Source organism: Myotis daubentonii, chromosome 2 (genome assembly GCF_963259705.1).
Source record: "Myotis daubentonii chromosome 2, mMyoDau2.1, whole genome shotgun sequence".
Lineage (NCBI taxonomy): Eukaryota > Metazoa > Chordata > Mammalia > Chiroptera > Vespertilionidae > Myotis > Myotis daubentonii.
This window is the reverse complement of record NC_081841.1, coordinates 4,650,194-4,752,776: the sequence shown is the minus strand read 5'-3', so window position 1 is coordinate 4,752,776 and position 102,583 is coordinate 4,650,194. Positions and strand designations below refer to the sequence as shown.

At 50.6% G+C, this 102,583-nt stretch overlaps 6 protein-coding genes across 8 annotated transcripts; 2 read left to right on the top strand and 4 right to left on the bottom strand.

The window, feature by feature from the left end:
- Positions 1-735: 735 nt before the first annotated feature.
- Positions 736-9,305, bottom strand: POLR3H (RNA polymerase III subunit H). Of its 2 annotated transcripts, none has more exons than XM_059680831.1 (7): positions 9,235-9,305; positions 8,832-9,115; positions 5,621-5,717; positions 3,946-4,032; positions 3,357-3,420; positions 1,879-2,080; positions 736-1,027 (listed from the first exon to the last, which is right to left on the bottom strand). In XM_059680831.1, exons 2-7 carry the CDS (start codon positions 8,940-8,942, stop codon positions 974-976), a joined length of 615 nt encoding a protein of 204 aa, XP_059536814.1. In that variant the 5' UTR covers positions 8,943-9,115; positions 9,235-9,305; the 3' UTR covers positions 736-973. The 2 variants fall into 2 exon arrangements, with proteins under 2 accessions (XP_059536814.1, XP_059536815.1); XM_059680832.1 differs by having other exon boundaries at positions 9,228-9,246.
- A 21,447-nt stretch (positions 9,306-30,752) lies between these two features.
- Positions 30,753-34,199, top strand: CSDC2 (cold shock domain containing C2). The gene is made up of 3 exons (XM_059680837.1): positions 30,753-30,955; positions 31,742-31,864; positions 32,351-34,199. The coding sequence occupies exons 1-3, from the start codon at positions 30,780-30,782 to the stop codon at positions 32,511-32,513; spliced, it is 462 nt and encodes a 153-aa protein (XP_059536820.1). The 5' UTR covers positions 30,753-30,779; the 3' UTR covers positions 32,514-34,199.
- Positions 34,200-34,395: 196 nt separating this feature from the next.
- PMM1 (phosphomannomutase 1) lies at positions 34,396-42,045 on the bottom strand. The gene is made up of 8 exons (XM_059680815.1): positions 41,885-42,045; positions 38,871-38,988; positions 37,697-37,773; positions 37,481-37,572; positions 37,164-37,263; positions 36,012-36,087; positions 35,233-35,348; positions 34,396-34,885 (listed from the first exon to the last, which is right to left on the bottom strand). Exons 1-8 carry the CDS (start codon positions 41,969-41,971, stop codon positions 34,763-34,765), a joined length of 789 nt encoding a protein of 262 aa, XP_059536798.1. The 5' UTR covers positions 41,972-42,045; the 3' UTR covers positions 34,396-34,762.
- Positions 42,046-46,342: 4,297 nt separating this feature from the next.
- DESI1 (desumoylating isopeptidase 1) lies at positions 46,343-67,642 on the bottom strand. The gene is made up of 6 exons (XM_059680836.1): positions 67,403-67,642; positions 55,132-55,153; positions 53,935-54,004; positions 51,089-51,198; positions 50,339-50,461; positions 46,343-48,772 (listed from the first exon to the last, which is right to left on the bottom strand). The coding sequence occupies exons 1-6, from the start codon at positions 67,488-67,490 to the stop codon at positions 48,679-48,681; spliced, it is 507 nt and encodes a 168-aa protein (XP_059536819.1). The 5' UTR covers positions 67,491-67,642; the 3' UTR covers positions 46,343-48,678.
- Positions 67,643-67,872: 230 nt separating this feature from the next.
- On the top strand, positions 67,873-91,310 carry XRCC6 (X-ray repair cross complementing 6). Of its 2 annotated transcripts, XM_059680783.1 has the most exons (13): positions 67,873-67,999; positions 68,545-68,635; positions 72,401-72,513; positions 75,998-76,136; positions 76,388-76,642; positions 77,274-77,457; positions 83,498-83,684; positions 85,341-85,509; positions 86,399-86,560; positions 88,051-88,180; positions 88,386-88,486; positions 88,652-88,765; positions 90,582-91,310. In XM_059680783.1, the coding sequence occupies exons 2-13, from the start codon at positions 68,560-68,562 to the stop codon at positions 90,776-90,778; spliced, it is 1,827 nt and encodes a 608-aa protein (XP_059536766.1). In that variant the 5' UTR covers positions 67,873-67,999; positions 68,545-68,559; the 3' UTR covers positions 90,779-91,310. The 2 variants fall into 2 exon arrangements, with proteins under 2 accessions (XP_059536766.1, XP_059536767.1); XM_059680784.1 differs by lacking the exon at positions 72,401-72,513.
- Positions 91,311-93,956: 2,646 nt separating this feature from the next.
- SNU13 (small nuclear ribonucleoprotein 13) lies at positions 93,957-100,658 on the bottom strand. Its single transcript, XM_059680839.1, has 3 exons — positions 100,513-100,658; positions 95,708-95,828; positions 93,957-94,803 (listed from the first exon to the last, which is right to left on the bottom strand). Exons 1-3 carry the CDS (start codon positions 100,513-100,515, stop codon positions 94,541-94,543), a joined length of 387 nt encoding a protein of 128 aa, XP_059536822.1. The 5' UTR covers positions 100,516-100,658; the 3' UTR covers positions 93,957-94,540.
- Between the last annotated feature and the right edge of the window lie 1,925 nt (positions 100,659-102,583).

Here is a 102,583-nt window from a genome sequence, read left to right as displayed (position 1 = left end):
CAAGTGGACACAGGCCACCCTGTCCAAGGTCACAGCTGGGCCATGCGCACTCCTGGCAGGAGGCAGGGGCAGGCACCTGTTCCACAGCTGCTCCTCCCCCTGGAGCCACACCCACTGGCACGACCCACACCTCTGGTGCCATTTGCGGCCAAAAGGGCAAGGACAGGGGCCCCTTCACCTAGATTTACTACAAAACCAGTGTCCTGGTCCCAGAAGTAGGTGAACGTGGCACAGCCGTTCTGAATAAACAGTGGTACCTGCCCTCATGCCAGGATCTGGGGCCGCAGCAGACCCACAGGGTGTTCCTGTGGTGGCCATGGCCTGAGAGCGACAGCTGTCCCCGAGCTTCCTGCTATACGGATGGGAGACAGGGCCATGACACAGCTGGTCACCAGTCCTCACCTGGAGCCAGCAAAGCCCATGGCCTCCACCTGCCACATTAGTGGGAAGGAAGGTGCTTGTCCCTTAATCCTCACTCTTCCCAGCAACTGATGGCTCCACAGCCCCGGGCAGCTACCCCAGGCCGGCCTCTCATTCCGTGTGTGACCTCAGGGAGCCACCAAGCCCAACCGGCCCAACACCTGGCCTGCGGCAGCCTGGATCTCAGCCCCCAATCCTGCCATGTGTGGGGGGCCGTCTCCACAAGTGATGTGAAGAGGGAGGACATACTGTCCCAACTGTGGCAACTCGGTGACCTTAGGTCGTACAGCAGCCAGAGACAGGTGGCTCCTCAGCTGCCATTGCCATTGTTTATTCAATAAAGTCTCTGTCCCTGAGAGCGGGACTTCTGGGAAGAGGAGCAAGGCCAGGATGGCAGGGAGCGACGAGCTGGCAGGGCACTCCTGGCCCCACCAGCAGCTCCCTCCGCAGACTGCAGACTGCCCCTCGGCATCTGGGCTGCTGCTGTCCTCAGGCACCTTCCGAGGCTGGGGTAGGGCCTGTGGACTGGGCCGGTCCACGTCCAGCACCAGGGCTAGCTGCTCGTCCACCAGGAGAGGAGGCCCAGGCCCGGCTCACTGATGGATCCCTGCGGGAGGAGAACAGGCACATTTCATCTACCTTCAGGGCTTGAGCCAACTCAGGAGGCAAAAAGAGCCCTTTGTTCAGGGTGCCCAGCAGGCCCAGTGCTCCCAGCTGGCACATGGCACACACAGCCAGACTCCCCTCCTGCCCCAACGTGTAAGGCCTGTAAGGAAAGCGTTGGTTCACTAAGGACACGGCCCTGGCCCCAAGGCCTTGGGGTAAGATGCCCTTCCTCGTCCCCAGGCCCGTCCAGAAGCACCGCAGGTGAGTGGTGAGTGCCCTCCCGAGCCACCTGTGGTCTCTTCCCGCCAGAAAGGCCTGGTGACCTTGAGCCCCAGCAGCCAAATCCATGTAGGAGGATGCCCGGGGCCACCTGCGTTTCCGACAGACACAGCTGCCCCCAAAGTGGACAACCTGGGGCTGATGACCCCAGAAGGCCCTGACACCCACTTTTTCACTGAGTTCATGAGGGTAAAAGGCAAAACGAACCCGTCAGCTCTGGCGGGTCACAGCTTCCCTGTCACCTCAGGCCGTGCTGGGTCTGGTGTGGGAGCAGCCCTGAGGGTCACCCTCCCTGAAGCCCCACCCATACTCTTGAGACTGACTCCTCCCAAGTCCCCTCCTTGGTTCTTCCATTATCAGTGGCCTAGTCATCGGGCTCGGCTGTCCCTTGCACCGCATGGCCTGCAACTCCGCACAAGGGTTAGGGCCCAGCCACAAACCCAGCTCCCAGGGAGACATGACTGCACTCTGACCTGCTGGGGGAGGGGCTCCAGGAGGGGGACCCCAGTCACCACGCAAAGAAGCGGCTCCCACACCACGGCCCCAGGGTTTCGGCAGCACACGCCATCTCACCACAAGCGTGTACGGGGCCTCCTTCTTCGGCGGCTCCTCGCTGGTAGAGGCCACCTCGGCGGAGCTGGGCCCGGTGGGGGACGTGTCCACGAAGCTCTCATCCACCACCCGGAAGCGGATCTCCTCGCCGGTGTCCATGTACAGGTCGTGTGCTCCTTCCTCCGTCTCATACTCCCACACCCACACCTGCTCGGCATCGTCGCTGGGCGGGGTGCAGGTCAAGGCAACCACCGGACCCTGGGAGTTCCAGAGGGTTGGGGGTTCCTCCCACAGAACCTCCCCCCTCCCCCGGAAATCCAATCCCAGATTGAGTTCACTCTGGCTGGCAGGCCCATGAGCAAGTGGTGAGGTCTGGGCCCGAGGAGAGGAGCAGGAGCAGGTTGGGAACTCGGGGGCCCCCACCAAGCACCCACAGGCTTTGCAGGTCATCAAAGCAAGAAGGAGGCTTGAGAGCGGAGTTGGAGTTCGCCTCTCAAGCAGGAATGGCCATGGCCAACTGCTGCCTGGGGTGCCCCTGCCAGGTCCAACTCGGCCTGTGCATCCTCTGAGGCCAACTGCCAAGTGCAGGATCAGCCCACCACCCGCCAGCTGTGACCTGGGGTCAGGCCCCCCTCTCAGGGTCTCCATCTATAAAATGGGGGCTGCAGCAAGGCCCCCCTCACAGGCTGTGGTAAAGCGGTAAACACACTGGTCATCCCTGTGTTAGCTAAGCTGTCCTGTGTTCTGTGCACCGTGCCAGTCCACACCCCTCCATCCGCACCTGGGACACTGACCAGGCAATGCAAGGGGTTGGTGGTGGAGGTCAGGTGCCTGAGGGCCCACAGCTGGCGAGAGCACCAGCAGGACTGGGTCAGGTTTTCTGACAAATTCTGGAATCACACACAGACCGTGACCCTGGCCCTGCCAGAGCTCTGCTGAACCAGGGAGGACAGCCAGCGGATTCTCCCAAAGGCGCCCACACTGGAGCCACACTGCCCTCTAGTGGCGGCTAGTGGTCCTGCCGCTCCTGTGCCAGGTCCTGCACTGGGCATCATGGGTACAGTCATGACAGGATGGGGTCCCTCCCAGTGAGCAGTGGGGTCCCTTCAGTGAGGATGCACAGAAACAGACACCTGCAGTGCAACAACCCAGCCAGGACCCTCAGTCAAGCCCTCACGTGCAGGCTGATGCTACCACTTACAGACCAGAGGAGGGGAGAGGAGCCAGTCAGGGCAAAGCTCTCCAGGGAAATCATCTTTGAGATGATTCCTGCAGGGACAACTAAGCCAAGTGCACCGGAAGTGGCAGTATCCCTGCCTACAACCTACACAGCTAGGCTGGGCAGCCCAGACAGAGGCACAGGCATGGGGCATCATGGTCCGTGGGGAAGCACAGCTGGGGGGTGGGCAGAGGCCGGCAGCTGCAGATCCCAAGACCCAGCCACACCCTGGAGTGAGGACCGTCTTTCAGAGGCCCGAGCTTTAACACTGGAAGGATACAACTTGGCTGGCTGCTGCAGTGACTCGGGGGGGATGAGGATGTCCTCGAAGAACCCTAGAGAGACTGGAAGTGACAGCAAGGGACAGGGGCTTACCATGGACAGGTCAACACTGAGGGGTCTGGAAACTCAAGAGGCAAGCCCTTTACTGTGTGCTGCCTATGGGGCAGATGTCATCATGGAAATCTGCCCCCCATCCCCCCCACCTCGGAGTCCCACGTGGGCCTCTGCCTATACCACTCACACACCCTGAGCAGCCACCAAAACCTGAGGTGGACACCACACACGACATGGACCAGTGGGTGCTGACCACCCTGAGTCACCTCCGTCCGCTCCAGGACCCCCTGAGGTCCGGCCTCACGGGGAAGCTCACAGCGCTGAGGTCTTCGCCGCTACATGAACGCAGGAGGGGGCTGAATATTCTTGCTCACCCCGGTAAAATTCTGCTTCTATATCTGACCCTCCCCTGACCACGGGGCCCAGCACTGAAGCTAAAGGGAGGCCATCTGGCCTGGCCACTGCCCCAGCCTCTGTCCCCCCCCCCCTCCCGTGCTCCCAGGTGTCGTCTGAGGAGTCAGGGCCGCCGTTACCGTGCACTCCCTCGGGGCTGCAGCCTTTGATCTTTCCAATCAGAATCTCATCCAGGAACGGATGGAACACCACATAGCGGAAATGAACTGGAAAGGAGGGCATGTCAGTGACGAGCAGGCACGTGAGGAACGGCTGCTTCAACCCGGGCGGCCCCCATTCGCCAGCACACTGACTCGGAGCCCCGTAGCTGCTCCGGGAGCCTGCCCAGCAGTCCACTCAGGAGTCCCCCTGTGGGCCCAGGCCCCACAGCTGAGTCAGAGGGACCTCACGCCGTCCCGTGCGAGGTCCCCGCTTGGGCCTCATAAGAGGCCAGCAGCAGTGGTCCTGGGTCTGAGCGCTGGCTCCCAAATCCATCAGATGAGTCACACCTGAGTCCCTCTAGTGGCAGCCGATTCTGGGCCAATGACAACAAAGTCAATTCCAACCTTCCTCCAGGCTCTCGCCTTTAAGTTCTAAAAGGGCAGAAGCACCTGGCACAGGCTCCCCCGGACTGGTGAAGTGTGCCCCAGGCACAGCTCTGACCTGAAATGCTACAAGCGCCCTGAGATTAAGGAAGGGGGACAGAGCTGATAACCTTGCATGCATGCTTCTGTGGGTCCCCGTGCCCTGTCCGAGGAGGCCCGCATTTGCCGGACTGCAAGCCAGGCCCTGGCAGAAGCCATCACCTTGCCACGCCTGCCCCCACTTAAAGCACTGAATGGGGGGTGGGGGGGCATTCACACTGGCCTGAACACCCAGGGCTAAAATGTAAGTATGAGGCTGCCCCCTGCTGGCCACCGAGTGATGATCTCAATCTCACCTCACCGTATCAGCTGTCATACTATTGCCCAGAGTCACACAGCTATTCTGCCTTGTTCTGCCATGGGGAGACTCCACGTCTTTCTGGACCACCAGACAGGGCCATGTGGCTGAATCTGCCTTCCTCAGACAGGTTTAATCCCAAACACAGGCTTCCGCCACCAGCACCCTCAGCTGCCAAGGGACAGCAAGGCCCACGTGCCCCCAGCTCTCTGCCAGGCTGCCTCCTTGAGGCTCCATGGGGCAGGAAGGCTTGGGGGAAGGAGAGGGGGCAGCAGGCAACCCCTCCCTGTGTGTGAGGCGGCAAACGGACATCTAAGCCATCATGAAGATTTATGGTCCTCATCTGACCTCACGGAGAGCAAATGAGGGCAGCCAAGGGTCACTCACCCACGGGATGGAAAAACCCCGTCCCCCACATGACACAACATCAGTTCAGCTCCCTAAATCCCCAGGGAGCCTCTACCAAGCCTGTGCCAGGCCGGCTTGGGCACTGCACTGACGGGGGGCGGGGGGGGGGGGCAGAACAATACGATCCTGTGCCCAGGGAGCCCCATCTGGAGCAACCACCTCCAAAGGCACATGGTGAGCCACCAGAGGCAACAGATGACTGGGAACACTGCGGCCCGTTGTGCGATGGATGTATTCCGCCTCGAAGGCTTAAGTGCTGAGCCCTGCTCCAACGTGGATGGCCCGCGAGGCCTTGGGAATTTCTTACAGATGAGGAAACTGAGGCCCAGAGAGAAGAGTCCGCCCACCAGTCAATTCCTGGCAAGTCAGGACTAGGCCCCAGGTCTCCCAACCCCAGACCAGGACTCCCACCCCCGAGAGCTGAGCCACACGAGAGCCAATGCCCCCGGAGAAGAGGGTACCCACCTTTGGTGTGCGACGCACCATCCCCGGGAAACACGTAGGCATCCTCCAGCTTGGTGATGTCGAACAGACAGATGCAGAGTCCCACGTTGTACACGACCTATGTGCGTCAATGTACACACACACACACACACACACACACACACTCAGTGACCCGAGGCCCAGCTCCAGGCCGTGTCTTTTGAGGCCCACCACCTCAAGGCAGGTATAATCACCCGTTTTACAGCTGGAGACGAGTTGGGGTCCTGCCTACAGTAAGCACAGATAAGGAACCTCAGAAGGAGGGGGAGCTCTGGGAAGAACAGGCCTTTGGTGACAAGGCAGATCCAGGTTACGCCAGCTCCACCCTGTGGGACCTCCAAGGTCATCTCTGAGCCTTGGTTCCCTGTCTGCGAAAATGGACATACCAGGTTGCAGGCTTGTTAAACAGAGAGAGAGAATGGATGGGAAACCGCTACCCAGTACCTGGCTCACATGCTAGAAACAATAACACTCAATCAAGGATCACTATTATTACTAGTAGGGATAGTGGTAGGGGAACCCCTGGTTAAACCTACGCTTCCCAAGGTCCCCAAGTCCGTGCTAGAGCTCACGGCTCAGTGAACATCAGAACCACAACTCATCTCCGTTCTGCTCACAACGTCTCAGATACACAGACAAGGCCACAGGGACTGAGGCTGGCAGTGACACGTGGCCAAGGTCCCAAGACTGGGCAGAGGACATCCCATGCCCATCCCCACCCCATGGTGCTCCAAACAACTGGCCGCTTGCTTGGTGTCTGCTAATCTGCCACCAGCACCGTCACCTCCCAATGAGAGACCCTGCAGGACGGTTCAAGGATTAGCAAGAAGCTCGGAGAACTCACGAGTCCTGGCCAGACCTCACCACGGAGAGGCAAAGTCCAGCACAAGCTCTACGCCCTCAGCTAGACCATGAACTTCTCTGTTTGGCCTCCTCTCAGATGACTCAATGATTCAAATATAGAGCCTTAGCCAGTTTGGCTCAGTGGATAGTGTTGGCCTGAGGACTGAAGGGTCCCGGGTTCGATTCCAGTCAAGGGCACATGTCTGGGTGCGGGCTCGATCCCCAGCAGGGGGCATGCAGGAGGCAGCCGATCAATGATTCTCTCTCAACACTGATGTAACTCACTCTCCCTTCCTCTCCGAAATCAATAAAAATATATTTAAATATATATATATACATTTTTTTCAACAATAAGGAATTTAAAATATATATATATATGGATATAAAGACTTGTCTCACCCTGGCCGGTGTGGCTCAGTTGGTTGAGCGCTGTGCCATGCACCTAAAGGTTACCAGTTCAATTCCCAGTCAGGGCACATGCCTGGGTTGCAAGCTGGACCCCAGTAGGGGGCATGCAATCAATGCTTCTCTCTCACAATGATGTTTCTTTCTCTCCCTTCCTCTATCTCTAAAAATCAATAAAAACATATTTTAAAAACAGAAAGAGAGACTTGTCTCAACAGGTCACTAAAGGATCCATGCCACAAAGGGACTATGCTCCATTCTTGGGCTTTGCACACCTGCTCTCCACGATGACCCCCCACAGGCCCCTGGCTTTCTACATCACAAAGTAACCAGAAGCCATCCACCAAGGACTCCGTGAGTTCTCCCTAGATCTGCACACCCCTTCTGCGAGCTCAGCCTCTATGGAAGGGACTGGCTTTCTGTCTAAAGCCAGCCAGTCTTCCCGTGCTGGCTCCTCCCCACCTGCTGTTCCACAGATGAACACCAATAGCCCATGAAGTCCGACAGGCCCTGTGCGGGCTCGCCCCTGCCCAGGCCATACCAGCCTCCTCCACGCCATGAAGGTACAATATTCCCTGCAAAGGTCACGTGCTGTTTCCTCTTTCTGCACAGCTCTCCGCTGGGGCAGCCCCTCTCCCCAGAGAAGGAATCCTCTAGTTAGCTCCTCCTCTCCCTAACAAAGCAGCCGGTCTCCCTCACCGGAGAAGTTCCTTTCTTCCACAGGCTGTGAACACCTGTCCTTCACAGCCTTTTCCTCAACTGGTCATCACACTCCACCGTGGGACCCTCTCATTCAGGGCAGAACCTTGTCTGTGTCATTCATTCAATCAACAGACAATTATGGGACATCTACTCTACGCCAGACTCTGCCTAATATGGGGGAGACACTAGGGGAAGAAAGCAAAGGTCCCTGCTCTCATGCAGAGGAAAAGAGAGAAACCGTAACCCACTAAAAAATAAGAAAATAGAGCATAGAAACTGAAGTGCTAAGAAGGAAAGAGTGACATGTCACAGAGTAACTGAGGAGGGAGGGTTACTCCAGAAAAGGCAGTAACTCTCTGGCGAGCTGGCACTAAGGCACGTAGGCCTGGCACACAGAAGGTGCACAAACATATTTTTGCAAGAATTAATGGATAGCCCTGGCTGGTTTGGCTCAGTGGATAGAGCATCAGCCTGCGGACTGAAGGGTCCCAGGTTCGATTCTGGTCAAGGGCACATGCCCGGGTTGTGGGCTCGATCCCCAGTGTGGGGCGTGCAGGAGGCAGCCGACCAATGATTCTCTCTCATTGATGTTTCTATCTCTCTGTCTCTCCCTTCCTCTCTGAAATCAATAAATATGTATTTTTTAAAAATTAATGGATAAACCTCCTGACCATCCATTTTCACAAAAACAATGCATGGTTGGACAGAAATTATTATTTTTTTAAATACATTTTTATTGATTTCAGAGATGAAGGGAGAGGGAGAGAGCGATAGAAACATCAATGATTAATCATTGACAGGCTGCCTCCTGCACGCCCCGACTGGGGATGGAGATCACAACCGAGCCATGTGCCCTGACCAGGAATCGACCGGTGACCTCCTGGTTCACAGGTCGATGCTCAACCACTGAGCTCTACCGGCCGGGGCAGCAATTATTATTTCGATTTTACAAAAGGAACCCGAGGCCCAGAGTGTGAACCCAAGATTGCAAAGTAACTTGGGAAGTGTGGCATCCCGCACTTCGCAGTTACAGGGGCCTTTCTCAAACCAGACTTCCTTTTGGTTCCCTCCGACATCCTTGGGGGATAAGGACTGCCACGTACAGGTGAGAAAACCGAGTTCTAAGAGCAGCTTCTTGCCCAAGGCCAGAGTCTGGCAAGACCGAGGCCAGGCCCGCGGCACGCGGGTGGGCAGTGCGGGCCTCCCGCGCCTGGGCTCACCCGCGACCCCGGCGGCCCAGTACCTTGTTGGCCAACTTCTTATTCAGTTCCTCGGCAATGGAGTCGTTGAGCTTCCTCTCAAACTGCCACGGGGGGATCCGCACAGTGTCCACCATCTCCACCAAGACGAACATCCTGGCCTGCGCTGCGGGCTCGGGGAACGGGAGGGTCAGTCGCGCACCTGGGCCTGGGGCTGTGGGGTTCCCGAGCCGCTTCCGTGCGGCCCCAGGCGCTGCGACAACCCTCCGGCCGGCAATCTGGCTGTGCGGTGGGGGCTGCGGTGTCCCGTGCGGGGCATGTTCCGCTACTGCAAAGGGAGGAAACAGGCTCAACGCGAGGGGAACTCTGTCCGACGTGAAGGGAGCCCGCGCCGCGCCGCCCCGACCCCCAACCACACGCCACGCGCCGCCGCCACGCACCACGTACCCACACGCAGCCGGCGGTCGCACGACTTCGGGCGAGATTCCGAATCCTATGGCTTCCGGAAAACCGACCAATAAGAAGCCTGTGCCCGCCCCTCGACGTGGGGCGGCGCTGCCTATTGGCTCCTTCGCGGAGCGGGGTGAGGCGGGGCCTAGGTGGGATGGGGCGGGGCCTATACCGCCTCCCCCCCCCCCGCCCCCCCCACGCTGAACTGTCAACCCTTGCACCACGCTCTCTGGTTGCTAGGCGACCTCAGTGCAACCAGTCAGCTTGTGCCAGTGCCATACTCCTTGCTGGTCTCAGGCTGTCTTCTGCTCTGTAGCCAGAGTGGTCCGTTCAAAACGCAAACACAATATACTACTTAGACCCTTCAGAACTCTGGACACGGGAGAATTGACTGGAAAGAGACAGGCAAGACCGTTCTGGGGTGATAGAAATGATGTCTCTTGCCCTACCGGTTTGGCTCAGTGGATAGAGCGTTGGCCTGCGGACTGAAGGTTCCCGGGTTCAATTCCGGTCAAGGTCACATGCCCGGGTTGCGGGCTAGATCCCCACTACAGGATGTGCAGGAGGCAGCAGATCAATGGTTCTCTCTCATCATTGATGTTTCTATCTCTCACTCCCTCTCCCTTCCTCTCTGAAATAATTAAAGAAAAAGAAAGAAATGATGTATCTTCTTTTAGGTGGTGATTATACAGATGTATACAATTCTCAAAACTCATGGAACTCAACACTTAGGATCTTTGCATTTATTATAGTCCGATTACATCTCAATTGAAAAGTGGTAATACATTGGGACCAAAAAACCACCTCAGAGCTTCTCACTGGACTAATAATAAAGTCCAAAGCCTTATGGTAGCTCACAAGGCCCTAATGGATCTTCTTGCTCACACCCACACCTCCACCTTCTCTTCCCCCACATTCCAGTCTAATTCATCTTGATCTGATAGCTAACTTGGGCTTCGGCTAAGAGAATTCAATAACTTGTCCAAAATCAGGGGCTGCTAAGTCTAAACCTCTCCAGGGGTGGGGAATCTTTTTTCTGTCAAGGACCATTTGGATATTTATAACATCATTCCCAGGCCATACAAAAGTATCAACTTAAAAATCAGCCTTTTATATTTTGGTCAAACATTTAATCAACTCACCCCTAATGACTTGGCAGGACCAGACCAAATTATTTTGAGGGCCTTCTACGGCCCAAGGGCCAGATGGTCCCCACTCCTTCTCTACACTATACTGCCTCTAAGGTTGGTAGGTTGTGGAAATAGACTGTAGTGTGTTTTAACCAAATAAAAATTTGAGAACTTACAAAGAGCGTTGGGGTAGGTGACAGGCGCACTCAGAAATGCATAATACGTTAATTTGCTGATTTTACACATATAGAGCTCTCTCTATGAGACGGTGGCAGTGGTACTGAATTTGACCTTCCCTGCATCCATATTTTTATGTATAAGTCTGTTGAGGTCCAGCCCCAGCAGGTCCAGGGGTTCCCAAAGGTGTGGACGGAGTCGGCGAAGAAGGAATGACATGGAGACAGAGTTCAGTTGATCAGCAGCCTAGCCAGGTTCTCTAGCCAGGATCTCCAGCCAGGTTCTGTGTTTTATTGTTTTATTACATCTGTATTTATACCAGTTGATTTTAATCCTATCAATTTCTATTCCAAAGGTTAGGACATTTCTTATCTCCATTCCTGGGAGTAAAGATTATGTAGCTTAAGCGTGATTGTTCGTAAAGTGATTAACTACCCGTCTGGAACTTAGTTGAGGGGTTTTATTCCCTCCCTAACTTCAGGGAAAAATCCCTACCTGGGGAAACAACCTTTCTCGGAGAGGTTAAAACACATAGCGCCAAGGTGAGCAAACATATTAAGAACAGTATGCCATATATACCAGGTCCCTTGAAACATATGCTGTGCAGATGTTTCTTCCCTGCAGCAAGGATGGACCTGCTTCCGGCATAAGTCTGTCTGCCTCTCCTAGGATTTGAGCTACTTGAAGGCAGGGGGAAATACTACTTCTGCTTTTTATGCCCACAATCCCCTACCATCTTTCCGAGGAGGCATTCACTAAAGTGTTTAGGAGATCATATTATTTCTCTCAAATCTTCCCTCTTCATTCTATTCCCACAGCTACTGCCCTGGTTCAGGCCTCTTCATTATTCCCCTGGAGCTTAGCCACATTCCCAGCTCCCAGCCTTATTTCTCTCCTGCAAGCAGCTGCCACTGTCACAAACGCCTTCCTCATGAAAATCCTTTACCCACACAGAAACTTCTGGCTGGAACCCAGCCTTCCTCTCCAACCTCACCTCCCTCCTGTTCTCCAGCCCCAAGACGGACCCAGCTCTTTTATAGCCCTGCCTCCATCACGCCTTTACCTGGAAAACTTTTATTCATCCATTAAAACCCAGGCCCTGGCCAGGGAGCTCAGCTGGTTAGAGTGTTGTCCTGAATCACCACGGTGGTGGGTTTGATTCCCGGTCAGGGCACATACGAGAATCAACCAATGAATGCGTAACTAAGCGGAATAACAAACAGATGTTTCTTCCTCTCTATCTGTCTCTCTCTGTCTCTCTGTCTCTCTGTCTCTCTCTCTCCTCCAAAACAAAACCAAAAATGAATGCAATGCCTTTCTCATTCATTCATTCTTTCAAAACACTGTCTAGCTGTTGGAGATCCAATGGGAAAGAACTAGGCCCCTGGCCCAGCTTCAGCTCAGAGGGGTTGGAGGGAGAACAGAGAAAGGGAATTTGATGCTCTCAGAAAATCAGAAGTATTTTAGCTGATTTATAGGAAGATGAGAACTGGTGAGATTAGAGACCTAGACATGGTCCAGATCACAAGGGCCTTATCATTATACTATTAACTTTTATTTATTTTTTTAAAATATATTTTATTGATTTTTTACAGAGAGGGATAGAGAGTTAGAAACATCCATGAGAGAGAAACATTGATCAGCTGCCTCCTGCACACCCCCTACTGGGGATGTGCCTGCAACCAAGGTACATGCCCTTGACCGGAATCAAACCTGGGATTCTTCAGTCCACAGGCTGACGCTCTAGCCACTGATCCAAACTGGTCAGGGAAATATATCATTAACTTTTAATCCTCACAACAGTCTAAAAGGTCGAGGTAGTTATTATTATAATTACTAATTTATCTGTCATTTCTCATTCCCCTTTATGTCATTACCTCATTTTGCCTCAGCTAAGGCAGAGAGGTTAAGTATGTCTTTAAGGTCACAGAATTGATGAATTACAGAGCTGGGGTTCAGGCTCCAGAGCCCCCTATCCTAACCACTGGGCTGTTCTTCTAGGACAGGGGTGGGAAACCTTTTAGTGAGTGAGTGCCAAAACCAGCAAAATCTCTGATTCAAAATTCTTCTGCGTGCCAACCCTAATTTTTTGAGAACATGTTACCCCTACTTGATATCTGTTAAGGTGTACATATGTGAAGAACCTTGAAGAAATAATAAAATTCACTCGAGCAACAAAAACACAGTATATGATGATGAAAAACACGTTTATTTTTTAATGTATACGTGTACACTGATAGTCTGACAGAAAACTTTATGACTCCCTTTGATATTATCAGTGGGACTTTTGCTGCTGCATCACTGATGACAGAGATTTTACATCAGGTTTATATTTCGTGGCCTTCACAGATATGCACAAGCTACTACTTTCATCCGTCAGGCTACTCCTATTATGAGACTTAACAATATTCATCACTGAGAACAAAGATTCACAAGCATGTGTGGATGAAACCAAAACACTAGTTGGATCTAGGAAGGCAGGAAGAGTTAAGGCAGAGGCATAGAAATTGATCTTCCCCTCTCTCATCAATCCATGTCTATGGTCTTTAAGAGAACTTGTTGTGTAAAATTATTTATTTATCTAAGATGCACCTACACTGAATTTATCTGAAAAATAAAAGGTTGATATTAAGAAAAAAATTGTAAATGGAAGATTATAAGAGAGGGTTTCGCGTGCCAGCAAAAGTTACTGGCATGCCATGTTTGGCACACGTGCCAGGGGTTGCCCACCCCTGTTCTAGGACATTAGCCAGAGGGAAGCAAAGGGAAGCCTTAGAAGGTTTAGAACAGCCCTAGCCAGTTTGGCTCAGTGGATAGAGTGTCGGCCTGCAGAATGAAAGGTCCCAGGTTCAATTCTGATCAAGGGCACATGCCCAGCTTGCAGGCTCTATCCCCAATAGGGCATGTGCAGGAGGCAGCTGATCAATGATTTTCTCATCATTGATGTTTCTATCTCTCTCTCCCTCTCCTTTCCTCTCTGAAATCAATACACACAACACACACACACACACACACACACACACACACACACACACACACTAGGGGCCCAGTGCATGAATTCGTGCACCTTGAAAGGAACTGTGGGCCACAAGGTTGCGGTAGGCACAAGAGCGGGTCTCGACCCATCTTCCACATCTCCGCCCAGCCCCTCCCACCATGGCCCCCCGACCCTTGTCTGCCGGCAGCCCCACTCCCATGCACTGACAGCGCTGGCCCTCCTTGCACCCGCTAACTGTGCAGAGAGATTGGGGCCGGTGCCAGCAGCCAGTGCAAGTGGCAGCTGCTGCCTCAATCGCCCCTCAGAAGCAGGGGGAGGTGGAGAAGCCCTCAGGGGTGACCAGGGCCAGCAGCCACCGCTTGCACCTGCTGATGGTGCCAAGTGATCAGGACCAGCACCGGGCACCGGCAGCAGGTGCAAGTGGTGGCTCTGGTGCCAGCTGCAGGTGCAAGTGGGGCCAGTACTGGCAGCGGGTGCGAGCAGCGGCTCTGGTGCTGGCAGCGGGTGGGAGTGCCGGGTGGGAGTGCCAGGTGGGACCGCGGTGCACAGAAGCAAAGAATTTTCAGTAACTACCAGAGGCCTGCCCCGATGACAGCGACTGGTGCCCCGCCTTGTTCCGGCGCCTCCACTCACCTGTTCCACCATCCCGCTGTGGCCAATGCCCGCCATGTTCTGCACATGCCCCCTGGTGGTCAGCGCACGTCATAGCGACCGGTTGTTCAGTTCTGGTGGTTCCACCGTTCAGTCTATTTGCATATTAGCCTTTTATTATATAGGATATATATATATATATATATATATATATATATATATATATATATATATATATATATTAAAAAAGAAGGCTAGAACAGGTAAATGACACCGTGACACATCAGCTGGATGGACAGTGGATGGGAAGGGGCTGGGGTGGAGACAAGAAGACCAGGGAGGATGCTATTGGGTGACTCCTATAAGAGAAGGCCCCTGGCAAGGCTGGAAGCCCTGGAGAGTGAAGTTGGGCAGAGCCCAGAGGTCTTCAGGGCGTGGTCTCATCCATAAGGGGAATGACCTGGGGACAGAAGTGGGGGAGCCAATCCCTGAGGGCTTTAGCCACTAGCTGGGGGGTGGGGGTGGGGGGGAGGCTTTCATAGAGATGGGGAACCGGAGGAGGGCCAGGCTGGGGGATGGGCAGGGCAGGCATTGCCGTCGTCAGTGGTCTGGGTTCCCAGGCTTCTTTCACGATGTTGGGCTCACAGGGCTGTAACAGCGATTTGTTGGCACGCTTGGCTTCCTCATTAGAGAAAAACAGGGACCAGCTTGTTGATTAATTCTCCGCATCATTCCGTGGAGGATTGGAGGTGGCTTACAAAAGCACACAAAGACTCAGCCTGCGAGGTCCTGTCATGTCCCTCCACGTCCTCTGGGCCTAATTCTGTGCCTGGCACATGGTCAGCGCTTGTAACTCCGTGTTATTTGCATGAACAAAAGGATAGCAAAGTAATTGCTGAGAGTGTAGAAGTGAGGGAGAAGTACGGTGGGAAACCAATCCAGGAGGCGGAGGAGAGCCCAGCGTGCGGTTCGGGCCGAGTTCCCACGCCGGCGCTCGCCGAGCAATCGTGCGGGAACCGATGAACCTCGCAGCACCGCAGTCGCCTCTGCAAAATGGAGATAAGAACAGAACTGACCTCAAATGACAGCCCATCGCTGGGGGGCTGGGGATGTCATAGAACGAAATAATATGAAGCCATAAAAAAGGATGAGAATGCGCTTGGTGTATTGATATAGAATGATATTCAGAAAATATTGTTAAGTATTAAAAATAGCCAGGCACCCAGCAGCGTGTATGGGATGTAACCACTTGTGTCAAAAAGGGAGAAAAATTAAAGTAATAGTCTGTGTGCACCTGATTGCATTGGTTGTCTCCGGGGTGGGGGTTGGGAGAGGGACAGGGGTAGGAGGGAGAATTTTTAACCAAATACCATTTGGAGTCTTTGTCGTGTGGAATCATGGGAATATATTACCTACTCAAACCTGAGTAAAATTTACATTTTTAAAAAGCAATTAAGATTCTTTTTCACTTCTTAAAAAAACCCTCTCCTGGCCCCCTTTCCCTCCCGCCAGTGCCCTATTTTCTGCTCCCGTTGCCAGCACAACTGCTTGAAGGCATCGTCTGTGCCTGCTGTTTCCAAACCCTCCCTTCAACCTGCTCCCGTCAGGTTTGGGGCCCCCCTCTCAACCCAAACTGCTCTCACGGTCACTAATGGCCTCCACATGGCCAGGTCCGGCGGGAATTCTCAGTCCTCATCGGCAGCATTTGTCCCGGCGGATCCCTCCCTCCTCCTTCACACACGCCCTCCACATGGCTCCCTGGGGCCAGGCTCCCCACCTCACAGACTCCTCTCCCCGCCTGGACACCCTGCTGGCTCAGGCCCACCGCTTAGGGCAGCAGCCATGGGCAGCTGGCCTCCCACGTGTCCATCCGGGGCAACCCTCTCCCCAGCACCACGTTCACACATCCTGCCTCCTCCATCGCCCTTCGGCAACTCAAGCTGCTGGTCACCCCCACCCCAAAACCTGCTTCCCTCCCAGTCTCCCCACCCTGGAAAATGGCTTCTCCCTTCTGCCGGTTGCTCAGCCACCACCTGGGAGTCCTCCTTGACCCTCCTTTGTCTCTCACACCCCTGCGAACCCCTGAACCAATCCTGCTGTGTCTACCTCCAAAATGCACCCAGATCCCAACCCTCCCTAACACCTCCACTGCTCCCCGTGGTCCCGCCTCCCGCACCCCTCACCTGGGCCTTTGCGGCAGCCTCCACCCTGAGCTTCCGTCTTTAGCTCCTCCTCGTCCCCCACAGTCTGCGCTCAACACTGACACAGAGAGACGCTGTTAAAATATCTATCGCTCAGCAAGTCTCCGTCCTTCTCTCCAGACCCTGCGATGCTCCATCTCACAGGGGAAGCGCCTTCACAGCCCTGCGGGGCCCCACCCCAAGATCCCTCTGACGAGTGCCCACCCTCTGCCTGATTTCCTGACTCCTCACTCAGGGCTCTGCCTGCGGCGGTTCCCGCTCCTGTGGCGTTCTTCCTCTCACGGCCCTCTTGTCCTTTTTATTTTAAATATGTTTTTATTGATTTCAGACAGGAAGGGAGAGGGAGGGATAGAAACATCAATGATGAGAGAGAATCATGGATCGGCTGCCTCCTACACGCCCCCTACTGGGGATCGAGCCCACAACCCGGGCATGTGCCCTTGACCAAAATCGAACCTGGGACCCTTCAGTCCACAGGCTGATGCTCCATCCACTGAGCCAAACCGGCTAGGGCACCACACAGGTGTCATCTGTTCTGTTCACTGTCGGTTCCCCAGTGCCAGGCACACGGCAAGCCCAGGACAGATATCTCTTGGGGGATGAAGTGAAAGGATGAAAAGGAGAGATTGGCCCTGAGATACGCACGGTCCTGTGAACTTGCTGGCGTGGGAGAATTTGGTCTCAGCTTTCTAGCAGTGACAGCAAAGAGAAGAACCTTTCAGTTACAAGTGGAAACCAACCAGGTATGCAGGGTAGGCCCGGCTCCCCGGATCTGAGCCTCAGAGGACTTCCTCCAGGTCCTCCAGGAGGGGAGGCTGAGCAACGGAGGGATGCCCTGGGTGGTGTCCGGACAGGCCCAGGATCCGTCCTCAATGGGGCGCTTTTAAAACGCCCCTTCAGCCCTAACCGGTTTGGCCCAGTGGATAGAGCCTCGGCCTGAGGACTGAAGGGTCCCAGGTTCGATTCCGGTCAAGGGCATGTACCTTGGTTGTGGGCACATCCCCAGTAGGGAATGTGCAGGAGGCAGCTGATTGATGTTTCTCTCTCATCGATGTTTCTAACTCTCTATCCCTCTCCCTTCCTCTCTGTAAAAAAAATAAATCAATAAAATATATTTAAAATAATAATAAAACACCCCTCCATGGAGGCCAAGGCATGGCTGGAGAGCCGCTGGGAATGGTGACTCCGGAAGGGACCTAAGCAGTGTCCCAGGATGTTGCTCCGTTTGTGCTTGAGCCAAAACAAAGGGCAGAGAGTCAACAGGTATTTGTTGGGGCCACGATGCATGAGGCCCCACACGGACCCGGGAGATACGTCAGGCCAAGACGGTGAAGATGAGCCCAGCCACTGCTGCTCAGAGGTTGAGCGTTGACCCATCAAGCAGGAAGTCACATTCTGATTCCTGGTCAAGGCACATGCCTGGGTTGCAGGCTTGATCCCCAGTCAGGGGCGTGCAGGAGGCAGCCGACCCATGATTCTCTCTCATCATTGATGTTTCTATCTCTCTCTCCCTCTCCCTTCCTCTCTGACATCAATAAAAATATATTTTTTAAAAACTGAAGGTGAGGATGGCGGTGAGCCCTTAGTGTTGAGAAGGCTGGAGGCCCACAGCCCGGTGTGTGTGTGTGTGTGTGTGTGTGTGTGTGTGTGTGTGTACAGATGGCCGATTCCGATTGCAGCCTGGCTTAGCCCAGCCCAGCCCTGTGTCAGCTGGGCGTCAGCCTGGCTGCTCCAGCCCCAGGTGCTAGGGCAGGGTACAGGGAGGCCCAGGCCAGGGGACGCCGCGGGGCTCCCTCATTCTCCTGCCCGCACTAGGCAGGACTGCCAGATTGCCAGGGACACTAGAGGCAGCAGCATGTCATGCCTCCCTATTTCATTTCAGGCCCCCAAACACGACACAATACGGTCCCTGCTCTTCTCCTCCGCCCGGCTCTAGCCACATCAGTGACCTTAAGTTCCCTGAATATGCAGAGTTCTTGCCTGCCTTTTCCCTCCTGTTTTTTTTTTTTTTTTAATAAGAGAAAGTTTATTTAGAGGTACAGAAGGAAAAAGGGCCCTTGGAGCTTAGGAGAGAGAAAGGTTCAGGGGAGGGGGGGAGGGGGGAGAAGAGGGGGAGGGGGAAGGTGCTTCCAGCTTTCTACAAGGCTGGATCGTTCTCACCCTTTGGGGTGCAGGGCGCCTTCTCAGAGCATTCCTCTCGCAGCCCTCCACTTCAGCAGCCGGACTCGGCTCTACCAGTCTCCTTGGTCTCCAGTGCGTTGTCTCCAGATCTGTGAGTATACATTTGTTTGTGTACTTGGTGCTATGTCTCCTCCTAGATGAGACAGCTTGGTAAGCTCAAGGAGGGTGTTTGTCTTATTCACGGCTGTATCTGAGCCTAGACCACCTGGCGCATAGTAGGTAGTCAGTAAGTGAACAGATCACGTGATCAGAGCTGCAGAAAAGCACCTTCTCAACCAGGCAGTCGTGGGATTGCAGAGGATGCCTGGGGCGGGGAGAGAAGGAAGGACCGCTCCGAGATACTAGGCAAAATCACTGGGATGGGCTGGCGCGGGTGCCCTGCCAAGGAGACGGGCACCGGGGAACTGAAAGACATTTCAAAGGCATGTGGTGCAGCAGAAAGCGTAACAGTGCAGGCATTCTCTACATGGAAGCCAGGATTCCTGCGTTTTCATCCCAGCTCCGTGACCAGCTGTGTGAGGCTGGGCCAGTTTCCTAACCTCTCTGCGCCTGAGTTTCCACATCCGTTAAGGGGCACCAACACCTTAGGGGTTGTGGATGCGGGGTTATGCGGGTTCAAGGCCATGGTTGTCCAGCATGGCCCCGTGGTGGGCTGACGGTCGGTAACGGAGTGGGACTTATAATCCAGGTGGAAGCACTAGGATTCCGGGGCTGCCGGGCTCTGACCCGCCTCGTTAGCTCCTCCAAGATGAGGGAGGCTTTCAAGGAGACGAGCTTTTGAATTCTCAGCTTTTCACAAAAATAGCCTTCCCTGGTGGGAAGCGGATGGTGCTTTGTTACTCGCTGCGGGTGGGTGGTGGGCGGCGCCGGGCTGCTCATTTCCTGAATGAACAGCTGTGCCCTCTCCTCCTTGGCGAGAATAATCGTGGCACTGCTCCAGCCGGCCGGCCCCCTTCATTCACGCCTCTCCCGCTGCCTGGCAGCCCAGCACATGTCTGCCAGCTGGTGGGGAGGAGCCGGGGAGGAAGAAGGCTGGACATGAAGGGGGTTGGGCCCTGGCCTCGTTCACGTTCACGGCGCACCAGGCTCAGCTTCTCAGAAGTAGCCCTCCAGGCCCTGCCTCCTGGCCTCCAGGCCTCACCAGCCTCCTTCCTCTCCCCCTGGCACCCCAAAGCTCGAGCCCTCTGAGGGCCTCCCGACCAACCGGCCCCTGCCCACAATGGCCTCTCTCTGGATTCTGGCAAGGCTGGCCCCTTCGTGTCAGCTGGGGCTCCGTTTAAACAGCATCACCTGGGAGCAGTCCTCCCTGGCCACTCCCCTCGGCTGGCCATTGCTTTGTCACCCATGCTGGCCACCAGCAGCCCAAGGCCAATGCTGCACCAGCTCAGGGGCCCAGGGGAGAAGAGCCGGCCTCGGCATCCATCCAGATTCCAGCCCAAGTCCTGGTCCTGGTTCTCCTTGGCCAAGCCTGGGCCAGGGGTCCTGTGGACCAGGTGAGAGGACAGGGGTGCCCCCAAGCACGACAGGGAGGCAGTGCCCAGCAGAAGGGGCAGTGGGTGGTGGGCAGTGAACATCGCAGGCGTCCACCACGGCCCGTCCGGAGCCCAGGGCTCAGGCCCCCGCTCGGTCACGGCCCCTTCTGAGCCAGGTGAGTCCGTGGAGCCCCGCCGTCTCTCCCAGCCTGTTTCCTCCTCCAGGTGAACCTCCAGGACTTGTCACGAGAAGCAGCTGAGATGATGAAAACGATGATCATCTTCGGAGGAGAGGAAGGCACCGAAGGAAGACAACTGAAGGGGGAAGGGTCCTCCGGGGAGGCCCTCAGCGGGTGGAATGGAGTCAGAGCTCGGCCTCAGGTCCCAGCAGGCCGGGGCGGCACCACCCGTCCTGTAGAGTCAGACCCCTGGACCGAGTGCGCCCGGCTCTCCCGGAGGTTCTGGAAGGGCCGGGTGTGTGAGCGCGTCGGATGCCCTGGGTCCGTCCTCTTCTAATCACGTAAGGGGCGCAGGCAAGTCTCTCCTCCCGTCGGAGCCTGTTTCCTCGCCAGCAGAGCCGGGTGATGACAGTCAGCCTGGGGCTGTGGTGAGTTCTAAACGAGGGCAAGGCTGCTGCCTGACCAGTGGGCCACCCTCAGGGCGCCTTACCAGCTATTCTTACGCATTATTTGTATTTTTCGCGATTGTGTCTCTTGTAACTCCGCCCTCCTTTTACTTTAGTAAGACGTGACAATGCCCGCCTGCCTCAGCAGTCCCGAGTCTACGAGTCTACGAGGGAAGGGCCTCCTCCTTTCCAAGCTGAGGCTGAGAGGAGGGATGAGGAGCAGCGTGTGTGTGTGTGTGTGTGTGTGTGTGTGTGTGTGTGTGTGTGTGTACCCCCCCCCCCAACAGCCCAGGGCTTACGGCACATGAACTTCCAACCACCCTCTCTTCCCTACTTGACAAAGTTGTGGAGGATCAGAGACGGAAGGGACTTGCCCAAGGTCACACAGCCTGAAAGCGCTGGGGCTGAGATTCGCACCCGGCTCGTCTGATGTGGAAACCAGGATCTCTCCAGAGACTCCCAAGCTGGGGGGCGGGGGAGCGCGTGGTAAACTTCTCACTCCCCTAGGAGGGTCCTCTTCAAGTTCCATGGAACGATCTCAGGGGCCCACTGAGAAGGAGACGAGTTCTTGTAACTTGTAACTTGCCAGCAAGGATCCCAGAGCCCATTGAGGGACAGACCTGAGCGCAGGGCTGGTGCTGATGGAGGGCAGGGGACACTCTGAAGATCCCAGCTCCCCCACCCCCTCGTCTGGAGCACCCTCTGGGGCTCTTTCTGCGGCAGCAGCCTCCATCCTCCCAGACTCACCCCCCTCCCCCGCCGCCCAGCCCCCCAGCACACACTCATCACCCCACTTGCTCTCTAATTGGCAGGAGTGCCAGCTGCCCCGGCTCTTCCTCCCCTGCATTCCTCAGCGGTTCCTCCCACCTGGCAGGGCAAATTATAGCCTGGCCTGGCAGTAAAAGCCACTTTCCGAAAAAAGAAGCTTTAGGGCCCTGGGAGACGCTGCCAGCGAGCTCTCTCACTCCGAGGTGGTGTCTGGGCCCGTGTCCCTTTAAGCCGGGATACAAATTCCAACCCAGCCCCTCCCTCCTGCTCCCCCTGACGTCAGGGGGAAGGCGTGTATGAGTGAGTGAGTGAGGGGCTGAGGTGCCGCATGCTCTCACACACACACACACACACACACACACACACACACACACACGCACACACACACACGCACACACACACACGCACACACACGCACGCTCATACACACAGCGCATCTTTTGGACCCTCCCCTGCGCCCAGCTCCAGGTGCCAGGAGGCAGAGTGCTGAACCGGCTGCAGGAGGCAGTCCCACCTCAGCGGCCAGGGAGAGGTAAGGGGCTGGCCGGGGCTGGCCTGGCCGGGGCTGGATGGGGACTGAGCCACACCAGCTCTAGAAACTGGCTTTGGCAGGGGAGCAGGAGGGAGGTATGATATGGGGGTGGGGGTGGGGGAGGCTGGGAAGGTGGGTCCCTCCCCTGGGGCTGACCCAGCCTAGTTCAGCTTACAGAGGGAATGTGGGAGGGTGTGTAGAGGAACCCACCCTGCCCTCGCCCCTCCCTCCCTCTCCCTGGTCCCCAAGGGAAGCTGAGGCTGTGTGGCGCCCTGTGAGACAGCGTGTGTCTGCCTGTGTCTGCGTGTGCGTGTGTGTGTCTGGGACTTGTGTCTGGCTCGAGGCAGAGGACAGCAGGCACCTGCCACGCCGCAGCCTCCTGTCTAAGATCCAGGGAGAGAAATGCCTGGAGAAATAATGGAAATAATCCTGTTCCTGCCAGATGCAAACGTGAAGTGCAGGAGGGAACGTAGTGGGCCTTTTCCCTGGGACATTTGGGCTGGGGCTGGGCTGGGGCTGGGGCTGGGGCTGGGGCTGGGGCTGGGGCTGGGCCTGGGCCTGGGGCTGGGCTGGAGCTGGGGAGGGACGCCAGTTGGATGGGGAGCAGCTGTCTCATCCTGTTTCTTCCCAGTGTGATGGGGATACTGGTGTTAATTGGCTTGGCAGGGTGGCCTGTGCTATTATCTTCACCAGGGAGGCACCCCACCCATAGCTTTTGCCTCTGCTGAGGCCACTTGTCTCCCCTGCTCACCAGTCGGGGCCCTGACCTCCACCCTGCTGGGTGCAGCCCCTGGAGGGCAGGGTGATAGGCTAGGGGCGGTGGGGTACAGGGACTGGGCAGCCTTGGCGGGTACCACGTCCCCGAGTGGCCTGACCCTGGCAGAGGAGTCCGGGCGGAGACAAGGCATGGTGACGCTGGCACCCACCGGGAGACGGCAGGTTCCTGCCAAGCTGGCAGCCTGCAGGCTCTTCCCAGGCGGGGGCGGGGGATGCAGAGAGAGAACAATAATAAACAGAGTGTGCACTGCTGCGTCCCCGCTGGGAGAGGGCAGGGGGTGGGAGTGCCCCCGGGTGGGGGTGGGCAACCGCTGGGAACCTGGCACTGGCCGCCTGGGTGAGCTCCAGCAGAGGCCTCTCCCTGGGAAGGGGCTGTCTCCAGGCCCCTGGGGGATGGGAGCCAGGTCCCCAAACCTGACTCCCTCCCAGAGCCTCTGGGTCCTCCACATTCTGGATGCTTCTCCTCCCAGCCCCCCCTCCCCTACCATTTCCTTGAAGTATTTTCCTGAAACATCTATGTTCCCATACCGGCCCCGCCCCGTCCTCCAAATAAAAATTAAAAAGGCGATGTAAGCGGGGACTGGCTGCACACGGGGAGAGGCCGGCGGACAGTCGTGGCCACGGAGGCCTCTTCGGGGCCTGGAGAGAGACAGGGGGCAATGTTCCCGGATGCCCACTGGCCATGGGGGGGTCCCACCCAGCTGGTGGGTGGGGAGGGAACACCTGAAGGCTGGTCTGGAGGTAGATCCCCAAGAGCGGCACCAGCAGAGGGCGCTCAGGGCCTGGCTGAGCTGGTCGCAAGGAGCGTGACCAGGAAGAGCCTGGTGGAAAGGGGACTGGAGGCAGGTGGGACCGTGGTCCACGGGGAGCAGCACGATGGGGAGCGACAAGCAGTGGGGGCTCTTCCTCTGCCCCCACGCCAGTGAAGGATGGTCACCAGGATGCGTGGCATGGTGCGTGGGAAAGGCCACGGGCTTTGGGTCATGCTGATTGAGTTCAAGCTCAGCGCCTTCCCATGTTACTCTGTCCAGTCTGTTCCTCTCTCTAGGTCAGTGGTTCGCAACCTTCTGGCCCTTCAAACACAGCTCCTCATGTTGTGACCCGACCATAACATTATTTTCGTGGCTACTTCATCACTGTCATGTTGCTACTGTTATGAATCGTCATGTAAATATCTGATATGCAGGATGGTCTTAGGCGACCCCTGTGAAAGGGTCGTTCGACCGCCAAAGGGGTCGCGACCCACAGGTTGAGAACCGATGCTCTAGGGGGATTCAGGGTGGCACAGTGACTTGCTCAGGGTCACACAGCCTGGCAGAGCCGGGATGTGAGCTTGGCTCTTGAGGTGCCCATCCTGTCATCCCCACTCCCCACTGATGCCCAGCGGCCTGAATCACAGCAGCCCCCAGGCAGCATGACAAGGACAAGACTGAAAGGGTCTCAGACTCGAGTATTGGCTGGGGCAGCCCCCATACACACACACACACACACACACACATACACATGCACACGCACGCACACACACACACACACGCACACGCGCGGTGAGAGGGAAGAACCAGGTTTAATTAGGTCACCTCCAGCTTCGGGAGCAGCTTGGGCACTGATGTATTTTAAGGAGCGTCTGGGAGGCTGGGCGGGGAGGGGCGGGGAGGGCCTCTGGCTGGTGGTCTGAGGCTGCCTCCTCAGCCTCCTGGGGCTCAGCACGGACAAGCCCCCCCCCGCGTTTAGGAAGCCCCTCCCCTGCGATCCGTGTCCCTGCCCCCCATGTTCAGGCCATCAGGTCCTTCCCTGCCCGTCTGCTTCTCCGCATGGGGGCGTGGGCCGGCTCCTTTTCCTGGGGGCGCTGTTTAGAAGCTTCCAGTGTTGGCAAGTGACTCACCCAAGGTCATGGTCTGAGTCAGCACAAAGCCAGAAATAGAGCCCTGCGCCCTGCGCCCCCAGTGCTTCCAGGGAGAGCAGGGGCTTCCGGGGACCTGCTGGTCCTCCCTCCCCTCCTCTGGCAGGGGTTGGACCTACACCCCCAAATGTCTCCAGGTTGCAAAAGTGCTGCCCCGGACTGGCTGTGTGACCCCAGCAAACCCCTTTACCTCTCTGAGCCTCAGTCTACCCTTCTGAAGAATGGGGGTAACCATGGCAATTATCACACAGCTTGGCTGTGAGGACTAAATGAGGAAGTGCGGCACAGAGGGCCTGGCACCCCACCTGGCACATGGTTGATAATCTATACTGGTAGCCGTATCAGGATTTCCCACACAGAGTCTAGTCATCTGTCTGTGCTCCCCCACTGGCCTGGGGCCTCTGACGGGGGGCTGTCGCCTCTTGTTTTGTTGTCCAGGTGCCTGGCTATCAGTTTTGTTTCACTTAAGCATGTATTTTAAATGTTCATTTATTGATTGATTTGAGAGAGAGAAAGAGAGAGGAAAGGAGTTATGCATCATTGGTTGATTCTTACATGTGCCCTGACCAGGATGGATCCCACAACCTTGGCATATCTGGACAATGCTCTCACCCACAGAGCTACCGGCCCTGGTTGTGCGTGTGTTGTGTGTGTGTGTTAAAGAATAGTTTACTGATTTTTACAGAGAGAGAAAGGGAGAGGAAGAGAAAGAAAGAAACATCAATGTGAGAGCAGAAGGTCACTTGGCTGCCTCCTGTACATCCCCATCTGGGATTGAGTCCGCAACCCCAGGCGTGTGCCCTTGACTGGGAATGGAACCAGCTACCTCCTGGTGCGTGGGGTCGGTGCCCAACCAACTGGCCACACTGGCAGGGCAGCATGTATTTCTGACAACCTCAGAGGAGAATTAGACTGGCCCTCACGAGGCGTCTAGCCCGGTGGTGGCTGCACAGCCGAGGTAACGCGTGAAGCCCAGAGAGGGCAGGTGCTGCCCGGGTCACACCGCGCTGGGTGGGCAAGCGGGTTTGCTTTACTCTGATGTGCACGGAGGGAGAGGCTGTCCACACGCTCAGGAGGGGACTCTGACAGCCCTTTCCTGCCCTGCCCTTCGGGGAGCTAAGACCTGGAGGAGCCCCAGCCCCAGGGCAATGGTCACCCGCTGACGGCTGAGTCACAGTCCCGCGGTCCCATACGCTGACTGTGTCACAAGGGCCCCCTCAGGTTATCTCCCAGCAGCCCTGATGCTTGGCTTTTGCCTCTCTTGGCTCCTCCATCTGCAGAATCACGAGTCAGCTGAGGTCCATGCAGGCAAATGAAGAGGAGGTTGGCCGGAGGGTCAGAACCAAAACATGGGGCCAGGGAGATGCCCACTCACAGGTGGACCCCTTCACAGCCCCGCCACCCCTCCCGTAACTGGGGCAGGGGACGCCGATTAGCCTGTTCAACAGATGCGGAAACTGAGCCTCAGAAAGCCGGGGGGGGGGGGGGTCACTCAGGAGGGCACTCAGGGACTTCTGGGGCCTGCGCTCTCCTCTCATGCTCAGACTGCCATCTTCAGAGCGTTATTCCGGCAGGAGATGTCCCCGGAGGGGCACTGGGGCATTGGGAGCTGGGCTTGAGTTGAAACAAACATTCTCCAGACACATGTGTTTCTCTGCTCTGGGAGGAGTTACTTTCCCCTTTAGTTTCTCAGGAAAAGTTCCTCTGAGAAAATTCCAGCCTCGCCTTGGCTGATCTAGGAACAGAATTTATCCTCACAAGAAGTGCGCTGTTTACCTTCAGAGGAATCTGGGTTCTGCTGCTTATCTGCTATGTGATCTCGGGCAGGTCACTTAACCGCTCTGAGCCTCAGCTTCCTTAGCTATAAAATGGAAACAATTCTAATTTCAACCTTCTGGCAACTGGAAAGTTGAAAAATGAAAAATCGCCTCTGAAAAGACTTTGGCAGATGTATGGCATTGAGACAATAGAAGCCCGTCTTCACTCGCCCCTTTCTGCAGCAGCACGTGGGGGCTTGCTCTGCACCCCTTCTCCCTGGTCTCAGGCAGCTGGGCATGTGCAGCTCCTTCAAGCTCTGGGCTCTGGCAGGGCCCAGAGTGGGAAAGGTTCTATCTAAGGTCGCAGAGCAAGTCAGTCGCAATGCAGGGCCCAGACCCAGGACCCCTGACTTCCTACTCCAGGCTGCAGAGTCAGCTTGCCCTGGTTTGAGTCCTGGCTCAGACATTCATGGCTGTGTGGCCTTGAGTGAGTGACGTAGCCTCTCTGGGCCTCAGTTTTCTCACCTACAAAATGGGGTCATAATAGCACCAGCCTTCGAGTTCCAATGCAGGAATTTAACAAAAAGGATAAGTGAGGAAGGGTGGGGCAGGATAGTGGATGAGCCAGTCCCTGGGGGGCAGGGAGAGGAGGGTGAAAGGCGGGCTTGGCTCCGCTCAGCGGGGTCTCTTCCCCCCATGCCCAGTTTAGCAGTCCTGCCTGGGAGGAGCAACCTCTCACTCAGCATCCACTGAGTGCTTCCCAGGTTCCAATCCCATTCCTTCCTCCTGGGAGCTCTGGAAGGAGGGGGTCCTGCAACCCCAGGTGTCAGAAGAGGAAGGAGATGCAGGGAGGGCCTGGAGAGATTGCCTCGCTGCCCCTCCCGCCCTGAGCAGACGCCCTGCTTTCTCTCAGGGGTGCCCCCTGGGTGGGGGATGTAGTTGGGGAGCAGCCTCAGTGACGTCCTGTGCGGGCTGGATGCTGCTGGTCCATTTGGGGGACCCCCTGTTGGGGAGGGGAAGGAGGAGGGCTGTGCTCCTTTCAAGGCAAACCCTGGGTAATCAGCTCATCTTCCCCTTCCCACCGCCTGGGAGCCATGCTCGCTCGGCCTTGGCTGGGAGGCCTGGCTGGCCAGAGCTGGCCCAGCTCAGCTGCGTCTCCCTGGTAACCACGGTGGGCTGCCTCTGCCCTTCCCAGGACCACCAAGCAGCATGCCAGGCCTGGGAAAGCTGTGCGCTGGGCAGGGCCTCCCTGCTCCCGGGAGAGGGAGGCGGAGCTGCCCCACCACCTGCCACCTCGCCCAGGTGAAATGGGGACCCCAGGAGTGTGCTGCAGAGCCTGGCATCTCCTGCCCTCCCGGCGGTCACCATGGGGATCTTAGCCGCCTGCCCGTCTTCCTTTTGGGCAACAGCTTTGTTGAGCTATAACTCACCGGCTTCATTAAGGTGGACAGCACATGGTTTTGGTGTATTCACAGAGTCGTGTGACATCACCACAGTCCATTTTAGGACATTGTCATCACCCCAACAAGAAGCTCCGTACCCCTTAGCCGTCACTCCCACGCGGCCCTCCCCCAGCCCCTGGCAGGTGCTCAGCTGCTCTCTGTCTCCGGGACCCGCCTGTGGGGGACAGTTCTCATGGATGGAGCCCTGCGCTGTGCGGTCTCTTGTGTCTGGCTTCTCCCACGAGCTCAGTGATTCCGGGTCCATCTGTGATGCGTGTGTGCCGGCCCCTCATCCTTCTTCTGGCCGAATAGCATTCTATGTGGCTGCACTACGTTTCGCTCATCCGTTCACCAATTGGTGGATCTCTGGGTTGTTTCGACTTTCTGGCTGTCACGAAGAATGCTGCCATGAACACTCGGGCACAGGTTTCCATGTGATGGCTTCTCTTCTGGAAGCTTCCGTTTTCTTCTCGCTAAAATGGGGGTACAAATGCCAAACCGGGCCCACTCCTGCCTCCTGGAGCGAGGCCGGAGAGAAAGACCCGAGCTCAGCTTCAGGGGCCACGCGGAGCCCCTCGCCCTCCCCTCCAGCTCCCCTGGCTGCCGGGGAGCAGGGAGTCTCACCCACCCCCGCGATGGCAGAGCCAGCTCATTATCTTGGCCCAGAAGCACCCCGCTTGCTGGGGAACCTTGAACAGCCGCCAGGGGCCTCTCCAGGGATGGGGGTTGAATGAGTGACTCCTCACTCTTCCTGTCCTGCCAGGCGGTGTTTGGGGGGCTTCCTGGTCTCTGGGCCCCTAAGAAGCCTTTCCTGGCCAGTGGTTAGAGTGCCAGCCCACGCACCTGAGAGTGGTGGGTTCGATTTCCAGTGAAGGGTACAGACCCGGGTTGCAGGTTTGATCCCAGCCCCGGTTGGAGCTCATGTGGGAGGCAACTAATCAATGTGTCTCTCTCACATCAATGTTTCTCTCTCCCTCCCTCCCTCCCCTCCCTTCCCTCCCTTCCATTCTCTCTCTCTCTCTCTCTCAAAAAAAAAAAAAAAAAATCAATGAAAAAATATCCTTGGGTGAGGATTAACAAAACAGAACAAGCAAACAAACAAAAAAAGAAGCCTTAAACCAGTGGTTCTCAACCTTCCTAATGCCGCGACCCTTTCATACAGTTCCTCATGTGGTGACCCCCCAACCATAAAATTATTTTCGTTGCTACTTCATAACTGTAATTTTGCTACTGTTATGAATCGTAATGTAAATATCTGATAGGCAGGACGTATTTTCATTGTTACAAATTGAACATAAAGCATAGTGATTAATCACAAAAACAATATGTAATTATATATGTGTTTTCCGATGGCCTTAGGCGGCCCCTGTGAAAGGGTCGTTTGACTCCCAAAGGGGTCGCGACCCACAGGTTGAGAACCGCTGCCTTAAACTCTTCCCCGGAAACTCCAGATTTGGGGGCGGGGCAATATGGAGACCAGAAACAGACTTGCAGCTCAGGGGTTCCCCTCTGACCCCGGGCATCTGGGTGAGGGGTGGGGGCGTGAAGGAATGGGGTGAGGACTCTGGGATCATCTCTATATCCCAGGCTTAGCCAAGCCCCCCCATAGCCTGTGAGGGGTGAGGCTGGTTTCTCAGTTCCATTGTACAGATCAGGAAGCCGAGGCCAGTGCAAGTGCTACCCAAGGTCAGTGGCTGAGACAGAGCTGAGCTGGAGCTCTTCCCTCCAGGCACCCCCTGGCCCCATGTGCCAGCTGCCTGACCCAGCTCAGTCAACAGCCTGGCTCGGTACAGGGTGCTTTTCTGGCCAGGGTTCCACGGCAGCGCCTCTTGGGGTCCAATATTTCCCAGCCCTGGGGGGAGGGTGGGCGGGTAGGCGTGTGGGTCGGGAAACTGTGTTCTCTTCCTCAGTAGAGGAAACTATAGGATGAATTATTTCAAGGTCATCTAGACACAGCTATTGGTGTGGGAACTTCTATTGATTAGCATTGATAGTAGCAATTTACTGGGTATCTACAAGATGCCAGATGTTGTCACGTACACGACACCATTGAGTCCTCAGCCACCCTGCATGGTAAGTTCTGTCTCATTTTAGAGAGGAAGAAACGGGGCTCAGGAAAAAGCTCCAACCTCCCCAGAGCTCACCATGCCCTTGAACTGTCCTACGTGTGTAGCAGTCATGTGATCCTCGCAGCAACCGCTCTATAAAGTAGTAACCAACACTCTCCCCATTGTACTGAGCGGGAAACTGAGCCGACAGTGAGGAGTGTTGGTAGAGAAGCCAAGATTCAAGCCCAGGCCATCTGGGCCCAGAGCCCACACACCACCCACCCTATTGGAACTGAGGTCACCACGCTACAAACGACAGAGCTGAGATCCAAACCCGGATCGGGGCACTTGAAACTGCTGACGCTTGTGTCAAACCGGGCTCCTGACCATCAGTGGCCACTGTACCCACCCCACCTCCCAGACCCCTGGGGTTAGAGAACTGAACTTGAAGGACTATGAGGTTCGTCTCCCGCACAGGGCAGGGAGAGAGGAAGCAAGGTCTCCAAGGTCTCTTGAAAGGACACTAACCCCCTTCATGGGGGCCTCACCCTCCTGACCGCATCTAAACTTCGCTACCTCCCACAGGCTCCGTGTCTAAATGCCGTCACCTGGCGGTAGGACGTCAACACACGAATTTTCAGGGAATAGTTGAGCCCATAGCGAGGTTTTGTCTTTTTGGTGAGAACAGAGCCAGAGAAGAGCCGTGAGTGCCCTGATCCCACTCTGAGACGGGCAGGCCCAGCCACCCAGACTTGTGCTCCGTGCCCGGCGGCTGCCCGCCGGGAGCACACTCACCTCTACCTCTCTCTTCCCCTTCCAGACGGAGCCCGTGGCTGGTGAGGCTGCTGAGCAGGGCCAGGCCGGGCCCTGCCCACAAGGACGCCGAGGCCCTTCACCGGCCCCCGGGCCCAGGAGCCCTCCAGGCCCTCCTGCCGGCCCCACCATGACCTCGGAGCCCCCGTCGCCCCCGGTCGTGCCCCCCCTCCACTCCCCCAAGTCCCCAGTCTGGCCCACCTTCCCCTTCCAACGGGAGGGCAGCAGGGTCTGGGAGCGGGGCGGCGTCTCGGCTCGGGACCTGCCCAGTCCCCTGCCCACCAAGCGGACCAGGACGTATTCGGCGTGAGTACCTGCCCCTCACCCAGGCTTCCATCCCCTCCTCCTCCAGCCCGCTGTTCTTTCCCAAGGACAGGAGGGCGGTGCATGAACTTTCCAGTAACTGCTAGCGTTCGTTCATTCATTCACTCACTCACTCATTCCACAGAGATTTACTGGGCTCCCGACAGGGGATCCAGTGATGAACTGGATCCCACAAGCGGCCTACAGTGCCAAGGGACTTGGTCCGCCATTCACTCCCTCCAGCAGGGCTGGGAGTGAGGACCGGCATTAGGCGTTAGGGAAGATGACGTCTTAGCTGAGTTTGGAACATATATCAGGTGAAGGATGAAACAGCCTGGGCAAAAATGGAGGCATAGGGTTGACCTTGGGAGTGGGCGGGCCTTTGGGGACAGTTCCTGGCTGGGGTGCAGGAGGAGGGGCGTTGTGGGACCCTCAGGGAGACTGCCTTGGCTTGGCTGAAGGAGGAGCGTTTTGACGGCTGAGTGACTCCTGTGTCCGACCCAAGGCTCGGCACAGAGCAGACGTTTAATGAATGAAGAAGGGGTGAGTGAGAAACGAGTGGATGGGATACCATTGTTTCAGGAGATAGTGAGGAGTGAGGGCGCTGTGCAGAGGCGGGCGCTGGCCGTGTGCCCGGGGCAGCCAGTTCCCCTCTCAGCCTCAGTCTCCTTTTCTCTCAATGGGATGATGAAAGGACTGAATTGACTGTGTGTGGCTTCTGGCCTGGGGAGGTTGCGGGGCCTGGGGGACCCCTAGGCCACAGCTCCAATCCCCCGACCCTACCCTTAGGACAGCCCGCGCCTCGGCGGGCCCCGTGTTCAAGGGCGTCTGCAAGCAGTTCTCACGCTCACAAGGCCACGGCTTCATCACCCCCGAGAACGGGTCAGAGGACATCTTCGTGCACGTGTCCGAGTGAGTCCTGCCCCCCAGCCCCGTCTCCGTGAGGCCCTCCCATCGCCCTGTCCTTGGCTGCAGTGTCCCAGCAGGGCCTCAAGAAGTGCCTCCCCAAGTCCCCCCTCCCTGGCTGAGGCCTGCTCCTGGCGTCCTCCTCCTCCCATTGGGGCTGGGCCAGGTGGGGAGGGGCCCTCAGACCCCAAGCTCTAGGAGCCACTGGCTGAGCCACCGGAAGGAGGCCTGCAGCAGGTAGGCTGGGAGGGAAGGTGGGGCTAGGCCCGTGTCCCAGCCCTGATGCCAGGCATGGCCGGGGGAGGACACAGATGCTCTAAAGCCTCACATCTCAATCCCCCGACAGCACAGAGGAGGGGCAGCTTGTTTCCCATGTTGCAGACTGGAGGGCGGAGATGCTGAGGGAGGCTAGGCCGTCTGTCCGCAGGCCAGGCTGCAGGGGTGCCAGGGAGTGGGGCCTGCCATTGGCTGACGCCCCTTTTCTGCCTCCAGCATCGAGGGGGACTACGTCCCCGTGGAGGGTGACGAGGTGACCTACAAGATGTGCCCCATCCCACCCAAGAACCAGAAGTTCCAGGCCGTGGAGGTGGTGCTCACCCAGTTGGCCCCACACACTCCCCACGAGACGTGGTCCGGGCAGGTCGTGGGCTCCTAGGCTGGGCGGGGAGCCCCCCAGGATGGACAGGTGGGCAGGCTCCATGCCCCACGGCACAGGCTGACCCGGCCCCCCAGGCGGCCTCAGTGTGCACGTCTGTCTGTCTGTCTGTCTTGCACGTGTGCTTCCATCCAGCCCCGTGACCTGTGACTGTTGTATGAGCTGGACCGAGGGGGAGGCCACCGCCCTGCCCTCTCTGCTTGTCCACTCTCTCCTTCCTCCCCTCCCTGCCACGTTGGCACAGGCCCTCTCGCCCCTGCCCACCTGTCCTGTGTCCACTGAACCTCCAGAGCCTGCCTCAGGCCTGGGGCTGGGCGTCAGGGGCACCCCGGGCCCTGCCGGGACGAGTTTCTCCCCAGCCTGGGCCTCTGGCCCTGGCCCGGCCGGACTCTGCTTGTTACTCAACCCACCCCTGCGCCCAGGGCTCCATGGGTGGCCGGGACCCGCCCTCAGAAGCCAGGCCAGCGAGCACTTTGGGGCTCCAGCCTCTGGCAGGGAAAGGGGCAAAGGGCCGGCCAGCCAGCCCTCTCCCGCTCTCAGCACACACTGGAGGGAGGAAAGGGCCTGCGGGCAGAGGCAGTTTGGGGCTCCTTTTGCGGGCCAACCCCTCCTCCTCAGCCTGGCAGTGGCTCTGGGAACCCCAAACCGAGGTCCCATCTTCTCCCCTGGCCACGCGGAGTCTTCTGCCTCCATTTCCCCAGGAGGTGCGGGACTGCGGAGGGGGACGTCCCCCCCAGTTTGGATTAGGCCTCCCCTCTCCCTGACTCACGAGCCCCACTGATTCTCTGCCCGTGCTCAGCACAGTGGCTGCTGGGGACCCAGCGATGGATGGACACATCCCCTCAGGCAGGGCCAGGCGGGGCCCCACAGGAATGGCCTCAGCCTGGGAGCCCACCAGCCCTGCAGCCCCCTTGCTGGACCCTCTTCCCAAAGCCGAGACGTGGCTCCCACCGGCCTCCGAGCCAGTGGCTGAGTTGTGGTTCCTGTGTTGTCCGTCCCTTAAGGTGTGTGCGTGTGTTGTGTGCATGTGTGTTGTGTGCATTCACTCTTGGGTGGGGGGTTGGCCTGGCCGGGAGGCCAGGAAGGAGGGCTTCCCTCCGCCCCTGCCCCCCCCTCCCAGGGCACATCGTCTGGTGGGGACGGAAATGGGGCTAAAGGGAGGGCCTGCCAGGACAGTGACCCTTAGGGGAGCCAGTCTGTGTGTAAACGGCTGATGCCCAACAGGAGGGCTCAGTGACCGTCTAGGATCCTCAGCCCTGAAGATGCCCCAGGGCTCCAGGGTAGAGCCCGGCTGGGATCCCATTCCTGCCCCCAGTCCTTACGCAGCTGGAAGCCCAGAGCTGCTGAGATGTGCTGGCAGCCCCCCCACTGAGAACGGCCCAGCCCCACACCCTCTGAGCAGGGGCTGCTCTGCAAGGCCTGGGGCCTCTCCTTGGGGAACAAGGACTCCCTGGCCTCCTGGGTAGGTTTATTGATGCAGGTTAACCCCTAGGAGCCCCCCAAGGTCCCCTCTCCTGTGAGCAGACCCCCCCTTTCCAGGCACTGGCGAGGGGGATGTGGGTATCAGCTCCGGGGCCACCTGGGGTGGCAGAGGGTCAGTGGCATTCTGTCCCTCACACCCCTCCGAGGCCCCACCCCCGGGCTCCCCGTCCTCCCAACACTGGCAATAAACCCTCAACTGTGACTCAGCCTGGCCCAGAGCTGCCTCTGTCCGGGTTGGGGGGAAGGGGCTGGGGGAGGACACCCCAAACCACCCTCCCTGACTCCTGTGTGACCTGGGCGAGTCCTGCCGCCCGTGCCTGTTTCCGCGTCGGCGAAGAGGTGGCTGTCGCAGCACCCGTGACCGGCGCCAGTTACCCATTCAGACAGAACCAACGCCATGCCTTGTTGTGGGAACTTTAATATTTGTGATCAAGTTCTCACAAGTACACACCCTCCCCACTGCCCTGCACCCCGACTGGGACAGGAAGGCAGGGCGGGCTGTCTCGTACAGACACTCGCGTCCACCTCCTCCAGTGTAGACAAAACCCATTCTGTTCAGAAGTACAAGCAGCAGCTGTAGCCGGGGCCATCAGGGTGCAGGACGGAGCCAGTCCACCGGGAGCTGGCCGTGGGGCAGTCGCTGCACAGACCCTGGCCTTGCAGCAGGTGATGCGAGGCAGGTGTCCTGGGCCAAAGGAGAGGGCCGGCCCATCCAGCACCAGGGCCAGGGTGGCGTTAGGCCTGGGGGAGGCCTCTGGAAGTCGCGGTCATGCCTCGTGGGCTGTCTCTGGGAAAAAGATCTCACGACATCGCTGCACTGTGTCCTGAGGGGAGACCACGCTGTGGCCCACAGTCCGGGGGTCGGCGTAGATCTCAAAGTCGTTCCCACCCTGCACACAGGAGGCAGAGAGGGTGGCGCCTGGACAAGGTTCCCAGGGTTGAGGACCAGTACCCACCCTGGCATGGGGTCCCCTTCCCACACTGGCTCCTACAGAGCTGCCCCCTCAGAACACCCAGGAAGCCCTCCTCCTTGGCCTTTACCAGGGCTGCCCTGACCTGCGGTGTGACAAGGGGCCAGTGTCCAACCAGTTCCAGGCCCCAGCCTTGCCATCTGTGTAATGGGCTGGTACGCACTGGCTGTTCTCTGGGAGTCTCCCAAGAGGCCCGCTCTGTCACCCTGTGTCCTGGCCTGACCTGGGGGTGACAGAGCGGGAGGGACCAGGGCTGAGGCACTCACCGGGCTGGTCTCGTTGCCAAAGAAATGGATGGTGTCGAAGCTGTCCTGGTCCAGGCTGTCCAGGCAGTAGCGTTTGTCCCAGCCCTCAGGGAACACGTCAAAGCTGATCATGCCTCCTGCAGGGTCGGGCGGACAAAGACAGCAGAGAGTGGCTCACGGGTGAGTGTGGGTAAGGCCCTCCGTCTGCCATCTCATTCCACAGCCCCGGAGTGGCTACTGGGGCCCAGGCACAGGGCATGGGACAGACAGGGATCCTCACGGGGGTTTTGATCCAGGTGGGAGAATAGGCAGTCACAGACTGGCCCAGAGGGGTGAGGTGGGCTCTCTAGCCAGCGGGTCAGGGGAGACCTCTGAGGAGGTGACCCAGCTGAGATGTAAGCCAGAGGGGTGACGGCTGGGGAGCAAGGACAGTCCCAAGGCAGGTAAAAGCGTGCAGTGTCCCAGCGCCAGGGAAGGCCCGAGGGCAGGGGTGGGCACGCAGGTCCTGGGCCCGGGGTTTCATTAGGAGCGAGGAGCCCCTGGGGAGCTCTGAGCAGGGGCATGGTGTGGAGCGAGCAGGCAGTGGAGACAGCGCACGGTTAGCAGATGAAGCGGAGGCGGGAGCAGTGTCAGATCCCAGCAGCGTTTGGACCGGGCCTGGGACTTGCTAGCAGTTGCCGTGGGAAGGGGTGGGGTGATGACTGGGTTTAGGTGGGGAAGACGGGGGGCCATAGCGTATGGAGCCCTGCCCGTTCGGGCTGAGCCTGCCCTGCTCGGCCCTCCCCGCGGCGCGGACCTACCTCGGGAGAACCTCAGCCCTTTGCCGGCGAACTCCGTCTTCAGAGCTTCCACGAACTTCTCCCTGATCTTCTCCTTCTGCAGGAGGGAAGGAAGCAGGCCCAGGCTCAGAGGCTGCTGTGTGCTGGGCCCTGTGCTGGGCACACCCAGTGGACTCGCTAAGTCTCCAGGTGGAGGCCATGGCCCCCTGACCGATGGGAAACGGAGGCTCAGAGAGGGCCTGTGACTGAACGCAGCGCCAGTCCTGCCGGCGGGAGGGGGCGGGCATTCCGAAGGGCAGCTTGGAGGAGAGGCTCACGGAGGAAGGCTGAGGGGAAAGGGCAGTCCGAGTCCCAGCCACAGTGTCCACTTCTTCCTGGTCAGCTTTGCCAGGTCAGCAAAGCGCTCGGGGCTCAGACGCCGGAATGAGCGCGGGGCGCGCAGAGCCCGTGAAGCCCTGTGCGCAGTGGCGGCGCCCAGAGGCAGGTCAGCAGGAAGCCGCCCGACCCCAGCACCCGGCGCTCACGGGCTGTGCCTGCTGCGTGCAGTGGGCAAAGCCAAGTCTAAGCTTAGCAGGAGCGGCACATCCACAGGCGAGAGGGACCCGGGTCTGTTCCAAGCACAGAGGCAGAGAGAAGGCTGAAGGGGGGCCCAGCCAGCAGGCCCCGCAGGGCTCGGGCACCTGGGGGGCTGGGACACCGCCCAGTTGGCAAGGGGGCCATGGGAAGGCTGTGAGCAGAGCAGACAGGGAGGACAGATGTGCTGTACAAGGCTCTCGGTGGCACTGCTGAAGAACAGGCTGTTCTGTAGTGCAGGGGAGACACACGGGGGGAGACACACGCGGGGGTGGGGGGGACACACGGGGGAGGGGAGACACACAGGTGAACAGATCTGAGGCCAACTTCGAGGCTGAATGAGCAGGAATGATTGTCGGACCCTAGGTGGGTGGGAAGGTGTGAGCTGAGGGAGTTAGGTGGCTGGTGGTGTCGGTCCCCAGGGGCGGGAAACCAGCAACGTTGGAAAGATGCACACGTGCCTCAACCATGGCACATGGTAGGTGCCTAAAGGGTGCTGGTTCTCCCAGAACACTTCCCCCGCCCCCCAATCCATCGCACTGACGAGGAAACAGGCTCAGAGAGGCTGAGTGACTGAGGTCCTAAAGCCTAAGGTGGCACCTTGTCCAGCTCGGAGAACTCGAGCCGCTCCTCCAGGGTGCAGCTCCGGCCGATGGGCGAGATGTTCAGCATGCCATTCCGGAACTCGATGAAGGTTCCACTGGTGGTGATGGGGGTGGGAGGGAGGGCAGAAGCAGAGAGAAGGAGAGAATGGCCCTGAATTCAATCCAGCTCTACTGGACTTCACAGGGGACGAGAATCCACCCACCAAAAGGCCAGGGCCGGAGCATCTCCAGGTCCCCTTGGAGAGACCTACCCCTGTTCTCTCAGGCCCAGAACTGAGAGGAGGGGCTGGGCAGGGCTGGGTGGGGTCTCACCGCTTCTTGGGCAGTTTGAGCAGGGCCATGTAGCGGAGGCAGAAGTTGATCAAGTCCTGCAGCAGCTCCTCCCCGAGGTGGTTCTGGATGGTCTGGGCAAGGGACACAGCACTCTGAGTGCCGGCTGGTGCCGCTCCCGCCACCCGGGACTGTCTCTCTGGGGAAAAGTGTCCTGGGCTAAGGCCCGGGGGTGGGGGTGGGGGCGGGGGCACTGACCTGCTTGGAGAGCAGTCGTCCATGCTTATACTGCACTGTCCCGTTCTCAGCAAACACATAATCAAACTTCTCAATGACTTTAGGGACATGGAGAGGCCAGGGGAGAAAGGGAGCATGAGACCAGGTACCCAGAGCCCAGGAGAGAGACACAGCTCACACTTCTTGGTCTTGCATTCGAAGACCTTTTGTTCCACCCCGAACCTGTTTTTCTATACTTCTCCCTTTCCACAGCTTTGGCTTTTTCCGAACAAGCAAACAAGCCAGTCACATCTCTAGGCTTTGCTCATGCAGGTCATTCTGCCTGGAATGCCCTTCCCCTGGTCCCCCTCCACTCCAAGACCCGGCTCCTTCCTCTGGGAGCCTTCCAGGACTGCCCAGCAGAGGGCGGCATTTCCGCTTGGCGCTCCCCCGGACCCTCAGCACAGGGGCTTTGGTTTTGTTTTGCAGCTTCCATCACTGTTGTCAGGGCTGGTTGCCTGAGCGAGCTTCCAGCTCTGGCTGCGCTGAGGAGTAGGCGGAAGTGGGTAGGCACAGGGAGCAGCCAGAGGCTGTTGCAGGTCCAGGTGGCAGGTGGTCACCTGGACAGTGGTGGGTGGTGGAGACGGAGACATGGACACAGGGAGATATCGCGGGACCGGCTGATGGAATGACCAAGTGGGTGGGGAGAGGGAAATTCAAGGAAGTTTCTGGTCTGCGGAGCTGGAGCAGCGGCCTGAGTTGAGATCAGGAACTCAGCTGAGAACGGGGGTTCTGGGTCCAAAACCTCCCCCAGAGACATCAGAAACCTCCTCGGTAAAATGCCCGCCCTGAAGCAGAGTTGTGAGGATTAAATGAAAGGGAGTTAATACACGGTCATTTTCAACAAATGGTAGCCATCGGTGATTATGCCCATTTTAAAGATGAGGAAACTGAGACTCAGCAGGAAGAACTGAGGATATAACCACATTTGGGCAGGATTCTGCCTGCTCCATTCCCTGCTGTTTCTCCAAAACAACAGTGCCAGGCTCACGGTCGGTGCTCACGGCACAGTCGCTGAAACAGTGAGGGAGGCATTTGGCTGCTCCCTCTACTTCCTTTGCAGAAACAGGATGGGGTCTGTGGATCCCCCGAACTCCCCACACCCACACCAGCCCGCTTATGGGACTTTGGAGCTGGTGCTGGCCGCTTGTCCTACCTTCATCCCCCTCTCCCAGCTGCTCAGCAATCTTAGAGTAGTCCGAGCCGCCCACCACACCGATCTGCACCCGACTTCGAAGCTTCTGCAGGAAGGCAGCCACCTCAGGGTCGATTTTCTGCAGCAGGGCGGGAAGCACAAGATCCGGCTGTCAGCACGTTTGGGGCTCCCACTCAGCCCCCACTCCGTGCTCAGAATCCGGGGGGCCCCTGTTCCACCTGGATCTGAGGCAGTTCAAGGTTTAGAACACAGACCTTAAAACAATCAGATGCACTTGGGTTCAAACTCGGGCTCAAGTCCCTTCACAACAAAATGACCTTGACTAATGGCTTTGCCTTTCTTTGTCCCATCTATGAAATGGGGACCACAGTAGCAACACCTGGAGGGGGTCAAGCAATTAACCAGCCACCCGATTACGTGAAAAGAATACCCATCAAAGAAATGTAAACTAATGAGTTATAATCCATGTTTTCAAACAGTCAGATATTCAAAGCTGATAATACCAAGAGCGGATGGTAATACAGAGGAAGCAGACACTCTCAAACGCTGAGTGTAAATTGGTACAGCCAGTTTGGAGGGTAATATGGCGAGATCTATTAAAACTTAGTCCCATACCCAAATTTCCACTTCTCTTCCCCACGTGTATATGGCGGTTCATTGGGGTATGGTTTATGATAGTGGAAAACTACAAGCAACAAACATGCTCGTCAATCAGAGAATGGCACACACCTGTTCGGAAATATACTGCGGTGACACAGCGTAAGGCAGGCCTGTACTTCCTATATGAGAGAGTCCTGAGACATGCTTGTTGTCAAAAGCAAGCTGCAAGCCTGGCTGGGCAGCTCAGTTGGTTATCAGTTGGTTAGAGCAGTGGTCGGCAAACTCATTAGTCAACAGAGCCAAATATCAACAGTATGACGATAGAAATTTCTTTTGAGAGCCAAATTTTTTAAACGTAAACTATATAGGTAGGTACATTGTTATTAACTTAATTAGGGTACTCCTAAGCTGGCCTTTGCTAAAAACGTCCTCAATCTGATTGAGGTACATTCGCTGAGGTCGACCCCTTCCAACTCTCCCATCCACACTCGTCTCGTATACTTGTTTCAGATAGCCGAGTGGATGGGAGAGTTGGAAGGGGTCGACCTCAGCGAATGTACCTCAAAACAATGTACCTCCCCCGCGCTGCGTCTCCCATCGACTGACCGACCGACCGACCCCCCCACTTCTTCTAACGCCACTTCTTCAAAATAGACTCGCCCAGGCCGAAAACCGACTTCTGCGCATGGGCCACAAACTTTCAATCGCACTGTACATGCGCGCCCGCACGTGGTATTTTGTGGAAGAGCCACACTCAAGGGGCCAAAGAGACGCATGTGGCTCGTGCAAAGAGACGCATGTGGCTCGTGAGCCACGGTTTGCCGACCACTGGGTTAGAGCATCATCCTGACACACCAAGGTTGCTGGCTGGAGCCCAGTCAGGGCACATACAAGAATCAATCAACGCATAAATAAGTGGGCAACAAATCAATGTTTCTCTCTTTCTCCCCCTTCCTTTCTCTAAAAGCAATTTTTAAAAAACCAAGTTGCAAGAAGGCACACACAGTATGATGTATGATATATTTTTTTAAAGCTTCATAAAACAATGTGTACTATTTCCTCTGGACAAACACAGATCCAGATAGAGATCTGGAAGGAAGCGACACAACAGGCAACCAGGTTACTTTGGGGAGGGGGTTGGATCCTGACATAGTCAGAGGGGACTTTAGCCCTCACTGTTTTCATTCTTTGCAAGAGAATGCATTTATGAATACTTGCATAATTAAAAATTAACTCTTAAAAAGCACTAAGGACAGGGTCTGACAATAACATAGGTGGCCGGCACGAACACACTGCTCTTGTATAGGCTGTTGGGTCAGAGAGCAAAATGTAAGAGGAAAGGGTGGGGGCTGCCTAGACCCTGCCACTCTCCCTCCACTACCATCTTTCTTCCATCCCTGAGGACTGCTGGAGGGCAGGGAGGAGGCCCGATTCCTCCTGTGCCCCCAGGGCCCAAGCCAGGGCCCTCCCCTAGGGGAGAGATTTGGAGCCTGCAGAACCTAAAAGGGGAAGGAAGCTAAGACCTGTGTTCCCATCAGCTTCTGCCCTGTAGCCCCGCCCACTGGCTCGCCCCTCTAGAACCCTTAGTAGTTGGTCCTTAAGGCCCCAGACTGGAGGGCGGGTAAGAAAGAGGCCTGGTGAGGATGGGCCTGGAGGCTCATCCAATGGGATAAAAACGGTATGGAGCAGAGGTTAGATTAGAGAATAAATATGGTGAGAAGCCTTTAAGAGAACTGCACTCCCACCTTCCCAGCGCCACAGTCCCCAATGTGGCCACGTTGGGCCTGGGAACTCTCACCTCCAGGTGGGCAGAGCCCGTATCCACGGAAAAGGTAGAGTAAGCCCTCCCTCCTCTCCACGCTGGGGGTGGGAAGTGAAGGGGAAGAGTGACTGGAGAAACCAGACCCAGGCCCAGGCCCGCAAAGGTCGGTGGGATGGCTCCGAAACCCCTGTGCTCCCACGAGATGGCGACTCTGACGCTTGGGTGCGCTCCAAGCCCCTTCGGAAACCCTGGGTTCAGACGCCAGTTTACGGCTCCCGGGGCGTCCTAGGGCTGAAATGGGAGAGCGCGGCTGGGGAGACGGGGGCGTCCGAGAGCCGAGCCTCGGCGTGTGGAGGCCTGGCAGAGGGGGAGGGAGGGGAGCTAGGTCCCTGCTTGCAGCCCCCTTCCTCCAGAATCCACCCAGCTCGGATGATCGCGGGGAGAAGGTGGGGGCAGACGCTCGGGGGTTGTGACAAGAGGACCCGAGTGTCCATCACTCCCATCGGGCGGTCCCCGGGAGTCAGGGGCCGGGGAACTCTGCATCTCACACTCCGTCTCAGAGGTCGGGGTCACGCCGCTGCGGGCCCCACATTCGGCCTCCGGGTGTCCGCGGGACATTCCCGATCGCAGCTTCCGAACGTCGGGCCCCTACCTGGCGAGCCGGTGTGAGGGTCCCGTCCACGTCAAACAGGCAGAGGACGCGCTCCCTCCTGCGGGCGCCCTCAGCGGCCGCAGCCATGGCTGCAGCTCCGCGCGCCCCGCTCACTCCCGGGACGTGTCTGTCTGAACGGCGGCTAGAAGGGGCGATTAGATAGGGCGGGGCCTGGGAGGGGCAGGCGTGGGAGGGGCCGATCCGGGGGCGGGGCCTTGGAGGGGCGGGGCCGAGAGGAGCAGACCTTGGAGAGCGGGGCCCTCCGGCAGGACTGGTGAGTCACTGCCGAAGGGGCGTGGTCTCTGCGGGGAGGGGCGGGCCTGAGCGGACTTGTAAAGATGATTCTGATTGGACCAGGCAGAGAAGGGGCGTGGAAAAGGGCGGAGCACAGCCCCGCAGTAAGGGCCGCGTTGTACCGACCCGTACGGAGGCGGGGCCAGGGCCCCGCGGGGTATGAGAGAGGAAGAGAGCCCGGAAGAGAGGGGCTGGGCCCAGGTTGGACAGTGACCGGATGGTTCTGATTGCATCAGGCGGTGGAAGGCTGGACAGGGGCGGGGCCTTGAACCCGCAGTGCAGGGCCAGGCGGGGCGAGGACTGGACTGTCCCGACTTTCCTCGTCTGCCATCAATCATTCCATAACTCGCCCCTCCCTGCTAATGCCTTTGCCCTAAAAATCTTTAGCTTGAAGAAATCTCATGGCCTTTGCTCTGGCTATAGACTTTGCCAGCTGGCTTTCTTTCCCCTCCCTTACTCCTCCTGCTGTCCTTCTGTCCACCTCATAAGGCTCCGCTCACGGTCCACCTCCTTCAAAAAAGCCTTCCCGGATCTTTATTTATAACTATTTGATCATCACATTGACTCTGGAGTCGGTTCTAGGTTGTCTTCCCAGGTCCACCACTATGTGACTTTGGACAAGTCATTTCACTTCTCTGAAACTTTGTGTCTCCATCTGCAGAATGGGAAGAACACCACCTACTTTGTAGGGTTGCTTTGCACATGAAAAGAAATAGAAGCGCCCACAAAGTAGCAGGCACACAGCAGGCCCATTCCAAAGGAGAACTTGTATAGATGTGTTGGATACTGTTACTGATTAAATGGACATTGCCTGTCAAAAGTCTTAAATTGTGCAGACCCTTTGAGCCAGCAATTCAACTTTTAGAAAATAAGAAAAGAAAAAAATTGGGGATTGGGTAAATTAACCAGGGTTCATCTATAACAATGGTTCTCAACCTTCCTAATGCCGCGACCCTTTAATACAGTTCCTCATGTTGTGGTGACCCCCAATTTCATTGTTACAAATTGAACATAATTAAAGCATAGTGATTATCACAAAAACAATATGTAATTATATATGTGTTTTCCGATGGTCTTAGGCGACCCCCGTGAAAGGGTCATTCGACCCTAAAGGGGTCGAGACCCACAGGTTGAGAACCGCTGATCTGTAAGGTTATTGGTGGTGGCAAAAAGCTCCAGGTGTTACACCAATGGGGTCAGACCGGACCAAGGTTCGGTAACCTCTGTACTTGAGTTCTGGCTAGGAAAGAATTCAAGCCAAGGCTCAAACTCTAAGAGAACATTTATGCCCTGGCCAGTGTGGCTCAGTTGGTTGAGCATTGCCCCATGCACTGAGAGGTTTCATGTTCGATCCCTGGTAGGGGGAGTGCAGGAGGCAGCCTGTTGTTTCTCTCTCATTGATGTTTCTATTTCTCTCTCCCTCTCCCTTCCTCTCTTTAAAATCCATTAAAAATATTATTAAAAAAATAATCAACAATGAATGCAGAAATAAGTGGAACAAATCTATGTTTCTCTCTCTAAAAATAAATAAATTTTTTTAAAAAAAAGCATTCCACCCGGCTGGCCTGGCTCAGTGGTTGAGTGTTGACCTGTGAAACAGGATGTGATGGTCAGATTCCCGGTCAGGACACATGCCTGGGTTGCAGGCTCGATCCCCAGTGTGGGGTGTGCGGAAGGCAGCTGACCAATGATTCTCTCTCATCATTGATGTTTCGGTCTCTCCCTCTCCCCTCTCTGAAATCAATAAAAATATATTTAAAAAATAAAGGAACTCCTAAGGAATTTGTTAAATGCAGATGCCAGGGCTCCACCCCTGGTGCTGGAATCCAGAAACTGTAGAATGGGGCCCATATGGCAGGACAAGTGTTTGTCTCCTGCGGATCAGCTCCACCTTTTCAAAGACAGAGATAAGCTCCCAACAATAGCACACCTACGCCTTAGACCTGTAGTGAACCAGTTTCCTTTTAAATACCTTTCACAATCTCCCCCTGAATTCCAGAACTCATTTCAGTGATGAGGATACTGAACCCCAGAGGGGGGGAGTGAACTGCCCTGAGACGCAGACCCAGGAAGACCAGATGGGGAGGCCTTATGGCCACCAGTATATCCCTTTAAGAGGGAGGCTTTCCCCTGGCAACTGGTGTTCAGATGGGGCCCTGAGGAGGCCCTAGGGAAAGCGAGGAGCAGGACTGGGGGAACTGGGACTGGGAGGCTGGGCCAGAAGGGTTTCCAGAGCACCAAAGGAAGCCAGGCCTGAAGGCAGGGGGCCTGAGACCCCATCCTGGCAGGATCCTGCTCACGAAGGAAGACTAGGTTCTTCTGGGCCATACAGTTGGCTGAGGTTTGCAGGTTAGTGACTTCCATGTTTGTTTTGGGCAGTATAGCTCATCCGTTGGGCATTTCATTTTCTTTTGCCAGAATCCACTGAGGTGACAGTGCTGACACTCAATTTTCAGACCTAGGTACTGACGTCAGAGTTGAAGTTGCTTTCCCGGGTCACACAGAACAGTCAGGACTCACATTCAGTTCCATTCCCCCAAAGCCCAGGCTTTTCCTGGGCCCCTTGGTGGAAGGCCAAGTGTCAACATGTTGCCGAATGAATACAGGGGTGTTGCCCCTCTTTTCTCTGTCTGGAGTGTGACCTGAAGGTGGGCAGTCCCAGCCCAAGGGGGCAGCCCAGGTGTAGTGGGGGTACAGTCAGACTGACAGTTCCTGGGGCTGCCTCTCCCCAGGCGACCTTGAGCAGGTCCCTCCCTCTCTCTGGTCCCGTTCTTTGTCTATAAATGGGACCACCACTGCAGCCTCTCTGGGTGCAGGGGAGGAGATGTGCTAAAAGGGGAGCAGGGTAGAGCTATTGCTGGTTTTAATTCCATCTTGGTTTGGAGCAGTGGGTGGTTGGTCAGACTGTGGGTGTTAGATTTTTTTCCTTCATTTTCCAAAATGCCTGCAGAGCTTATTGTTTTCACAATAAACAAGGGTGTTACATTTAAACCAGCTGCAGTGCGCATGCTTATAGGTGTTTTGTGGAGGGGGTGGAGGCTGTTGCTGGGTTGGCACAGGCCCCCTTGGGGCTCCTTCAGTCAAAGCCAGTGGGGACATAGATGGCTGGGCCCCAGCACTGCCCCGCCTGAGGGTGGGACGCAGGACAGCAGTCTCCTGACACCTGGGTTAGTGATTTCTGTGGCTTAGACCTGAGCCCCAGGACTGAGACCTTGGGCAAGTCACTCCTCACCTCTCATGCCAGGGATGGCGAGAGGAGTCCCACAAGGAGGGGCCTTGGAGACTATTTGATGCAGTTTTCATTCTACAGAATGAACTGAGGCCCAGTGAAAGGAAGGCCTGATCAAGGTATCTGAGGCAGAGGTTCAATCCGGGCGTCTAAATCCAGGTCCAGGGTTTTTTATGACCTGCCCCTCCCCCTCAGTGTGGGCCTATGGGGACTGACTCACTCCGTGTCGGCAGCTCTCTGTCAGGCATGTGCTGGGTGCTGGGCACTCAGATGACCACAGCCAGGCCCTGCCCCAGCTGGCAGGAGTGTTTGGGAGGCACCCGCAGGAGGGAAGGGGCAGCTGTGCGTGGAGGCGGCAAAGGCTTTGCAGAGAAGTGCTAAAGCTGGGCCTTTAGCACCTGGTGAGGGGCTGCTCTGAGGATAGGTGGGGAGGGGAGAATTCAGGTCCAGCAAATGGTAAATTAAGGGCAGAGGTGGAAACCGCCTGCAGTGATAGGAACTACTCTTGCAGGAAGGTGTGGGATTGGAGAGGTCCGAGGATAAATTCGAGAAGCATCTTGATAAATGTGTTGCCCTGTGGACTCTTTGGGGGCCACGAAAGGGTAGAGGTGTGTGGGGAGCAGGGCAGTCTTGTGACCTGCGGTATCCAGGTCAGCCGAGTTTGGTTGTGGGGTGCACAGCGCCACCTGGTGCCCATCTCTCTCACTGCAGTGTAACCTTACCTGGCTTTCAGCAGGGTTCTTCCTCCATCTTTGTAAATCAGTGGTGAAAGTCATACACTCGTTCCTGCTTTCACCACTTCTTATCTGTAAGGCTTACAACCAAGCAAAGGTGGCACATCCAGACTCAGCAAAGTCAAGCTCAGAGGGAGACAGACAAAAAAGCCAGGGCTTCCTGTTGGACGCTCACCCGGACCGTCACACCTGACACAAACGCAGCAGGCAGAGCGAGTTTATTGCATTAGAAAAAACATCAAAGAAAACCAGCAAACACCGCCGTACTAAACACAGTTATTAGTCTGACTTCAAGGGCAAAAAAGAATTTCAAAGGTACAAGCTTTATTTCTGGGAGGGGTGCCGGTCTCATCCCACCTTCTTCCGTCCCTTTAAACCAGCGGACTGCTATGCAGGTGTCCCCTGTGCACCACAATCACACACGTGGCTCACTTGTCACTCTGGTCACCCCTGCACGCCCGCGTGGACCTAGCTGGGCACAACGGACACGCTGCTGACGTGCTGGGAGACAGAATGTGAGGAGTCCGAGTCTGAGCCTGGGCTTCCGAAGTGAGCGCCGGTAGGACTTGGGTCGGGGAGGGAGAGCTTGCTTTCCTGCAGGGCTCTGAGATGATGGCTTACTGATCCCTCTGTCTCTCCCTAGGGCACAGGCATTGGCACAAATGGCTGCTAGGCATGAAGGGGACTTTCAATGGACCAAGTGACTCAAAGTCTCTTAGGGGAGCCATTTTTCAGTACAGCCCTGGGTCTGCAGGTGACTGTGGGAGGAGAAACCAGTTGCGCCTGGAGATGGGGAGAGAGAAGAGGAGCTGTGATGCCCAGCACCCTCTGGCTGGAGCTCTGTGGAGAGGTTGGAGGAAGAGCCTGGTAGAGAGGGAGGGCTGGGCCAGGCAGCTGGGAAAGGAGACACCAGGCGGGAAGGAGCCAACGTGCTGCCTTCCTGGGAGAAAGCCATGCCCCGTGGTCCATTCTCCAGTCGGTGAACATTAAGTAAGGGCCCCTGCCAGTCTCTGCTCTAGTGGATCACTGCCACACATTCTGGCAAATCAGTGGGTCTTGAGAAGAATTAAACACTCATTCGTTTGGCCTCCCATCGTAAAAGTTCCAAAATGTCACTTGACATCACAGCTGGCCAGGTCACAGGCAAACACTAAGGCAGACTAACATCCTTTCCTTGAGCTGAGACCTTGATGCCAACTGCTCTGCGGATGGCACAGACAGGAGAGGGGCCAGAGGGGAGCAGCAGCTTTTTGGAAAAGAAAGGCACCTGCTGCAGGCCAAACCCCAGGAAAGACAACGTAATTCAAGTCTAAGAAGTCGCAGGAGGAGGGGCCAGAGGGGCAATGCCGGAGCTGGGCCTCAGGTCCCTGGCAGCCGAGTCCTCCCTCCACCCTCACTTCCCCAAAAGCTAACTTAAGGGGAGGCGCAGTGAAGAAAGGGAATCTGAAAGCTTCTCTGGATAAGAAACTTCCAGATTGTTCCCTGCCTATGTCTCAGCAGCAGCTCATAAGGAAAATGGCCATGCACCCCTTACCATGCTTCCTTAAAGTCAAAATGACGATGGAAACAACATGTGTCTTCACAACACATTTAGGATAATGCACAAATTCCCATCAGAAACAACTCTAAATTTCTTGCCACCTTGACTCTGCATTATTATTCTTTCTACATTTCCTGGAGCTGGGAATCATTCCTCTTGGTCCCAGCTGAATACTGCACATTGGTCTGGGTGGGGAGGCGACTGTAATAAGGTTATTACATGTGACTTGCAGACAGGGGGCCTGGGTCTCTGCCGCTCCAGCCGGACCCTCGTTAATTACAACAGGTCAGCTATGCTGAGGAAGGCAGGTTCTCCAAAATTGATGTCTGAGGATTGGCCATCAGTCTAGGGAGGAAGGAGGAATGGCTTTATCCTGTTTTCTCTGCCTGACACTTCTGTTGCTCTCCCTCGATCCCGAGGCTTTTGGCGGCTCCAGCTCGGGCCTCATGGCCTGCTTGGGGTAGAGGAGGGAAGGTGACACAGCTGTGGCTAAAGAGTTCACTTAGGTTGGGTGAGTCATCCTGAAACTGGTTCCACGTGCACCAACTCCTTTGGTTCGTGTAACACTAGTGAGGAACTGCTTCCAGGTCATGGCTGTTGTAAAACCTGGATCCCCACAGGAGGTGGCAACCTGGGTAGAGCATGGGTGTTTTCTGGAAAGAGGTTCTAGGTTGGGGCTCCCCCAAACTGTACTTCCTGCTTAAACAAACCCCCTCCTTTCCTCGAGTGTGGAGGACGCTTAGGAAGCAGCGTCAAGTGAACGCACAGACAAGACAGCCTTAATAAATTAGTATAATACTTTCAAAGGGATGGCATTTTGTTCTGTTCTTAGCAGCATTGTCCTACATGCAGCCTGATGATCTCCTTCCCTGGGAAATTTAAAAAGCTGTCCCCTGGTTGTTAGCTCTGATGTAAAATTATAAAATAGAAATCTGGTCGGGTTTGTTTTGTTTAAAAAGGAAAGCCCTGGGAGGCAGGGCGGTCCCATGCAGTCCTGTTAGCTCTGACCGTTGGGTCGGCCCATGGTGCTCCCTCCAGGAGGCTGGATCTGGATGGAGTCCAGGAGGGGCCGCAGGGCCTGTCCGAAGGGGCTGTGGAGAAAGTAGACACAGGCGCTCAGGTGGGTTCAGGGACCGCCAGCACGCCCAGCTCCCCACAGGTGCAGCGTCACCACCACATGGGAAGGACACTCTTACCTTATCTCTTCTTCCCACCTGCCTCCCGCCTGGCTTTTCATGGGAAGGGTCTCTAACCAGCCTGCTCTGCATTTTGACACCTGGGGTCCCCTCCCCAGTAGATGCTACCATCTCACTACCTTTGCCTCTAGGTCCTGGTTAGTTCTATGGCTTGAACAGGCTGACCACATACAGGGAACTAGAGTTTCTTGTACTTTCTGTACTTGTATCTTTAATTTTCACGGTACAAGAAGATAAAATAAAGTTTAATGAGGAAGCTGAGGAGGAAAAAAAGACATGAAAAAGGTAAAGTCAGGAGATTCTGTTAGGGACACAGGAAGAATCAGGAAACGCAACAAATGCAGGTTGCCAGGTGTTAATGCCACTTTGTAAAGGGCTCCCCATTTGTTCTCAGAGGAGCTTGGCTGGAACTGCAAACACCAGATGTCAGAGACTGTCCAAGATTACTCAACCTTAAAACAGGTTGTCCACAACACATCTCAGTTACTGGGGTTGTTTTCCTTCAGTGGATACTACCATTTTGGAAAATTGTCCCCAAATTCAAAGGGAATGAAGTATTCCAAACAGAAACAGATGAAACTGAAAAACAGTAACCTTAGTTCAGTCTCCACCCATCAAACAATAACAGCAAGAACATTCCAGCTACTAAAGCTTGCTCAGGGCCCCATAACCTAGATCCTTAGTAAGGCGGCGTGGTTGAACACACCCGCCAAGGAAGGCAGGGCCAGGGCTGGGCCAGAGCAGCCTTGTGTTCGATGCAGTTTTTCCTGAGGGGTTCCTACCCAGGTGTGAAAACAGTCCCCTTGCCGAGCCTGCTCAACCTGCTGGGATCCCTGTCGGACAGGGCCCCAGTTCAGGAGAAACTGAGTCAGTCAACAAATGGACATGGCCCTGGAGTGGGCAGAGGCTGCCTGAACGCAGTCAATAGCAAAGGAATGGAGGGGTGTGATGGCTTTGGGTGGGTGGGTGTCCTTTTAGGGACAGTGCCTGGGTGATGGCCCATAAGGTACGAGGGCAAGTAGGAAGTTGTCTTTGAGGGCGTCAAAGAGCTCATGGTGCAGAGGAAGAAAGACTAACAACAAGCCGCCCTCGGAATTCTCTGACCTACTCTCTGCTTCTCCATCTAAAACTGCATTATAAGCGGGCACTCCTGGGGAGTGGCATGCTTCGTGTGCAATGGGAAAGACAGATGCCAGATTCTGTACAAGTGGGTTTCTAAGTTCTGCGATTGCACTCAGACCAGGGGAGATGGCCCAACTCCAAGTCAGGTGAAGGTAATACAAGGGTGCATCTGTGAGTAGAGAAAACGGTGGCCTTCCGTGTTCGAAGCTGCCATCATGACAGGGCCCACCAGGCTTGGGAAGATTCTGCCGAGACCAGGAGAGGGCAGACCTGGGCGGAGGAGTGGCACTGGCCGGGAATGGGGACTTACAAGGCAGGGCAGAGGCAGAGGGCACTTACGTGGAGAGAACTTCAGAGGGAAGGTCAGTGATGTAGGAAGGGATCTTCCTCCCGGTCAGGAACTGTGCCACTTCATTGCTGAAGGTGTTACAGTTGTGTTCAAAGAGGTTATAGGCCTCACCTCTGCACATTGTGAGAAAGGAGCACAGGCATGAGTGAGCAGCCAGCAAGCGAGTGTATGAAATGCTCAACCAGGTAATGGAATGGGGAGCACAGCTGAATTTGAGGGCTGCTTGGTTTGCCTCACTGGACCATTGGAAACAGATTTTGAAGGGAAGGATGAGATATAAACATGAGGCTCCTCAACAATTTCAGGACAATCTTTACTTTCACAAAAGCAGAGCTCTAGGATTGGAGTTTAACAGTTATTGAATCGACAAAAGCTTCTTTAAGAGAAAATCTGCTCGAGTTTGTATTCTATCCCAACCCCTCTACAAACCTTGGTTTTGATTTTCAGCACAAAATACTTGGCCAGTGTAAGCCGAGGACAGGATTTGCTGAATAGCAGCAGCTGATTTTAATCAGGAAGAATCACTAGCCCGTCCTTCCTCCAAGTCTCAGAAGGCCTGCTGGGTGGAACGCGGCCTTGGAGCGACGCTGCGCTCTTCTGCCTCCTCTGCATGTCTATTCAGCAAATGCTGGGCCAGGCCCGGTGCTGAGGACTCTGGGGATGGGACTGGTGGCTGCCCTCTGGGGGTGATAATCTAGTGGGGAGACAGACACACTAACCACCACCCTGTCTCCACTCACCGGAACTGAGACTCCCCCAGGGAGGACAGGTACTCCAGAAAGATTTCTTCTGTGACTTCTGTGCTCCCCACATCAACCACAGAGTCTGGGGGCCCAAGCAATGTCCCTCCCTAAAAGAGCCAACCCAAAGAGAGTCATTAAATTACCATTTCCATTGAACTTTTTAATGTGCCTTTCCATGGACGACCACAACTGCTCTGTTCTGACAACTTTAACTCTCAGAGCACCTAGGGCAGATGAAGAATGTTACTTCCTATGTGCACCGGGGCTCCAATGGCTTAGAGCCTCCTGGAGACTTGCCATTGCCAGTGCTAGAAAGATGGCTAAGAAATTGGGCTTCTAGTTTCTGGTGGGGGCCTGGGAAGCCGAGTCTCATGCAGGTCAGACTCCTGATGCTGTCCACTCCTTCAGCTGATAAAAAGACAGGAACCCAGAATCTGAATCTCCCTTCGTCCCCAAACTGCCTGACCATGAGGGCAGAACAGGACAATTAGAAATGGCTCCCACGTGACAGGCCACCTTCCTATGCCCATGTCCAAAAGGTAAGCAGCCAGGGTTTCTAGTGACACACTTGATGTCCCTTGAACACAAGGAAAATGTGAAGGACTGTGAGCAATCTGACAGGCTGGCAAATATTTCCAAATTCAGTTCTTTTATGATCAGTGAGGATAATCCAATGATGCTAATAGGGTTCCCCAGGCAAGGGAGTTAATGGCCCCTGAAAGGCTTACAGAAAACCCTCCGCCATGGGCTAACAGACCACCACAGTAGACCAAGGGCAAAACTGGGGCCCAATGGGAAAACCAGCCACGGGGAAGCAACAGGATCACTGGGGGCGAGGGAGGGACAGCGCTGGGAATGAGCTGGGAAAAAGGTAGCGGGCTCCAAAGCAAAGCTCCCTGCAAAGACAATGAATTTTTTTTTTTAAAATATATTTTATTGATTTTTTACAGAAAGGAAGGGAGAGAGTTAGAAACATCGATGAGAGAGAAACATCGATCAGCTGCCTCCCGCACATCTCCCACTGGGGATGTGCCCACAACCAAGGTACATGCCCTTGACCGGGATCGAACCTGGGACCTTTCAGTCTGCAGGCCGACGCTCTATCCACTGAGCCAAACTGGTTTCGGCAAGACCATGAATTTATACAACAGCTAGTGAGCACCTACTATGTGCCTGACATTGTTCCAGGCACTGGAGAGGGCACGGTGAGCAGGATAATCATGGTAGCCAGAGAAAAATGACCTCAGAGTTATAAGAAACTAAAAGGTCACTATTGGACTCCCCCTCCCCCCTTATTCACTCACATAACAAATATGTACTGAGAACTCACTATGTGACGGGCCTTATGCTAGGCACTGGGTATGATGTAACAAAACAGAGGAGTTTCTTGCCCTCAGGGAGCTTATAGCCTAGTGGGGAAGGCAGACAAAAAACCCATAAACCAATGTATTATTATGAGTTGCAATAAGGGTCTTGCTGGAAAATTACAGAATGCCGTCAGTACATATGGCAGGGGACCATCCCAGTCTGAAGGGTCAGGAAGATTTGAGGGTCAGGGACACTGAGCTCAAATCTGAAGGATGGAGAAGCATAACAAGGTGAGAGATCGGGGAGTGGGCTGAAGGCAGTGGAGAGGTTTGAAGGTGTGTTCCAGGAGTAAGGAGAGGGGTTGGGCAAGGGCATGACTTGAAAAGAGGCCACCCCGATAGGCAGCCTGAGACCAGTTAGGGCCCTGGAGGTCACGCCGAGCTTTCTGGTTTTTTTTTTTTTTTAAAATATATTTTATTGATTTTAGAGAGGGAAGGAGAGGGGGAGAGAGAAACATCAATGATGAGAGAGAATCATTGATTGGCTGCCTCCTGCACGCTCCCCACTGGGGATTGAGCCCGCAACCCAGGCATGTGCCCTTGGCTGGAATCGAATCTGGGACCCCTCAGTCCGCAGGCCGACGCTCTATCCACTGAGCCAAACCAGCCAGGGCGAGCTTTCTGGTTTTTATTCCAAGAATAATGGGTAGAGTTTTGTGGCAGGGGGATGCCACAATCAGATTTTCTCTCCGTGGGGAGAACTGACTGATGGAGAAAAGAGCAGATGCATGGATGTAGTCCAGGCTGGATGTGAGTGTGGCCTGGATTAGGTGAGAGCCCTGGAGAAAAGGGGATAGGTGAGGAGAGAAAGGCTGATTCAAGACACATTTACAAGGTAGAACTGACTGGGCCTAATGAAGGATTTGTTATAGGTGAGGGACCAGTGAGAAGAAACCAAGAATGACTTCCCATTTATGAGTATCAAAATGAATGGCTATGTGGTTTGAGCACCTCCTGGGACAACCCTGGCTAGTTCAGACAGAATTTTTTTGGAAAACGGCATGGGCTTTAGAGTCACAGGGCTGTTTAAGTACTGCTGCCACGTACTGGCCATGTCACTTTGGGCCACTCACTTTACCTCTCAGAGCCCGTGGATTCGGCTTCACATTGGCTGAGTTCATGCTGTGAGCCGGGCACGGAGCTGGTCACGGGATAGGAAAGTGAGGCACAGTCTTGGCTCCCCAAGAGCTTACATGGTTCCTGTGGAACCCCAGGAACAGCTCATTTCACCATAACATGCTCAGTGTGACACAGAGGGACCCAAAAGTGCCATGGGAGCAGAGAGCACAGCAACTGGCTGGAGGGCCTGGGGAGGGTTCTCTTGAGCTGAGCCTTCAGGCAGTTGCGAGGAGCTATGCCACAGGCCTACATGCACTGGGCCAGGACGAGAACACAGAGAGTAGCAGCCGAGTTCCTGGTCTCTGGGAATCCCCAGGAACCTGAGACTGCAGGACAGGGCTGGGGAGGGTCACTCACCGGGGGACAGCTGGAGATCCCACCGCTGCCAAAGAAGAACTCATCCTTGTGTACAACTATGGAGGTGTGCCTGCAACGCAGAGAGGAGACAGAATAAGCCAGAAAGCTTAAAACCATCTGAGAAAAAGCAATCACCACACTGCACTGAGAATCATTTCTGCCCACGGATAGGACTGTGGTCAACAGCCTTTCAAAACCAACTAAACAAAGGCAAGATAAGCACCACAGGTGAGGGTTTCCCAACTCTGGCACTATTGACATTTGGGGCTGGACAGCTCTTGACTGGGGGCTGGCCTGTGTAGTGCAGGATGTGTAGCAGCATCCTGGCCTCCACCCACTGGATGCCAGCAGCATCCCCTCCCCTCAGTTGTGACAACCAAACATGTCTCCAGACATTACCAAATGTCTCAGAATTGACCCCAGCTGAGAACCATGTAAGCAGAGGGGAGTACCTAGAGATTCACCTTGGTATTAACAAATCAATTACTGAAATAAAGACTGCAGACCAAGGTGCAGACTGGGCTTTTTAAACTAACAGGAGCAGTGCACCTGGACCATGCTGATGGAAGGACCAGATGGTGTGAAGGGTGGACCTATTTCAGGTGAAGAGGTTCATATTACTTGGTTTGAGTCAAACAAAGCAAAGGGCCATTCTATCAATCCAATGTCAGGAGGGTCTAGGAGTCAAGACTGAATACTGACCTATGGCTTCCTCATGAGTGGAGCTGAGAGCTCAGCCACCGTCTCGTTGTCTGACAGGGATGGGTCCAGCAGTGAGAGATCAAAGTAGGTGTGATTTAAGACAGACTTGTGGGGCCTTCAGACTTCTGTAGTTAGAAACCTTGGTGAGGGGCGGGCAGGACATCTCTCTGCCTTTCTTTAGGGCAGGGTTTCTCAATCTCAGCACCACTGCCAGTTGTGGCTGAGTAATTCTTTGTGTGGGCTGTCCTGTGCACTGTAGGATGTGACAGGAGCATCCCTGGCCTCCACCCACCCACCCAAAATGTCTCTGGAAACTGCCCAATGTCCCGGGGGGGAGGGGACAAAAGAATCCCTGGCTGAGAACCACCGCGTTACAACTTGAAGATTTATGACGCAGAGCTGGGATTTAAGCTGGAACCACAGACTGGAACCTGAAGTGCACAGGTTCAGCTTTCTTTTGTAAACCAGTCAACGTAAGGATCCCACCCAACTTACCAGATGCCTTCCAGTTGTTTCCCTGTGGAGAAAAGAAGAGATTTAGCCACTGGGGACTAGACTACATGGCCTCCCAGCTGAGTAAATCCAGATCATCACTCAAACCCAGGGAAACCCACTATCCACCTCTGCAGGGACTTTCTAGGAATGCAGTTCTCCTCCAATAAGGTCCTTAGGTCCTGACACAGGTATATCATGTTAAGTTGAAAAGTGACCAGAATCCATCAGAATGCAAGATAAAAACCCTGGTATAGATGTACTCCAATTGTATATCTGCTTTTCTTCCCCCTTTGGGGTCAATTCAACTTTCAACTTTGCCTTTTTAACTAGTCATATTGAGCCTATAGCAAAACAATAGTATAGAAAAGCTATTACCCACTTCTTCACTGAGATAAAATCCTTCAGAAATGAAAGAGCAAAACTGCAGATGCCATCCACTTAAACAGTCACTGTAAATGTAGTCTGCATCTCTAGATGCCAGAAATGATGTCAGGTCCCACACGCAACTATGAACAGATCACTGTCCTGCCTTTAAGGATCCCAAAGTCAAATGGAAAGAGAGACACATAATTACAACAGGTTGACAGGCTTTATAATGTGGTAAAAATAAGGTGCTACCGATAATAAAGCTAAAGAACGAGCTTTGTAAGCTGCAACTCAACCAGCGAGCGGGGGGCAGGATGGATGCTTCTGCCACAGGAGCAGCAGCATGTGCAAACACACGGCTGTCAGAAAGCCTGAGGTCTGGCAGGGCAGAGTGACGGTGATAAGAGGACAAGTGGCCAGCAAGGGCGTAGGCAAAGGAGGGTAAGCCTGGACTGAGGGCCGTCCTGAACGGTGGGCTGGGCTGGTGGGGGCGCTGACGGTGGTCAGGCAGCACAGTGCCTTAATCAGACCCACGTTTTGAAAAGACAACTCTAGGTAGAGAAGATGAATGGGATGGAAGAGCGTGGAGAGAGCAGACTCGAGTGAGGAAGTCTTTGCCAGAGTCCATGGGAGATACCATACAACAGTGCTAAGGATGAGAAGGCAGGGCAGTGACAGATGTGAGAACATTATCAACACCACTTGCCTTTGGTTATAATTTCACATTAACTGTTTACTGATTGCTAACTGTTACTTTCCATGCTTGCCCTGTGACTTTCTACAGGGTGAAACTCCAAGCATTGTGTGGAAAGAGAGGTGATATGCTTATGTTTCTCCCTTTGTGCAACATACACAATTATGGAATTTACCTAGGAAATAAATGGAATATATTGATTGTCCCTTTAAGAAAATGTTTTAAATGGGTAAGAAACCATGGCCCCTCAGGATAACTAACATACTGATGGCTCAGTGTAGTGTCATCAGAGGAGGTTCAGAGTACAATAGGTTCAGATCCGAGCTTTTCCTCTTGCTAGTCATGGATCTTAGCCAAGTTTACTCAAACTCTCAGAGCTGTTGTGGTCAAGAATAATAATGTATAAAAGCATCACAGTGTGTGGTACATAGAGGTTTGATAAACGGAGACCATTATTAGGCATAATGCCCTCCTCGGGGAAAAGGGGGAAAACCTCCAAAAGAAAAATGAAATTTGACTTCAGGATTGGTGGGTAAGATCTAAGAACAGATTTCACCAGCAAATTATATGAAATGCTCTACTTTACACATAACATTTCATTCTTTGCTGTTAGTGTTGCAAGGCTAAATGAAATAGGAAGGAAAACAGGGGCCAGTCTGCTCTCCACTTAGAGATCTGCTGTTTTGGTGACACAATCACAAATGGCAGAGGGGTTCTGGCCTGGCGATTCTGGGGTAGCCCCTAGAGCAGTGATGGCGAACCTCTGACACGCGAACTCATTTTTTTGGTTGATTTTTCTTTGTTAAATGGCATTTAAATATATAAAATAAATATCAAAAATATAAGTCTTTGTTTTACTATGGTTGCAAAGATCAAAAAATTTCTATATGTGACACGGCACCAGAGTTAAGTTAGGGTTTTTCAAAATGCTGAAACGCCGAGCTCAAAAGGTTCGCCATCACTGCCCTAGAGACTGTGGGGCAGGCTCTGCCTTTTCCAAATTGAGCTAAAATCCCAGAGGTGGATCAGAAACAGATTGGATGCCAAAGTGGGGGGGAGGGGGGGGGACCCATTTAGGACAAGTATCTTCAAATCCTGGCTTACTGGGCTAAAAGATAAACTGGCTTGGATTCTTATCTATACCAGCTGACTCTAGAAGACCACTAAGTCTCCTCCTTGTTTACTATGTGTGAAATGGAGAAATGAACGTTGTGTTTTATAGAGCTGATGTGCTCTTCTGGACTGTCATTTATAATACAGCTTTTTGTCTAAATGGCAGCAATTTGCTGTTTATTTCCTTGAAGACATGTAATAATGCAGTGAATTTGGACAGATTAGGGACACTTTTTTAAAAAATCCTCAACCAAGGATATTTTTTCCATTGATTTTTAGACAGATTGAAAGGGTGGGGGGGAAGGAGAGGGAAAGAGGAAGTAGGAGGAGAGAGAAAAAGAGAGAGAGAGAAACATCAACATGAGACATAGATTGGTTGCCTCCTGCTAGAGCCCCATGGAGCCAGGGATTGAACTTGCAACCTAGGTGCTCTTGACCAGGAATGTGTCTTTTTGTCCTCAGGCCAATGCTCTAATCACTGAGAAACGGGCCTGGGCAGGACACTGCTCTTTTTTTTCCTGTTCCTGCTCTCATTTACTTCTGGAGGAACACCACACTCTTAAGAGAAAGAATAGCGCTCTCCCTCCTGGGAGCACACCCATGCCTTTCCCTTTCCTCTCTCACTCTTCCTCCCTCTCCCCCAGGCACATTACCCTTAGCTTCCTCATTCCCAAGCTCCAAGGGCCCTTCCTTTACCCCCATAACTCATTTCCTAAACCCATTTCTTCTAGGAAGTACTTCTCCTACCTCTGTAGTTTACCAAATAAATGCTCTCTTACAGAGAGAGAGAGAGAGAGAGAGAGAGAGAGAGAGAGAGAGAGAGAGAGAGAAAGAATAGTGTAGTGACTAAGAATACAGGTTCTGGTGTGGACAAGTCATGTCTGAATCCCACCAGTTCTATAAGTGAACTAATGTTTACCATGTGATTACTATATTTCAGGCACTATTCTTGGCACTAGGGATACATCATAAACAAAGGAGACAAATTTTCATGGGCCTTATGGGATGGGGAAGGGGACAGTCAATAAGTAATCTATATATATAAAAGCCTAAGTGACCATTATGATCGGACAACTGGCTGGTAGCTATGATTCGCACTGACCACCAGGGGGCAGATGCTCAATGCAGGAGCTGCCCCCTGGTGGTCAGTGCGCTCCCACAGCCAACCTCCTGTGGGTGGCCAACATCCCGCCATTCCTCCCCGGGCCGGCCCTGATTGGCCCCAATCACTGGCCAGGCCGAGGGACTCCACCAATGCACAAATTTGTGCACCGGGCCTCTAGTCTCTATATAAAAGCCTAAGTGACCAGCTGACCAGCCAACCGGCCAGTAGCTATGCTATGCACTGACCACCAGGGGGCAGATGTTCAACGCAGGAGCTCCCGAGTGACAGCAACTTTGCAGAGTACCCTCTCGCACTCCAGGACCCCTTGGGGGATGTTGGACTGCCGGTTTCAGTCCAATCTGAGGGACCCCACCAGTGCACGGATTCGTGCACCAGGCCTTTAGTAATAAATATTAATAAACAGTATCATAATATGTTAGCAATAATGAGTATATAGAAAAGTTAAGGACAGGGTAAGGGAGACTGGGAGTTTCAGGGATAGCCAGGGTGGACCTCTTGGAGAAGGGGGCACTTGAGCAAAGACCTGAAGGAGACAAGGGAAGGAGCTGTGCAGAGGGGGGGCCGGCCAGGCATACGGAGGGACCTTAAGGAGGCCAGTGTGGCTAGAGTGGAGTGGGTGGGTGAGGAGAAGAAAACTAGATGAGCAGAGGTAACAGAGGACAAATTACATAAAACCTGTAGAAGTTGAGAACTTTGCTAAGCCTGAGCTGTCCAATATAGTAGCCACGGACTACATGTGACTATTACAATGGGGCGAAAAGAGAACAAGTTCTGTTCACAGTTGTACTACCACATTTCAAGTACTCAACAGCCACATGGCTACTGGTTAGTGATAGGACAGTGCAGGTGTAGAACATTTCATCACTGCACAAGGTTCTACTGGCCAGTGCTGCTTAAACCTCAGCGTGCTATTCTGCTAAACACACACACATAATAGTGTCTATCTCATAACATTTCCAAGATTAAAGAAGACACATGAAATATGCCCATCACAGTGCCTGGCATATAACACTTGCCTAAAACAGACTAACTCATTTCTTTCACGCTTTAGAATTTGAGATTGTTATGGCTGCTCTCATAGCACTTTGGTATGGAAACTACCTATTTTTGTCTTTCTCCCCATCAGATTACAATTGTCTCAAAATAGGGCAGTTTCTTATGCATCTTTGTAATTCCGGCACCTAGCAAAGCACCTGCAAGAGAGACGCTGCACACCCACCTGTTGAGATGAGGTGTTCTGTTGTCAGCCCTGTGGGTTGACACATCCAGTGCTATTGAGGCCAAAGTTCTTAACCCCAATCTTAACTGCCCTGGCTGGTTATTCAAATGACGTTACAACCTTGGCATACTGCACTCTGAGTCTGCTACTGCCCTCTCTGATGCCCATGCTCAATGACCCAGGAAGACAGCTGGACAGACACATTAGTTCTAACCCAGCCTTACTGAAAGAATGGAGTTTTGGAGAGGGGCCTCAGAGATCACCATCAGTTATTTAATACTTAAAAACAATTCAAAAGTTGAAAGATACAAACCCTACTTTATTCTTTTGATCTTTAGTCTCTGTATCGATCACTAAATTTGCCTGTAAGCTGGACATAACACTTCCTTCTTATTCAACTACATCAAGGAACATTCAAGATCTCATCCATTCATAGAATGGTGATTGGGAGTATAAAAAAATCCTCTTATCCATTCTTTTATTTATTAATCCAACTGCCAAACATGTGGAGCCAAAAAGAACATTTAAAATTGGCTGAGTAGATTTATATATTTTCTTAATTTAAAGTGCTTCATAGTTATCCTTATTCTCACACATCTATACAAGGTAGTGTAGGGCAAATATTTATCGACATTTATTAAGGACCCATGGTTTGCCTAGCATAAAGACGAGGAAAAGCACGCTAGGATGATGTACTTGTTGGAGCAGCTCAGACAGAAACGGTAGCCACTTGGCATCCTGCTCTCAGGAGGAAGAGAATGGCCTCCTGCACAGGGTGACAGGCAATGGGAAGTGGGGCTGGACTGATCCTTAAATGGTTTTGGCTAGACTGGGGTGGGAGGAGGAGGTGGTGGTTTGAGACTGAATTAGGGCACAAGGCCATTCTGGGACGATGAAGTAGGCTCAGTGGATATCAGCACATTACAGAAAGCAGATTATTTTCCCACTAGGATTTCCTCAGCAAGCTGGAGAGCAGGTGGGTCAGATGACTGCATGTTTCCAAGCTTGTTAGCATTTCCAGGGCACTGATTTTGAGGCCTATGAATTATGCACATGAAAACAAATGGAAGACATGGATATCAGCCTTGTTTTTCATCATGAATAACAAAAAAGTGAGGTCTGCATTAGTCAGCCTTCCACTGATGGTAAGAATAAAGTGAATATATATATAAAAGTCAAGAAGAGCCCTGGCCAGTGTCTCAGTGGTTAGAGCATTAGCCCATGCACCAAAGGGTCGAGGGTTCGATTCCCAGTCAAGGGCATGTACCTGGGTTGCAGGTTCGATCCCCAACCCCGGTCAGGGAGCATGCAGGAAGACAACTGACTGATGTGTCTCTTTCACATCAACATTTCTCTCTCTCTCTCTTTCCCCCTCCCTCCCATTTTCCCTAAAAATCAATGGAAAAAATATCCTCAGGTGAGGATTAAAAAAAAAAAAGAGTCAAGAAGAAAATATTCCATCCACTTCCTCATCAATTAAGATAGATGGAGCTTGTTCAGATAGATATACATGCTAGTTGTAAGATGTGCTCAAGACCAGCAGCTGGTATACTGCTGGTGCTAAATAAATGTCTATTAAGAAGTACAACATGGATGATGGTGACGGGTTCCATGTACAAATCAAATGTAGCCCCAGTGACAAAGTGATGGTTTAAAAAAATATATATTTTTGTTGATTTCAGAGAGGAAGAGAGAGGGAGAGAGGTAGAAGCATCAATGATGAGAATCATTCATCGGCTGCCTCCTGCATGCCTCCACCATGGGGACTGAACCCGGAACTCAGGCATGTGCCCTGAACGGGAATTGAACTGTGACCCCCTGGTTCATAGCTGGATTCTGGGCAGTGTCAAAGTGTTTTTTTTAAAAATATATTTTATTGATTTTTTACAGAGAGGAAGGGAGAGAGATAGAAAGTTAGAAACATCGATGAGAGAGAAACATCGATCAGCTGCCTCCTGCACATCTCCCACTAGATGTGCCCTCAACCAAGGTACATGCCCCTGACCGGAATCGAACCTGGGACCTTTCAGTCCGCAGGCCGATGCTCTATCCACTGAGCCAAACCGGTTTTGGCAAAGTGTTTTTAACTGACAGTGTTTTCATCTGCTGGTTGGCTCAGTCATTTGCCAGATTACCAGCAATATGAAGGGGTTAACGTTAACTTAAAAAAATCAGTTTATTCTTCTCAGTCTGTATTTATTGAGCACCAAGCACTGTTAGACTCCAGAGATACAATTGAGAGTTCCTGCCCCAATGAGGCTTCCAGTCCAGTTGGGGTGGGTGTGGACATAGATGAGAAAACAAGCAATTATAAAATAGGATGATGAATGTTATTAAAGGAGAACAGAGGATGTTATCAGCATACAATAGGGACACAGCACCAAGATTTGGGGGCTGGGGTTCAGGGAAAGTTTCCTGGAGGAAGTGACATTTTAGGTGAGACCTGAGTAGAAGTTAGCCAGGCCAAGAGATGGGGGAAGTATCCCTGACAGGGGGTATAGCAGCCCTTCACCACTTGGTAGCTATTGGGAGAATGAGAAAACAGTCCCTCAGATCCTCTTCCGTAGGGCTTTATTCTCCTGTGGAACCCAGCTGAGAAAGGATCACATCAGTGTGTTCAGGTGAGGGTAGAAGGAAAAGCAGGAGCTAGATCACAAAGGGCCTTGTAAGCCACATCCATTTTCCTTTTGCCATAAAGAAATTGCATGATCACTAAATTAATTCATTAGCTGGTTATAAAAAAGTTTACACAATGAATAATAGAAATCTAAAACAAAACACAATAGATGGCATCAAAACATTAAAAAAACCCTCAGCTTCAAATAAATTCTACGTAATCTTCAAGTCTCACTCATTCCTATAATATTTATTGAGCACTAGCTCTGACTGGCCACTGGGGACACACAGAGGAATGAGACAGAGTCTGCACTCCAGGAGCTCAAGGTACTTGCTGTTCTCTCTGACACATCCAGCCCACCATGCCCTCTCCCTTCTTTCAAGGCTTATAATTGCTTCACCACTCACTCACAGATGATTTTGGCATCTAATCATAATCTCTTTTATGCTGCTGCATTCATACATGCATTATTTTTAGTGAAATGAACTCCTGGGAGGCAGAGTTCATGTCTTTCATTACTATATATATATTCCGCCCCCACATCCCTGTCTTTAAACTTGAGAATAACTTTAAGATAGGCTTGTAAGGAAAAATAAATGTGACCTCAGGATATGTAGCTGTACAAAAACAATCAACAAATATAAAGTACCTTTTACTATAATTTAAAAAATCCACACCCTCTGTATTTATCTCTATGTACTTTAGCATAGAAAAGTCAAGAAATTTAAAGAGCAGACAAGCCCTGACTGGTTTGGCTCAGTGGATAGAGCGTCGGCCTGCGGACTGAAAGGTCCCAGGTTCAATTCTAGACAAGGGCATGTACCTTGGTTGCGGGCACATCCCCAGTGTGAGGTGTGCAGGAGGCAGCTGATCGATGTTTCTAGCTCTCTATCCCTCTCCCTTCCTCTCTGTAAAAAATCAATAAAATATATATATATATTTTTAAAAGAACACTAAGGATAGTTTTGGGATCATTTTCATGGTGATTGCGGAACTGTGGAACAGGAATACCTTCATGGAAAGCATTCTAGGGGACTGGAAACTAGGAGACAGGGTATTGTCTAGTCTACATATTTCAGGAGAGAATTACATTGGGCTTTATTACAACCATGACTGTCAGAGAGCTAGATGGGGTCTTTTTATTGTTGTTAATCCTCACCGGAAAATATTTTTTTCATTGACATTTTTAGAAAGACCATGGAAGGGAGGAGGAGAAACAGAAGCATCCATGTGAGACACATCCACTGGTTGCCTCCCACAAGTGCGGGGGCTGGGGATTGAATCTGCAACAGAGGTATGTGCCCTTGACCGTAATTGAACCCAAGACCTTTCCATCAGTATGTAGACGCTCTAATCACTGAGCAAACTGGCTAGGGCTAGATGGGAGGTCTTATAATGAGGAACTGCCATAAGAATAAGAGGGCACTGCGATGAGGTCACACTAATTTAGTTTGGGAAAATTAAAGCTAAAGAGGGATGATCACAGATCGATGATTATGAATGGCATATACACATTGAGCCCAGACTTTTATCTCATTCAAATGAAATGCTTGGCCAAAGATGCCTTCACAAACATGAACAAGGTACCTACTTTGCATCAATTATAAGGGAAAACATCACACAGTAGAGGTGGTAATAATAAAGCAACTGAGAACATGAGCTCTGGAAGTCAGTGTGCCTGTGTTCATAACCCAGCTCTGCCTCAACTGAAAATTGGAGGTAATAACAGGACACATCTCACAAAATCGTGGTGAGGATTATAACACAGGCAAAGTTCTCAGAAAAGGGGTCTGGCACATGGTAAGCTTTCAATGGAAGCTGGGTATTAATATGCTCCTAGAAGTCAGGAAACAAATTGATTTTCTAGAGGTTCATATATATTTAGGAATGGGAAATCAATATATGGCTATTAATAGAACTAGAACATACCCAACTTTAAGGTTAGTGATGTCTGGATGGGATGAACCAGTAAGGCAATGCCCATTTCTCCTAAGTGTTCAAATCTAGAAAGTATTGACTGTTAGCTTTGATAACCCTTGTCTTCATTACTTTTGTAAAAGGCATAAAAACAAAATGGAAAAAAAGGTGAAAAGAGAGAGAGATCATTAAATTTGGCTACTTCTTCCTCATCGTTAAATTCCCAACTTAAAAAGTCACTACTCCCACCTGGCCGGTGGCTCAGCTGGTTAGAGCATCGTCCTGACATGCCAAGGTTGTAGGTTCGATCCCTGGTCAAGGCACATACAAGAATCAACCAGTGAGTGCATCAATAAGTGGAACAACAAATCAATGTTTCTTCCTCTCCCTCTCTCTCTCTTCCCTCCCTGACTCCAAAAAAAGGTCAATAATAAAAAAGAAAAAAAAAGTCACTACTCCCGATAACCCTTAAAGTAGGTCTCCTTATGTCTTTCTCAGCACCCAGTTTGCTTCCTGCACAGCCCAGCACTTATCACCATTTTTAATTATTTTATTTGCTTACTTATTTTTAATGTCTTCTCACTAAATAGCTCCATGATGACAGAGTATCTTTGCTGATTTTGTCATCCTTAGTTAAGTTTAACACAGAAATGGCATGTAGTAGGCACTCAATAAATACCTGCTGAATGAATTATGAAGCAATGATCTGTAAGGACCCTTTCAGCTAAAATCAATAACTATTAGGTAATAGAAAAAACAACAAACATTATAAAGGGAGAGGCTTTTATTTTTGGGTCTAGGAAATATTTAATGCCTCACTATGATCAAACTAACCAAATGGCTCTATTCCAAGAAGTTTATTTAGAATTTGACTGATGCAAACTCTTCGAAACTAGCACCCTCCCCAAGTGACTTTGTCAGTTTTGCTTTCAGATTTGCCTTACTAATCTTTTTTATTTAATCTTCACCCTTGTATATGTTTACTAATTTTTTAGAGAGAGAGAAAGCGAGAGAGAGGAAGGGAGAGGGGGGAAGGAGGAGAGGGGAGATAGAGAAGCTTTAATCAGTTGTCTCCCATACATGTACATGCCCCGACCCAGGATTGAATCTGAAACCTAGGTGTGTGCCCTAACTGGGAATCTAACCAGCGACCTTCTGGGGCATGGGACAATGCTCTAACCAACTGAGCCACCTGGCCCGAGCTGCCTTAGTAATTTTAACAATCTAACAGCCCAATGTCTGTCTAATAATGGATCAGCTACATATATTATCTGAGGAGCTTTTTATTTTATTTTTTAAAAATATGTTTTTATTGCCCAGTCAGTGTGAGCATCGACCTATGAACCAGGAGATCAGGGTTTGATTCCTAGTCAGAGCACATGCCTGGGTTGGGGGCTCGATCCCCAATAAGGGGCAAGCAAGAGGCAGCCGACCAATTATTCTTTCATCATTGATGTTTCTCTCCCTTCCTCTCTGAAATCAATAAAAGTATATTAAAAAATGTTTTTTATTGATTTTAGAGAGAGGAAGGGAGAAGGATAGAAACAACAATGCAAGAGAGAAACATCGATGGGCTGCCTCCTGACCGGCCGCTACCAGGGATCAAGCCGGGAAACCTAGGCATGTGCCCTGACCGGGAATCCAACCAGTGACCTCTCTGTGCATTGTCCCTTGCACCAGGAGGGCGCTGGTTGGTTCCGGTCAGGGCACATGCCTGGGTTGTGGGCTCCATCCCCAGTAGAAGCTGTGTCTGAGGAAATGTGTGGGAGGCGGCCAACTGATATTGCTCTTTCATCAATGTTTTTTTCTCTCTATGAAGTCAATAAAAACATTTTTTTAAAAATACAAAATTTTGGATCAAAACTCCAGAAAAGTCTTACTTGGTACTTGTGTAGTGAGGCTCTAGAATTTATGTATTTAAAACGTGGTTATTTGGAATAGATAATATATGTATGTAGTATACAATCCAAAAGGTACAAAAAAGTTATAGCCAAGTCTCCCTTTCACGTTTGCCTTCCTGCTTCAAGTTCACGTTTCCTTGTTATCACTGCTACCCGTTTCTTTTGTATTCTTCCAGATAATTATTTGCCTAAGCAAGTATATCTATATCCTTTGCTTTAAACACACAGTTGCATATTTAAAGAACTGTTCTAACTTTGGTGTTTTTTTTCAATTCCCATTTAACAAAGTATGTTGAAAATGAAGGTGTCTTTGTATTTTTCACAAGCACCAGGGTGGTTCTGAGGTGAAGCTGACTATAGGAACCACTCAATGGCCCAGGTTAAGAGGTTAAGCTAGACTCACTGTTACACATCAGAAACTCAAGGATATTGAAAAGCTGCCCTCAAAAGCGGCCTTGCTTACTTGACCTCTGCCCTCTCGTCTTATGCACATGAACTCCCGCATTCTCTAAATGTCTCCATATAATCCAGGAAAAAAATAGTCATTCAAATAGATGTTGCCAAAAGCTGTCCAATTTTCAATTCCTGGAACCCTTTCCTGCCCGGTTATCACCTGAAATCCCACACCTGACCGTCTCCACGTGACACAAGGCGTTTTGGCATTTGGGTTATAATGAAGTTTGATTTACACTGATTTTCTCGGCTGGCAGTGACGCTGTCTAATGGAGCACAACAGAGATACTCCCCTTACTCATCCCACCGGCACAACAGCGTCCAGCCCTCCCCCGGAATTGCTCTCTTACCATCCGGGCTGCAGGGGACCTGACTTCCCCTCTATGGCGGGATGGGCTACGGCTGGGTGCCTGTGCGGCTCTAGCTTTCTCTGCCCACCCGCCCGAGAGGCGGCGGGAAGAGCTTCCTTTCGGCACGGAGGGCAGGCCCTCCGAGGGCACCCGCGGATCTCCGCAGTGTCCCCTTCTCCGCGAGGGGCACCACGCGGCAGGCATCTTCACCTCCGCGCCGAGCACGGAGCTGGAGGGCTCGCCAGGCGAGGCAGGGAACCACCCGCGGCAGCGCCGGCTCGCCCCTCCTCCCGGCGCAGGGGCTCGGAAGGCATGAGGAAGGGCGTGAGTCCTCTCCATCCCTGACCCCGGGACTCAAACGGAGCGTGGGGCCCAGGGGCCCAAACCCGACCCCGCCCTTCTCGGCTCGGGCTTTTCTCCATCCCCTGGGCCCTCCGGCGCCCCCGGAGCCTCGGCCCAGGCCTCCGCACCTCCGCCGGCCGGCCCCCCTTCCCGCCCACTGCCTGCGCCCTCACCCAGCATGATGGGGCTGAGCCGCCGGGCTAGGCCCTTGGACAGGTCGTACACGTAGAGCTTCACCGGATAGAGATTCGACGGCTCCATCGGGACCCGTGGCGGCCGCGGCCACGAAGCCCCTCCGGCACCGGCAGCGGCTGGGACCTTCCCGTACCCACCGGGGTGGGGAGCGGAAGGAGCGCGGGGGCACCGAGCCCGGGCCCGGCCTGAAGGGCGGGGAAGAGGCGGTCCTGCTCTGCTCGCAGCCCCACGCCGCTCGCGCTCCCCGCCCGCCACCGGCAACGACTACTGTGAGGTGACAGAGCCGGGACGAGCGGGGTCCGCGCGGAAGAGGGCCAGGGGCGGGCCGCGCTTCGGCGCATGTGCACGCCATCCTGACCGGCGGAGGGGGCGGGGCTTCGCTGGAGGGGGCGGGGCTTTTGCGGACCGGGTGGAGTTCCATCGCGACCTGTAGGAAAAGCAGCTTGTGGGAGTGGGCGTGTCACTTGACAGGAAAAGTACGCATGTGCGTGATGACGTAGGGCGTTGATTGGAAGAGAGACCCGCGTACCGGCGCCCCACCTTCAGCCCAGGTCGACCTCTTCCTTGCGCTCGAGGTAGGCGGGAAGCGTCCGTGTGTGCGTGTTGCCGGCGGGTCAGGGTTGGCCGGGTCCCCCTCGCCTGGCTGCAGGGCTGCGTCGGCCAGTGGTGTGCGGCCCCTCTGGTTCCCGCTCCTGCCTCCCGGGCAGGTGGCACCCGCGCGGCCTTGGAGGCCCGCCTGCACCTGAGACTCCACTGGGCATGGCCGGCTGAGGACTTGAGGGGGATTTGGGGGCGGAATGAGGACAGATGCGTCCACTAGAGGACCGAGCCTCCTGGAGCGGGAACCCCTCAAGTCCCGACGGTGCCCATGGTGGAACGGAACTTTCACATCCATCAGAGTGGCCACCCTGAGCCCCCGCCTTAAGGGATAACGAAGGCGAGGCTGCTGGAAAGATGCCCACTCACCTCTGGGTCTCGGGGACCGAGAGCTCTCCAGGCAGCAGGATCCAGCGTCCACATTCCTCACGAGTAACCACCGGCCTTTAGAACAGATCTCAAAGGAATTGATATTTTTAGGTTTAAATTTGCTCGGTACTGAACTTAACTTTCTTTCATCTAGTGACCCGTTACCAACATGTCAGGGTGGGAGTCTTTTTACAAAAACGAGGGCGATGAAGAAGAAGAGCAGGAGGAGGGCCCGGAAGCAGGGGGTAGGTGACTGTCACCTGTACCGCTGTGTGTGTGGAAGACCCTTCCTGCCTGTCTGCTGGGCATCCTTTGCTGTCTAATGGCCTACCCTCCTCTCCTGAGGACCTCAGATACCTTTCTCCCTTTGGACTTTGCGGAGCTACCCTAGGCTCTTTCATTCACGGCCAGCTCTAGACTCTGGGGCATTTCTAGCTTGAGCTTTTGCTGGGCGCTGACTGGTAGGTTGCCATCTGTGGAGCTCCAGTAAATGACCCTGAGCAGTGGCATCTTCTGTTACCTTAGATGGCTCAGGTGAGCCTCTTCCTGTTCCAGGAAAGTAGTTTTCTGTTGTTGTTGTTGTTTTTTAATATATTTTATTGATTTTTTTACAGAGAGGAAGGGAGAGGAATAGAGAGTTAGAAACATCGATGAGAGAGAAACATCGATCAGCTGCCTCCTGCATAACCCCTACTGGGGATGTGCCCGCAACCAAGGCACATGCCCTTGACTGGAATCGAACCTGGGACCCTTGAGTCCACAGGCTGACGCTCTATCCACTGAGCCAAACCGGTCAGGGCATGTTGTTGTTTTTTTAATCTTCATGCTAGGTTATGTCTTTGTTGATTTTAGAGAAGAAGAGGGAGAGAGAGAGAGAGAGAGAGAAACAAACATCGATCAATTTGCCTCCCATATGCACCTCAATCAGGCATCGAACCCACACCCGAGGTATGTGCCCTGACCAGAAATCAAACCTGAAGCCTTTCAGTGTACCGGAGGATGCTCCAACCTACTGAGCCGCCTGTCCAGGGCCCAGGAATATAGATTTACTCATCCTAGTACCTCAATACAAAAATGCCTTCCTACAATAATTGCAGCAACCAGAGTAAACATGAGCAACGCAGTTACAGCTGTCATTCCCTTACCATAACCTCCAGGTTTGGGGGTATATGTTCAGCCAACACACTAACACATAGGACAAAGAAAGAGAAATAAGGGATACATGTATCTGTATACTATTTAGTTTAAGTCTGAAAACTTTAAAATGTTTTTATTAAAATTGAGAAACAGGAAATGTTGAAAAAAGAGAATATTTATTATAATCTATATAATCTATCACCCTAACACAACTACTACTAGCATTTTGGCATTTTGCATATTTCCTTCATATACCTTCATTCTGCATATTTCCTAACTACGTACGTATATCTGTTTTTTCTTTGTGTCTGGGTTTTTATATAGTTGTAATCATAGTGCATATACATTAAAATTTATTTTTTATTTTTTTTTTGTTAATCCTCACCTGAGGATATTTTTTCCATTGATTTTTAGAGGGAGTGGAATGGAGGGAAGGAGGGAGAGAGAGAAACAAACATAGATGTAAGAGAGACACATCGATCGGTTACCTCCTGCATGTGCCCTGACCAGGACTAGGGATTGAACCTGCAACCCAAGCACATGCCTTTGACCAGGAATTGAACCTGTAACCCTTCTGGTGTGTGGGCTGATGCTCTAACCACTGAGAACACTGGCCAGGGCTGGATATTTAAATTATTTTCAACTTCTTACTTTAATAAATAACATTGGAGAAAATTTTGCATAAGGGTTTTTTTCATATAATTTTCTTAAGATAGATTTTTTAAAAATATATTTTATTGATTTTTTACAGAAAGGAAGGGAGAGAGATAGAGAATTAGAAACATCAATGAGAGAGAAACATCAGTCAGCTGCCTCCTGCACACCCCCCACTGGGGATGTGCCCGCAACCCAGGTACATGCCCTTGGCCGGAATTGAACCTGGGACCCTTCAGTCCGCAGGCCGACGCTCTATCCACTGAGCCAAACCGGTTTCGGCAAGATAGATTTTTAAGAGGCAGAATTTTCTGGGTCAAGGTGGAATTTTGTTTAAGGCTCTTGACACATGGTCATACTGTTTTAATGAAAGATGGGTAATGAAATTTATTGTATTAAGCAGCAGTGTTACAAAAGGAGACCATCAGACATGAAGAACACAACATCACCCTGATATAACCATGCCAAAACAAAGAAAACCGGCATGTGCTGAGCCTCTCTGCTCCGGGGTAGGACACACGGAGGGCTGTGTTATCTACACCCAAAGAATGCAGTCAGCAAAATCCAGGAGGCGGACAACTGCACACGACACAACATCCTGGTTCTTCGACAAATACATTGTGAGACAAACGATGGAGGGGGTTAGCTAGAGCCCACGGGGCTAGTGTGTAGGAGTGTTTGCTTGGATGAGAAAACTATGAAGAAAAATAAGGAGTGTCCTAGCCGGTTTGGCTCAGTGGACAGAGCTTCGGCTTGTGGACTGAAGGGTTCCGGGTTTGATTCTGGTCAAGGGCACATGCCCGGGTTGTGAGCTCAGTCCCCAGTGGGGGGCACACAGGAGGCAGCCAATCAATGATTCTCATCATTGATGTTTCTGTCCCTCCCTCTCCCTTCCTCTCTGAAATCAATAAAAATACTTTTTTTTTTTTTAAAAAAGGAGAAAAACAAGGAGGTGAAGTCAGGATAGTGGCTGCTCTTGGGAATGTTACTGGATAAATGTGTGGATTTATCCTCCCACTTCTCCATTGCTTGTGGGAGTGGGGTTCTTGGGGTACCACTGATATAAGAATTTCCAGAGGCCCCTATGGGAGGATGAGATATGGTAGAAAGCTTTGTTTTTGTGGAATTACATCGTTGGGCTTATAAAGTCCCATTTCCATTGAGCCCACTTAATACAATAAATTTAATTACCCATCTTTTATTAAAACAATATGACATATGTGTCAAGAGCCTTAAACAAAATTCTACCTTGACCCAGGAAATTCTACCTCTTAAAAACTTATCTTAAGGAAATAATATTTGTCCAAAATTTCTGTTCTAGTGTGAAGCTGGGTCCAGTTTAGCATTAGGCTAGTTGCAATCTATTAATCCATTGTGTGTGGGGTCCACGTGGCTGTGGCCCTTTAGGTGAATGTAGGAATTTGAGAACCCTGCAAGCCAGGAGTCAACTTCAGCAAGCAAGAGCACAAAAGAGCAAGCTCCTTTGTTTAGGAGATTAAATATCTTAAAACTTCCCGAGCTTGCAGTGGTCACACCTCCTCTGGCCAATGACCTGTTCCCAGGTGTGGCTGACAGACAAGCGCCTTACCTGTTTCATCCAGACTTCATTGGTCATGCATTTAAACCGCAGCTTCCTGGCAAAGCTGCACAAATCGCATGCCCATAATATTTGGCCTTCCCTTTGCTCCTTTCCAGTTATTCATAACTAGGTTAAATGACAATGCTATCAGGAGGAGGCTCAGCATTGTAATTGGGAGGGAACATGGAGAGGGCTTCTGGGTGACTGGTAAGATTCACTGTGGGTAGTGGTTTTAAGGGTGTTCATGCTATATAATAAAAGGCTAGTATGCAAATTGTCCCCTTGATGTGGAGTTTGACCAGTTGCGGGGCTGGCCAGCCAACCTCCCATGGCCCCTCCCCCCTGCTCCACCCCTCATCGCTATCCCCCTCCCCCGCACTCCAATTGGGGGCAGGGCTGGCCTGCCAACTGCCCATGGTCCCTCCCCACAGACTGGCCCCGCCCAATAGCGCTGATCGAGGTGGGCCAGCCAGACCCCACCCCTGCACGAATTCATGCACCGGGCCTCTAGTCTTATAATAATTCATCAGGCTATACTTCTGCTTAATGGGCTTTTCTCTATTTGTTCTATTTAAATAATAAACATGATAAATATGAACACAAGGGCAAGCATTTCCTTCCTTTTTTTTCCCCCCTGTAGGAGAATACACATATTCAGGAAGAGATAGTTTGATTTTTTTGGTTGATGCTTCTAGGGCCATGTTTAAATCAGAAGGTGAAGATGAAATGACTCCTTTTGACATGAGCATCCAGGTAAGACTACCTTTTTATTTAAAACAAACAAAACCCCAAAGTATTAACACTACTTTTAAAAATACGGGCTCTGTGTGAAAATTTTGTTTGTGAATGATAAATGGTGGTTAGCCTTCCCGGATGGCTGTGTGTAAAAGTGTGGCAGTGATGGAGAACAGGCCCATCTAATTCTGGGTTTGAACTCCGGACACTAAGAATACGTTGCTCCCACCTTTGGCATTAGCCCTGGTAGTAGAAATGGGCTGCTTCTTCTGTAGAGATGGAAGCAGAGTGGAAGAGAGGACATTCCAGCAATTATTGTATGGAAATGAGTCCTCTTGTAAGTGATATTTGGAAGTTGGGTGTTACCTGTGGTTGAAAAAGATTATTACAACAAAAAGCCAAAAAACCCAATTAAAAAATGGACATAGGACTTGAATAAATATGCCTCTAAAGATATGCAAATAGCCAACAAACAGAAGATTCTGAACATCTTTAGTCATTAAAAAAATGCAGATCAAAACCACAATGAGCTATCTCGCCCACTAGGATGGATATAATTACAAAAAAAAGGAAAATAAGGATGTGGAGAAACTAGAAGCCTCATAGATTGTTAGTGGGAATGTAAAATGGATGCGCTGCTGTGCAAAACAGCTTGGCAGTTCCTCAGAATTCAATATAGAATTACAGTCTGACCCAGCAGTTCTCCCGGGTGCATACCCAACAGAATCGGGTACTCAGATTCTGATTCTGCCACTTAATGAACTGTCTGGTTAATGTTCGAAGAGTTGCCCAACCTTTTGGTATCTGTTTTCTCCTCTGTGAAATGGAGAGAATAATAGTATCTTCCATATCACGTTGTGAGAATTAGTTTGTTTTTTAAAAAATATTTTTTAAACTTAAAAAAAATATTTGTATTGATTTTTAGAGAGAGAGGAAGGGAGAGAGTGAGAGGAACCATTGATTGGCTGCCTCCAGCCCGTGTGCCCTGACTGGGGATAGAACCAGCAACCTTTCTGGTGTATAGAACGACATTCCGACCAACTGAGCAAACTGGCCAGGGCTAGTTTAGTTTTCTAAAATGAGATGTAGTTCACATACCAAAATTAACCTTTCTAAAGTGTACAGTTCGAAGGTATTTAGTCATTCACAATGTTGTGTAACCACCACTTCTGTCTCATTCCAAAACATTTTGAAGTGGATAAACAAAATGCTTATACCTACATCATAATATTACTCAGGCATAAAAAGAAATGAAGAACCTGATACATGCCACAAGGTAAATGGACATGGAAAACATATTAAGTGAAAGAAGCCAGACAAATGAAATGTAGACTAGATAATCCATAGAGAATGCAGGTATGCAGGTTGGTCATTCCTAGGGTCGGGGTGGGGGTGGCTGGGGAGGAATGGGAAGCGATGGTGTAATGGATACGGCGTTTGCTGTGGAGGTGGTGGTCACACAACATTGTAAATTTACTAAATACAACTGAATTGCTCACTTTAAAATGATTAACTTTGTTATATGAATTACACTTCAATTAAAAAGGTCACTTCATAGAAAAGAATTTCTAAACATTTATTGTATATTTCAGGTCTCATATTTTTAGAGTTTGGAACCAAACAAGCTTCTCATGTTCTAATTTGTATACAGGCAGCTCTTGCATTTGGCAGATCAGAATATCTTGGCATTTAATAACAGAATTAATAAAAATCAATCCTTAACTTTAAAGCAGTGGTTTTCAAACTTTAACCTACATCAGAGTCAGCTGCAGGGGCTTGTTAGCATGGACTGCGGGGCTTTACCCCAGATTCTGTGTGTCTAGAGCCAGGACTAAGATTTGGCATTTCCAGCAAGTTCCCAGGTGGTGCTGATGTTGCTGGTTTGGAGGTCACTCTTGGAGGAGTACTGCTTTAACCTTTTTGGGATCACGGCCCTCTCTTTACAATGTGATGAGAACTCTGTCCCTCTCCCCAGAAAGACACACTCACAGTTCTACATGTAGTTTCAAAGGATTTGAGGAACCCTTGATGCCTAAAGAACCCAGAAGAAAATGTAGTATTATGTAGCGAATAAGTGAGACATTCACAGATGAGCATAGTCTGAACGACCGACCAGTCGCTATGACACGCATTGACCACCAGGGGGCAGATGCTCAACGCAGAAGCTGCCCCTGGTGGTCAGTGCGCTCCCACAGCCAACCTCCTGCAGTCCCTCCCCCAGCCAGCCAGCACTGATCAACCCTGATCTGCCAGGCTGAGGGACCCCAACCGTGCACGGATTTGTGCACCAGGCCTCTAGAGCAGGGGGTCCTCAAACTACGGCCTGCGGGCCACATGCAAATACAAATATTGTATTTATTCCCGTTTTATTTTTTTACTTCAAAATAAGATATGTGCAGTGTGCATAGGAATTTGTTCATAGTTTTTTTTTAAACTATAGTCCGGCCCTCCAATGGTCTGAGGGACAGTGAACTGGCCCCCTGTTTAAAAAGTTTGAGGACCCCTGCTCTAGAGTCTCGTGTATTTGATAAGAAGCAATGAAAAAACGTTTTCTGTAATTTGATGTTAGTTTTCTTTTGTGTGTGTTTTTATTTCTTTATAAGAAGGCCTCACCAAATTTTTGTATTTATAGACTGCTCAAAAAATAGATGGAAGTGTTTGTAGAAATGACTACTTGCCTGCAGATTATTGTCAGTGAGTAACACTGTAAGTTCTGCATTTAACGAGAGAATTGCTATGGAGGAAGGCTGCTGAGAAGCTCAGGCAGGACATGGCGGGGTCACCATGCTGGTTTATTCCCCAGCTTTGCAGATTCAGAAACTTAACTTTGTCAGTGTCCCCAGAATTAAACAGGCTGCCAGGACAGACCAACTCTTCAGAGACACCGATTGACCAGGTGCTGACATTAGTTTCAATAGGTAGCTAGACCTCTCCTGGTATACTGATGTTTTTAATTGTGTAATTAAGCAAATTGTATTGTAGAAAATGCTGTTAGTAGTTATGACTTTTTTTCAGGTCACATATACTTATTGTTAGCTTAAACCTTTTATACAAATAATTATTTTATAAATGTAAATTCTGTTTCTTAGTATCAAGCTACTTGAGGAAAGGTCAGTGGCCTGACCAAAACCCAGCCAGTTAGTGTGTGACATCAGTGAGACTAATACCCAGGTTTTCTGATTCCATTACTGGGCTTTTCCCATATAGCAGTTTCCTCCCTGAGTATATGCATGTCTTAAATTTCTGATTTCTTATGGTAAGGACGGCTTATACTTCTATTATATACTTACTGCACTCTGCTTTTTGTTATAGTGTAATATATCTGCCCATCACTCTCGCTTATTCATGGATTTCCTGAAGGTAGAGGTCATACCTTATTCTAATGCCATGTATACATTCAGCAAATATATATCAAGCACCAATATGTGCCAGGCACTTACGGAGTTTAAGTTTAGTGGTAAGTAGTTAAACATTAATTGGATTTTTGTTTTTATTTTTCCAGTGTATCCAGAGTGTGTACACCAGTAAAATCATAAGCAGTGATCGAGATCTCTTGGCAGTGGTGTTCTATGGTACCAAGAAGGACAAAAACTCAGTGAATTTCAAAAATATTTATGTCTTACAGGAGCTGGATAATCCAGGTCAGTGTTTCTAAGATGAACTTTTTCCCTTACATGTTTTCCCTGAACAAAGAGATGTGGAGAAGGCAGCAGATGACACCTTGACTAAGAGTATGCTTTCCTGCACTAGGGGGCTCTTCTTAGGATGTGGACTTTTGCTGTATGGGTTAAACAGCGCGGTGACAAATGGACCTTAGGCCCTTCCATTGGTCTTGTCAAGGTGTCCACTGACACTGACTTTTCTGCCCATTTGACTCCCTGTCTCTGATCAGGTGCTAAACGAGTGTTAGAGCTCGCGCAGTTTAAGGGGCAGCAGGGACAGAAACATTTCCAAGACCTGATCGGCTATGGATGTGACTACTCACTAAGTGAAGTGCTGTGGGTCTGTGCCAACCTCTTTAGCGATGTCCAGTTCAAGATGAGCCATAAGAGGATCATGCTGTTCACCAATGAAGATGACCCCCATGGCAATGACAGTGCCAAAGCCAGCCGGGCCAGGACCAAAGCTGGGGATCTCCGTGACACAGGTCGGTATTTCCCCCATTCTTTTAAATTGGCACTTAATTTTATTGCTTCTGTATAGCTGATGTCAAACATTTGCTTTTCACCATTCAGAGTAAAATGAAAGAATAACATGCAGCTGGAGGAGACCCTTGTGTAACATTCCCAGTGAAAATGGGCAGGCCATTAGCAGTCTAAAGGACTCTACTGGAGCAAGATTTTCTTGATTTTAATGCTACTGTGAATGACAGTTATTTGAATATGTTGTCTGAAGTCATTATACAGCTGGCTCCCTTAGCCACTTTCTCTAATTCCCAAAATGTTAATAATCAGCCTAGTTCTTTGGGATCTTTATTTATTTATTATTTTCAATTTTTTTATTGATTTCAGAGACAGGAAGGGAGAGGGAGAGATAGAAACATCAATGATGAGAGAGAATCTTTGATTGGCTGCCTCCCTCAGGCCCCCTTACTGGAAATTGAGCCCTCAAACCTGACCAGGAATCGAACCGTGACCTTCTGGTTCAAAGGTCAACGCTCAATCATTGAGCCACACCAGCCAGGCTCTTTGGGATCTTTAAAAAGCATATTTGAACTTAACTGCAAAAATGTCTTGCTGAAAATTGTTTCCCCTCACTTGTGTCTGTCCTTGCCCCAGGTATCTTTCTTGACTTGATGCACCTGAAGAAACGTGGAGGCTTTGACATATCCTTATTCTACAGAGATGTCATCAGCACAGCAGAGGATGAGGACCTAGGGGTTCACTTCAAGGAGTCGAGCAAGCTAGAAGACCTGTTGAGGAAGGTCCGAGCCAAGGAGACCAGGAAGCGCCCACTCAGCAGGTGGGCACTGAGCCTGCGCCAACTGGCCCTAAGTCCTCTAACATCGTCAGTAACGCATAGCTTTGATCTCCCTGGCTACTTAACTCTGGGCGTGCCTCTGCCTCACTGTGTCCTCTAAAACAGTGGTCGCCAACTGGTGGTCCATGAGGTCCATAAGGTTGGCAACCGCTGCTCTAAAAAACGTGCTTGATTTTAGGATAGCGTAAGTTATTTGCTTTTCTTCCCTTGAAAGAGCTGGTATATTTTTTCAAAATAATGCAGCCCCTGCCCTGACCGGCGTGCCTCAGTGGTTAGAATGTCAGTCCCTGTACTGAAGTCTTAGGTTTGATTCTCACTCAAAGGCACATACCTGGGTTGCAGGTTCAATTGATATGTCTCTTCACATGGATGTTTCTCTCTCCCTTCCTCTCTTCCACTCTCTCTAAAAGTCAATGGAAAAAATATCATCAGGTGAGAATTAACAAAAAATAACACAGCCCCCCACTTTCTTGGGGTAAACAGTTGAGGCCTAACAGTATCCTCAGTTGCGCTCACTAGTTTATCGCCTGTTTTCTTCTCTGTAAATTGGGGCTAACAATAGTACCTGGTATAGAGCAAACACTCAATAGATGTTAGTTGTTAGCATTGTTAAAATTCTGTTATTCTGATTTCTTATAAACTTGAGACCAATAGGAACCAGATAGTTAGATTGTCATCTTTTCTTTTTTTTTTTTTGGTTTTGTTAATCCTCACGCAAGGATATCTTTTCCGTTGATTTCTTAGAGAGAGTGGGAGGGAGGGAAGGAGGGGGGGAGAGAGAGTGAAAGGGAAAGAGAGAGAGAGAGAGAGAAAAGCATTGATGTGAGAGAAACACATCGACTGGTTGCTTCCTGCGTGCCTCCAGATTGGGAACTGAACCCAAAACCCTTTGGTGCCCAGGCCAATGCTCTAACCACTGAGCGCACTGGTCAGGGCAGATTATCTCACTCTCTCTTTTTTTTTTAAAATATATTTTATTGATTTTTTACAGAGAGGAAGGGAGAGGGATAGAGAATTAGAAACATCAATCAGCTGCCTCCTGCACACTCCCTACTGGGGATGTGCCCACAACCAAGGTACATGCCCTTGACCGGAATCGAACCTGGGACCCTTGAGTCCGCAGGCTGACGCTCTATCCACTGAGCCAAACCGGTTAGGGCAGATTATCTCTTTTTAGAGAACTTTGGCATTGGAATCCTAAGGGCGCCTTGGCATTTCTTAAGAGCATCAGGCTTTCATTTTTGACTAGTTTCCTCAATACAGAGGAATATGACCATTGGCGGTTTCTGAGCAGTTTTCAAGGAATTCTTGGTATGCTACTAGAGCAGTGGTTCTCAAACTTCCTAATGCCACGACCCTTTAATACAGTTCCTCATGTTGTGGTGACCCCCAACCATAAAATTATTTTCATTGCTACTTCATAACTGTAATTTTGCTACTGTTATGAATTGTAATGTAAATACCTGATATGCAGGATGTATTTTCATTGTTACAGATTGAACATAATTAAAGCATAGTGATTCATCACAAAAACAGTATGTAATTATATATGTGTTTTCCGATGGTCTTAGGCGACCCCTGTGAAAGGGTCATTCGACCCCCAAAGGGGTCGCGACCCACAGGTTGAGAACCGATGTGCTAGAGGATGCATGGCATTGTAAGGAGCCACGACCCCACTCATTGCCGCAGTCGTAGTGTTGTCATTGCTATCCTTTCCCCCTAGGAACTGCTTCTCTTTCCTCAAGCCCCTGTTACCTCTTCCTCCTTTCTGAAATGACGGCATGTTGTTACCACAATTTGGAAACCTACTACAGCAAGCATGTCAAACTTGTGGCCTGCGGGATATCTGCCTCCTTTATTTGGCTCAGGTTAGCCTTTGAGTTTGACATGCTGGTACTACACATTTTGGTGAGGATGCATAAATTAAAGGGAGATTGCTTGGATTCTAGTTCTGGCCCCTCTGCTGTGTGGCCCGAGGCGAGGCATGTAACTTCTCTGAGCCTCAGTAAAATGGGAGCAAAACTGAGAGCTCCTTATAGGATTGCTGTGATCATTAAATGGAATAACCTAGGCACAGTGCTTGGCACATGGTAATTATTTATAAGTGTTAGCTATTCTTACTACTTTGTGGTAGAGTCATTATAGGATACTTGGTATGACTAATACACTGGAGCTGTTTGAGGACTAATAATGCTTTAGGCTGAAGACCTAGAAAATTATTACACTTGTTCTTGCTATAACCAAATAGTAAAATTACTTTATTGTATGTTTATTGGGTGCCAGGCATATCTTAAATTCTTTGTGAATATATTAATTAACTTATTTAATCTTTAATGACAATCCTTTGAAATAGATTGAAACCTACCCATTAATAACACTTATTAACCTTAAGACATTTCAGATGAAGTTAAACATATCAAGCAGCTTGTTTTGCACTGTGAGCTTCCATATTTTCCTTGACAAGTTATGACATAAGTCATGAGGTTGTAAACTATGATGTTATACTGTAACTTTTAAAAAATATATATTTATTGATTTCAGAGAGGAAGGGAGAGAGGAAGAGAGATAGGAACATCAATGATGAGAGAGAATCATGGATTGGCTGCCTCCTGCACGCTCCACGTTGGGAATCGAACCAGGATCTCCTAGTTCATAGGTCGGGCTATAACTTTATCTTACCTCAGAGTTATGATATTTTCAAGGTCGAAAGGTACCTTAATACATAAATGTGAAAATTTAAGACTGGGTATGGGGAGTAATGGATTTGATAGAAATAGAACCAAGGTAACTTGAAGCCTGAGGTCTGAGTGGACCATATTGGCCAATGCTCTTTCCCAGGACACTAAAATTCAGAGGACACAGCAATTTTAAAAAATTCCTTTGAAGATGGTGCAGTTTTTTTAATTGGTTACATTTATTGTCAGCAGCCTTTAGACAACTGAGTTTAACTGAGTCAGCCAGAATAATTTAAACTAGGAAGCCACCAAATGGTTGGTGTTGTTAGTAATGCCATCTGTTACTAGTACTCACGATACATTACCAAATTGATCTGGACGCATAATAGCTGCTTGCTCCAGGAGCCAACACTTCCAGTTAGGGCTCTGTCCCAAAGCAGTGTTCTTCCCACCGTGTGAACCAATATACCTTTGAACTAGTTGTAACTTGTTTAAATATGTTCTCTTCTCTAAAATCAATACTCCAGCCGAATCGGTTTGGCTCAGTGGATAGAGCGTCGGCCTGTGGACTCAAGGGCCCCAGGTTCGATTCCGGTCAAGGGCATGTACCTTGGTTGCCGGCAAATCCCCACTGGGGGGCGTGCAGGAGGCAGCTGATCGATCTCTCTCATTGATGTTTCTGACTCTCTGTCCCTCTCCCTTCTTCTCTGTAAAAAATCAATAAAATGTATTTTAAAAAAAAATAAAATCAATACTCCTAAACATTCCACTACAGTAAAGATTGGGTTATTAATCTGATTCTCTCCTCCTTTTTGATAAAGATCTCTAAAGCCATAAATTTCCTTTGAACACTTTTTAGCTGCATCCTGTATCTTTTGATATGTTGTATTTTCACTTTTTTAAAAAATATATTTTTATTGATTTCAGAGAGGAAGGGAAAGGGAGAGAGAGATAGAAACATCAGTGATGAGAGAGAATCATTGATTGGCTGCCTCCTGCACACCTCCAACTGGGGATCGAGCCCATAACCCAGGCATGTGCCCTTGACTGGAATCAAACCTGGAACCCTTCAGTCCGCAGGCCAATGCTCTATCCACTGAGCCAAACCAGCTAGGGCTGTATTTTCACTTTCATTTAATTCAAAATAATTTTAAAATTTCCCTGTGAATTTATCTTTGACCTCCTGGATTATTTAGAAGTGTATTGTTTAATTTCCAAACATTTGAGGTTTTCCCAGAATTCTTTCTATGGTAGATCTCTAACTTAGTTCCATTTTGGTTAAAGAGCATACTTGATATGATTTCAGTCTTTTTGGATGTATTTAGATTTGTTTTGTGGAAGCATATGGTCTGTCCTAGAGAATGTTCCACGTGTGCTTGAAAAGAATGCATAACATGGGTTATTTTTGTGTTGTGCCTTTTTTACAATATCATGTAGTAAATATTTTGCACATCGTCATTACTATAGAAACATTTCTAGAGGTCCTATTGCTTCTTACAATGTTGGTATGAATATTCTGGAGTAATATGTCATAATAGATACGTATACGAGTGTTGAATCAGACATACCAGAGTTTGAACACCAGTTTTTATTACTTGTCTGCCCTTAAACAAGTTAGGTAACATCTCTGAGCCTCAATGCTTTCCTCTGTAAAAAGGACTATAATAGGTTTATGAGTGGCAAACAATAGAAACAGACTCTTTTTTTTTTTTTTTATTGCTTAAAGTATTACAAAGGGTATTACATATGTATCCATTTTATCCCCCCGCCCTAGACAGTCCCCTAGCCTCCCCTATCACCCAGTGTCTTATGTCCATTGGTTATGCTTATATGCATGCATACAAGTCCTTTAGTTGATCTCTTACCCCCCTACCTCCTGCCCCCCAACCCTCCCCGGCCTTCCCGCTGCAGTTTGACAATCTGTTTGAGGCAGCTCTGCCTCTGTATCTATTATTGTTCAAAAGTTTATAATGGTCTCTATTGTCCATGAATGAGTGAGATCATGTGGTATTTTTCCTTTATTGACTGGCTTATTTCACTTAGCATAATGCTCTCCAGTTCCATCCATGACGTTGCAAATGGTAAGAGTTCCTTCCTTTTTACAGCAGCATAGTATTCCATCGTGTAGATGTACCACAGTTTTCTAATCCATTCATCTACTGATGGGCACTTAGGCTGTAGAAACAGACTCTTGATTAATGTCAGTATAATCAAGCAAAATTCTGAACAGGGTGGGGAGTGTAGGAACCCGAGTGGCACCAGGAATCTAGGTGGCAAGAACTAATGACAGTGCCTTCTAGGTGCTACTTTCAGAAAGCATCCCTCCCTCCATGTCCTCCTTTGGTCACTGCTTAGGACCCAGACTCTCAAGAGAATAGGTGCGATGGCTTGAGTCTGGGTCAGATATATCCACCACTTGACCAGGGGAGGACACAGCACTTTGATTAACATTCCCCCAAATCTGCAGTGGGGGAAGGGTGGTTCCCAAAGAAAAACTGGGGTTTCATTGTTAAAAAGGGGGGGAAGGGGTACTAGATAAGCAGAAACAACAGATAATCAACACAGTACTTGTAGGGTTATTATGACAATGAATAGCTGTAAAGGGGTTGGAATAGTACTGAACTCAGTAAAAGTAATCATTTTTATTACAGTACATTCTTTTTTTCATATAAGCTTATTCAATAATTATTTTTTAAAAATCGATTTCAGAGGAAGGGAGAGGGAGGGAGAGATAGAAAATCAATGATGAGAGGGAATCATCAATCAGCTGCCTTCTCTATGCCTCCCACTGAGGGCGCAACCCAGGCATGTGCCCTGACCTGGAATCGAACTGCGACCTCTTGGCTCATGGGCCGACACTCAACCACTGAGCCACATAGGTTAGGCAGTATATTCTTTATCATTATTTTACAGAGTTAATATATTCTGAAACTAATTTTTGTGGCATAGACCCTGAGATAGTATCACAGCAAACTCCATTGTATTATTAAAATGAGTTATATTTATATTCTAAGAGCTCATTTAGAATATAAGAGAGAGTAACACAATTTAAGTCTTGGGTGCCACTGTGGAATTTAGATAGGAAAGTATAATCTTTTAGTCCAGTGGTTCTCAACCTGTGGGTCGCTACCCCTTTGGCAGTCGAACGACCCTTTCACAGGGGTCGCCTAAGACCATCCTGCATATCAGATATTTACATTATGATTCATAACAGCAACATTACAGTTATGAAGTAGCAATGAAAATAATTTTATGGTTGGGTCGCAACATGAGGAACTGTATTTAAAGGGCCAGAAGGTTGAGAACCACTGTTTTAGTTTATGCTTTTTTATTTTTCTGTCCTCCAGGTTGAAGTTTAAGCTCAACAAAGATACAGCATTCACTGTTGGCATTTATAATATGGTCCAGAAGGCTCACAAACCTCCTCCAATTAGGCTTTATCGGGAAACAAATGAACCAGTGAAAACCAAGACTCGGACATTCAATGTAAATACAGGCAGTTTGCTTCTGCCAAGTGACACCAAGAGATCTCAGGTAGGCCTGCCCAGTGACTGAATTTTGTCTCATTGAGGAGTTCACAGGGAGGGAGACAGTGATCAGCCTAACCTGATAACTTTCATGTGCGCATCTTTCTAGCCAAGTTGTTACAACAACATCATTACTCCTTGAAACTGTGGCATCTAGATCAGAGATACCACGAGAGCTAGGAAGTTAGAGCCAGTGTTTGAAAGAGACATCAGTGAAAACTTTAGCTCTTGCCCTGGCTGGTGTGGCTCAGTTGGCTGAGTGCTATCCCATGCACCACAAGTTGTCCGCTGGATTCCGGTCAAAGGCACATGCCCAGGTCTCAGGTTTGATCCTCGGTAGAGGGCGTGCAGGAGGCAGCGGATTGATGTTTCACTCTCATATTGATGTTTCTCTCTCTTTCCCTCTCCCTTTCTCTCTAAAATTCAATACACAATTTTTTTCCCCCCAAGAAAACTAGCCCTTGATCACTCAGCACAGGATAGGCTGTATCTTACAGTCTAATTCCTTGTTCAGGTATAATAGCAGAAAATGCCTATAGTCAACTAGGGAGATGGGGAGTTAGGGAAAATGTGTTAGGTGTCAAGTGCTTTTTAAAATTTTTGATTTTTTTTTAGGGAGAGATTTTCCCCCCCCTCATTTCTCCTGTGTTTTGAAATGATACACATAGGCCTTATTTATTTATCTATTTATTTATAAATATATTTATTGATTTCAGAGAGGAAGGAAGAGGGAGAGAGAGATAGAAACATCAATGATGAGAGAGAATCATTGATCAGCTGCCTCCTGCACGCCCCCCACTGGGGATCGACCCCACAACCCTGGCATATGCCCTGACCGAAAATCAAACCCGGGATCTCCTGGTTCCTTGGTCGACACTCAACCACTGAGCCACGCTGGTCGGGCCCTTCTTTCTCTCTTTTAAATCCTCACCTGAGAACATGCTTAGAGAGAAGGAGAGAGAGAGAGGCAAACATTGATCAGTTGCCTTCCATATGCCCTGCCCAGGAATCGAACCCACAGCCTTTCTGAGCATGAGACAATGCGCAATGAACTGAGCCACACTGGCCAGGCCTGAGTTTCTTGATCCAATGTCCCTAAAGAAAACCTCCAGGGCTCTGTTTTTCATAAAACCCAAATTTGACTCTAACAGAGTAACTTCTGTAACTAATCACATATCTAGGATCACAACACAAACATTGAAGTGTGTGTATCTGCCTCCCACTACCTGAGACTCAGCCACTGCCTGACTTAAATGTGTGTGGTTCGACACCCTTTGTGTGTCAGGGATGAGTGCCCAGTACATGTAAAATGAGGGAAAGAATGAATGCTTGAAGAGCGTGGTCTTTGGCCCCAGACAGAGCTGGTTGAAGCTTAATTCAGTTGTATAACCTGGAGCAAGTTACCAACCATTGAGCCTCAGGCCCCTTATCTGTAAAACAGTTTTAACATCTCCCACCAAGGATTATTACAGAGGATGGCAAACTCAAAGGGCCTGCCGGGCACTTGGTAAATGTTAATTTCTCGTGGTGGGGGTGATGCCCCCGGTGAGCCATACTCCTGCTCCGTAGAAGAAAGCTGGCTTTGACTCGCCAGCGTCATGTGGCAACTATTTGGAATCTCCAACAGCCTGTCTGTGTGGCCCTTCCTGTTTCCCGCCTTTAGATCTATGGGAGCCGTCAGATTGTGCTAGAGAAAGAGGAGACGGAACAGCTAAAACGGTTTGATGAACCAGGTTTGGTTCTCATTGGTTTCAAGCCCTTGCTAATGCTGAAGAAGCACCATTACGTGAGGCCCTCCCTGTTCGTGTACCCCGAGGAGTCCCTGATTAATGGTAAGTGGCACAGACCAAAGGTAAATGACTGAGTAGCACAGAAAGCAACTTGCAGAGCTGCATTTCCTAAAGAGGTGCTGAATGGAAACTGCATAGAGTGTATTACTGGGGTAATTAAACATACATATATATGTATATATACATACACAGTATATGTTTAAATATGTTTTTATTGATTTCAGAGAAGAAGGGAGAGGGAGAGAGAGAGAGAAACATCAATGATGAGAATCATTGATTAGCTGCCTCCCGCATGCCTCCTACTGGGGATCGAGCCTGCAACCTGGGCATATGCCCTGATCGGGAATTGAACCGATGATCTCTTGGTTCCTGGGTCAAAGCTCAACCACTGAGCCACATCACTTGGGCTTACTGAGGTATTCTGAAAGTGTTTCATGTGCAAATAAATTTTGGAAATGTGGGACTAAACTAAAAGAAGCTTCTTTAGGACCTATGAGATGCCAATATGCATTATGAATATCCAGGAGGGGTGTGGAATTAGCATTTTAAAAACTTACTTCCTTCTTTGAGGCATCAGATAGACAGTTTGAAAAACAAACAAACCACAAAACAAACTTTTTCCCTAATGTTGGCAATTAAAGATGGTATTAACTCAGGCATTGGGTTTATTTTACTGTCTTCTAGACCTATATTCTGTGCTATAGCTAATGAACCCCCTGATTTGACTGATTGATTTTCATCAATAACTGGGGCTATGTCATTAACCTAAAGAAAGTAAAAGTGAACTGACATTAATAATTCACATTTGAGGCATCCATTCTCATCCTTTCCCCTCAGCTCTGGATCCATCACCCCTTACCCATTGAAGTATCATAAACACTTTGAAGAAAGTGGAAGAAAAATTACCCCTAAAGGGATGTTTGTTTTGCAGGGAGCTCAACCCTGTTCAGTGCTCTCCTCACCAAGTGTCTGGAGAAGGAAGTGGTGGCAGTGTGCAGATACACCCCCCGCCAGAACATCCCCCCTTATTTTGTGGCCTTGATGCCACAGGAGGAGGAGCTGGATGACCAGAAAATCCAAGTGACTCCCCCAGGTATGTGGCAGAGAGATTTTCCGGGCTTCTGAACCTTGTCAGGCTTTGGAATCCCCCATGGGATTTGTGGTACCAGAGTCGCCAGGAATGGGAACTGGGAAGTGTGTGTATTTTTAAGGTTTCACAGGTGAGTCTGATGAGTAGCACAGAAACTAAATGTGGTTGTACAGTGCCCAGCACGTACTGTCAAGCAAGGCAGCTCTCCGACCAATGATTCTCTCCCATCATTGATGTTTCAATCTTTCTCTTCCTCTCCCTTCCTCTCTGAAAAAAAAGAAAAGAAAAAGGAACATCAATGATGAGGAAGGAACATCGATTGGCTGTCTCTTGCACGTCCCTACTGGGTATCGAGCCCACAACCTGGCATGTGCTCTAACTAGGAATCAAACCGTGACCTCTTGGTTTATGGGTCGATGCTCAACCACTGAGCCACACTGGCCGGGGAACCCAGTTTCTCCTTTTCCAGCTGGCTCTGGGTGAGGCTCTGTTGAGAGTAGGTGTTAGAAGGAGATAACAGGGCAGAGGAGGGCGAGGGGACTTGCTCCTTCCTCTTGCCCAGTGCTATTGGCATTGCCTGCAAGGGCACTTCCCAGGGCAGCAGCTTGGCTCCAGTCTCCGGATTTTTCAGTCTTTCTAGAACCAACCAGTGAGTGGAACAAGATCAGCCTGATTGCCCTCGCTTCTTCCCTTTCAGCATGTGGTGGAGGGTGAGGAAATAAAGAGGGGGCTCAGAGGGGGCCTGATGGAGCTGGGACTTAGTCCTTAGGGAGCGGGCACTGTCCAGCTGGCTCTAGTGTATCAGAAAAGTTGGAGGTGGGACCAGCTGCTGCCGCCAGGTAAAGAGCCCTGGCGGTGATAGGAACAGGAAGTATATGGAGGAGCACTCCTGCCTTGGGGTTGCCCTCTTGAGGAGTGTGTTAGGCAGATGCTATCAGAAATTAGCTGGTAAAGGGAAAATGGGGCTGGCAGGGTCGCAGCCCCAGCATCACAGGAGACAGAAGGGTGAGTTTGGCCCTGGCCACGTAGCTCACTTGATTAGAGCATCCTCTTGATGCACCAAGGTTATGGGTTCAGTCCCTGGTCAGGGCACCTACAGGAATCAGCTGATGGATGGGATAACAAATCGATGTTTCTCTTTATCTATTTATTTTTTGAAAGTGAAATGTTTTAATTATTCCAATTAAAATCCAACAAATATTGTCAGATTATATATATTTTAAAAAACATGCTACTTATAAGAAATAAACCTCAAATATAAAAAAGGGAAGAACAAAAGAATATACCAAAAAAATGCTGCCAACAAAAATATGTTGAGGTAGTTACATTAGGATCAGATAAGGTAAGCTTTAAAGCAAAATATTTCACTAGGTATAATGTGTTTCTCTCTCTTTAAAAAGACGGGTGAATTTGGAGCTGAGGGACAAATGACAACTCAGTCACTGAAACCTTTTGTTAAGTCAAGTCTCAGAAATCTTATCTCTTTTCTTCAGGCTTCCATCTTGTCTTCTTACCCTATGCTGACGATAAACGGAAGGTGCCCTTTACTGAAAAAGTCGTGGCAAACCCAGAGCAGGTCGACAAGATGAAGGCTATTGTTCAGAAGCTCCGCTTCAAATACAGGTGAGTAGTGGGTCGATCACTGGCTTGCTTCTGGAACTGCCTTCTGAGTTGAAAGTCCCTTTTTTTTAATCCTCACCTGAGGATATGTTTTCTCAGCTGACCTGGGACCTGCACTGAGTTGGGTTAATTTAATTTTATTATTTTTAACATGTTTACATTTTTATTTTAAAATTTACTTGTGTTTCCATTACGATGATTTTAACAGAAGTGACAGCTTTGAGAACCCAGTGCTGCAGCAGCACTTCAGGAACCTGGAGGCCTTGGCTTTGGATTTGACGGAGCCCGAACAAGCAGAAGATCTGACGTGTAAGAAGGCGCCACTGAGAGAGGCGTCTTGTCCGGGGAGGCTTTCTGCTCGATCTCGCTCTGGACAGTAATGTGGATGTATTTCCTAGCGCCCTCTTGAGACTTAACCTGGTTGTCCCTAACCCTACCTCACCAGGCCATTTTTCCTATGTTTTGATTTTCTAGTGCCGAAGGTTGAAGCAATGGATGAAAGACTGGGTTCCCTCGTGGAGGAGTTTAAGGAGCTTGTCTACCCACCAGATTACAACCCTGAGGGGAAAGTTCCCAAGCGAAAACAAGGTGAGAGCTGGGTATGGACATCATGTGGGTTATTTCCAAAAGTTGTCCTATGGTCCTACTGCAGAGAATAATGACCCTTCCGAAGTTCCTATATAAACTTACATATTTACATATACAAAGGCATGCTTCAGCATAAGTGGAATAGTATTCACATTGTTTCTAGTTTATTGTGTCACTCAGCTGTATATGTTCAACAGTTATTTTTTTTATTTTTATTTTTTTTAAATATATTTTATTGATTTTTTTACAGAGAGGAAGGGAGAAAGAGAGGGATAGAGAGGTAGAAACATCGATGAGAGAGAAACATCGATTCAGCTGCCTCCTGCACACTCCCCACTGGGGATGTGCCTGCAACCAAGGTACATGCCTTTGACGGGAATCGAACCCGGGACCCTTCAGTCCACAGGCCGACGCTCTATCCACTGAGCCAAACCGGTCAGGGCTCAACAGTTATTTTTATCCATATTTACTTTTCTACCTCATTTAAAAAAATAAGACAATAGCCGTGGCCGGTGTTTCTGAGTGGTTAGAACATCAGCCCACACACCAAAGGGTTTCGGGTTCAATTCCCAGTTAAGGGCAAAGCCTAGGTTGCAGGTTTGATCCCTAGCCCCAGTCAGGGTGCAAGCAGAAGGCAACCAGTTAATGTCTCTCTCACATCAATGTTTCTCTCTCTCTTCCCCCATTCCCACCTTTCCACTCTCTCTAAAAATCAATGAGGGAGCCCAGCCAGCATGGCTCAGTGGTTGAGCATCGACCTGTGAAACTAGTAGGTCACGGTTTGATTCTTGGTCAGGGAACATGCCCGGGTTGTGGGCTCTATCCCCAGTAGAGGGCATGCAGGAAGCAGCTGGTCAACGATTCTCTCTCATCGATGTTTCTATCTCTCTATCCCTCTCTACCTTCTCCCAAATCAATAAAAATATAGTTTAAAAAATCAGTAGGGGAAAAATATGAAATAAATATGTAAAAAACAAAAAACAAAAAATAAGGCTATATAGTGCTTCATTAGACAGATGTGCTAGTTTATTCAGCCAGCCCTTTATTGATGGATATGCTGCAGTGAACATGGACCACCATCATGTACTTGTGTGAACAGATCTATAGGATAAATTCTTAGCACTGTAATTGCTGGTTCAGGTTGTAAACATTTCAAGTTTTGATAAGAATTGCCAGTTTGCCTCTGAAAAGTGATAGCTTATACCCTGTCCAAGAAGGGGGATGGGTGTGTTTCCCTACACTCTCACCAGTCCTGGACTTTATATACTATTTTTAAATTTTCACAAAAAGTAAGAGGGGAAATTCTATCCAGTTTTGATTTGCAATTCTCCAATTATGATGAAATGTAGTTTTCTTGGCCTTTTTAGGGTCGGTGCGGCAGTGGGCTTTATCCTTTCTGCATCAGAAGCGCCTCTAGCGCCGTGGGAACAGAGCTCTTCACACCTGTGCATGCACTGGTGCTGTGCTTGTTTATCTCGCTCAGCCTGCACATGGTCCCGTGGTACTTACTTGGTCTTTGGAAATGCTTTTGGCAGGAGAGAGGGAGGGAATGAATACCTGCTCATTTAGATGAGACCAGTTTGGGGTAAACTGATGGCACTCAGAGTACTCTTAACCCCCTCCTAGGTTGATAGTTTTGATTTTATGCTTGAATGAAGCTGCCTTATCGAGGCACTATCTCCCCAGAGTGTTCTAAGTGGGCATGATGGCTTATGGAAAATGTCTGACTGCAGTCCAGATCATGTGAGGTCCTATGCGTGTAGTTGGGATGCCACTGGTAGCATTTCCAATCACTCCCTCCCGACCTTTCCCCCAGATGATGAAGGTGCTGGAAGCAAAAGGCCCAAGATGGAGTTGTCGGAAGAGGAACTGAAGGCCCATGTCAGCAAGGGCACGCTGGGTAAGCTCACTGTGCCCGTGCTGAAGGAAGCCTGCAGGGTGTATGGACTGAGGGGCGGGATGAGGAAGCAGGAGCTGCTGGATGCGCTCACCAAGCACTTCCAGAAGGACTGAGTGACACCCTCCAGCCGCCACCCTTCCGCCCTGGAGCCAGGCTGCCTGACAAGCCAGAACTTTACATTTATGAGACTTTCTGTTGCTAAGGAGGAAAAGTAGTCCTCCCACTTTGTTGTGCCTTATTCTGACTGAATAGAGCCCTAATTTTGTACTAAATGCTGTTCTTTAGTGTGAAAGAAACGTGTGTCTTGCATCCAAAGATCATTTGCTATTGGCTATTAGCTGAATTTTCTCACATCATCACAATGGGAACGAAATGAACACCAGTGAAGGTAGGGACAATGTGATGATTAAGGACAGATGAGCAGATTTCAGGAATGACAAGCCCCAGCAAGATCCTGTCCTCTCCTCTTTTCCTCTAATTGTGTCCTATTAACCACTAGCGTGCCGGGGAGTGCTGGGAGTGCTATCGCACTCCTCTTGCAGTGTCCAGTTCTAAGTATGCTTTTATTAGTGATGATATTGCTAAATATATCAATTCTTGCTATGAAGATGACGATTTTGTGGAAGATATTGAATATGTAACTTCGTTTACTTGCATTTCATAATTTTTTTCCTAAACTGCTGTAAAATCAGCAAAAATTCCTTGGCAATTTTAGCATAGTTCCTAGGATATTGGTTGGCACTCAAAGGGTTAAGACCTAAAGGCCAGATTTCAGAAGCAATAAGAATGTAACATTTCTAATACTGTTACCATTTGCTTCCTGAGTAAATAGCACTCCCCCACCTCCCATGTTGCATTCCTTTTAATGTGACATTCAAATGTATGAAGATAGTTTCTGTTGCCCCAAGAATTTGGGTTCCAGTGTAAGTGAAATCAGTTCTTACTTTTCAGGGGAGCTGTAGTAAAGCAAATTCGCGATGAGGGAGAGGTCCTAGTATTAGGAGGGGAAGAGGGGAACCTCTCCCTCCCCTCCCCCACCCCTCCGCCATCCTCCCTGTTTCTTTCCTGCTCTCTCTGCTATTGCTTTTGAAAAATTAGCTTGAGAGAAGGAAGAAAAACATCTGCAAGAATTTGTGTCCTCTGAGGATGGCTTGAGGTTCAGAGTTTGTAGGGCCTGTCTCTCAGGATTAGCGTGCGCCTCTCATGAGCGTGTAGGAGGGTCAGATTACTCTTGTGAGAGATTTTCAGTTTTGGGTTTTGCTCTGAGCTTTATAACGTCAATTTGGGATTTAAGGTAATGGAAATGTAGTTTAGTACTTAACAATACTACAAATGAATCATCTTTTTCACAAGGTCATCATCGTAAATGTAAAAATATTCCTTAATCACAGGTCCTCTTAAGAAATTGGTTTTAGGAAACTTATTCTAAAATAGAAGTTCCTGACCAGTGTTCATCAGGGCCCCTTGAGACCTAGTGAAAGCCATTGGATTCTCTCCAAAATAAACTGTATACGCAAAATTTTCAACCTATTTCCTAGGTGGCTGGATGGAAAGGACAGGTTTCCTTGTTTTCATGTCTAAGCTTTAGGAACTGTTCATTCTACACATTGGAGCACCTGTTAGGGTGCTGCTGCAGGTGCTAAGTTCTGGCTCTCTACTGAGGGCAATAATCAGAAGACAATCTGATATTAGTTAAGGACAAGTGGAACAGAATGTGACGGTGCAGGAGAGGCAACGTGAGGTGGGGTAGCTGGGAAAGGCCCTAAAGAAGTGACAGTGAATGACTAGCATGAGAAAGCCACCCGTGCAGCAAAGGAACACCAAGTACAAAGAATTTGAGAAGGAAACGGGTAGGGGGTGTTCCAGAAACCAAATAGGAAGCACTGAGCTGACAGAACTCGGTGAAGCAGACACAGGACACGCAGAGGAGACCATTAAGGAGCAGGAAAGAGCCACGGTTGTCTCAGGTGGTCACACGTTGACACCTGCCTTTTGAAGGCCTCCAAGGGAGCTCATACAATGGAGTAGACCAGGCACCAGGAAGGAAGATCCCGGGAGCCCCCGCCCCACCCCATTTCTTAGGGCTCTAATGGGTAAGCCTGAATTTCCATTCAGGTGGAGGTTGGATTTCTTAGTTCCCTCTGCCCCCAAATTATTTGAGTACTTTAAAGTACAAGAGAGTAAGAACTACCTCAAACTTCACCATCCACAAATAGGAAACTGCTGGAGGCAGTGTGTGTATAAACACTGGAGCAGGCTGGGGAGGATGCTGGGGGCAGTGTGTGTATAAACACTGGAGCAGGCTGGGGAGGAGGGGGAGGAAGAGACTGGCCCATGCTGGCCAAGAGGAAACAAAATATAACCTATCCCCATTAATCTGACCATTACAGGTATTTGTACTTTGTAAGAAAATGTCTCCAGCTGAGGTAGCAGGCTCTCAGGGTACTTCCCCTTTTGATAAAAAAAAAATAGGTGAGGCAGGTGACATGACAATGATTTGTCACCAATCCCAATCCCCCCTCCCAAGGGCTACCAGGAGCCCTAATTTTGCAACAGTGATTTTCAACTAGGGGTAACACTGCCACCAGGGAACACTTGGCAATGCCTGGAGGGAGGGGTTAAGGTTGCCATCGACATCTGGTGGGTAAAGGCCAGGGATGCTGCTAAAAACCCTGCCACACACAGGCAGCCTCCGTCACAGGATTACCCAGCCCCAAGTTCTGAACTACCAGAACCAGCTGGTACGTAGTGGTGGCTTTTGCACAGCTTCTTGGTGTAAAGTTTGAGCAGCTAAAACCATACTAATAACGCTAAGCAGTTCTTCAAGTATTAGCTGGATACCGACCAAGAATCACACTTTCTCTTTAAGTTGTAGTATGAATATATTTCTTTACTAGGACTCTCACAACAATGATACATTAGCACTGTCCTTCTGACGTGATCAAGAACACATACATCTGACCCACATCGTGGCAGGACAGGAAATGGGTAAAGGCTCTCAGAGCTGATACCAAGTGTCCACTGAAGAAATCTATTCACCAGAAAGGATGTTTCCTTGGACTCCATCACCTCTGTTGTAGCTTCGTCTCCAAGACTTGCCCAGAATCCTTCAGTCCAGCACCAGTTGACTCTACTTTCTCTTGCCACTCCAGACTCCTTTAAGACCTCGGTCAACTGCTCCATGTCTCACTAGCCCAGGCCACTTTTGGAATCCTGCAGCACACATCTCTTTGGTATGCTGCTGTCCTCCACCCTCAGGGGCACAATTGGGAGGTTGTTTTTTTTGGGGGGGGGGGGGACTGGAGGGTGAGGGGGGAAGGAAATATATTTTCAAAAGCAAACGGTAGGGGTACATTAATAAATGACACTTGGGCATACAACTACCTACCTCACAGGATACATGTTTCTTCCTCAAATGATGCATAGTACCCTAGAGAGCAAAGGAACCCCGGGATCATGTATGGAATGATTCTGTATGCCAGGCACAGGGAGATCAAGTGGGTGGTGTCTACTTCACCATGCCCTGTACACAAAAGGGAGTTAGTGCCTCAAAGCTGGAACCGGATCTCTCTACCCTGGCTCTTTCCTGCTTTTGAATGGTGTCACCACTCTGCTTCTACCTGTTCTGGGCTTAGTTCATTTTTCAAAGTGAGGAAAGATAGCAGAGGAAAAGTGGAAGAGGAGGGTTAGGGGTGGGGTGGGTGTGGGGATGATAATCTATACGACAAAACAAAAACAATTCAAAAATATAAAAAGATTTACTACTACAATATTTTATAACAATAGAAGGTAGCTGGAAATCCTACATGGTAACACAGACAATATGATACACAACCGAGGGGGAGGAGGCAAGAGAGCGTGGCAGAGGCCACGGTTTAGACTAAGAGCCTTTCAATGGACTGCTGAATGGACTGGATCTGCTGCTTCAGCTGGGAGCCTTCTTTGATGGTGACAGAACAGGCGATGACGGGCCTGGAGACCCCGCAGGCCCGCCCCAGCGCCTGCTTGGAGCGCACAAACACGTAGGGCACGTTCTTGTCCTCACACAGCAGCGGGAGGTGCAGGATGATCTCCAGGGGCTCTGCGTCTGCCGCCATCACAATGAACTCAGAGATGCCTCTGTTAAGGGTTTTGGTGGCTGTGGAGAGAAGGACATGAGGCCAATAGGTGATGGGGGTTTGGGCAGGGAAGCCACAACAAAGCCATTTCCAAGGAAAAACACATGCAAGAAAACTGGGCAAAACTCTCACACATAAGCAAGTCTCTGCCCTGTAGTGGCCTTGGGAAGTGACAAGGGATTTAAGTGCCAGTCGGTTATCCTCAGTGCCTTCCTCAAGCCCATCAGTTCTGTCAGAGCACATCCTGAATCAGTCCACTTCCTTCCTCTCCTCTGTACATGTCCAAGTCACCGCCATCTCTTGCCTGGTTCATCGGAACAGCTTTCACACAAGCCACGCCAGCATGAAGCAGAGCATGCAGCACTTCTCAGACTCTGTGATCTGTGACAGTTTTACCATCTCAACCTGCCACGATCAATACTTCTGACGAGCTCACATGCAACTCACGCAGGAAGCACACCAGCACCAGCATCGTTCTAATGCTTATTCCTGACTGTCTATCTCTGTGGCCCAGCGCTAGCACGTGGACCACACTCGGCATTAACGCTCAAGTACTAGACAAGGGCACAGGCTCTAGAGCAGCGGTTCTCACCCTTCTGGCCCTTTAAATACAGTTCCTCATGTTGTGACCCAACCACAACATTATTTTCGTTGCTACTTCATAACTGTCATGTTGCTACTGTTATGAATCGTCATGTAAATATCTGATATGCAGGATGGTCTTAGGCGACCCCTGTGAAAGGGTCGTTCGACCGCCAAAGGGAACGCGACCCACAGGTTGAGAACCACTGCTTTAGTATCTAATGTAAAAATGCTGTTCTCAGGTCCTCGCACTGGTCCCAATCAAGAGTACCCGGCCCTCTTTCTGTACTGGAAACCTAGACCAGGGACTCCTGCCCCCCTGGAACACGCTGGCTGCCTTACCCTCATTGGCTCCTTTTCGAAGCTGCTTGTAGTTACACGACTGCTGAACGAGGTCCAGTAGTTTTTTGGTGAGGTGGGCATCTGCGAGAGGGTAGGCCTTCGGATTTACATCAGCCTCAGTCTATGGGGGTGAAATCAAAGCATCAGTGAAAATGAACCACAGGCTGTTCCCGACCAGTCACAAAATAATCGACAACTGAGACAACGGTCAGCTTCCCTGCTTCTCACCCCCAAACACACTGATAAATGACACTAGAGCCACACTGCCCGGTTTTTCTAAGTTAGGAGCACACTCTGAACTTAGAAAAACTGAATTAGGACTTAAACAAAAAGTTAATTACATAATCCAAAAATGTATACTAAAGGTCATATACTTTTAAACGTGCCTCTCTTTAGCTTAATGCTTGGTAACAATCCACAGCAAATGGATTATAAATGGGCTCCCATGGCTCAGTTTCAATGAGTCACACTGGGGTAATCTTTAAATTTAGATTTTTGTACTCTATACTATACTAAGTTTACTGAATCAAAATTAAGGTATAATTGCCCATCCAGTGTGGCTCATTGGGTTAAGCGCCATCCCATGCATACAGAAGTCACTGGTTTGATTCCCAGTCGGGGCACATGCCCAAGTTGAAGGCTCGATCCCCAGTAGGGGGTGTGCAGAAGGCAGCAGATCGATGATTCTCTCATCATTGATGTTTCCATCGCCCTCTCCCTTCCTCTCTGAAATCAATAAGAAAAATATTTAAAAAAAGACTTTGATTCTAATACTAGATATTTTAATATTAAGAAATTACTCCCTGCCCTAACCAGTTTGGCTCAGTGGATAGAGCGTCGGCCTGCGGACTGAAGGGTCCCAGGTTTGATTCCGGTCAAGGGCATGTACCTTGGTTTCGGGCACATCCCCAGTAGGGGGTGTGCAGGAGGTAGCTGATCGATGTTTCTCTCTCATCGATGTTTCTAACTCTCTATCCCTCTCCCTTCCTCTCTATAAAAAATCATATATATATACATATATAGAGAGAGAGAGAGAAAGAGAAATTACTCCATTCCTCCCATCTCATTCCCACCTGACCAGTTTAACCATTTTCATTAATTTCTCATTTGTTTTCCCTGTGATTCTTTTTATAAATGTATTTATATTATATATACAATCCAAATGCAGCCCAACACCACTATCTCATGAGTCCAGCTGTCTGCCAATGGAAGTTTGGTCCAACCCTGGGTCTGGGGACTGAACCTTCTTGGCAGGCCACATGCAGCACCACCGGTTGTAGGCGGTGACTTGTGGGTGATGGCCAGGTGGGAACACTCACAACTGCATCTGTCGAGACTGAAATGACCTACCCCTGGAAGGAGCAGGAAGTGATATTAAGGGCCAGATTTTACCAAGACACCTAGTCCTTAACACAGTGGCTCTCAACCTTCCTAATGCCGCGACCCTTTAATACAGTTCCTCATGTTGTGGTGACCCCCAACCATAAAATTATTTTCGTTGCTACTTCATAACTGTAATTTTGCTACTGTTATGAATCGTAATGTAAATATCTGATATGCAGGATGTATTTAGGCGAGCCCTGTGAAAGGGTCGTTCGACCCCCAGAGGCTTAACACATGATCCCTGGGTGATGAGCAATTAAATTAGGCGAGGCTGAAGGAGTTACCTGAAGTAGTGGGTAAGAAAGACTTTATTATCTGTCTGCTCTTCTCCATACATTTTAGAATTAGCTTTTCAAGGTCCACAAAAAAGCCTGCTGGGACAATGTCTGATTTGCAGATTTGTTATAATAATCCCAGGAACACAACTTTAGGATGCAGAATCTGTCAATCCCATTCATATTAGTGCCTTTAAGTAAAGTTTTATTATTCTCCAAAAGCTTTATTATCTTTTATACTTATTCCTAGATACTTCAAATTAAGAAAATTCACTGTATTTCTTAGTGTGCTACGAGTTTCTCCTTTAATAAATAAACTGGTGTTGAATTCTATCAGATTTTCTGTACTGACTCAGGTGAATAAGATTTTTCTTCTTTAATCTTTACAGTCTTTCTAATGTTAAACCAATTTTGCATTCTTGAGATAAAAACAACTTAAGATTTTATTTTAGATCTACTAGCTAATGAACATAGTTTCTTTGAGGGATAATAAAAATGCTCTAAAATTCAATAAATCGATGGTCACACAACTCTGTAAATATATGAACCCACTGAATTATATACACTTTAATGAAGTTAACTTTATGGCATGTAAATTATCTCAATAAAGCTATTTAATAAACTAGGTCTAGAGATTCTTCAAGGTTAAAATAATTTTATGTTAGGCCCTGGCCAGGTAGCTCAGTTGATTATTGAGTGTTATCTCCATACACCAAGACTGCAGTTTCAATCTCCAGTTAGGGCACATACAAGAATCAACTAATGAATGTATAGATAAGTGGAACAAATTGATGTCTCTCTCTTTCCCTTACCCTCTCTCTAAAATCAATCAATAAAAATATTTTTACTTCAGAGAGGAAGGGTGAGGGAGACAGAAACATCAAAGATGACAATCATTAATCTGCTGCCTCCTGCACACCCCACACTGGGGAATGAGCCTACAACCCGGGCATGTGCCCTGCCCGGGAATCAAACCATGACCTCCTGGTTCAAAGATCTGTGCTCAACCACTGAGCCACACTGGCCAGGCTTGTTCTTTACCTACTTTCTTAGTTCTTTCCCCCTCCCAACATAAGCATTTAAAAAATTTTATTTCTTTGTTTAAAGAAAGGGAGAGAGAAGCATCGATTTGTTGTTCCACTCATTTATGAATTCATTGGTTGATTCTGGTGAACAGAGATGACACTCTAACCAACGGAGCTACCCGGCCAGGGCTATATATTCCTTCCAAACACTTTGTTATTGATTCCTAATTTATTTGTGTTTTCGTTGGGAGAATACGGTCTGTATTATCATCAATCTTTCAAAATTTGTTGAACTTGTTTTATGATCTAGGAAGTAGCCAATCTTCATAAATGTTCCGTGCTTGAAAAGTGCCTTTTATACTTGTCAGGTGCAATATTTACTACATTCACTATGATCACTAAACCAAGTTTACTTATAGTCTTGTTAAAAATCCTCTATTTCCATACTGACGTTTTCACTTCATAATCTAACAATTATACACTTAACTGCTAAATGATTGCATATTTGTCTATTTCTTCTTGCAATGATATCATTTTCACATGTGTCTTGTATTTTTTGGCCACTATCTTTACAGATCATTTCTTTCTGATGTTCATATAGGCTACAGTACACTTTTTAAATTGGCATATCTTTTCCATTCTTTTACTTCAATCTGTCCTTCAACTGGAGCATTTAGTCTATTTTTATATTTAAGTATTGACTGTGTAAATTAAGTAAACACTGAATTCAAATCTTCCTTCTTTTTGTGCCTCAGCTCAGTCCCACATGTTTATTTTTTCTTTCTTTAGGTTAATTATTATTTTTTCTCCACTATTTTCCCCTCTACTAGTTTGGAGTGGTATGTCTTTTTTCTTTTGGTGCCTACCCGAGAAAGGATATTTGTCAAAATCTAATTCTCAACAACAATCATCACCTCCTAAACAATAAAGGACCCAACACTTGAATTCCAATCACTCCTCAAAGTTACGTTTTAAAATGTCAGGTATTTCCATTGTGATTTCCACCAACCCATCTCTGGAAGTAAGTATTCTCAGCTCTCAACAAACACCAAGTGCAAACAAGGGGAGCCTGCCCGCCCATCCAAGAGGAATCATCTTATCTGTCAACAATAACAGGTCAGCTCACCTTTAAAACCACACTACCGATGTTAGAAATAGCAACAGCAATTTCTTAGTGTACTTATACACATTCTTCCAAAAAATTGTTTAATCCTCACCGGAGCACATGCTTAGGGAGAGGAAAGGGGGTCGGGGTGGCGGGGGTAGAAACATGGATGGGTGGCTTTCTGCACCGGCAGGGGATCGAACCCGAAACCTTTTGGTGCACAGGACGACGCTCAACCAACTGAGCCACTCGGGCCGGGCCCCATCTTTTTATTTCTTGAAGGGTTAACTAAACCATGAATGAGATCACTAGCTAGCTTTAACCCTAGCTCCGCCAGTTTGGCCTCCTGTACACCAGACAGCCCCAAACTGGCACCGCACGTGGGGCTACCAGGACCTGACTTCGGAGACCACAGCTTCGCAGGAGCCTTTATTTACTGCACCCCCAGCGGGGCTCGGGGATCCCCCACATTCCCCGCCCGGAACGCCAAAGGCTCCCTCCCTAGGTCCCGGCACGTGTGACTGGCGGCGAGCACTCGGCGCAGACCCTCGCCGGAACATCAGCCCCGGGAAGTGGGGCGGGGGAGGCGGATCTGAATCCAGCGAGTCCGCACCATCCTCTAGAGCCCCCTCCTCCCGCAAACAGAAAAGATGGAGCCAGGTTTGCTCACCCAACTTTCTCCTCTCTCCCACGTGGGCCGGTCTCTTTCTCCCCGGTCGGACCGTGCCCGCCCCGCTCACCAGAGGCCGTCGGCAGCGCGCACAGCCGGCTGCACCCCCGCTCGCAACGGCTGGGACCCTAAGGCTTTCGGGGCTCTGACCTGCGGCGGGGCTGCTGGGACCGCACGGCCGCCCGAGTTCAGACGCGGGGCCGGACGGCCGGGCGACGCAACTCCCGGACGCCGGTCCCGCCCGGCCTGGCGCCGAAGCCTCGCAGGTTGAAAGCCCCAGCAGGGCCGCGAGTGGCCCGAACCGGGGTCGCCCGCCTCCCGGGCCTCCCTCCCGCGCACGCACTCACCATCGCTGCGGTGCCGCGGGCTCGCCTCCCCTCAGGACGCGCCGCCGACCGACGTCAGAGAAGGAGCGCTCAATCCACCGCAAAGTCTCACGGAAGTAGTGGAAATGGCCGCGCGTGCGGCCGGAAGCGGAAGTGATGTCACTGAAAGTGGGCGGGCCGCGCCCGCTCAAGAGCCAGAGGGAAGGGGTGCGTGGAATGGCTTCAGGCCTGGGCTTGGGGCCTCATTTTGCTGTTTTTTGATTTTTTAAAAAATTATTATTATTTTTTTTACCATCATTCTACATTACAGGCAAAACCAAGTTCAACCTAAAAAAACAAATACACCAAAACAAAGAGTTTCAATGGTGACATTATTCCATTGCCGGCTTATGTTTCAGCCCATTCTTGTGTTTAAAATCATCTTTTTGACTCATCACCGGAGAGGGAAAGGTATGGGGATAGTGATAAGTAATCCTAACTGTTTTCCTTCATGTTCAGCTATCCGGGTTGAGATTTCTGAAAGGGTGTGGGATCCAGCAGAAATGGAATCAATTGAGTAGGGAATTCAGGAAGGAGCAGGCTTGGGGGTGGGGGGTTGAGTTTCCGTCAGGTTGAGTTTGGAGGTGTCCTAGGACAGCCATGTTCTCCTGCCCAGCATACCGTTCTTTTCTCTATGCTTCTCCAACTCTCCGTTATTGAAGGCTAGACTCACGCCTCCCCACTTCCAGTAGGTCCTGTCTGATGCTTATGGCCCTCACTCATCTCTCTCCAGCATGATGTCAGGCATATCTGAGGACCATTAAGGACTCGTTTCAGTTAATTCCTTTGGAAACCTAGCAGTAGAGGACTGGCAGGACCCTTAGGGATCATACGGCCCAGCCCCTTCATTTTACAGACACTGAGGCCCAGAGCGGGGAAGCTGCTAACCCGCCATCAGAGTGAGGCAGTGGCAGAGCCAGGACTGGACCTTGGCAGTTTTGGATCTTAGTCTGGGTTAGTTTCACTAAATCGAATTGCCCTGCTTGAGGTGAGTTGTGGCATTGGACAACAGATGGGTTTGAACTGGCTCCAGGACTGAGCATTTATTACATCAAAAATCCCTCCAGCAAACTTCACCTCATGCAAATCATATATGATTGTCAAAGAACAAAATTTGTCTCCAAATTAAGAAATGTCTATTGATGGCTCCTCTTTAAGAGCAGGACCTGTGATGCAGGCTCTGCTCTTCACCTCTCTTGGATGCTGTTTCCTGTTATCATATTAGTTGGACCTACCACCCACCGCTGCTGGGGGAATGAAACCTTATTATTCCAGTTTAATAGATGTGTCCTTATCATTTGCTTTTTTATGTCTTTTATAACAATTCCTGCTTGTTATTTGGCCTACCTGGCATCTTGGGCCATCATATTCCAGATCTGATAGAGACTTGATGTTTTCATGACCAAGAGTAATGAGACCGTACATTTTACCTAATTAATCCGTTTCCCAACTATGTAATTACTCAATTTCCATGTTCTCTCAGAACTAGCCCACCCTTTTGTATCTTGCTGTTTCCCTCACTAGTAAGTTAATTAATATTGACATATGATCAGGGTCAACTTGCCTTAGGAATTTGTCTTTTACCACACTTCTGTCCTTAAAAACCTAAATCCTTGCCATGGCTTATTAGACCCCTCCTTAGTACTCTGCCTCATCTGCATGTTATAGCCCCATCCACCTTCATTTTTTTTCTTTTTCTTTTTTAAAAATATATTTTTATTGATTTCAGAGTGGAAAGGAGAGGGAGAGAGAGAAACATCAATGAGAGAGAATCATTAATCAGTTGCCTCCTGCAATGCCCCACCCTGGGGATTGAGCCAGCAATCTGGGCATATGCCCTGACCGGAAATTGAACAGTGACACCCTGGTTCATAGGTTGATGCTCAACCACTGAGCTATGCCGCTGGGCCTCACCTTCGTTTTCTACCCTGAGCACACCCAATACCTCCAACCCCTTTCATCACCCTCTGTTGGGAGTTCTGGGTAGCTAGGTCCTATTCACCATCTCTTCAGTGAAGCCTTCCTGATCACCCAGACCAGGTAATTTCCCCTC

Coding starts and splice junctions, on each gene's coding strand:
- POLR3H (XM_059680831.1), bottom strand. CDS start 8,942: ATGTTCGTCTTGGTGGAGATGGTGGACACTGTGCGGATCCCCCCGTGG. Junction 5,718..8,831: donor ATAAGAAGTTGGCCAACAAG/GTACTGGGCCGC, acceptor TGACGCACATAG/GTCGTGTACAACGTGGGACT. Junction 2,081..3,356: donor CTGCAGCAGCCAGCCAAGTT/GTATCCTTCCAG, acceptor CACCCCGCCCAG/CGACGATGCCGAGCAGGTGT.
- CSDC2 (XM_059680837.1), top strand. CDS start 30,780: ATGACCTCGGAGCCCCCGTCGCCCCCGGTCGTGCCCCCCCTCCACTCC. Junction 30,956..31,741: donor CGGACCAGGACGTATTCGGC/GTGAGTACCTGC, acceptor CCCTACCCTTAG/GACAGCCCGCGCCTCGGCGG. Junction 31,865..32,350: donor ATCTTCGTGCACGTGTCCGA/GTGAGTCCTGCC, acceptor TTCTGCCTCCAG/CATCGAGGGGGACTACGTCC.
- PMM1 (XM_059680815.1), bottom strand. CDS start 41,971: ATGGCTGCGGCCGCTGAGGGCGCCCGCAGGAGGGAGCGCGTCCTCTGC. Junction 37,774..38,870: donor GCTGGGAGAGGGGGATGAAG/GTAGGACAAGCG, acceptor ATGTCCCTAAAG/TCATTGAGAAGTTTGATTAT. Junction 35,349..36,011: donor AGGGCTGAGGTTCTCCCGAG/GTAGGTCCGCGC, acceptor CCGACCCTGCAG/GAGGCATGATCAGCTTTGAC.
- DESI1 (XM_059680836.1), bottom strand. CDS start 67,490: ATGGAGCCGTCGAATCTCTATCCGGTGAAGCTCTACGTGTACGACCTG. Junction 55,154..67,402: donor GCTCAGCCCCATCATGCTGG/GTGAGGGCGCAG, acceptor TTTTCTCCACAG/GGAAACAACTGGAAGGCATC. Junction 51,199..53,934: donor GGATCTCCAGCTGTCCCCCG/GTGAGTGACCCT, acceptor TGGCTCTTTTAG/GGAGGGACATTGCTTGGGCC.
- XRCC6 (XM_059680783.1), top strand. CDS start 68,560: ATGTCAGGGTGGGAGTCTTTTTACAAAAACGAGGGCGATGAAGAAGAA. Junction 88,487..88,651: donor ACAAGCAGAAGATCTGACGT/GTAAGAAGGCGC, acceptor TTGATTTTCTAG/TGCCGAAGGTTGAAGCAATG. Junction 88,766..90,581: donor AGTTCCCAAGCGAAAACAAG/GTGAGAGCTGGG, acceptor CCTTTCCCCCAG/ATGATGAAGGTGCTGGAAGC.
- SNU13 (XM_059680839.1), bottom strand. Junction 94,804..95,707: donor TCGAAAAGGAGCCAATGAGG/GTAAGGCAGCCA, acceptor TTCTCTCCACAG/CCACCAAAACCCTTAACAGA.